At 43.2% G+C, this 134,233-nt stretch overlaps 3 protein-coding genes across 9 annotated transcripts; 2 read left to right on the top strand and 1 right to left on the bottom strand.

Moving 5' to 3' along the window:
- Window positions 1-54,642: 54,642 nt before the first annotated feature.
- LOC128578552 (glycine receptor subunit alpha-4) lies at window positions 54,643-79,901 on the top strand. 2 transcript variants are annotated; one of them, XM_053581232.1, is made up of 9 exons: window positions 54,643-54,713; window positions 58,781-58,911; window positions 59,191-59,258; window positions 59,909-60,132; window positions 60,246-60,328; window positions 61,833-61,973; window positions 65,558-65,772; window positions 71,199-71,348; window positions 78,132-79,901. In XM_053581232.1, exons 1-9 carry the CDS (start codon window positions 54,643-54,645, stop codon window positions 78,420-78,422), a joined length of 1,374 nt encoding a protein of 457 aa, XP_053437207.1. In that variant the 3' UTR covers window positions 78,423-79,901. The 2 variants fall into 2 exon arrangements, with proteins under 2 accessions (XP_053437207.1, XP_053437208.1); XM_053581233.1 differs by lacking the exon at window positions 54,643-54,713 and having other exon boundaries at window positions 58,784-58,911; window positions 78,135-79,901.
- Window positions 71,133-100,028, bottom strand: TMEM31 (transmembrane protein 31). Of its 3 annotated transcripts, XM_053581244.1 has the most exons (5): window positions 99,668-100,028; window positions 97,830-97,893; window positions 95,816-96,106; window positions 72,005-72,129; window positions 71,133-71,264 (listed from the first exon to the last, which is right to left on the bottom strand). In XM_053581244.1, exons 1-5 carry the CDS (start codon window positions 99,782-99,784, stop codon window positions 71,262-71,264), a joined length of 600 nt encoding a protein of 199 aa, XP_053437219.1. In that variant the 5' UTR covers window positions 99,785-100,028; the 3' UTR covers window positions 71,133-71,261. The 3 variants fall into 3 exon arrangements, 2 of the variants coding, with proteins under 2 accessions (XP_053437219.1, XP_053437218.1); XM_053581243.1 differs by lacking the exon at window positions 71,133-71,264 and having other exon boundaries at window positions 71,341-72,129; XR_008377733.1 differs by lacking the exons at window positions 71,133-71,264; window positions 95,816-96,106; window positions 99,668-100,028 and adding an exon at window positions 98,661-98,753 and having other exon boundaries at window positions 71,341-72,129.
- On the top strand, window positions 99,061-118,199 carry MORF4L2 (mortality factor 4 like 2). 4 transcript variants are annotated; one of them, XM_053581236.1, is made up of 4 exons: window positions 99,071-99,191; window positions 101,880-101,969; window positions 113,510-113,611; window positions 116,649-118,199. In XM_053581236.1, the coding sequence occupies exon 4, from the start codon at window positions 116,673-116,675 to the stop codon at window positions 117,537-117,539; it is 867 nt and encodes a 288-aa protein (XP_053437211.1). In that variant the 5' UTR covers window positions 99,071-99,191; window positions 101,880-101,969; window positions 113,510-113,611; window positions 116,649-116,672; the 3' UTR covers window positions 117,540-118,199. The 4 variants fall into 4 exon arrangements, with proteins under 4 accessions (XP_053437213.1, XP_053437211.1, XP_053437210.1 ...); XM_053581235.1 differs by lacking the exon at window positions 99,071-99,191 and adding an exon at window positions 100,268-100,540; XM_053581238.1 differs by lacking the exon at window positions 113,510-113,611 and having other exon boundaries at window positions 99,061-99,191.
- Window positions 118,200-134,233: the final 16,034 nt, after the last annotated feature.

Genomic DNA, 134,233 nt, shown 5'->3' with positions numbered 1-134,233 from the left:
CATAAGAGTTAGTGTGTTAGCTAAATTATAATCTCCAGATTCTCAGCTAACATTAAGACCTTAGACCTAAGTGAATTATAAATAATTTTTGGAGGTTCCATTGAACAGTTCCAAAAAGAGGGGGAAAATGGATACATAAGTTTATACTTAGTTTTTGAAATGGCAATCAACTTTTTCATACAGAAGTACTGAATTATGTTATTCCAAGACTAATAGAGCTTTCAAAAATTCATCAAATTATTCTGTTAATCCTCAGAGTTTTTCAACATATTGTGAAATCATTTTTCAAGAGTTTTTATTTGAAGGCTGGGCACATTGACTCATGCCTGTAATCCTAGCACTCTGGGAGGCCGAGGAGGAAGGATCACTTGAAATCAAGAGTTTGAGACTGGCCTGAGCAAAAGTGAGACCTGGCCTCTGCTAAAAATGAAACAATTATTCAGGCATTGTGATGGGCACCTGTAGTACCAGCTACTTGGGAGGCTGAGGCAAGAGGATCAATTGAGCCAAGGAGTTTGAGGTTGCTGTGAGCTAGGCTGATGCCACGGCACTCTAGCCTAGGTAACAGAGTGACACTCTGTCTAAAAAAAAAAAAAGTCTTTATTTGTAAACAAAAAGCTAGTTTCCTAACAGCTATTGCTTGTTGCTGAGTAATTTTACAGTGTTGACTACAAATATTTCTTGCTTTAGATATTTGTAGCTTAAACTTTATCCCTTCTAACAACTCTTCTTAATTTTGATTTTGTAAATGCAGAATAATAAAACTATTAAGATGTCTTTATGGGCTGGAAGTGGTGGCTCACACCTGTAATTCCATCATTCCAGGAGGCCAAGGCAGGTGGATCACTTGAGCTCAGGAGTTTGAGACCAGCCTGAGCAAGAGTGAGACCCCATCTCTAAAAAAAAAAATAGATTGGAGAGCAAGATGGTGGCTGAGTAACAGCTTCCTTGCATCTGGGCACCATGAGTCTGGGAAGATAAGACTCCAGGCATCTCTGGCTGGTGGGATCTGCCTATAATCATCCCTTTCAGGATACAGGGAGTCAGCGAGAGACTTCTGGACCCCAAGAAGAGGACAAAAACAGTGGAAAACTGGCAAGTAATCGCGTGTGTTCGATGGGTCTAATCCCGCCGACAGCTGTAAGTGCAGTAGCAGGGAGACTGCAAACCGGAAAGGCCTTACCTGTGAACTGTTTTGGTGTTTTTGGACTTGGTACTCAGTTGAACTGCCTTGGGAAGTGCTTGAGCGGGAGTGCGGAGAACTTTTGGCATTGTCTGGGACCCCAGACTGAGCCGCTGAGCCAGACAGATGGAGCAAATAGTGTTTGGCTGTGGGCCGCAGAGAGCCATTGTGAGAGAACTGCCCCAATAAGGTCCGCCCTAGGGGTTGCAGAGCAAGGATCGGGCGGGACCTCGTAACCTAGGACTAAGCAGCCTAAAGGTAGGGTCTGAGCCGCCTTACAGCCCTAACCCTCAGGGGCAGAGTGAGACTGGTTTTGGCACACTGGGTACATGGATAGCCACTTCACCAGTGATTCCAGCGATAAGCACTTTCCTGGGAAAGCTTCTGCTTAGCAAGTTTAGAAGCTTAAAGTGCCTTTTAAGAGGGCTGAAGAGAGACTTAGGGTGTCTACCCTATGGGGTTTGAGAAATCAGCAGAGTCCTCCAGTCGTATCAGCATTGTAATTAACATCTCATACCCCAGAAGACCAACTGTTGCCCAGACAATATTCAACAAGATATATTACTGCTTTGTTTTTGTTTGTTTGTGTTTTATTTTGTTTTGTTTGTTTTTTGATTATTTTGATGCTGTTGATGTTGTTTTGTTTTTTAATTCCAACCTTTTCTGTACAGATTTTTTCTTTTCTTTCTCCAGTTTTCTAGTATAAATACAATTTCCCATTGCTGCCTTCTTCAATAACTAGAACTTCATTTTTGCTAGTGTTTCTACCCCTATTATTCGGTTTTTCACCCAATTTTATCCGAGAAAGTTTTCTGTTTGCTTGTTTTTGTTTGATTCATAGCATTTTTGTCTTTCCTCTCTACTTGGTGGGGGTGGAGTACTGTGTCTGATCAGGTTACCAAAGAGTTGCTGACCTCAAGGGAACCACCCAACCGGGCACCCACAGAGGTTGGGGTTTTTTAAAGTTGTGTCAAAGTACCCTACTGTACACCTATATTGCTCTGTCTCCCTCTTTCTGTGCCTCTCTTCTTTTTGTCAATATTCCTTTTACTCACCCCCTCTCCTTTCTCTATTTTCTTTTCGTTGTTTACTTCTTTCTTTCATCCCTTCTTGCTTTTCACCTTCTAATCCTTCTGGTCCTATACCAAAAGAACTCATCGAAACCTTAGTCCACAGGCACGGGAACTTAAAGAGCAAGAGGAAGTGAAAGGAAATTAGGGCAAGGAAACAGATAAAAGAAATCACTCATGAGGAACATTCAGCAGAAAACTCCAGGCAACATGAAGAACCAGTCCAGAACAACCCCGCCAAGAGACCATGAGGTAGCTACTGCAGAGGATTCTACCAATAAAGAAATATAAGGAATGACAGAAAGGGAATTTAGAATACACATGATGAAAACATGAAGTAAATGATGGAAACAATGAAGGAAACTGCTAATAAAGTGGAAAATAACCAAAAGGAAATCCAAAAACAAAATCAAATAAAAGATGAACGATATGAAGAATATAGAAAGGATATAGCAGAGCTGAAGTAACTGAAGCAATCAATTAGGGAACTTGAAGATGCAATGGAAAGTGTCAGCAACAGGTTAAACCATGCAGAAGAAAGAATTTCAGAGGTAGAAGGCAAAGTTCTTGAGATAACTCAAATAGTAAAAGAGGTAGAAAAGAAGAGAGAGAAAGCAGAACGTTCACTGTCAGAATTATGGGACCTTATGAAGCGTTCCAACATATGGGTTATAGGAATCCCAGAAGGGGAAGAAGAATGCCCCAGAGAATGGAAGCCATACTAGAGAATATTATAAAAGAAAATTTCCCAAATATCACCAAAGATTCTGACACACGGCTTTCAGAGGGATATCGGACCCCAGGTGGCCTCAAATCTAACTGAGCTTCTCCAAGACACATTGTAATGAACCTGTCCAAAATCAAGACAAAAGCAAACGTTCTGCAAGCTGCCAGAAGTAAGCATCAGTTGACCTACAGGGGCAAATCCATCAGAGTGACTGCAGACTTCTCTAATGAAACTTTCCAAGTAAGAAGACAATGGTCATATACCTTTAATCTACATAAACAGAACAATTTCCAGCCCAGAATTTTGTACCCTGATAAGCTAAGCTTTAAAATTGATGGAGAAATCAAATCATTTACAGATATATAAACATAGAGGAAATTCACCACAACACCTTCTTTCCTGAAGACCACCTCTACAGGAAATACTTCAACCTGCTCTACACACTGACCATCACAATGGATCAACAGCAAAGTAAAAACTTAGAAATTAAAGGAAAGAACCTAACCTCCACACTGATGCAAAAGATAAAACTAAGCAATGGACTCTCACAAAATAGGATGAATAGAACACTACCACACTTATCAATTATCTCAATAAATGTTAATGGCTTGAATTCCCCAATGAAAAGACATAGATTGGCTGACTGGATTAAAAAACACAAGCCATCCATTTGCTGTCTGCAAGAAACACACCTGGCTTCAAAAGACAAATTAAAGCTCCGAGTCAAGGGTTGGAAGACAATTTTTCAGGGAAATGGGATTCAGAAGAAAAGAGGAGTTGCAATCTTATTTTCAGATACATGTGGATTTAAAGCAACTAAAGTCAAAAAACACAAAGATGGTCACTTTATATTGGTCAAGGGAAAAATACAACAAGAAGACGTTTCAATTCTAAATATTTATGCACCCAATTTAAATGCTCATAGATTCTTGAAACAGACCTTACTCAGTCTGAGCAATATGATATCTGATAATACCATCATAACAGGAGACTTTAACACTCCTCTTACAGAGCTGGACAGATCCTCTAAACAGAAATTAAACAAAGATATAAGAGATTTAAATGAGATCCTAGAACAACTGTGCTTGATAGACGCATATAGAACACTCCATCCCAAAGATAAATAATATACATTCTTCTCATCACCCCATGGAACATTCTCCAAAATTGATCATATCCTGGGACACAAAACAAATATCAACAGAATCAAAAGAATTGAAATTTTACCTTGTATCTTCTCAGACCATAAGGCAGTAAGTGTGGAAGTCAACTCTAACAAAAATGTTCGACCCCACACAAAGACATGGAAATTAAACAATCTTCTGTTGAATAACAGATGGGTGCAGGAAGAAATAAAACACGAAATTATTAACTTCCTTGAGCATAACAACAATGAAGACACAAGCTACCAAAACCTGTGGGATACTGCAAAAGCAGTTTTGAGAGGAAAATGTATCACTTTAGATGCCTACATTCAAAAAACAGAAAGAGAGTGCATCAACAAACTCACAAGCCATCTTCTGGAGTTGGAAAAAGAAGAACAATCTAAGCCTAACGTCAGTAGAAAAAAAGAAATCTCCAAAATCAAATCAGAGATCAATGAAATTGAAAATAAAAGAAACATTCAGAAAATTAATGAAACAGGGAGTTGCTTTTTGAAAAAATAAATAAAATAGATAAACCACTGGCCAGACTAATAAGAAATAGAAAAGTAAAATCTCTAGTAACCTCAATCAGAAATGATAAAGGGGAAATAACAACCGATCCCACAGAGATACAAGAGATCATCTCTGAATACTACCAGAAACTCTATGCTCAGAAATTTGACAATGTGAAGGAAATGGATCAATATTTGGAATCACACCCTCTCCTTAGACTTACCCAGGAAGAAATAGAGATCCTGAATAGACCAATTTCTAGCACTGAGATCAAAGAAACAATAAAAAATCTTCCAACCAAAAAATGCCCTGGTCCAGATGGCTTCACACCAGAATTCTATCAAACCTTCAAGAAAGAGCTTATTCCTGTACTGCAGAAATTATTCCAAACAATTGAGGAAGAAGGAATCTTCCCCAACACATTCCATGAAGCAAACATCACTCTGATACCAACACCAGGAAAAGACCCAACCAAAAAGGAGAATTTCAGACCAATCTCACTCATGAATATAGATGCAAAAATTCTCAACAAAATCCTATCCAATAGATTACAGCTTATCATCAAAAAAGTCATACATCATGATCAAGTAGGTTTCATTCCAGGGATGCAAGGCTGGTTTAACATACACAAGTCCATAAACATTATCCACCATATTAACAGAGGCAAAAATAAAGATCATATGATCCTCTCAATAGATGCAGAAAAAGCATTTGATAAAATCCAGCATCCTTTTCTAATTAGAACACTGAAGAGTATAGGCATAGGTGGCACATTTCTAAAACTGATTGAAGCTATCTATGACCCACAGTTAATATTTTACTGAATGGAGTAAAATTGAAAACTTTTCCTCCTAAAACTGGAACCAGACAAGGTTGTCCTCTGTCACCTTTACTATTCAACATAGTGCTGGAAGTTCTAGCCAATACAATTAGGCAAGACAAGGAAATAAAGGGAATCCAAATGGGAGCAGAGGAGGTCAAACTCTCCCTCTTTGCTGATGACATGATCTTATACTTAGAGAACCCCAAGGACTCAACCACAAGACTCCTAGAAGTCATCAAAAAATACAGTAATGTTTCAGGATATAAAATCAATGTCCACAAGTCAGTAGCCTTTGTATACGCCAATAACAGTCAAGATGAGAAGCTAATTAAGGACACAACTCCCTTCACCATAGTTTCAAAGAAAATGTAATACCTAGGAATATACCTAACGAAGGAGGTGAAGGACCTCTATAAAGAAAATTATGAAATCCTCAGAAAGAAATAGCAGAGGATTTTAACAAATGGAAGAACACACCATGCTCATGGATGGGCAGAATCAACATTGTTAAAATGTCTATACTTCCCAAAGCAATAACCTATTTAATGCCATTCCTATCAAAACACCAACATCGTACTTTCAAGATTTGGAAAAAATGATTCTGTGTTTTGTATGGAACCAGAAAAAAACCCGTATAGCTAAGGCAGTTCTTAGTAATAGAAATAAAGCTGGGGGTATCAGCATACCAGATTTTAGTCTGTACAACAAAGCCATAGTGGTTAAGACAGCATGGCACTGGCACAAAAATAGAGACATAGACACTTGGAATAGAATAGAAAACCAAGAAATGAAACTAACATCTTACAACCACCTAATCTTTGATAAACCAAACAAGAACATACCTTGGGGGAAAGACTCCATATTCAATAAATGGTGTTGGGAGAACTGGATATCCACAAGCAAAAGACTGAAACTGGACCCACACCTTTCCCCAAAAATTGATTCAAGATGAATAAAGGACTTAAATTTAAGGCATGACACAATAAAAATCCTCAAAGAAGGCATAGGAAAAACACTGGAAGATATTGGCCTGGGGAAAGTCTTCATGAAGAATACTGCCATGGCAATTGCAACAACAACAAAAATAAACAAATGGGACTTCATTAAACTGAAAAGCTTCTGTACAGCTAAGGAGACAATAATCAAAGTAAATAGACTACCTACACAATGGGAAAGGATATTTGCATATTTTGAATCCGACAAAAGCTTGATAACTAGGATCTATAGAGAACTCAAATTAATCCACATGAAAAAAGCCAACAATCCCATACATCAATGGGCAAGAGACATGAATAGAACCTTCTCTAAAAAAGACAGATGAATGGCTAATAAACACATGAAAAAATGTTCATCATCCCTATCTATTAGAGAAATGCAAATCAAAACCACCATGAGATACCATCTAACTGCAGCGAGAATGGCCCACATCAGAAAATCTCAAAACTGCAGATGCTGGCTTGGATGTGGAGAGAAGGGAACACTTTTACACTGCTGGTGGGAATGCAAACTAGTACAGCCTTTCTGGAAGGAAGTATGGAGAAACCTCAAAGCACTCAAGCTAGACCTCCCATTTGATCCTGCAATCCCATTACTGGGCATCTACCCAGAAGGAAAAAAATCCTTCTATCATAAGGACACTCATACTAGATTGTTTATTGCAGCTCAACTTACAATTGCCAAAATGTGGAAAAAGCCTAAATGCCCACCAATCCAGGAACAGTTTAACAAGCTGTGGTATATGTATACCATGAAATACTATTCAGCCATTAAAAAAAATGGAGACTTTACATCCTTCGTATTAACCTGGATGGAAGTGGAAGACATTATTCTTAGTAAAGCATGACAAGAATGAAGAAGCATGAATCCTACGTACTCAATTTTGATAAGAGGACAATTAATGACAATTAAGGTCATGGAGGGGGATGAAAAGCAGAGAGAGGGAAGAAGGGAGAGGGGTGGGGCCTTGGTGTGTGCCACACCTTCTGGGGGCAAGACATGATTGCAAGAAGGACTTTACCTAACAAATGCAATCAGTGTAACCTGGCTTATTGTACCCTCAATGAATCCCCAACAACTAAAAAAAAAAAAAAGTAGCCAGGCATTATGGCAGGTGCCTGTAGTCCTAGCTACTTGGGAGGCCGAGGCAGGTGGATCACCTAAGCCCAGAAGTTTGGTGTTGCTGTGAGCTATGACACCACAGCACTCTACTGGGGGACAAGAAAGTGAGACCTTGGCTCAGCACCCATAGCTCAGTGAGTAGTGCGCCAGCCACATACACCAAACTTGGTGGGTTTGAGCCCAGCCTAGGCCTGCTAAACAACAATGACAACTGCAACCAAAAAAATAGCTGGGCGTTGTGGCTGGTGCCTGTAGTCCCAGCTACTCAGGAGGCTGAAGCAAGAGAATTGCTTAAGCCCAAAAGTTTGAGGTTGCTCTGATGCCACAACACTCTACTGAAGGTGACATAGTCTTAAAAAAAAAGAAAAGAAAAGAAGAAGAAAGTGAGACTCTGACTAAAGGAAAAAAAATGCCTTTTATGCCTAAACTATATTTAGATTTCCTAAAATGACCATTAAGTGATGCAAAGATTTGCTCATTCACCCTATAAAAGAAAGGGCAATTAGAATAATTAGGTTTATCTAAATTTCTCTGACCATTTTTTATCTTACCAGGGAGACACAACCTTGGTATAAAAGGAAGGGGTGTTCCCCTTCAACTTTTTTTTTTCTTTTTTGAGACTTTCTCAAGTTGTCACCCTGGGTAGAATGCTGTAGCGTCATAGACTATAGCAACCTCCAACTCAGGCTCAAGCGATCCTCTTGCCTCAGGTTTTTCTATTTTTAGTAGAGATGGGTTCTCACTTTTGGTCAGGCTGGTCTCGACCTGTCAGGTCAAGCAATCCACCTGCCCCAGCCTCCCAGAGTGCTAGGGTTACAGGCGTGAGCCACCACTCCCCGCCTTTTTTTAACAGAGTTGACTGGGTAGAATGCAGTGGTATCATAGCTCACTGCAACCTCAAACTCCTGAGCTCAAGTGATCCTTCTGCCTTAGCTGCCCAAGTAAGTGGGACCACAGGCACACACCACCATGCCTGGCTAATTTTTTCTATTTTTAGTGGAGGAGAGTGTTTCTCATGTTTTGCTCAGGCTATCCTCAAATTCTGAGCTCAGCTTCAGCCTCCCAGAGTTCTAGGATTAGAGGTGTGAGCCAGCATACCCTGCCTCACTCTCCAACTTTTAGGTGAGTGAAACTATTATGAGAACTTTGTTTACCAAACTTAGTATTAAAAGAACCTGCCAAATTAAAAATATAGTTTTCCTTTCTGAGAGTAAAATATATAAATGTAAATGTATTTTGGTGATTGAATACTTTTCAAGTTAGAAGAAGTATATGCATATTTAAGCACAAAGATAGATAAAATACCTGTCTGCCAAAACATTGTTTGAGGATTTTACAATCACAAACCCATTTTCCTTTTTTTTGTTCAAACGTTTCTGGATAGGTGCTGAGAGTACTAACTTAATTTCACGGGAATGGTCAGAGGTATATTACTTATTTCAGGCTTTCATTACATCCACTGGCTAAGAGCTAGTAATGTTAACAGCAATAACAAAACATGTAAAAACTTCAGTCAGCTTAGTTCTAGATGTCTACTAAAGTTAATGGTTCTCCAGGCTGTACAAACGTGTATTGACAAAAACTGCTCACCACTTTTCAATGAGTTGCCTAACCTAGAAATTATTCTTGCTTTCCTCTTCACAGTTTCTGCAACATTCTAAACAAAGTCATGCTTCTTTGTTGCCTTCAAGAAGGAACAACCTTCTTACTTCTCTTAGGGAATTCTCTGTACCCTGCACAGACCTTCAAAGACACCAGCCCACTTTCCAAGAAATGTTTACTCAAAAAATCTGTTAACATTGAGGAACACAAAATGGGTCATTCCTGTTGTCACAAATGCTACTTTTGCTCCCAATATGATCTGTGTCCTATTAGGGTACTACTTCATATGTGGACCTCATGCATCAACACCACACCCTAACTTGTCCTGTGTGTTTAGGATAATTTTTAGAGACTTTTGGATATTTAAAGCTACCACTTCTCCAGAAGATCATGTTTCTCTAAAAATATTTTTTAAAATTACCCCCAAATTGCCCAATTACCTCCAAAATGAGGCACACACAAGCTACTTTGGAGAGGTAGCTCCCAGATCACCTCTGCATGCATACTCTGAGAACAATTCCCACCCACATTAGAAATAAAGCAACTGGCAAAAATGATTCAAAGCTTGTTTCTGACTCTGGCAAAAGTCCTAAATAACATAACATCTATTCTGAAAGTCCAACAAACTATTTTAAATTCAGTAGCTAGAGTTGTTATGGACAATCACATTTTGATTTCCTCTTTACTAGTCCAGCGGAATTTTATGCCCTAGAAAATACTTCTTGCTGCATCTGTATAGTACAGGATAAATATAACAGCTAAAAAATAAAGGTATTTGTTTACTGAACTAATAATTATTTTGTTTCTGATAACTGTTAGTATTATAGTTCCCTAATGTGTCCTGTCCAGAGTTTCAGATGCTACTACTTCACATCCATTCTTGTATTAGAGGATTCAACAACTCATCCTGCAGCATAATATGCAGAATAGACTAATTATAGCCCTACTACACACTACATTCTCTGAACAACTTTCTAATCAGCAAAATCTTGGCAATGATGAAAATCTAGATGTCATTGGTTAATTTCATGCAGACTGACTTCATATGACCTTGACTATAAGGGAAGCACTAAGAAAGAAATTAGCATCCCCTGACATAAGACCTGGCCTGGTCCTATCAGTTGGGCCTTGCTGTTCTCCTTTTAAACAATTTTACAGATCAACATCAGACAAGGCCATTCCATGACCATGACAGATCTAAACAAAACAAGACCACTGTGTAATCAGATCTGAACACCGACAACCATAGACATGACCAAAATCCATAGACATGACCATAGACGTGACCAAAATCTGAACCATACACATGACAAAAATCCCCCTGTGCTGGCTAATATGAGTGACTGCTGCTTCTTTAGTTAAATCTTTGTCTTTGATCTAATCTTCCTGTTTTATAAATAATTTTATTGAGATACCCAATTATAGAATTGCCCTGCTTCCTGACAGCATTCAAACAAGAATAAAGCCCCACTGCCTTAAGCCTTCTCCCAAATCCTTTGACAAGTCCAAACCTATAATAAGTCATTCCTAATACCTTCTTACTGAGGTGCCCCCGGTTCCCCATGTTGTGTATTCCTTCTTGCTGCAATGAGTAATACATATATTACCTCATTTTATCCCACACTGAAGAAATTATTATCACCCCCATTTTACAGAGAACAAGAGAGGCTCCAAATTTAACTTTCTCATGACTACCCAGCTAATAAGCTGAAAACCCACACAAGAACCAGGACTTGCTCTTTGCAAGTATAACATACTGCCTCTTTAAAGAGTGCTTAAAGGTTCCTGGCAATTCCTCTGAAGAAAACTCTACTTTACAACAGTCAACCTCTCTCTATTAGTTAACATATTGTCATATCATCCTCTCCTTGATTATCCTTGGCCACTTTCTTTTTTTCTTTTTTTTATTATTGTTAAATCATAGCTGTGTACATTAGTGCAATCAAGGGGTAAAATGTGCTGGTTTCATATACAATCTGAAATATTCTCATAAAACTGTTCAACGTGGCCTTCATGGCATTTTCTCAGTTATTGTATGTAGACATTTGTATTCTGCCTTTAGTAAGTTTCACCTATACCCAGTCTAAGATGCACCGTAGGTGTGGCCCGACCCATTACCCTCTCTCCACCCTAACCTCCACCCTCCCTTCCACTTCCTTGGCATTTTCCTCATAGTCTTGTGCTATAGTTGGGTTATAGCCTTCATGTGAAAGCTATAATTTAGCTTCATAGTAAGGCTGAGTACATTGGATACATTTCTTCCATTTCTGAGATACTTTGCTAAGAGGAATATGTTCCAGCTCCATCCATGTAAACATGAAAGAGGTAAAGTCTCCATCTTTCTTTAAGGCTGCATAATATTCCATGGTATACATGTACCACAATTTGCTAGTCCATTCGTGGGTCGATGGACACTTGGGCTTCTTCCATGACTTAACAATTATGAATTGGGCTGCAATAAACATTCTGGTACAGATGACTTCATTATATTGTGACTTTTGCTCTTCTGGGTATAAACCTAGTAAAGGAAGTATAGGATAGAATGGCAGGTCTATTTTTAGGTCTCTAAGTATTCTCCAAACATCCTTCCAGAAGGAACGTATTAGTATGCATTCTCACCAGCAGTGAAGAAGTGTGCCCTTTTCTCCACATCCACGCCAACATCTCTGGTTTTGGGATTTTGTTATGTGGGCTACTCTTACTAGGGTTAGGATATATTTCAAAGTAGTTTTGATTTGCATTTCTCTGATGATTAAGGATGATGCTTTTTTTTTCATGTGTTTGTAGATCATGCGTCTGTCTTCTTTAGAGAAGTTTCTCTTCAAGTCCCTTGCCCACCCTGAGACGGAATCACGTGTTCTTTTCTTGCAAATATGTTTGAGTTCTCTGTAGATTCTGGTTATTAGACATTTATCAGAGGTATAACTTGCAAATATTTTCCCCAATTCTGAGAGCTGTCTGCTTGCTTTATTCAGTATGTTCTTGGCTGTTCAGAAGCTTTTTACTTTGGTTAGGTCCCAGTAGTGTATTTTTGATACTGCTTCAATTGCCTAGGGAGTCCTCCTCATAAAATACTCACCCAGGCCGATTCTTTCAAGAGTTTTCCCTGCACTTTCTTCAAGTATTTTTATAGTTTCATGTCTTAAGTTTAAATCTTCTATCCAATGAGAGTCTATCTTAGTTAGTGGTGAAAGCTGTGGGTCCAGTTTCAATCTTCTACAGGTTGCCAGCCAGTTCACCCAGCAGCATTTGTTAAATAGGAAATCTTTTCCCCACTGAATGTTTTTAATTGGCTTGTCAAAGATCAAATAATGGTAAGTAGCTGGATTCATCTCTTGGTTCTCTAGTCTGTTCCAGATATCTACTTCTCTGTTTTTGTGCCAATACCATGCTGTTTTGATCACTATCGATTTATAGTACAGTCTCAGGTCTGGTAGCGTGATTTGTCCTGCTGCGTTTTTATTGCTGAGTAATGTTTTGACTATTTGAGGTTTATTTCTGATTCTTCGTTAATACTCCGTATAAAACGAAGTATTATTTTTTCAAGATCTTTAAAATATGACAATGGAGCTTTAATACAAATTGCATTAAAATTATATATTGCTGGGTGGCGCCTGTGGCTCAGTGAGTAGGGCGCCGGCCCCATATACCAAGGGTGGCGGGTTCAAACCCAGCCCCGGCTGAACTGCAACCAAAAAATAGGGCGTTGTGGTGGGCGCCTGTAGTCCCAGGTTCTCGGGAGGCTGAGGCAGGAGAATCACTGAAGCCCAAGAGCTAGAGGTTGCTGTGAGTCCTGCGACATCATGGCACTCTACTGAAGGGGGTAAAGTGAGACTCTGTCTCTACAAAAAAAAAAAAAAAAAAGAAATTATATATTGCTTTGGGTAGTATGGACATTTTAACAATGTTGATTCTTCCCAGCCATGAGCATGGTATGTTTTTCCATCTATAAACATCTTTAGCTATTTCTTTTCTTAAAGTTTCATAGTTCTCTTTGTAGAGATCTTTCACGTCCTTTGTTAGGTATACTCCCAAATATTTCATCTTCTTTGGCACTACCATGAAAGGAATAGAGTCCTTGACTGTTTTTTCAGCTTGGTTATTGTTGGTATATATAAAGGCTACAGATTTATGGGTGTTGATTTTGTAGCCTGAGACGCTGCTGTATTACTTGATCACTTCTAAAAGTTTTGTAGTTGAATCCCTAGTGTTTTCCAGATATACGATCATATCACCTGAGAAGAGTGAAAGTTTGATCTCTTCTAACCCTATGTGGATACCCTTGATCTCCTTTTCTTAATTGCAATGGCTAAAACTTCCATTACAATGTTAAAGAGCAATGGAGACAATGGGCAACCTTGCCTGGTTCCTGATCTAAGTGGAAATGATTTCAATTTAACTCTGTTCAATATGATATTGGCTGTGGGTTTGCTGTAGATGGCCTCTATTAGTTTAAGAAATGTCCCTTCAATACCAATTTTCTTACATGTTCTGATTATGAAGGGATGCTGGATATTATCAAAAGCTTTTTCTACATCAAATGAAAGAATCATATGGTCCTTATTTTTTAGTTTATGTGCTGAATTACATGCATAGATTTACATATATTGAACCGGCCTTGAAACCCTTGGATAAATCCCACTTGGTTGTGGTGTATAATTTTTTGATGTGTTGTTGGATTCTGTTTGTTAGGATCTTATTAAGTATTTTAGCATCAATATTCATTAGTGATATTGGTCTATAATTTTCTTTTCTTGTTGGGTCTTTCCCTGGTTTGCAGATCAAGGCAATGTTTGCTTCACAGAATGTGTTGGGTAATGTTCCTTCTTTTTCTATATTTTGGAAGAGGTTTAGTAATGTAGGTACTAGTTTTTCTTTAAAGGTTTGGTAGAATTCTGACATAAAGCCATCTGGTCCTGGGCTTTTCTTTTTAGGGAGATTTTGTATAGTTGATGCTATTTCAGAACTTGATATAGGCCTGTTCAACATTTCCACTTCATTCTGGCTAAGTCTTGGTAGGTGCGTACTTCAAGGTATTGGTTGATTTCTTTCAGATTTTCATATTTCTGAGAGTAGAGTTTCTTGTAGTATTCGTCTAGGATTTTTTGAATTTCTGAGGGGTCTGTTGTTATTTCATCATTACAATTTCTGATTAATGAAATTAGAGATTTTACTCTTTTTTTCCTGGTTAGGTTTGCCAAAGGTTTATCTATTTTATTGATCTTTTCAAAAAAACTAACTTTTGGATTTATTGATGTGTTGTATAATTCCTTTGTTTTAACTTTCATTTAATTCTGCTCTGATTTTGGTTATTTCTTTTCTTCTGCTGGGTTTGGGGTTGGAGTTTTCTTCCTTCTCCAGTTGCTTGAGATGTCCCATTAAGTTATTAACTTCCTCTCTTTCCGTTTTCTTGAGGAAGGCTTGCAATGCTATAAATTTCTTAGGACTGCCTTTGCAGTATCCCAGAGGTTCTGGTAATTTGTGTTTTGATTGTTATTTTGTTCCAAAACTTTGGTGATTTTCTTCTTAATCTCATCTATAACCCATCTATCCTTCAACATAAGGCTGTTTAGCTTCTATGTTTTTGTATGGGTATGCAGGTTCCTGTTGTTATCGAGTTCAACTTTTATTCCATTTGTGGCCTAGGATGTGGTTGATTTTGAAGTATGTTCCATGAGCTGATGAGAAGAATGTGTATTCAGTTTTGTTGGGATGAAATGTTCTGTAGATGTCTGTTAAGTCCAGATGTTGAATGGTTAAGTTTAAATCTAAAATTTCTTTGCTTCACTTCTTTTTGGAGGATCTATCCAGCACTGCTAAAGGGGTGTTAAAATCTCCAACTACTATGGAGCTGAAGGAAATCAAGTTGCTCATGTCAGAGTTTTTCTTATAAATTGAGGTGTGTTCTGGTTGGGTTCATAAATATTAATAATTGAAATCTCATCATATTGAGTATTACCTTTAACAAATCTGAAGTGTCCATCCTTATCTTTCCTTATTTTGGTTGGTTTAAAGCCTATTGCATCTGCGAATAGGATTGCAACACCTGCTTTTTTCTGCTTTCCATTTGCCTGGAGTATAGATGACCATCCCTTCACCTTGAGTCTATATTTGTCTTTTAATTTAAGATGTGATTCTTGTATGCAGCAGATATCTGTCTTGAGTTTTTGTATCCAGTCAGCCCACCTGTGCCTCTTTAGAGGATAATTTAAACCATTAACATTAATTGAGAATATTGATAAGCCTTGTGAGAGTCCGGTGGACATTTTTAATCCTTTTGCGACTGTGGAAGTTGGAATTTGATCAAAATTTTCTGGGTGGGTTTATTTTTGTGGTGGAGGATTACACTGGTCTTTATGGAGGATAGGTCTGAGAATATTCTGGAGAACTGGTTTAGTTATGACAAATTTCTTCAACATGTGAATGTCATTGAAGTATTTAATTTCTCTGTCATAAATGAAACTCAGTTTAGCTGGGTACAGGATCCTGGGTTGAAAGTTATTTTGTTTTAGGAGTTTAAAAGTTGATGACCATCCTCTTCTAGCTTGAAAGGTTTCAGCAGAGATATCTGCAGTTATTCTAATATTCTTGCCCTTGTAGGTGATGGTTTTCTTTCATCTGGCTGCTTTCAGAATTTTCACCTTCATATTAACTTTAGTGAAGTTGACTATGATGTGTCTGTGGGATGTCTTATTTGTGTCAAGTCTTGCTGGAGTTCTGAAACTGTCTGCTATCTGAATTTCAGAATCTGTTGGCATGTCTGGATAGTTCTCCTTCATAATCTCATGGAGAAGAGACTCTGTGCCTTGTGAAGCCACATTGTTGCTTTCTGGGATCCCTATAAGATGAATATTGGTTTTCTTTGAATTATCCCGGAGCTCTCTGAGAGAGTGATCTGTTTTTGCCCTCCATTTCTCTTCCTCTTTGAGAATTTGGGAGCTTTCGAAAGCTTTGTCTTCAATGTCAGAAATCCTTTCTTCTGTTTGCTCCATTCTGTTACCAAGGGATTATACTGTGTTTTTCAGTATCTTTGAGGTTTAGAACTTCTTGTCTCAATGTGTCAAAATCTTTGGTCATTTGGTCTTTTAATTCATTGAATTTTTGAGATATCTTTTGGGTTACTGCTTGGAATTCTAATTTGATCTTATTTGCTATCCAGATTCTGAATTCTATTTCTGACATCTCAGCTATTTGTTTGTGCATGGGATCTTGTGCTGTGTCTGCCCCATTGATCCTTGGGGGAGTTGATCTACTCTGATTATTCATAGTACCAGAGTTTTTCTGTTGATTTTGCCTCATGATTCTTTTTCACCATTGCCTCTGGCCATCCTCAGAGTTAGGGATGTATCTCTCCAAGATTAGACCCCAGCGGGATCACTCTATTGTTGCTGGATCTTTGTAGGGAGTGACCCTGTGTAGTTCCTCTGGGGCTGCCCCAGCCAGGGAGTTCTGGCTGTGGAAGCAACTCCAGAGTGTGACACACCCAGATCCAACAACAGGGCGGGAGGTGGTGCGCACAGTTCTGGGAGTGCCTGGCGCCCAGTGACTTTGGCACAGAGAGCCCAGTGACTTTGGCACAGCAGTCTCTGGCCAGGAGAAGGGCTCTGCGCAGAGGCAGGGAGGGCTCCAGAGGGCACGCGGCTACCAGAGTCCCTGGTCAGATGAGTGGGCCAGTGTGGAGACAGAGAGGGTACAGGAGTGAGGACTCATGGTTGTGTGGCTCCTGCAGTTCCTGGTCAGGGCATGTGGAGGCCCAGCTGGTGTGGGTCCTGGTTCAGGGGTCATGGCACAGCTCTTACGGAGGTCTGGGCGGTGCCAAGCCCAGGAGTTTGAGGTTGATATGAGCTGTGATGCCACGGCACTCTACCCAGGGCAACAGCCTGAGGCTCCAGTGCGCCAAAACCAGTCTCACTCTGCTCCTGAGGGTTAAGGCTATAAGGCAGCTCAGTCCCCGCCTTTAGGCTACTCAGTCACTAGGTTACTAGCTCCCACCTGATCCTTGCTCTGTGACCTTGAGGGCAGAGCTTGCCAGGGCAGTTCTCTCACAATGGCTCCTTGTGGCCCACAGCCGAACACTATTAGCTCCATCCAGCTCAGCAGCTCATTCTGGGGCCCTAGACAATGCCCCTTTGGCCACTTTAAATGCTCTCATTAACCTGGAACACAATAATTGCTCATTAAATGTTGCGTGTGTATGTGTGGTGGTGGGTGTGGGTTGTGATATATCATGATGAGTCTTGTGATTTGTTTTGGGGCTGCACCTGGTTGCTAGAATCACCCCAAGCATATCTATACAGAACAAAACCAAACAACCTCCTTCTTCAAGCCCCTTCCAGTCTGGCCCTAACAGACCTGAGGAGTACAGCAGGGCCTGGTGAGGCTGCTGCTAGCTCAGCATTAGAGTTTCCAGGGAGTGTGAAGGGAGGGGCCTGAGCTGTCACTGCAGAGCTTCAGTGCTGACAGTGGAGCATCAGCCTTCAGTTGCCCAGTAAGGATGAAGTGAATTCTTATTGATGCCAGCCTCCTGCCCACCTTGTGCCATGTACAAAGGGTAGAGGAATGGGATCAGAAGGGGTACAAGACATAGCCTATATTCTGGGAAGCTTACCTTAGCCTCCCCTACTGAGACTGCCTCCTGCCTTCTCTTCTCTCCCTCCCATCTGGGACCAAGTGTTCAGATGGGGAGGGAAACATTCTTGGGGTGGGGGGGATATGCTGGCTGATGTGAGCGTGAAGCACAGCATGAGGGCCCTTAGATGATTTGTTGGCTGAGGCATGTCAGCTCTAGGATAATAACCAGGCAAGAAAGTCTCCAGGGATGGGGAGGAGGGAGAAAGGAAGGGAAGAGAGGAATGAAGTTTCAGCCATTTTTATGCAGATTGGTTAGGGAACATCAATCTGAAATGTTACGTTAGAGGAGCAAAAGAGCTTCCCTGGAGGCTGCAGTCAAGGGGTCTTCATTTGGACTAGGCTTTCATTTGGGGTGCTTTGGTGATCAGGTGGCAGCTTACAGCAGTAACAATAAAGCTGAAGCTGCTCCCAGCCATCCCAGCTTTAGAGTACATTAAAGGGTGCCGGGAGCCAAAACATCTCACAAGAATACCCCTTGCTATCTTGATTTTACAGGCAAACTGTTCTCAGGAATTCAACCGTAAATAGCAACGGTACTTTCCCCTTGCGTATCTCTTCAAAAATGCACCCCCTGCCTTAGGGTCCTTCTCCTAGTAATTTTCCAGAAACTAGCCCCCTCCCCGCCCTGCTAGGAACAGCCCTTAGTTACTTCCTCGTTTGTGTGCTCATAAGCCCAGCTGAAAAATAAACTCTTCGGAGCTTGATCAGACTCTTGACTTGCTCTCATTCTTTCATGTCTCTTGTCCCCTCATTCAACTGACCCCTTTGTTTCCCAGGTCCCCGTTGAATTCCCCGCGGGCCGGGGCAATTGGCGCCCGACGTGGGGCAAGGGTACGGGGGTGTCATCGAACATTGCTGCCAGTAAGGGTACCCTTATCATTGGATTGCCGCAACACCAAGGTTGTGAGTGAAAATCTGCACTGTGATCGCCGCACCACAAGAAAGACGTGAGTGAAGATCCGCACTGAGATCGCCGCAGAACTGCCCACCTGTGAGTCTGATCCGTCAAGGTAAGAAAAAGCAACGAGTTTATGGGACAAACGTTAAGTAAACATAACTTGTTTATTCAGGGACTCAAGGAGTCCGTCAAGACACGAGGAATTCGGGTAAAGAAAAAGGATCTCTATAAATTTTTTGTTTTTATTGGTGATATCTGTCCTTGGTTCCCCCAAGAAGGCACTATTGATGTTCTGAGATGGACTAGAGTCGGTGATTGTCTAAAAGATTATTATAGAACATTCGGCCCCGAAAAAATCCCCGTTCAGGCATTTTCCTACTGGAACTTGATCTATGATATTTTAAAAACTTACAACCAATGGCCTGATGTCCAAGAAGTTGTTAAAGAAGGGGAGAAGGCGCTTAAAGAACACTCCAGACCGCCCTCTGCCTGCCCTTCTGTTTCTGTTCCTATGCCTGAGCCTGAAAAACGGGGGTTCCCTGTCCAGCCCTGAGTGGGAAAATCCTGTATCAATGTTACATCTCATAAATGCCTCTCATTTCTAAAATGAAATAATTTGATTGTTTAAATTGTTGGGGAAACTGAATCTTTGTCTTAGGGTAAGATTCTTACCTTTTAAACCTTCTAGTTATCAGTTAGGCTGAATGAATGGGTGACTTCATAGTAAACTGGGATTCTGTTTTGTGGAAAGTGAGTTTTTAAGAGTAAGAGAAATTAGACAGGAGAATGGCATTGTGTAAAGAAAGAATCTTGTATGATAAATTTTGTCCTGAAACAGAATGGTTATGTAAGAAAGTGAAAGGCAGGGCAAAAGTTAAAGAAAGTTTAGAATGTTTGTAGATGGTCTGTGCAGGTTAAATGAAGTTCATAAAAGAGACTTTGTGAAAGAATTTACATGTGATCCAGTTGACTATGTATTTCCTTTAAAATCTTTTGGCTGGTAATTTTCTTTAAACAAATGTTTTAGGCCTTTGATATTTAACAAACCTTCCAAAATAAAAACTCTAAATCTGGGGCTATCAGGTTTGTCCCCCAAAACCCGCCCCCTCAAGTCCAAGCCTCCTCTCCCTCTCCCGAGCAACTGCTGGCAGCGCAGGACTGGACCTCTGTTCCTCCACCAGCGCAATACTAACATCTGAAATGGGCATCCAAATCCTCCCTACTGGGGTTTATGGCCCCTTGCCCCCCAACACTTTCGGACTTCTTCTTGGCCATGCCAGTACCACCCTGCAAGGCCTCACTATTCCCCCCGCATCATTGATAACGATTACACCGGAGAAATTAAAATACTTGCTTCCGCCTCCCTCGGCCCTATAACCATTCACCCAGGCCAAAGAATAGCTCAGCTCTTCCCCTCCAACCATCCTTATTCTCTAAAAACCCGGGGTACTCATAACCTCGGTTCCTCTGACGCTTATTGGGTCAGACAAATCACACAAGAAAAACCCCTCCTTAAGCTACAATTAAACGGCAAAACTTTTGAAGGATTACTTGACACTGGGGCAGACGCCACAGTAATCGCCAGTAAATACTGGCCCCCTTCCTGGCCCCTCACTACTTCCCTAACCCATCTCCGGGGTATTAGCCAAACCTCCAACCCCCAACAGAGTGCTGAAATCCTCAAATGGACAGACGAGGAAGGCAACACTGGTACTGTCCAACCTTATGTTGTGCCTGGCCTCCCAGTCAATCTCTGGAGCAGAGACATCCTGGCCCAACTAAGACTAATTATGTGCAGTCCAAATATGAAAGAAAATGCAGCCAGATGGCTGCCTGAAAGATTAGTAAAACAAATTGATAACAATTCTAAAATCCAGGGAGAAAAACCTCCCTGAGATTATCTTTCTCCTTTCCCTTCCAGAACCACGGATTTCCATCCATGATGCTGCCTTATCTCCTGATCTTCTGCCTCCCGGCACTGGGCCAACCTGTTCCAGCAGTTACCAAGCCCTTCGCTTGGCACTTTTATTTAACTGAAAACTCGACTGATGAAAACACAGATTGACAAACTTCATAAGCTTAACTTAGATTTACAAAAACAAAAATTTTCTTCTGAGGCAAACGAGTGATGGAAATCCTCCATGTACTCCTTACTCATGCCCCTTGCAGGTCCCCTTATTCTTGCTATTAATAATCACCCTTGGACCCATTATTCTTAACAAAATCATGAATTTTATCAAATCACAGATTGACTCCCTGGCATCAAAACCCATTCAAGTCCATTATCATAGACTCGACCTTGCAGACCGGGGCCTTGCCAACGAAGATATTCCTCCGGGAACCGCGTAAGCACTCAGAGCTATGCACGTTAACTCACCATCATATGTGAGTACAACCTGGGTACCTTTTTACGGGGTGCAATAAAGACACTGCAGAGGGAAAGCATAAACAGCCTCTCTGAGTCCCTTGGAAGCAAACCTGATTTGCATAGAGGTTAGCGTCGTAAAAATTTCTCCTCTCCTCCCCAAAAGACGCTCAAACTTATCATGCGGTCATTATGCCCGCGGGAGGAATCAGGTCAATACTTCCCCCCAAAAGGTTAATGCCCTCTCTTCTACGCCGACAACTGACAGACCCCAACAATTTAAAAAACTAAAAGGGAGGAGATGCCGGGAGCCAAAACATCTCACAAGAATACCCCTTGCTATCTTGATTTTACAGGCAAACTGTTCTCAGGAATTCAACCGTAAATAGCAACGGTACTTTCCCCTTGCGTATCTCTTCAAAAATGCACCCCCTGTCTTAGGGTCCTTCTCCTAGTAATTTTCCAGAAACTAGCCCCCTCCCCGCCCTGCTAGGAACAGCCCTTAGTTACTTCCTCGTTTGTGTGCTTATAAGCCCAGCTGAAAAATAAACTCTTCGGAGCTTGATCAGACTCTTGACTTGCTCTCATTCTTTCGTGTCTCTTGTCCCCTCATTCGACTGACCCCTTTGTTTCCCAGGTCCCCGTTGAATTCCCCGCGGGCCAGGGCAAAGGGCCCCCTTCTCTGGGGCAGGCAGGCCATAGAAGAAGCCAGCAAGATGAGACCAAAGAAGTAGATATAAAGTCTTGAGATGAGCTGACAGGGCCCAAATTATCTCAGGTACAGAGATAATTATCTTTCCTGAAAAATCACCTGGGTCAGTGACAGGTCCTTACTCCAAGGACTCTGTGGTTGGTAGGGGCAGGAGTGTTTGCTAGATAGAGACCACATGCAAGGACTATAAGGACAAAGCATCCTCTCCAAACAGGTCAGCCTAGCACAGTGTGTAAAAAGAAAATCACAGCTTTGGGCACCTGTGAAGAACTGGCCTCACGGATCATTCGTTAAGGAAACGTCTTGCTAACCTCCCATAAGCAAGGACACACAAATTGTACCTATGTCTAGTGTTACCAGACAAAGGGGTCCAGCCATCGGTCACTCTCCAGCCAATACACAGAAACGGGGGATAGGTCCACCAGGCTTTATTATCAGAAGCCCAGCAAAATTCTAGAGAACAGTGAGAGTAGCCTCTCCAAGACTATTCTGCCTTGGTTACAAACACAGCAGTTTTTATAGAAAGTTACCAAAAAAAGGCATCTAGAAAATTACAACTTTTTTTTTTTTCAGAGACAAAGTCTTACTTTGTCACCCTCGGTAAAGTGCTGTCACGTCACAGCTCACAGCAACCTCCAGCTCTTGGGCTTAGGCGATTCTCTTGCCTCAGCCTCCCGAGTAGCTAGGACTATAGGCACCCACCACAATGCCCAGGTTTTTGTTGTTGTTGTTGTTGTTGTTGTTGTTGCAGTTTGGCCAGGCCAGGTTCGAACCCACCACCCTCGGTATATGGGGCCAGTGCCCTACTCACTGAGCCACAGACACTGCCAGAGAATTACAACTTAATCCAAAACTTAATTTGTAGCAACATCAAAGTAATCTTTACTTTAACAATGGAATGCTATCTTTTTCCTCCCAGTGCTGTTACTCCCTAGGATTTTTTGGTCACTTCCTTAAGATATACATATTTATGACCTGGGTCTGTGGGTTGGCAACATCAAGGAAAAAGAATGTTGCTTAAACTACATTATTCTAAACCACTCTTACTTTAGACTAACAGACTCCATTTTCCTATCTCTCTTCACTAACACTAGCACCTAAACCTAAAGCTTATCTAATTCCAGAGAAATTATAAGATAATTATAAGTTTATCTTGCAAGTAACAGAACTGGAGCTAAGAAGAATCAGACATCCTTCAGCCGACCCAGGGACATCTGCATAACTGATGCTTCCTTCACGTCCTTCCTCATTTTATGTAAAATGTAGATTTTTGAGAGTTGCCTCACTAGAATGTAGCCACTACCTCAGCATCCCTCCTCCCCACTCATTTATCCTCCTCCCTGTATGCTTTAAAATGCTGAAGGTTTCAAGCTCCCCTTCGGAAAAAACTGCCACAGCTTGTCTACACTTTGTGTTTTTCCTGGGGGTGTCCTCAAAATCTTGGCTTAATAAAAATCAATTTCTTGAGTTTTTGCCTCAGTCATTTATTTGGTTTGTTGTTGTTATTTTGAGACAGAGTCTCACTTTGTCACCCTCATAGAATGCCATGACATCATAGCTCACAGCAACCTCAAGTTATTGGGCTTAAGTGATTCTCTTGCCTCAGCCTCCCAAGTAGCCGGACTACAGGCAACCGCTACAACACCCAGCTATTTTTAGAGATAAGGTCTTGCTCCGGCTCAGGCTGGTTTTGAACCTGTGAGCTCAGACAATCCACCCGCCTCAGCCTTCCAAGGCTGGGATTACAGGCATGAGCCTCTGAACCCGGCCCTCAGTTATTTATTTTTGTTGACAAGTGCCTTGTTCATGACTGACCTTTCTTCAAATGATCAGAGATTCATCTTCCCACCTCTACACATAGATATAGGAGGAGAGCAGGCAGGATCATTGGTGTTATCGAAATTTGATCCTTTAAGCTTTGCCCTGGAAGGTTACATACAATGCAGGGCTGATTTGGCCCATCTGGACTTCCATCTTCTTGTTTATCCCACAATCACCATAGCCACCAGCTTGGATTCCTTCCTCTGCTTAAAAAGCCCCAACCCCAATAAGAATATAATACTTCTTTCCCTCTCCCCAGTAGCTAAGCTGATACAGACTTGTGAAATAAAGTTAAATCATAAGGCTCCCCTCTAGGGGTTGACTGACTGGACCACCTCTTGGTCAAGGGGAGTCCCTAAAACTGAGTTGCTAGCCAAGAGAAGGATTAGATATTCCTTATCTTGCCCCATCCTTTTCTTACATATTGTACTTGATGACTCATTAACAGGCCTAAGGCTATTGCAAGACCTACCTATAGGTCCTCCACATGCATAACAAACCACTTGACTCTGTGCATAAGTCTGGTACTTTGTCTCTGATTAACAGACCGTTTATCTTAAGCTTGCTTTTTACTGACTCCTGGTCTATTTAGACAAAGCCTAACTTTTTCAGCCAGTTGTTAACTAAAGTATCTTTAAGCCCACCTATAATCTGTGGGCCCCAGCTTTGAGATCTCCCACCTTTTTAGGCCAAACCAGTGTATGCCTTCCACTATTGATTTATGACTTTACCTGTAATTCCTGTCTCCTTGAAATGCATAAAATCAAACTCTAACCCCACAACAGCAAATCCACTTGCTCAAGCCTTCTTGAGTGTGGCTTTCAGTCATGTTCCTCAAACTTGGCTCAGAATAAACCTCATTACATTGTTTTACAGAGTATGGCTTCTTTTTCATTGACAGTCAGCATTTTTAAAAAGAACCTTCCTCCATTTTTCCTCCAAATAAGAGATAATGAATAGGAAAGAAAGTATCAGTTAACATGCAATGTAAACATGTTTTAAAGCACGGAAAAATTTTATCGAAGTCCCTCATTGGAAGAAGAGTGGAGTTTCCTAAAGCATTTTTCAGAGAATTCCAGTTTCATTGAATGCTGAAAAGTATAATGCAAAAGAGTGTTCTGCAGGCTTGGCGCCTATAGCTCAGTGGTTAGGGCACCGGCCACATACACCAGGGCTGGCGGGTTTGAACCCAGCCTGGGCCTGCTAACAAAAACAACAATGACAACTGCAGCAAAAAAATAGCCAGGCATTGTGGCGGGTGCCTATTGTCCCAGCTACATGGGAGGCTGAGGCAAGAGAATCGCTTAAGCCCAAGAGTTTGAGGTTGCTGTGATGCTGCAGCACTCTACTAAGGACAACATAGTGAGACTCTGTCTCAAAAAAAAGGGGGGGGAGTGTTCTGCAGACAAATATGTTTGGGAAAGGCTAGGGTAGACAAAGTTTTGTGGAAAATGTGTCTCTATTTTGAGACTTCTCAGAACCTCTACTATGCTAATGTGCTTTGTGGTCTCTAAAAGATGAAGATGATAGTTTGCAGGTTGATTCAGTTTATCAAGCCCTTACTGTGTGCTGAGCTCTGTCCTAAGTTAGTGCTCACTCATTCCTCCTCACACAGGATAGATACTGCTGTTACCATTATCATTATTCTTTAATTCCTTCCCACCTCCCCATAGCCTAAGCCTAAAGGCTGATCTGGCAGGCTCTTTGTCTGGATTACTACCACCCTGGCTCCCTTCTGGCCAGGTTTTTCTTGGCAGCACCTTACCTTACTATCAGGAAACTGATCCATGCTGTATCTTTATCCTAGCCTAGACAAATGCCAAAGCCCCAAGTGAAGCTACTTTCCTGAGGACTTGTCTCTTCAGAATTCTTTAAGGGTGAGTAATGTCCTGAGTCTAGATTTAAGGCCATAGCTCAACTGCCTCTGGGGTCCTCTGAGCTGACTCCTATGGCTGAGATGGGCCAGAGCTATGTTCTTCCCCCCCACTCCCAGTGACCAACTGAACATTACCTTCAATGCACAGAGACCAAACGCCTATTCTTCAAGTGTCAGCCAATGTGGTGGCACTGAAACTTGAAAAAAACGTATGCTCAGGCCCTAGGAAGACCAGAAGTTGCAACAACTACTGGAAGAGTGGGAGTGGGATGCTCACTGCAAAGAGAATTATGGTGTCAAGGGAATCCTTGATCTGTGGCAATGTGTGACCACTCTGGGCAATGACCCAGAAAATTGAATTCACACACACCCCCACCTCTTCCTGGAGCAGGCAGAACAAATGATTCTTGCATCTTGTCCAGCTACAGCCCTCCTCAATCTCCACCTCCCCACCTCTACCACACCAAAAGAAAATAAGATTAAAAGCTCAGCTATTTTTATTTCTCTGATTCTCGAAAAATTGGCCTGGATCTCACAACTGTTCTTTTTTCTTCCCTCCACACTGGAGTTTTCATGGATTTGAAATGCTTCTATTCCCTTAGGCCTCAGGCTGATGAGCCTTCAGAGGTAATCTCTTTGGCAGGCTGTGTTCGGTGGGGCCTGTGCTTTTGCTGAGGGCATGGAAGGCCATCCCCTAGCACCCACAGGCCACCACAGCTTCTGTTCTTATCTACAGAATTCCTAAAATGCTTAGAATCTCCAAAGTGATGGCTTTTGTATGAGTAATGAGTTGCCCGTTGGCTGGCAGACCCAAGGTAGATTCAGGATGGGGGCTGGTCACCAGGCAGGATTAGAAGGTTAGAACTTTCAGCCCCACTCCCTAACTTCTGGAGAGGGAAAAGTGGCTGAAAACTAAATTGATCATCAATAACCAATGGTTTAATCAATTGTGTCTACACAACGAAGCCTCTATTTTAAAAAGAGAGGATGTTTAGAGAGCTCGGGGGTAGCCAGGCACATGCGGGCTTATACATAAATCCATGTGCCTAGAGGCTGGTGCACCCCAACTGCATGGGAACACCCTTCTATACTCAGCACCCTTCCAGACCTTTCCCCATGCATCAGTTCATCCAGCTGTTTATTTGTATCCTTTAAAATATCCCTTGTAATGAACTGGTAAACTTAAGTGTTTCAAATTCTGTGAGCCACTCAAGGAAATTAATGGAACCTGAGGAAGGTATTGGGGGCATCTCCAATTGGTAGCCGGTCTGTAAGAAGCATATAACCTGGGGCTTGTGATTGGCATTAAAGTGGGAGAGAGCCTTGAGCACCAAGCCCTGTGGGTTGACCTAGAGGACATCCACTGGTGTTCGCAGCAGAATTTAATGCTTGCTTGGTATAGGGTAAAGGTGAGGAATCCTATACACATTTGGTCACAACACAATCATCTTCTGTGTTGATTATTGTGAGAGCAGAGGAAAAACAGTTTGTGTTTTTTGCTACTTAGCCATCTACCCCCACCCCCAATCTAGATCAGTCTGTCCTTTGTGTGGAGAAGACCCCTGGGCCTTAAACCCCCAAAGAATCCCAGCATTGGGGCCAACACAGGTGATACTTTTAGGGGTCTTCAAGACTTCAGGGCTGATCACATTGGTCTGAAGCTGAGCTGGAGATCCATGGAAAGAAACCTTTAGAAGGTTGGACAGCCCCTCATCAAAGCAGACATCTATCTAATAGCAGCCTCTGGCACCTTGGGAAGTGGGAACAAATCCTCCTGAGTCTATCTATCTAGAAAGCAGACTGAAACTAATTATAGCTAATAGTTGTTGAGTGCTTGATATATGTCCAACCCTGTTCTAACCACTTTACAGATAATGATGCATCAAATCTATGATACACCCTTATAAAGAAGATACTACTATTATCCTCATTTTATGGGCAAGGCAACTGAGGCACAGAGAGGTCATATAGCAGGTAGAAAATGGAACAATGAGTGTAGACAATCTCATCAGATCCCAGGCTCTTAACCACAACCTGTACTGCATGTAGATTAGTCCTGTCTCCTGCCCTCCACCCTCTACCCTCCACCTCCAGATTTAGTCTTTCACTCACAGCCTGGTTCCTGTGGCTTAGGAGCTTCATCTACTCCAGAAAATCCGAGGCTTTGCTGTGGTAGGGCCCTGGGATAGTGTGGCCTTAACGGGACAAAGCAGGGGGACCCTCCCAGAAATCTGAGGAGGGCCAGGAAAGGAAATAAGAGAGGGGTAGAGAAGGAAGCAGCTAGTAAGGTGATTAGAAAGAGAGAATCCCCTTCTCTCCCCAGGCAATAAAACTGCTCTGCCTGCCTCCCCCACATGCATAAATATGCACACACTCACATATACATACTTCTGCACTCAATTATTCAGAAGGGAAGCAGAAGGGAAGAGCAGGGCTGCCAGAGAAGAGATTGCTTGTTAGTGAAGGAGCTTGGCAAATATGCCCTCCAGCTCTGCTTTTGAAAGAAGCCAGAGCTTTGGGGGCAGGGTGACCTGCAGATCTCCTGAGGCTTAGAGAGTCTGCAGAGAGGGCAGATGCTAAGAGGCCCCTCTCCTGCTGTGCTGGGCTGGCTCATTCCAGACTCTGTAAGCCAAGCTTTGTGGGCAGCCTCCTGTACTCTTAATCAAGCCCTAAGTCTCCATTCTGGAACACTCCTAAGGCAGGCACGATAGGAATATTCAGAGGAAGCCTCGTTTCATCTCAACTCTGCTTATCCTGCAAACGCCTTCATCTTCTCAGTCAGTGGGCTCTCTTAGAATAGAGTTCAGTCTCTCCATCAGTTCCTTATTCTTTGATCCTCTGTACAGAACTATAGTCCTGCTGATCCCTCAGTTCCCTGAGAACAAGCTGGATAAACATAAAAGCAAAGCCTTCCCATAATTCCCAAAGTCTCAACTGTCCTGAGTAGTGGGAACCTGTCCATCTTACGTCATCAGACATCTGTGCAATTGGTATCTACTCTTGTACTTTTATTTCTCTCTGAATTTTGCAGGCACATGGTCTCACATGTGTGTGTGTGGCTCAGTTCACTCATCTAAAAAATGAAGAGGATGCTGCCCTGCACATGCAGAAGTTTTTAGAATCTGATGAGACAGAGTTCTGAACGCCCTTGTAAGGCACACAAAGTGCTGTATGTGCTAGGCTAGGAGACTAGTGTGTCTCACACTGTGAGCTTCTCATCTACCTGAGTGTTCCCTTCCTGGTGCCAAGCATAGTGCCCAAGAGATCAGTCCTTTGTGCATGCAAAGATAGGACCTAGAGTGTGGCTTGGCGCCTATAGCTCAAGTCGCTAGGGTGCCAGCCACATGCACCAGAGCTGGAGGGTTCAAATCCAGCCCGGGCCCGCCAAACAACAATGACAACTACAACCAAAAAATGGCTGGGTATTGTGGTGGGTGCCTGTAGTCCCAGCTACTCAGGAGGCTGAGACAGGAGAATTGCTTAAGCCCAGGAGTTGGAGGTTGCTGTGAGCTGTGACACCACGGCACTCTACCTAGGGCTATAGCTGAAGGCTCTGTCTCAAAACAAACAACCAAAAAAAAAAAAAGAAAAAGACTGAGAGTATAACTCGTTTTAAGGCCACACACTGTGGCTCACACCTGTAATCCTAGTGAAGGAAAGTACTACCAAATCCAAAAGGGGGGGGGAGGAACCAGCCATGTAACAGCACCTCTCGCCCCCTACCATGAGAATGTGACCTGTAGCAGTACCTCTCACCCCCTACCATGAGAATGTGACCTTTTGTAACTGTTCCAGGAGATAGCCCCGAGCTGAAGCAGATAAAAGGGCTAAGCAAATGTTTAACTGTTAATCTTGTCTTAAGACACTTAAGTAATGAACCAGAGTTCTTCTTATCTAAAAAGCCCCTGCTATGTCTGCTACCCCTCCCTACTTTGTGGTTAAAGCCCCTGCCATGTCTGCTACCCTTCCCTACTTTGTGGTTTTTGCCTTTATAAGCTTGTAAAACCTGCTGTTCGGGGCTTAACTCCTCTGCTCCTGAGAGAATTACGAGCTAAGCCCCAGCATGCTGGAATAAAACCCTCTTGCTGATTGCATCAAGTGCCATCTCTTGTGGTTGATTGGGGTCGTCGTAGTCCAGGACAGAGTGGGGGTCTTGTCCCAAGTCTTTCACTAGCACTCTGGGAGGCCAGAGTGGATAGATTGCCTGAGCTCAGGAGTTCAAGACCAGCCTGAGCCAGAAAGAGACCTCATCTCTAAAAATAGCCAGGCATTGTGGTAGGCACCTGTAGTCCCAGCTACTTGGGAGGCTGAGGCAAGAGGATTGCTTGAGCCCAAGATTTTGAGGTTGCTGTGAGCTGTGATGCATGGCACTCCACCAAGGGTGACAGAGTAAGACTCTGTCTAAAAAAAAAAAAAACAGACCAAGAATGTAATATTTTTTGATGGAAAGTAAATAATAAATAGCAAGCCTCTGTGAGCTTTGACCAGGCCCATCCTGTAGTCCCCAAGAGCAACATCAGGTGACACACCAAGTGAAACCAATGTCACTCTTTTTTCTTTAGAGTGGTTCAATGGGAGTAGATATGTGCTGGGCTATAAGGAGATTCAATAAAGACACAGTTTCTCCCCACTTATTAAAGGTGGGGTGAGCATAGTTCCTGGGACTAACACTGTGAAGGTAGAGGGTGATGGCAGACAGTAGGACATATGGGAATCTTTTGGCCTCTGGGTCCTTATTCACTCCAAACCATTTAGATAGACCCAAGCATAGTGAAGGAAGAAGGTTGAGTGGGATCGTTTCCTTCTAGCAGCAGGTGAATGGCCTAACACTCAGAGGGGAAATGATGACAAACTTGATAAAACTCCAGGGACCTGTTGAGATCACCTCCTCAAATTGACAGTTGAAGCCCAGAAACCGGAATTAATTCATCAAAGGTCATAGAACCAGGGAAGGACACAATCATGACTGGAACCTAGGCAGCCCAACTCATAGACCTGGGTTCATTCTACTCCCCATCCTCCCATGGGGGTGATTCTTTATTGTTTCATATTCCCTCACCAGTTTGATCTTCACAGCAATCTCATGAGTCAAGCAGGTCAAGGAGCATCTATTCTATTTTATACCAGAAGAATCTGGAGTCCAGGTAGATTTTTGCATCAATGACATATATTGATGGCATGGCCAGAAGCATAACGTAGACTTCCTGACAGGGCGACTCTGAGGGTAAGGGCTTAGCTCCAGATTACTTTCCATGAGACCTTGAGGAAGTTACCTATACTCTTTGGGGCTTGGCATTAGTATTCTTAAATATAAACTGGGGCATAACAATAGTGATGCCCACTGGGCTGTTGTGAGCATTAAGCGAAGCAATGTATGTAGAGTTCCTGGCATGGTTAGAGGCACATAGTAATTGTTCTGTAACTCAATGATTCTTTCTTTCTGTCTGTACCCTTCCCAACCTCAGTGCTCCTTTTTTCACAAGGTGTCCAGTGAGAGGAGGGAAAGGGGCAGTTGAAAACAAGCTGAAGAAGTGAACTTTGGAACACATAACCGGCAAGTTATCCCCTGTTATCTGGCCCTATCCCCTGCCTCCCACATTTCCTTCCTCCCTCTTCCTGCCAAGGACATTAGATGAAAGGATATCCCTATCCGGAGTAGACTGGCACACCCCATGCCATTTGTGCTCCTAAGCAGGCAGCCTGCAAAATCATTAGATACAAATTTTAAAAAATAATAAATCAGCAAGTCCCAGTTGCCTGACCTTGGAGGCAAAGGGACAGACAGATAGACAACAGATGTAAAGGAATGAGCCAGGAGCACTGAGGGCCCCACAGCTTGGGGGCAGGGGAGGAGGTGGAGGCAACGATGAAATAAAAACAATGAGATAAGTGTACACAAAGATGAGTGCTCACCACACGGCCAAGTCCTTTTTCCCCCAGCCAAACAGCCAAGCAGCTTTGTGGCCTAGTAGGACCAGAACTCCATCTCTCTCAGTACTCCAAGAACCAAGGTCAATGAATGCCAAAACAAGAATCCTAGCCAGCAGAAGTTTGGCTCAGAAGAAATTAAAAGAAAATAATAAACAATTGCTCTTTCCAGAAATCCTTCCTTTTTAAGCCCACATGTATACTTCTCTGTTCATTTCCCATCTACACCATTTTCCTGGTTTGTAGAAAACTATTCTGGTTCTGTCTTGAGACCACTATAAGGGAATGCTATCTGACAACTCTAAAATAGGTCAGAGCCAGACTGAAGACTTGCATTCCTGTCTGGTTGCCTCCATTGTCGTGACTCAAGTCTCACAGATTGCTCTTCCTTAAACCATGCCCTTGGGAACAAGGCTTTGCCCATTGTTTCTCTTCTCTTTGGCAGCAAGTCCCTGGAGGCTCCTATCTCCAGCACTGGCCCTCTTCAGGCTAAGCCAAACTGATCAGCCTCCAGCAGAAATTAAGGTTGAAGCAGGTGAAAAGCAGGCTTTTTGAGCACTTCCCTGTTAGGCACCCTTCAGCCTAGTATTTGGGCTGTCCTCAACGAAGGAGTAGGCACATATCCATCCCTGCTTTCATGTTTATCCTGGGTCCCTCTACAAAGAGGGCAACTTTGTGAAAACATTTGTCAAGTGTCTTTCTTGGCCCTTGGGTTACTGAGCTATGTTGTTCATTTCTCAGAGTAGCCAGAGGAATCTCTGGGCAAGGGTAGTGTTAGCTTTGCCAGGAGATGAGGTACATCTTTTCCTAAAATTGAGCCAATGAGGAGGATAGTCTCACTTGATCCAAAATTGCCAAGCTAGCAGCCCTACTGATTGGACTCCCTGGGTCAAGTTCACAGCACAAGGAAGGTAAGATTGGGGGGGGGGAAGGAGCAAAGGGTGATACATCCCAGTGAGAGACATTTAGAATGTAGAGGTTCCTTCCTGGTCTCTAACCAGGTGCTTTTATTTCACTTTTGCTGCCCTCCAGCAGGGGCACCTCCTCCAGATAGATCTACTGACATCTAGCAACGGATCCAAATACCCTGGTGGGTATGTTCCCAATGTGTTCCCCAAAATTCAAATGTTGAAATCTTAATCCTCAAAGCAACAGTATTAGGATGTGGGGCCTTCTGGGAAGCTTACCCTCATAAATATATTAATTACACTAAGAAAGGGCTTGTGGGAGTGGGGTGGCTCTCTCTTGCCCTTCCACCATTGGCTATGTGAGGATACAGCACTGAAGATGCAGCAACAAGGTACATAGCATCTTGGAACCAGAGACCAAGCCTAGCAGCACCTTGATCTTGGACTTTCCAGCCTCCAAAAATGTGAGAGAGTTCTTTCTTTATAAATTACTCAGTCTATGGTATTTGGTTATAGCAGCACAAAATAGACTAAGACCCCAGATGTTTGCTTTTAGACTCTTAGTACTCCCTTCCACTGCCACTTCTCCCTCAAGAAAAAGGGTGAAGCAGCACTGTTTTTAATCACCAGAGAAATTCAAATCAAAACCACTCTAAGATATCACCTAACCCCAGCAAGATTAGCCCATATCACAAAGTCCCAAAACAACAGATGCTGGTATGGATGTAGAGAGATGGGAACACTTCTACACTGCTGGTGGGATCGCAAACTAATATAGCCTTTTTGGAAAGAAGTATGGAGAATCCTCAAATATCTAAAAGTAGACATTTCATTTAACCCTGAAATCCCATTAGTAGGTATCTACCCAGAAGAACAAAAATCATTTTACCACAAAGACATTTGCACTAGAATGTTTATCGCAGCTCAATTCATAATTGCCAAGTCATATAAATAACCTAAGTGCCCATCAACCCATGAATGGATCAACAAACTATGGTATATATATGCCATGGAATATCATTCAGCCATAAAAATATGGAGTCTTTACATCTTTTTCATTTACCTGGATGGAGTTGAAATACATTCTTCTTAGTAAAGTATCTCAAGAATGAAAAAATAAATATCCAATGTATTCCATACTAATATGAAATCAACATATAAACAACTACATGCTCAAAAGAACAATAAAACACTAATGTAGTCCAGTTAGGGGGTAGAGGGAAGTGGGAGGGGCAGGGGGAGGACATTTAGCAGAAGGAGGGAGGGCATGAGGCAGTATCTCACCTAATGTGCACATTGAGAGGGTGAATAACATGCCCCCTGGGTGAGGAGCTCTTCTGCAAATGGAACTTTACCCTGGAAGTAAGAACGATGTAACTTAAAAATTGTACACTCATATTAATTTGAAAAAATAAAAACATACTCAAAATTTTAAAAAAGAAAAGAAAAAGGATGAAGCAGGATAAAGGAAATTGAACAAACTTTGGTGGCTGGACAGTGCCTTGAACATTATCCCATCTCATTTTACTCTTTCTATTTTCCGCTTTTTTTTTTTACCCCCAGAGTAGAGTGTGTGCCTCAGATATAAAGAATTACATTGATTAGGAATCATTTGAAGTCACATGATCATCATCAGTTTATGCATGGCCCACTTTGTTTTATTTCTACTTTTATTTATTTTACTTTATTTGTTTCCCTCTTTATCACCCTTTCTCATCCCATCTCCTTTTCTGATGGACACTCACTTCTGTGTTTGATTTACATAAATGGTATTATTCTGCACATCATTTTTTGCTTCTTTGTTTCATGTAATATCATAATTATTGAGAGCTAATTATGTCCATATCTATGGGTCTAATGTATTCATTTTAATTATTTCATAATATTTCATTTTGCATAATTTTGCAAATTATTATTTCCCCTGCTGATGGACATTTTAATTGTGTTTCCAATTTCTATTATATGCAAGCCACTTTGTGTACTCATGGGAGTAGTACTTCAGGGATATATACCCAGAAGTAGAATTGCTCTGTCACAGGTTATATGCAAATTCAAATTCTCCAAATACTTCTAAATTTCTCTCCAAAAAATACCTACATCCATTTCATAAATCCTAGCAGTATGTAAGGATTCCTTTCTCTCTATATCATTAATAACATTTGTTATTAGCTTACTCTTTTAAAATGATTTGCCAGTCTGATGAGTATAAAATAATATCTTTTTGTTTTAATTTGTCTTTTCCCTGATTATAATGAGGTTGAACATTTCTTCAGATAATTAATATCTACTTATTTGGGCTTCCACTTCTTTTAAGTTCCTACTTTTATATATGCTCTTTTCTCTGTCAGGTCTCTTGTCTCTTTTTTCTATATGTTTTGGATTTTCATATATTTTGCCCATATACATCACAAATATTTTCTCTAAATCTATCATTTCTCTTTCAATGTGCCCATTGTGTCCTCTGTAGAAGAGAAACCTTTACTTTCAGGGGATGGTACTTAAATCTATCCACTTTTCTCTTTATGATTTATGCTCTCTATACCTTGTTTAAGAAAACCTTTCCATGCTAATGTTGCAAATATATTCTCCTAAATTTTCTACAATAGTTGTGTAGTTTTCCCTTTCCTGTTTAAAGTATTCAATAGTTCTAGAGTTTATTTTGTATGTGGCATGAGACATTTAATCTTATTTTTCCCCATATCACTGTACTATGCTGATTATATATAGCATATAGATCTTTCACACGGCTCTTGGTTCATGAGCAGTTAGTCAAGATACATTCACCAAGCTTCTATTACGTTTGGAGCCCTGAAGAGGAATTCTAGTGTAGTTTATGTGGCAGAACTTTCCTTCAGGGAACATACCATCTAGCTCGGAAAGTAAAACATCGACAGGAGAAAAGGATTTGAGAGTATACACAAAGCAACACTGAGGTGAGGATAAATAAAGACCTTGGAAGCTGAGAATACAAGTTTGTAGGCCCAGAAAGGGAGAAAGGTACATATTCCTAGTCTGGAGTGGATAAAATGATTGGAACTAAGGGTCCAGGGACAGCATTGGACATCTTCACTCTGAGATGATTAGGCAATCAAGCTCGCTTTATGCAGTTGCCACAGAATGAAATGGGATAAGAGACTGAGACTTCACCATTTGCTGTGATCTGGCCCTGATGGTGTACTCAGGGTTCCCTTCCCATACCCTTCTTCCTTCATACAGCTTCTCAGCCCCAGGGTACTCATTAAGAAGGAAGCAAGGTCAGGCAGCACCTGTGGCTCAAAGGGATAGGGCGCTGGCCCCATATGCCGGAGATGGCGGGTTCAAACACAGCCCTGGCCCAAAAAAAAAAAAAAATGAAGGAAGTAAGGTCATTTCTGACTACAGTCCAGGTACCCAACCTGTGAAATCTTTCTGAATCATCTGTCTCCCTTCTCAGAGCCATGGATTGAATTGAAGGGAACTACTTATAAAATAATAACAACAACAATGATTATTATAACCTCACAGGCTTTCTGGTGCTAACATCTTTTCACGTATGCCTTGGTCACCAATGGGGAGGGCATCAGCTGACTGAGGGAGATTTTGTAGACAAGGTGCCTGGACTCCAGTCAAAAAGGACCACTGGGTGTGGGAGACACGAGACAGGAGTTACAGGACTGAGCTGCCTCCCTTTTTCTAAAGGCCTCACTCAGCCTAAACTCCTGGCTTTTAGTTTGCCTACACCTTTCCTAGTCTGTGGCCAGAAAAGAAAAATTGTGGAGGCTTCAGAGAGCTTCAGCACCTTGCCCTCCTCCAGCAGTTCCCCTCTACCTCAGGATACTGCACCACTGCCACAAAGGTGTAATGTCTCCTGTTCCAAACTTCATTCTCCCAGGAGCCTGCATTGCAAAGCACACACCAATTAACCTCAGCAGGGCAGCCTGTTTTTAGTGTAGCTTGCATGAGGAGCTGATTTTGCTCTTAGTAATCTCCTTCTGCTTTAATGGTTTGAGACCCTGGAAGGGAATGGGGGAAAAGGAGAGTGGGGGAAGAAAAGCAAATAGAACTCATCAAAACCAACAAACAAAAAAAAACTTCAGCTCCCTGCTCCTTAATCCTCTCAGGGCCTCCTCCTCACCATGGCAACCAGTAAGCCTCCAGGCCTCTTCAGTCCTCAATCCAGCTGTTAGTGAAGGAGGCTGGCTGCTTTGCCTGGGCAAATTAAACTGGTCCTTGGGAGCTACGGAAGTTGAAGCGGGGAAGCAGCAGAGAGAGGAAAGAGAACACTGAGGTGAGGGATGGCAGATTTCCATTAGGCAATATATCTCAGGAAATCTCTTGAGAAGGTGGTAAGGGCCTCTAATGCCAGCTTGTATTAACCCTCAACAATCTTGGTGAAGGCCAGTTCTGCCCATTCTCTTTTCCATTACCCTCAGGCAAGACTCCGAAGTCTGAGGGGAGCTTCAAAGTGTGTGGGTACCAGTCAGCAAAAAGTGATTTGCTCCCTTGGCCAAAAGCAAGAAAAGTCAGCAGGGTTCCCATTTTCACTGGTCATTGGTAAGAGTATAACTCTCCAAAGAAACAGGAGGAACTCTCCTCAGGAAAGGTTCCTCCTGACAACGCAGCTTCTCTGACCTCCAACTCTGCCCCACCAACCCTCCCAGAGGCATCCCTGCCACAGCCTTCATTTGGTTGCGTCTGACCATTGCAGAGTGCTGGCCCCCAAGGATGGACAGTAGCAGCCATCTGCCAAGACAGGCAGCCCTCTAAGTCATATCGGAGGCCATATGACTCCCAATTACTACTGCTTCCACAACTATCTTTCCTAAGAAACTGAAGCTGAAGCTGGCATGGGGGGCTGGGGCCAGATTTGCTGACCCACATAATAAGCTGGGCCTTGACTTAGAAATCACACTTTTGGGGCAGCGCCTGTGGCTCAAGGAGTAGGGCGCCGGTCCCATATGCCAGAGGTGGCGGGTTCAAACCTAGCCCCGGCTAAAAACCACAAAAAAAAAAAAAAGAAAAGAAATCACACTTTGGGCTAGAACCCAGGCAGTTCACATTGGTCCTACACCACAGAGATACAGAGGAATTCTTGGATCCTTTCTTAAATCAGAGCTTTGACAAGGAAAGGGGAAGTGTAATTTGAGGAGGAATGGATCAGGAAGCACATGGAGGTTCTGCTCCTGTCTACAGTTAGTGAAGAGTTATTTGTTCATTTTGTTTTCTTAGTGAGTTTGGTTACCTCCATTGCAATGGGGAAATGGACACTCCTTTCTCCTTAAAACACTAACTCCCTTCCTTTGTATGTCTCCCTATGCCTGACGCCATCTGCACATACACTCTTCCCCATTCCCTTAATGGGTAGATGAGTCCCAGAGTCTAAAAAAAGTATCATCTTCCCTTCAGCCTCAGCCCCCAAGACTACATTACTTAAAGATATTAATTTCTAAGCCAGAATATAGTCTTGTTTTCACCCACTCACTCTTCACCATTTACTGAAAGTCAGTAGACTAAACTTCACTAAGGAAAATGACGTTGCTCACCACTAAGTCGCCAGTGCTTCTTGGTACACAGTAGATATTCAGTGCAAATTTCCTTTTTTTTTTTGAGACAGAGTCTCACTTTATCACCCTCGGTAGAGAGCTGTAGTGTCATATTTCACAACAACCTCAAACTCTTGGGCTCAAGCAATTCTCTTGCCTCAGCCTCCCAAGTAATTGGAACTACAGGCACCCACCACAATGCCTGGTTATTTTTTTTAGAGACAAGGTATCACACTGGCTCAGGCTGGTCTCGAACCTGTGAGTTCAGGCAATCCACCTGCCTCAGCCTCCCAGAGTGCTAGGATTACAGGTGTGAGCCACTGTGCCTGACAGTGCAAATTTTCTTGATGAAGCCTACTCTGTTTATAAACTCAGAGTTTGTTGCTAACTTAAAATAGCATCTATAGCTTCCATTTATTGAACAACTACTATGTGCCAGGACTTACATTAAGTACTTAATATCACACTCTAATGTGAAACTTATGATGACCCTTTGAGGGGGGAGAAACTACTATTAATTCTCTTCCATAGATATCAATAATGAGACTCAAGGATGTTTTTTAATTAATTTTCCCAAATTCACATGGTTAATAAATGGCAGAGCTTTGTACCAGGCCCAGATCCCTCAAACTCCAAAGCCTATCTCCCTCTACCTATGGTGAAAGGAAAGTGCCACGGAGACAAATGTCACTATCTGGCTTTCTGACATGCCAATTAGCTTTGCACAGAGACAATTCATGATTTGGCTACATACTTTGTTCCCAACCATAGCAAATCAATTTGTCCAAAGGGGTTGAGGTGAGAGCGTACTGAGTTGAGAGAGGTTGCTAAGTGCATGTTTCTACTTGTAAATATCCCTTTAAACAAATACAAAGTTTTACAGTTTAAAAAACACTTTTTTTTTTTTTTGCAGTTTTTGGCCAGGACCAGGTTTGAACGCACCACCTCTGGTACATGGGGCTGGCGCCCTACTCCTTTGAGCCACAGGCACCACCCTAAAAAACACTTTTTATCTCATTTAGTCTTCACAGCAATCATAAGGAGTTCCGTTATCATTACTTTATAGATGAGGACACTGAGGCTCATGGAGGTTATATAAATTGCCTGAGGTCACACAGCCAAGAAGTAGGAGAGCAAAGGCTAAAATCCACTCTTGTCATTCTAGAACATCACAGCATAAGCTACTGGATCCCCTTAGCACATAAATTGTTGGGAACATTGCTTTGTGTCATATGCCAATGCCATGTCCCAAACGGCCAATTCAGAAGGTTTGCATCCCTCACACTGTGTGAGAATTAGAAACACATAACCTTGCAGGAAAACCTTTTTATGTCTTCTCGAAGGTACTATCTAAGAATAGATTGGCCCCCTATCCCTGTCACAGCCCCCCCAACAGAGCATTGATTTGTGCTCAGATACAGTGCAAGCTGGCAAGTTTCATCTGTGAATTTGTTTGTTTGTTTGTTTTTCCTCCTGGCACTGAATGAGGACTAGGAGTGCATGCCACTCCTTCCATCATCTGTCATCTTTTTCCTAGGAGAACTCTTACTCATTTGGAAAGTCCAGTGAATAAAGAAAGCAGGCCACCATGCCAAAAGTGACAATATCATGGTCAGGCTCAGTGGCTCACGCCTGTAATCCTAGCACTCTGGGAGGCTGAGGCATATGGATTGCTTGAGCTCACAGATTCGAGACTAGCCTAAGCAAAAGTGAGACCCCATCTCTAAAAATAGCCAGGCATTGTGGTGGGTGCCTGTAGTCCCAGCTACTTGGGAGGCTGAGGCAAGAGAATCACTTAAGCCCAAGAGTTTGAGATTGCTGTGAGCTATGACGGCATAGCACTCTACCAAGGGTGACAAACTCAAACTATCTCAAAAAAAAATACAAAAGTGACAATACCTCTTTGAATGTAGGCATTGGTCATAAACAGATCACTGCATCACGGGGCAAAAGCTACCAGATTACTCTGATTTTGGTCAAACCCAGAAGGCCTATTCCCACCATCATTTCCGAGTCTTAGAACTTTCCCAGTGCTGAGTAGTCTCAGAAAGTCCAGTCATGAGGTTGAAGAGACCTGGGCTTTCTGTGTAGGCTGATAAGACTCTGCTTCACTGGGTGGAAGGGGACAAGTTCTCCCTGTTGTACCTACAGGGACTGGGGCTACGTGGGTAGGAGAACCACAGTGAGGGAGAGGAGGCCTCTTTTCCAGTTTTAGCTCTGGCATTCACTGACTGTGTGACACCCCCCCACACACACACACACACACAGGACACTATTTGCCTTCTTGTGTCTTTACTTGTACAAGGGAAGTAGCACACACTGTCCAGAGCATGGGCCCTGGCACTGGGCTGGGGGTTCACATCTCAGCTCTGCCTCTTCCAAGGCATGTGACCTTTAAAAACAGCCTAACAAAATAAATCAGAGACAACAATAACATGTCCCTCAAAAGACTTCAGAAAACACATGTAAAGCAGTCAGCACTTGGCCTTGATAAACACTCAGTAAACGTGGGCTACTGGCCTCTCATCAGAGATCCTCGCTCTCCAGAGCTTGGTCAGATAGCCACAAACTCTCAGGTCTCTTTCCAGAGGGAAAGTAACATTGTGGTGATGTCGTCTCCCAGAAGAGCTGTTTGCAGGCTGCCTGAGCCACCCTTTCAGCACATGTGCAGATCCACAGGCACCACCTGGGATCTCAGCAAAAGCATTTAAGGCCCTCTCATTTTCTCGCCACCCTTGGAAGCACTGCCACTGAGACCAATGCTCCTGAGTTTCAAAGGCTATCTCCCCAGACTCTGCACATAGCAGGTGGGAGGGAAACACTGAGGGGCCACACTCGGGGCTCCAGGAAGGCTGGGAGCCAAGGCTAGGGCAGGAGGGGCCAGAAGAGCCAAGGCTGCCTCCTCCCTGAGCCTGGGATCTAGCCACCCAGCTAGTAATATAGCTCTGCCCCAGCCGCTTGCCCAAGATCTGACCACCCTGGCCTCTCTGTTTGCTGTACATTTAGGAGTGACTTGAGATTCTTCCTTGAGCCTGAAACTCGTGAAGAAAGGGCCCGCACCCTTGCTTTGTCACCTTTCAAGCCCATTAATGGCTGTAATGGAATGAATGTTTATGAAATTCTTGTGTGGAAGCCCTAACCCCCAATATGATTTGGACATAGGACCTTTGGGAGGTAATTAGGTTTAGATGAGGTCATGAAGGTGGAACCACCTGGTTTGGGTTGGTGTCATCATAAAAAGAGCAATAGACCAGAGTGTGGGGTTCTCTCTCTCTCTTTCCCCCTCCCACCAACCCCTCTCTCCTTGTGAAGACTCAGTGACACTGTAGTCATCTGCAAGCTAGAAAGAGAGACCTCACCAGAACCCAACCATGCTGGCACCCTGGTCTTGGATTTCCAGCCTCTTCAATGGTGAGAACTAAATTTCTGTTGTTTTTAACCACTCAGTCTGTGGTGGGTTTTTTTTTTGTTTGTCTGTTTTTGTTTTTGAGACAGTCTGACGCTGTGCCCACATAGAGTGCTATGACATCCTCACTCACAGCAACCTCAAACTCTTGGGCTCAGGCTATCCTCTTGCCTTAGCCTGGGACTACCACCACAACACTCAGCTAGCTTTTTCTATTTTTAGTAGAGATGAGGGTCTCACTTTGAGTTCAGGCTGGTCTAGAACTTCTAAGCTCAAGCAATCCACCCGCCTTGGCCTTCCAGAGTGCTAGGATTACAGGTGTGATCCACCATGCCTGACCTTGTGGTGTTCTTTTATAGAAGACCAAGCTAACTAAGACAATGGTGTCACAAGAAACCTTGCCACCAGAGCAGCTGGGATGGGCCCTGAAGTCTGCCATTAAGCAACATAGCCCAAGAAGGGGCTGCCACCAGTGGCTTCCTATCCATTCTTTAATGTATTCATTCATACAGTCATTCCAAATACTTAGCTGACACTTACCCTGTGCCTGGCCCTGTGCTAGTGCTATGATATACACAGCAATGGACTGTCAGGCCTGGGTCTCCACCTTGTGAGCCTTAGAGTCTAGTAGGGAGAAGCACTTCTGAGGAACCACATGCGTGAATGTGAGATTACAAATTATGATAAACACAATAACATTTTTAAAATCCCAGGATGTTGGGAAGACCTCTAAAATCGATTAGGAGTCCAGGAGATAACTGAGGAGATGATGTTGAATCCTCAACACTGAGAAAGAGAAGGTGCCAGCCAGGGAAAGAGTCTCAGGGAGATTAGTGGAAGTGGAGGGGCAAGGAGTGTCCCTGTCCCTGGGCCAGGGCATTTCCACACCCTTTTGTTTTGGCAGGGTCAGGCTTTCTGGGGTTTGGATGCCTATTGGCTCTCAATTGACCAACAAACTCTTTATTTGCTGCCACCCAGGTTTTTTCAATACTAAGCCCCCAGGAGCATCAGAGTCCCCAGATACAGATGCCTGAGCTGCAGGGCCCGTACAGACTTGGAGTCAGCCAGTCAGGGTAGGGTCTAAGAATTTGCATTTTATCAAGCCTCTCAAATGGTTCCATGTTGCTCAAACTTGGAGACTCCCTTTACATACTTTATATATAGAATGGTGGAAGATGGATTGGTTGCAAAGAACCCAGCTAGCAAATCACTGCCCATATTTAGGAGCCTGTGTTAATAAGTGACTTTCAAAAGTTATATCTGGTTTCTAATGTCAAGCTCTGAGGAGTGTGGGCTCCCTTCAGCTTGGAATTTTAGAGTGAATTTTCTCTTAGAGTGACTGATCATTCTTATTTGCCTGGTAACCTTCCATTTTTAGCACTGACAATTCTGTGTCCCAGGAAACCCCTTAATCCTGAGCAAACCAGGACAACTGGTCATTCTAGTTTCCTAGAGAAGTGCCCACTGGATTTCCCCTGAAATGGGAGGAGTCACTAAAATTCTTCTCAATCTTCCCTTGACCAAGGTACTCCCTACCTGCTAAATTTGCCTTCTTATCCATCTGGCAAGAAGAGCACAGTAGGCTTCTCCTTCCCACTCCCCTGCCCATACTCCCTCTCTCCTTTTTCTTCATGGGTAGGTATGGTATCAAAAAGGAGCCATGACAAGAAGTCAGAAGCCCCACAACATAACCAAAGTGCTGGAGATGAAAACATTAAAGCTCCACCAAGGGCTAAGCCCTGGTCTTAGAAACCAAAGCAGAGGGCGGCGCCTGTGGCTCAGTTGGTAAGGCACCGGCCCCATATACCGAGGGTGGCGGGTTCAAACCCGGCCCCGGCTGAACTGCAACCAAAAAATAGCTGGGCGTTGTGGCAGGCGCCTGTGGTCCCAGCTACTTGGGAGGCTGAAGCAAGAGAATCGCTTAAGCCCAGGAGTTGGAGGTTGCTGTGAGCTGTGTGATGCCATGGCACTCTACCGAGGGCCATAAAGTGAGACTCTGTCTCTGCAAAAGAAGAAAGGAAAAAGAAACCAAAGCAGAAATCAACTATCATTTGACAGATTCACAGGGTAATAGAAAAGAAGACATATAGCATTGCCATAGCAACTAGCCTCCCAAGCCCCCCAGCACCTGCTCCTTTCTACACAAGGTTTCCCCAAACAGAGATATTTCTTACTTCCTTGTTTTTCTTTTCAATAGAGGTGTTATTTTTATTTCCCCTCGTTTGTGCTTAATGTTCCAGTAGCAATTTAGCTTCTCCTGGACTCTCCTAGCCCCTCTCTGTATTTCCCACAGCTTTTTTCCCCTTCTCACCATCCTTCCCTTCCTTTCTATCTCCTCTGTTTTTTCTCTCTGTCACCACAATTTCCTGAGCAATATTCCCCTAAGCAATATTTCTGATCATCTCTCTTCTCCCAGAGCTAAACCTTCTTCCAGGATTTATTTTTTTAAACATAAAAAACATTTATTGTTCTTGTTAATTTTCAACATTACCAATACAAAGGGTGATACGATCGGTAGTTCTCAGAAAACATTTTCAAGCTGATTTTCAGTATTATCAGCAATCACATCTGTTATCCTAGCTTTCAAGTCTTCTAAAGATGGTTTGGTTGAACAAACATTAGCTTTCACATGTCCCCATAAAAAGAAACCCAATGGAGTTAAATCTGGCAAATGTGGAGGCCAGGAAAATGGTCCACCTTTTCCAATCCATCTCTTAGGGAATTTCTCATGTCGAAACTGTCTAACATGAAAAGCAATGCAACAAGAAGTATCATCTTGTTGGAACATTATATTCTCTATCAGTCCAATTCTTCAAGCTAAGGAATAAATAATTTTGCAGCATTTCTAAATAGCTATCACCATTAACACCCCTTCAAAATAGAAGGGCCCTATGATTGATTTTTGCCCAAAGCACACTACACATTTGCAGTTCTAATGGCCTATAAGTGTTGGCCCTTGCTCTGGATGAACTCTCTCTGGTACTTCCCCCAAAAGCCCACATTCTTTGTTCTGATATGCTCCCCACCCCTCTGAGCTAGGGGATGAAATACAGTCAAACCATGTCAGCCCACAGAACAGATAAAGGGAGAGAAGGACTTCAGGGTGAATAATAATTATAGTTATCTTTTATTGAATGCTGACCACATTCCTGACCCTATTGTGGAGCTTTGAGTCTATTAACACATTTAATCTTCATGTCAACCCCGATGACCTAGGTATTATTTATTAAAAGACAGGGAAACACGGCTCAGTGCCTGTAACTCAGTGGCTAGGGTACAGGCCACATACAACAGGGCTGGCGGGTTCGGACCCGGCCCAGGCCTGCCAAACAACAATGACAACAACAACAACAACAAAAATAGCTGGGCATTGTGGTGGGATCCTGTAGTCCCAGCTACTTGGGAGGCTGAGGCAGGAGAATCACTTAAGCCCAAGAGTTGGAGGTTGCTGTGAGTTGTCATGCCACGGCACTTGACTGAGGGTGGCATAATGAGACTCTGTCTCCAAAAAATAGTAAATAAATAAATGACAGGGAAACATGCAGACTGGTTAAGATACTTGCAAAAGATTACAGAACTAGTAAGTGGTAGAGCAAGGTAGTCCAACAGCAAAGCCTGCCCTGTTCACGATCACTTTCAGAACAGGTTTTAGGAGGAAGATCCTGTTCTGACTCACTGAATAACAAAACATTTTTATCAGCATTATTTAGAGGGTGTCTTGTAGAAAAAAAGGTCATGGACCAAAAAAAGATGATGGACATGTCCTTCTGCTTAAGTCCACAGAAGTAGTGGAGTGGAAAGGAGAGTGAGGAAGTTGAGGAATTCTCACTGTCAGCCTCTTGTCCAGATAGTTCACACATTTCCCTCATTCATTCATTCATCCAACACACATTTAGCAAGTAATCCCCATGAGCCAAGCTCTGTTCAGCATATCCATAGGCACCCAGGTACTTGTAGAGAGATTCTTTGGTGTCAGGAGCCCTGTCTTTGAGGCCTGTGTCTTCACTTGTGTCTTTGAACTTGTTTCTGTGGATAATGATGCTTACAAACTCACAAAAATCATGGCTGTGAAAGTACCTTATGTGGTGCCTGACACAGAGGGTCTAACTTCGTTCAGGCATAATCACTTCTATAGAGGAAAGTACCACTGGAAACAAAAGGAGGTGGTGCTAAGTTTTCCCCAAGATGGGATGGGTCTGGGGAGTGCTGTGCTCCTTACCAACTGTCTCAGGATTGGTTCACTCAAAAGAGGGAAACCCAAGACTGCCCACAGCATGTGCCTACTTTCCTCATCAAGCAAGTGACTTCCTCTTTCCATATCATTTACTTCTTGTGGACAAAGAAGAGACCTAGCCCTCTGCAAAGTAAGTGTTTAGTTCCAAAACATATCTTCTGTGCAGAGAAAGTCCTTAGATTAAAAAAGATGCTGCCAAGGCAACATTATTATTATTATTATTATCATCATATTGAGACAATGAATGCCCACAGTTGCAAAGAAGGATGGTACCACAGAATGGAGATTAAAGAAATTATATGGGCTCAGTGCCTGTGGCTCAAGTGGCTAAGGCACCAGCCACATATACCTGAGCTGGTGGGTTTGAATCCAGCCCAGGCCCGCCAAACAACGACAGCTGCAACCAAAAAATAGCCAGGCATTGTGGTGGGCGCCTGTAGTCCCAACTACTTGGGAGATGGAAGCAGGAGAATCGCTTGAACCCAGGAGTTGGAGGTTGCTGTAAGCTGTGATGGCACAGCACTCTACCCAGGATGACAGCTTGAGACTGGGTCTCAAAAAAAAAAAAAAAAGAGAGAGAGAGAGAGATGATATGAGTACAGGAGGAGAATACAAACAATTTTAAGAAAGTCTAGCCATTTCTCTTTCTCTCTCTTACTTTTTCTCTTATCCTCTCAACTTCTCTCTTTAGCTCTGTTTTATGGAGAATGAGTTACTGGAGGAAGAGTGGAAGAAGCAGCTTGTGTGTGCATAATTAGCTGACTAGTGGCTTACTATAAAGGGATTGACTCTCTTGGCCTTTGTACTGAACCTTTACTGTGAGATATCAATTTGGGAAGGCCAGATCACCTGGGCCCATGCTTTGCTAGGAAGAGCTCATCGCTGCAAAGTGAGGCACAGTATTCATCTGTGTACATGCAAGCCTTGTGGAGAGGGGCAAAGGAGAAACATCTCAAGGCAGAGGACCACTTTGAGCTTTTGATAGAAAGCAGCAATATAACAGCAGCTGCCTTGCAAGCCGAAGGTTCTGAGGTCTAATCCAAGTGCTGCACCAAATCCCTGGATCATGTTGAGTGTATTGTTTCATTCTTCAAGTCCCTTTTGTGGCCATCAATAAACAAACAAACAAAAAAAAACCCATGGGGCTTGAATTGGATCTCTAATATCTAGCCATTTATAACACATGATCTTTTGAGAGGTGTGGGGGATTACAGCCCTTCTTCCTTTGCCCCATGCAAGCCTCTCCTCTTGAATTTCAGTCTTGCTCCCCATTCCTCATCAAATTAATATGTTTTAGTTAACAAGTGGAAGCCACAAGGCACATCTAAATCACTTAAGAGGATAGTCAAAGATGATGCCATCTCTTTTCATGGTAGAGCTAGGCCAAGCTAAGAGCAGGGTTGAAGAGGATAGGCAGGAGGCAGTGGAACAAAGAAGAATCAAGCCCTTTAAGACAAAAAATATATATATCTGTTCATTTCATCCATGATTTGTCTGGTGACTAAAAGAATACCCTCACTAGGATGGAGAAAATTTCACCACTAAGTACAGCAAAGTTTGATCTGGAAAGAGGTATTGATCATGACTACCCACTGCCTATTAATATTTTAAGGATCCAGTTTTCTGTCACTTGAGTAGGGTGACCAATTTGGGGATAGGCCTACCTGGTTTGTCTCCTGAATTGATGACCAACTTGTTTGACCTTTGGGGAAAAGGGCTATTCCACAGCCAATCTCAGTGGAATGCAGGCAGAAGAAAGTGCACTTTCTTCCTATAAAAATATCTAGTGTGGCCTTTGATTTTTAAGTACTTGTTTTTTCTTCCCATCTCCACTTACCTCCTGAGACCAGGTACACCTACATGACAGAAAAAGTCCTGTGATGATTCAATCATTCTGCACTTCCTATATTTCCTATTCTTCAGATGAAGAGCCTGACCTTGAACCTCACCAGGTATCAGAAGACTTCAGTTCATCTCTCAACATGACACCCAGAGTGTGCTGGTGACTAGAGGTCTGATTAGATGCAGAAAAGTGGAGAGGTCAGACTGAATATGAAATTGCATGTGAGAGAGACAACTAAATATTTCCTGGTCACTAACTGTAAAAAGAAACCTTCTATTATTTCTGTCCCTGTTTATCTTATTGGTTAGCTTCATTTTCACCAACTGGCAAACATGATATACTTAGGTTTGGGAAATGGAAATGGGTGAGAGTGAAAGCACAAGAAGTGAGGCAGAGAAGACAGAGATGCATAGTTTTGTGAGCCTTCATTTACTCATCTGTAAAATGGATCTAGAAAGGACCAATAATACCAGTTCAAACTAGAAGTTAAAGAGACTAAATGTGTCTAGTAATTTTCATGTATCCCGTCAACTTGGAACAAAGGAACTTCCTTATCTGTAACAATTTGGACACCCTTGAATGTCAGAAACTTCTCTTATAGTAACTAGAATTCCTTTTCAGTCTCCACAGGGACAAGAGAATCTTTTGGGGGTAAAGATATGAGGAAGGCCCTTTAAGGTAATTAGAGTTTATGGTGGGCTCAACTGTACACCGGGATTTAATCAATGCAATTAACTTAAGCTAAGAGTCCCCAGGCCCTGTCCTGATTAACTGCTTCTCCAGGATTTGGACCCTGGTCTGAGACTTATCTCTTTAGTTTAGCTTTCTCTGGGAATCTTCTGACTGCTGCTAGTTGCTACTTGATCTTGAATGGAATCTCATCAAACTTTCTGCCAGAATCTGAGCCATCAAAAAAGAGCCAGTTCAAATTCTTTCCCTGCAGTAGTCCAAGATGAGCCGAGCTCTCCTGCCTTCACTTCCTCCTGGGTACGTTTCTGAAGTGCTAACGTGTTCCTCTTTACTCAGTGGAACTTCTAAATGATCCTCTTTGACTTCCTTCTACCATTTCTTATTCCTAATTCTCTGCATGAAGAACAATTTGATCTCCCAGGTGCTTTTGCTTAAGGTGATGCAACTGAGCAGACTTCTGGCTCTATGCCCCTGCTTGCCTGAAAATGTCAAGTCCTCAGCATCCTATTTGTCTCTCCTGAAACCAGACCATAATTGAGGCTTATTGTACTGGGCTTGCAGTTGTGAAACGGCACCTGCCTTTGACTCAGCAGTGAGCACACTGCTGTGGAAAGTGAGGGGATTATAGAACACGTGGGACTTAATGCATGGTAGAAAGGCAATGTGAAGGTTATAGAAAGAAACTAACAATGGGCAGGAAAGAGAAGTCAGAGTTCTCAAAGCAACACTCCCTCGGTGTCTGACGATGATGTTGCTGACAGCGTAGGAGTGGGTGGCAGCAAAAGCTGATGTATGTAACCTGCTGAGGTTTGGATTTGTCTGTTGTCTGATTAGAATCTGTGGTGACTCTTTAGGAGTGCCTGTCATTGATTAGAATCTGTCGCTTTGGGCCACAGACAGCATTGTTTAGCAAAATGAATCCCCCCACCACCGCTTTGGGCCACAGACAGCATTGTTTAGCAAAATGAATCCCCCCACCACCACTTATACAAAGAGAAGTGACTCAATTGGCACCTTACCTAGAGATTGAATTATTCTGGGTAAGTGACTGTGGCTAGAAGAGCTTCATCAGTACAGTATATGTAGAAACCACAGCCACAAATCAAAGAACAAGATCCACCTGCACTCTTGGATGATAATTTCCAGCAGCAGCAGCAGCATCTTCAGATTATCAAGGGGAGTTTTGTGTGTGTATTTATCTACATGCACACGTGTACTCAGACAGTGAACTACAGCAGTGCAAGGTTAAGCTAATGCATCATATGAATTCTTGAACTTAATTGTTCAAGAATTCATTGTAGAAAATGTGCTAATATACCTCATTGCTGGATAGCACTACAGTCACCTTTAAAGTACTACCCTTGGCCATCTGGTGCCTGTAGTGATATTCAGCAATGAAGTATGCAGCACTTTTTCTATGATGAGTTCACAAACTTAATTTTTAGACTTTGTACATAATGTTAAATTTATAATTGTTGACATATAAAATCTTCTAACTTAACTATATCAATATGATTGGTGTCAGCAATGCAAATTCTGCTTTCTGCACAATTCTATGTAGTCACCAACAAAACTTTTCTTACTTCAGTGTTGTGTCCTATTATAGCAAACATTGGATTTATTTATTGTAAAACAAACAACAAAAAAAAGACAGAATAAAATATAAGAGGACAGACAGAAACAGACTGAAAAAAATGGTAAGAAAGACAGAAGAAAGGCAGAGTGCAGTGGCTCATGCCTGTAATCCCAACACTTGGAAAGCGGAGGCAGCACTTGGGCCCTGGAGCACTGATGGCCCATTTTGTGGGCAAGGAATTACACTAGTGACCCACTGGAATGTAAGCGACATGAGGGCATGGACTTCATCTGCTTTGTTCACTATTATATCTCTAGCACTTAAAATATCTGGCATATGATTGGCATTCAATAAAAATTTATTGAATGCACACATGATGTTGTTGGAAAGTAATCCATTCTACACAAAAAATATTTATTCATTTTTCCAAGCTCTCTTCCTTTTATGTGCTGTAAGGGCTTCATGCATTACATAGCATGGATTATCACAGTCTCCAAATGAGTAAAGTAAGATATTCATGAGCATGGTCACAAGTAAAACCAATTTACCATTGAAGGGAGGCATGACATTGTCCTATCATCCCCAAACAAGAATGCTGCAGAGTTACAAGAGACAAGGAAAGTCAATGCAAACTCTGTGGAAATCTTAATGAAAATCTTCTGCACAGTTAGTGAATGCTGTCAGGTGGTTAATGGGATGAGTGAATATTCTGAGGGTCCCGCAGGGGAGAAATGATGTATGTGTGTTAGTCACTATACCTTTCCTGGCTGGAGTTTCACCACTGAACACTGAATGAAACCCAGCAACAGAGGCAGGACCATTATTAACTGGTGCTGTCCTGGTGTTGATACCTACTTTTCTTTTGGGAGCAGGAGCTCAGTTCACTTCTCCATGGGCCTCCCTTAAGTTCAGATGCCCCACGTTTTGTCTGCAAAATCCATACTTGAAATATTCCTTAAAAAGAAGAAAGCCAAATCTTTGAAGCATCAGAGTTGAACCAGTCAATCTCCAATAGTCAGGAACATGTCTAACACAGCTTCCATTTTGTGTACTCCATCTGAGTTTAGTACTGTGAAAATCCCACCACCACTCCTGCCACATACCCTCTGTACTATCTCCTTAAGTCTGGAGGGCAAAAGGGCTTCCTGTCTCTGCTGCCAGTTCTCTAAGCACCAGAAGTTCAGATCCTGCTTTCAAGTAAACTGTCACATCCTTGGAAGTTGAAAATAACCCTGAGAAGAAAAATTCATATGCAGCAAAAAGATGCAGCCTTGCTCCTTAGAGATCCAACTGAAATGCCCTGGTCACAGTCAGCAGATTTTTAAAAAGGTATCTGTCTTTTATTTTAACGCCTCCTCCAACTTCTTACCCCAATGCTTCTGAAAAGTAGCTTAAGCTCTGAGAGTTTCCTCCAACAGGGGAACATAGCCTGACTTTCAACATACCCCTCGGCCCATTTCCTACTTCAATAGGTGGGTCCATATCATCTGGGTAATTGAAGTTGGGTCCAGGAAAGTATACCGAATCATTCTCCAACTTTAACCCCCAAAATGCAGCCCCAGAAGTCACTGAATCTACCAACACATACATGCTGCTCCTCAGACTCAGGTTTTGGGAAGCCTCCTTGTCAGGAGGGCCCAGTTGCAATTTTCCCTGCATAGGACTGAAATATGACAGACTCTTTCCTGGAATGAAACATTTATGAAAATGTGCTTAATCCATTTTTAGTAGCTTGGTAGCTTCTTCATGACAAAATAATATCTTTCATCCTGGGAAATGTTTTGCCTATTATAGTTTCTGTACAACCTTAGCACTGCAATAAAGACAGTTCTCTGATGAATAAGGCAGCCAATTGCATCATAGGGAAAAGATGCAATCAATTTTGGAACATGGACATTTATATACAACAGAATTTGGTAATGACAAGAGAAAAAGGTTATGGGGCAAAATGGGGCATAACTTTGTGCCCTTCCCCACACATGAAGAAGCTGAGGTCATCTTCAGAGAGTGGCTTCCTGTTGGTACAGGGAACTCTCCCAAGGGGTGTGTCTCCTGATGCTTCTCCACTCCTAGCAGCAACTTACCTAGTTCCTTGCCTTCTTTCCTCCCTTCTTTACCCCCAAAATCTATTTCAAATACTCTAGGAAAGCTGTATCTCTTTGCCGTGTCAGCCTGACATTTGGTCATTGCTACCACTCCTTAGAAGAGGGGATCTTTCCTCCCAGGAAGCTGGCCCTGCTTCCTGATCTCAGCACCCAGGGACACCATGGGGTGCACAGGAGGTGAGACCCAAGACAATAGCCCAGTACCCAGGGGCCTATCTCATCCATTAGCTAAAAATTCCAATTCCAGACAATAGAGCTGAGACCACAGGCATAAGGGGCAAGGGAATAAAACTGCTTTCTCATTTCTCCTTATTACCAGTACCTCCTACTGGCTTCTTTCTGTGTGTCAAAGTTATCACTTTTATTTGACAGAGAAAGAAGCAGAGGCTCTGAGCTTGAGGACGTGTCCCTGGGTGCCCAAGATGTATCTTTTAACAAATGTTTTCACTAATTGCCTCTGATATGCTGGGGATTGGTGGATGATGTGTCTCTGCTTTAGGAGAGCTCATGATATAGTGAAGGTTCTGCGGGAACACAGACCTGAGGGGGTTGGGGGCAGTTGCATAAGTCTCTCTTGACAGAGTGACAGCAAAACTCAGTCCAGAAGGATAAGAATGGAGGGAAGAGTACATTAAATAAAGGGAAGCTGGAGACACAGAACAGGCAATCCTACCAATGAGCACAGACCACATCATGCAGGGCCTCAAACTGCATGCAGCCTTTTCAATGGGAAGCTGTTGAACTTTTGAGGTGGGGGAAGTGACATGATCAGGTTTTCCAGAGGGAATGTGTTACACACAGGACAGAAGGATCTCCCTCCCACCTTCTTGCCCGCTCCCCAGCCCTGAGCTTAGCCCTGAGAGGAGTGGGGATTGTGACATTTAAGGGAAATGAGGGAGTGTGAGCAGGTGAGAGGGTGGCTGAAGATGTTCTAGGATAATTGGTATTCTGAATTTACTTACTATATAGGAATTATCTGAGGCTTGTAATGTTCTCAATCCCAACTCCAAAAGCCCAGCTCTCCCATCAATATTTTAGTAGTGTGTACTCTTTAAAATTCTCTTTTTTCCCTTTCATTCATGGTTTGAAAATTCCTCTTCCTTAAATCCCTCAACCGAAAGGGAGCTACAGCAAAGGTTCCATCCATGTTGCCTTCTAGCCCCTCTCTGGCAGGGTTGGGAAGGGATTGACCCATGGAAGGTGGCACAAACCCCTCTCCCCAGCACACACACAATCAGAACTCAGCCGAGCAGGTGGGAGAGTTATCTCTGAAGGAAAAAGGAAAATCCTTGGCTTTTCACTGCTGTCATTTTGGAAGAGACAGTGATAGAGAAGATAAAGGGGGAGGGAGAGAGAAAATGGAGGTGGAGAGAAAGTAAGGGAGAAACAAGAAAAGAGACAGACACAGCAGGTGAGACAGAGAAGAAATGGGAAACAGGAGATTAGAGACTGAGGTGGAGAGAGGATAGATCAAGGCAAACTTCAGGGACAGAGGGAAGAAGAGAGAAGGAGATCTCAGAGAAAAGGAGAGCGACCAGGGGAGGCACTGGGGGTGGGAGGAAGTCCCAGAGCTGTTTAGGTGACACATGGGAACATTTCAGGAAGGGTCAGGGAGGAGAAAATGGAAGTGCTGAAGGGCAGCGCCTGTGGTTCAAAGGAGTAGAGCGCCAGCCTCATATACCGGAGGTGGAGGTGGTGGGTTCAAACCCAGCCAGGCCAAAAAAAATTAAATAAAATGAAGAAAGAAAATGGAAGTGCTGAAGTACCTGGATATGGTAAGCGAAAGTGCAGAGGGCAAGGGAGCAGGGCAACCAACCCCTCTGCCTCTCTCCATCCTGGGTTTGAGGGCTGCTAGGTCACTGCTCTCTTGCCCATGCTAATGATTCCTCTGAAGTCTGCAAAACCTGCTGTGCCCAAACCAGCTCTGCTATCCCTCCGCAGAACCAGGCTGGGGAAGGGGTGTCAGGAAGGAAGGATTCTGAGAGCTACAGAGGGCCCAAAGCTCATCCAAGACAACCTGAGGGAGAGAAACAGGCAGGGGAAAGGATGCACAACTACCAGGAAGGACAGACTGTCAGGCAGGCAGACTACAAGAGAGTAGGGCTCCGAAGTTCCTTTATGTTTTCCATCCTCTACACCTCTATTCAGAGTTGGAGAAAAGCTGCCCCAGCCCTCAGCCTCCTCCTTCCTCTGGGACCTGAAGCTGTCAACTTGAGAATACCAGTAGCTCCCTGCCTAAACCTTCTCAGGTCTTTTCCCCTTATAAAAATCATTGACACTTTACCACTGGGCCCCCAGATTGGCTCCAAGCTAAAAGGAAAGCCTTCCTCTAGCTGGAGAGTTAGAGGCTGGACAGAACACCTTTGGTTCTCCGGAAACAGCAGCAGCAGCCCAAGTCCCTCCCTCGCGTGCGCGTGCTCGTGTGTGTATACACACACACACACACACACACACACACATGCAAATGCTCTGAATCCCCTCCAGCTGCTACAGACTGTGCCTTTAAATTGCTGCTTTAGGAGGGTGCATCTAGGGGGAGGTAGGAGGGAGGGAAATATCTTTCTACTGGTCTCCCTCCTCCCCCCGCCTCCAAGACTCTCCAGGGTTTGAAGAGTGATTGCTGCCCAAAGAGAATCTTTTCTAGCTTCCAGCTGGCAGGCTGAAGCCCTGCGGAGGCCAAGGCGATCCCAGGCAGGATCCAGTAGGGTTATCTGTGTCAGGATCTTTTCCAAGGGAATAGTTCTGGCCCCTGACTGGTAAAGACAGGGCAGAGAAGAGGCAGAAGAGGAGAGAGCACACAACTCCTAGCCTGGCTACTCCGGCTCACTGTGAGCAGCCCAAGTTGCAGACAGGCTCTGTACTTGTAGTGTTTCTGCAGGGATATCCCCTCTAACATTGGCAGCTCCAAGAGCTGCCACTGAGAAAGGGCTCCAAGATCCCTGCGGAATGACAACTCTTGTTCCTGCAACTCTCTCCTTCCTTTACCTCTGGACCCTGACAGGGCAGGTCCTCCTCAGGTGAGCTGAGTGTGGGGGTGAGAAGGAGGTGCATGCAAACACCAGCTGGGGGGAAGCTGGGGTGTGTGGCACAGTTTACTCTAAGTTTGCACAAAGGCCCCCTCTGGAGGGCTCCAGGGTAGGACACACCCTCCCTGGTCAAGACCAGTGAGCTTTTCATTAAAGATGTCAAGTCAGGGCGGGGGTGTGGGGGGGTGCCTATGGCTCAAGGAGTAGGGCGCCAGCCCTATATACCGTAGGTGGCGGGTTCAAACCCGGCCCTGGCCAAAAACTGCAAAAAAAAAAAAAAAAAAAAGTCAAGTCCCCAGTGCCCGTGGAAAGGCTTATGCATGGCTAGGAGTTTCCTGAGCTTGGGTAGGGGCCAGATAGCTGAACCCCAGAATGGCACTGTCTGTCCTGTCACCCAGCCTGTCTCCCTACTAGTAGGGCCACACACTGTCATGATCCCTAAAAATAACAGCACTATCTGTCAGCTGCCTACCTAAGAGGCTTCAGGTAGCAGGGGTTTGCCCCAATACCGCATCAGAATAGAGCTGGGATGACCCAACCTTGGCTCTCTACTGTCACCCTGCTATGTGCACATGGCTGCTCACTATCCCTTGAGGGGGTATCAAGTAACAATTATTTCCTGGGCTTGTAGACAAGACATGATTTGAGCTTTCTGTACCTGGCACCACACCAAGTACCTGGATACGGTAAGGTACTTGCCCCTTACTCATTAGACCAGGCTTCAGTCTATGTTGTCAGGGTGATCTGAGCAGGAAAGATGGCTGTGGCTTGGACTGACCTGGTCATAAGAGTGCCTCATGGCTGGACGCAGAGGCTCACGCCTGTAATCCTAGCACTCTGGGAAGCCAAGGCAGGTGGATTGCTTGAGCTCAGGAGTTTGAGACCAGCCTGAGCAAGAGCAAGATCCAATCTCTACTAAAAATAGGAAAAAGAGCTGAGCGTTGTGGCAGGCACCTGTAGTCCCAAGCTACTCAGGAGGCTGAGGCAGGAGGATTGCTTGAGCTCAAGAGTTTGAGGTTGCTGTAAACTATGATGGCACAGCACTCAACCCAAGGTGACATAGGGAGACTCTTTCTCAAAAAATAAGAGGAGTGCCTCCCAAGGAGGAGGGAGTGAGTGCTACCACAGCATTCTCTTCCTCTACCTCTTAATCTAAGGAGCACCCAGGGCTGCTTGCCCACTGCTTGCAGACACATTGGCAGGCAGGCCGGCAGAGTAAAGCAGGAAACTTCTGAAGGGTGAAATTCAGCTCAAAGTGGAATGGCAGCTCAGCTTGGGTTGACAGGAGGATTGAGGCAGCAGGGGACACTCAGCTGGACTTTGCTGGCTCTCATGGAGGATGGGCTGCCTCAAGGCCTGAGCTACAGTAGCAACATTCCTATTAGAGCTTAAAGAGTGGAGGAAGCAAGAGAAAGATGGGTCCTTAGAGAGTCTGGAGTTCAAGTCTTTCATTGAATATATGGAAACTGAGGCCTAGCGAGGGGGAATGACCAGTCTGAGGTCACTCAAGTACCTAGCAGCAGAAGAATTCCCTCCCCACCCTACCCCAGAGCTTTTCATGAAAAGACTCTCAACTCTGGAGCCTCCTAGGTCCTGCCAGTGTGGGGGACTTTCTGGGACTGAAAGACAGGAAGGAGTGGCTGCACACAATGACTATTATCTTAGGTGTTCAGACAAAGTAGCCCCAGAAGAGGTGGCTGCAACAGGGATTGGAGTCCAAGACAGCTGAGCCCACAGCCTGTGCCAGGGTGCAAGGGCTGGGACTAACAAAAGAGGTGACCTGAGAGTGAGGCTGAAGATGGTAGGAAGGGTCCAATTGCTCCATGTGCAGGACCATGTGGCCTCCCAGCAGCCAGGTGGCAGGTGGCTAGCAGCAGCAGCAGCACCTGGCTAGCGTGGACATTCTGTGTTAAAGTCACAGACTTTTGCTTGCTCCAGCACCACCACCAGCCTCCTCGGATTTTCAGATCTACTTAGGCCACCTGCTGTGGAAGCCTCTGCTAGGGGTCAGGGAGACCTCTATCCTCTCTCTTGCTAGGGTGATTCAAGGATACAGGACTCTAGGAGGTCAGGTTGGGGCTGTCACTGAACTCTAGGAGGTCAGGTTGGGGCTGTCACTGACTTCCACTCTGGCTCCTGGCCACCTACCCGGGGCTGTCTGCATCATAGTATTGTGATATATAGAGCTATTTTTTTTTTTTTGAGACAGAGTCTCACTCTGTCACCCTGGGCAGAGTGCTGTGGCACCAGCCTAGCTCTGAGCAACCTCAAACTCCTAGATTCAAGTGATCCTCCTGCCTCAGCCTCCCATGTAGCTGGGATGACAGGCACCTGCCACTATACCTGGCTATTTTTTTTCTATTTTTAGTACAGACAAGGTTTTGCACTTGCTTAGTCTGATCTTCAACTCCTGAGCTCAAGCAATCCACCCACCTCATCCTCCCAGAGTGGTAGGATTACAGGTGTGAGCCACCACAGAAGTCAATAGCTCAGAGTTCAAATCTTGACTTTACCACTCACTAGCTATATGGGCATGAAGAAGTCACTTCACCTCATTAATCCTTAGTCTCATTTATATAATAGGGATAATCATAACACTTATCTGAGAGGGCTCTGTGAGAACTAAACTAGATGAGATGTGCAAAGCATTTATTATGATGCCTTAATCCTTTTTTTTTTTTTTTTTTGAGACACAGTGTCACACTATGTGGCCCTCAGTAGAGTGCCATGGTGTCACAGCTCACAGCAACTTCAAACTCTTGGGCTTAAACGATTCTCTTCCCTCAGCCTCCCAAGTAGCTAGGACTATAGGCACCTGCCACAATGCCCAGATATTTTTTTGGTGCAGTTGTCATTGTTGATTTTAGCTGGCCCAGGCTGGATTTGAACCTGCCAACCTTGGTATATGTGGCCGGTGCCCTACCCACTGCTCTACAGGCACCACTCACCTTAACCCTTTTTATTATTCTATTGCTCAATGGCTTGTGCATGAGTTTACTGGGAAAGAGGGGCCTTCTGGCTCAAAGGATACTAGGACCTAGGAGGACATGGTCATCCTGCTGCCCAGCCCCACAGTACAGTAGCAGCAGTACTACTATCTGGTTCAGCAATAATGGCAGGATGGGGCAGGAGGTACCTAGCCTAGCCTGGAGTCCACCCTGAACTCTACCCCTGCCCCCAAGGCTTTGCTGAACCCTTGGTCCCTTGTCTATTAGCTGGTAATCAGGCATGTGGAAGGGGCTTTGTTGCTCTTGGCAACTCGTCAGAAGAGAAGGGGGCTGGCTTCTAAGCCACACCAAAGCACACTGGATCCTTCCTCAAAATCAAACTGTTAAGGAGGAAAAGATAGGAAGTTGACCTCAGCACATCCACCCTACTGGGGAGCTTTCCCATGCTCCCAGTGTCTCGCTTTTCCACCATATTTGTCGAAACTAGCTCACCTGCCTACAACAGCCATAGCCCTGAACTAAAATGCAGCTCAAAACAGAACTTCCTGCTAGAGCATGCACCAGAAACCAAGACTCCTTCAGAAGCTGGGTTATAGATCCTGAGCAGCCCAGAATTAAGACCAAGCAACTGAAACTTTAGGCCAGGTGGGCAAAATATTGCAGCAGCCACATCATTTTCCAGTGAGCTATCACTCTTCCTCAGGTGCTCTCAAAGAGAACACTAGACAAGGCTTCAGCTCAAAGTTTGGTTCCTAACCCTGTCACTCCCTAGCTCTGTGACTTTGGACAAGTCACGTCTCCTTCTGAAGCCTCAGTTTTCTCATCTACAAAGTGGAAATAACAGTTCTTGCCCCCATCTCACTGAGAATTGTAAGAGTACAAAGGTTTAATCTATGTGAAAGCACTTTTGTAGTACTGACTCATGAGCTGCCATGTTGATTTATGGCTGTTTTTGTTCTTTTCATTTTGCAAATGGCACCCAGAAACCCATCCTCTCCTATCCTGCCTCATGGGGAAATCAGCCAGAGGTGGGTAGGGATTGGGAGTGAGAGAGTCTGTGAGAAATGCAGAATACAACTGGTCTCAGATTTCTTTACTTCTCCTGTGCAGGGGAGCCTTAGCAAAAGAAGAAATCAAATCTGGGGCCAAGGGGTCCCAGCCCATGTCCCCCTCTGATTTCCTAGACAAGCTTATGGGGCGAACATCTGGATATGATGCCAGGATTCGGCCCAATTTTAAAGGTAAGAAACCTTCATCCTACAAAAGTCCCTCCTCCCTAGCACTTCAGTAGCACACTTACCCAGCCAGACCCTATCAACCTGCTCCAAGTAAAGAAGGCTGGAGGTCCAGGGTTCTTACAGCTCAGATGGAGCCTCCTCTCCCTTTTGCTCATGGGCCTGTGTAGCTGGCACTGCCTTCTCCCAGGAGTACCCTGGCCTGAAGCTAAGGGAGGAAGTTCTGGAACCTGCTCCCAGTCTCCTGGAATGCTCTGCCAATGGGCTGTGCTTTGCTACCCTCAGGCCCACCTGTGAATGTGACCTGCAACATCTTCATCAACAGTTTTGGCTCCGTCACCGAAACCACCATGGTAAGGGGTCTCCCTGTTCCTCCATTCCACTCTAGGGTGAATGAGAGAAGCCCACCTGATAGTAAGCACTTCCTCCCTCATCCATGCTCTCCTTGTTCATGGTCATGGCTAACACCGTGGAATGTCTAAATTTGGTCACTGGGAGGACATTTTTCCCTAGCCCTGGAATTCCATTGCTAAAGACACACTGGCCTAAACAGCAAATAGTCAAACATGTGAACCAGCTTGGTGCAGAACGCAGGCTTTGGAGTCAGACAAATCTGGGTGTTCAAACCCTGACTCTGCCATCCCATAGCTGTGTTACCTTAGACAAATTGCTTAAATCTTTATCTCAGTTTCTTCATCTGTAAAATGGAGATCATGATAACACTCTCCTCACAAGGTTGGTGTGAGGTTTAAATGAGAAGATGTATATAAAGAAACCACTTAACAGAGAGTCTGACACATAGTAGGTACTTAAATGAATGGCCTTTCTCTACCCATATTTGCCATATCAGCCCAAGATAGGCTCCTTCTCCAGTGGAAAATGCATACTGCCCCTGGAAAAGCACTCCTAGCATTTCTTCCTCTTGGCTCTCCTGCCCATGCAGGCTAGGTTGGGCCCTGGGAATAGCACTGACTCTGATGGGCCCATCTCTGCACCTTCCCAGGATTACCGGGTGAATGTCTTCTTGCGGCAGCAGTGGAATGACCCACGCCTGGCATACCGAGAATATCCTGATGACTCTCTGGACCTCGATCCCTCCATGCTGGACTCCATCTGGAAACCAGACCTGTTCTTTGCCAATGAGAAAGGGGCCAACTTCCATGAAGTGACCACAGACAACAAGTTACTGCGCATCTTCAAGAATGGGAATGTGCTCTACAGCATCAGGTGCACCTGGTGAATGGCCAGGAGATGGAGGCTGAGGGATGGGAGGAGGGTTCCTCTGTGCTGTGATGGGCTCCAGCAAAAATGATATCCCTTCTATCTTACTATCCTCACAGGTTGACCCTCATTTTGTCCTGCCCAATGGATCTCAAAAACTTCCCCATGGACATTCAGACCTGCACAATGCAGTTGGAGAGCTGTAAGTGTCTCTAGGGAGTCACAGAGCAAGGCCTGGAATGAAAGCAAGTTAACCCAGCCCATGGTACTCACAAGGCAGAAGGACCATCCAGAGCAGGAAGGGACCCAAGAACACTCAGTCAATTCTTGGCCCAACTGAAACTAGGAGTCAGGCCTCTCCATCTGCATACTATTTGCTGGTCCAGCTGTTCCACAGGGCCAGGGAATAGAGAGATGCCAGCCTTACACACATGTGTTTGTGCTTATTGTGGGGGGCTATTTGAGGGGCACCTTCTCTGCCCAAAGATATATTCCATCTCATAGTGCCTAAAGTCATTCTACCTTTACTCCCCTGGGTTAAGACTTTAAAGGTGCCTATAAAAATTCCAGTGTGGGCAAGATGGGTGAACTCTTTGAATCCTGATTCCCCATGAACACAGATAAGCTATGTAGAGAAATAGGAGATGACAGTACTAGGCTGAGGACAGTGCTTAGAGCAGAGAAATCAGCCAATGGCTCCTCTATAGCAGGAGTGCCAGCCATTAGGGGCTGCCCAAAGTGCAAAGGAGCTGAAGGATGACAGGGATGGACCATTACCTATTTCTACCCTGTCTCCATCTCCTGGGTGAGGGAAGTCTGTGAGATCAAGATCCATCCACTTGGTGTTTAGAGCAGAAGGCTTGTAAGGCTGTTTCCAGCATATAATAACTGTGAAGAATAGAATATGTCCTATGTGGTCAGCTTTTTAGAGTTCACAAACCACTTTCATATCAACCCTCTCATTATCCCTTCACAACAACTCTAAAACCATTTTATAGAAGGTGAAGTGACTTACCCAAAGTCACACAGATACTCTGTGTCAAAACCCTACACTGGATGTCTGTGAGCCTTGGTGTTTCTGTTCCATCCCTACATGACATGTGTGAATATAGTCATATATGTGGCATGAGCCTTCAGGAACTGGTAGCTATCTGTGAACAACTTGGCATGTTCAGATACTGGCTCTCAATCTGTCCTAATTCAAAGCCCTGGCTAGGAGTCTGTTGTATGCACATTGTCCCATGCATGACTGGAAGGATATAAATAGCTCTCTCCTCCCTGAGGTGAGGTTACAGAAGCCCTAATGTGAATCTGAGGCTGGCTCAGATCAAGACATGTGGTTGGAACACATGCTTACGCCCCTGGGCTTGAGATATGGCAGGAGGCTCCCAGCTGGGTTCCTTGACATCTTTCCAACCTTCTTGACCTGCTTTCTAGGTCTGCCGGAATAATGTCTGTTTGAGCCTTCCTTGAGCTTGAGAACTAGGTAGGAGTCTTGAATCTTTCTGATTTACCAACTTAGGATGGGCCCATGAGATAATGATCAAATGCCCTCTTCAAAAAAGCTTTCCTTTCTAAGATGAGCATGAAGCTTCTAAACCCCAGGCCTAAATCCTCACCTGTTCTCTCCCACCAGTTCTAACCCTTTCTCTATCCCCACCCAACACCCACACTCTGCAGCCCTCTGCCATCTCTGTCACTTTCAGTTGGCTACACCATGAATGACCTCGTGTTTGAGTGGCTGGAAGATGCTCCTGCTGTCCAAGTGGCTGAGGGGCTGACTCTGCCCCAGTTTATCCTGCGGGATGAGAAGGATCTAGGCTATTGTACCAAGCACTACAACACAGGTAAAAACCAGGATCTTTACTGGCTGTGAGCCACGGGACAACCTTCAGATGCAAGGCAAGGGGACAAGGCAGTAGTCTCTATTGAAGGCCCAATCTATGCCACATGTGGTGCCAGGTGCTTCACATATCATATCTCAACGTGGTAGCAATTATTATCACCTTTTTTTTTTTTAGAAAAGAAAACCAAGGTTATAAGAGGTCAAATTAATTGTCCAAGGGACATAGTTAGTAACTGGAAAAATTGGAATTCAAATTCAGATCTGTGTAACTCCACAGTTCCTGTTCCTGTCCCTGTCACATGCTGCAGAGCAAATGGGCCTGTTACAGTGGATGGCAGGAGTTTCCCTCTTTTCCTAGGGCCAACTTAATGTGGAATCTAGGGCATTCCCACCTGAGAGTAGTCAGTGGCTATGCTGAACCAGGACGGAACAGACCTGAGGGCAATGACCAGCTTACCCACTGCTACCACACTGCCCAGCCCTCATGAGCTGGCTTATTTTCCTAGATGTGAAACTGAGCTGAAAAGTGAAGAAGGGCTGCTTTTCCAGCTTGAGCATTTGCTTCCTGCAGATTCTTTAAGACCGTCTGCACTCTTGCAACTCCTCATTTCCCCTGGCAATTAAGCTGCCAGGAGCCCTGACCCTGGGATAGAGGCAATAGGCTGAAGAGGCAAGATCCTGGGACCGACTTGTGGTGCACTGATATGCTTTGGGTGCTGCCCCATGAATATGTATGTGCATATATGTGGGGGTGTGGGAATGAGGAGAGAAAAAGGCCACTGAATTTAGAAAATGCAAGTGGGAGTCAAAATTGGTATAACCTTTTTGGGGAAAAAATTGGCATTGTGTACATAGGTCAGTGTTTTTCAAACTTTGGTGTGCATTATATTCCTCAAGGGAGACTGTTAAAATGTTGATTTCTGGTTTCTATCTCTCAGAGATTCTGATTAAATATGCTTAGATTAATGCCCAGAAATATGCATTTTAACAGGAATCCTGAGGATTCTGATGTAAGTAGTCCAGGAAAGATACTACGAGAAACTTTAGAAACTAATTTTTTCTTCCTACGTAATTATCCAGGAATCCTACTCCTTGGAATGTATTACAAGGAAATATTCCAGAATATCACATTGACTTTAAACCACAAGAGGGCTTCTGAGTCAATGTTTATATTACCAAAAACTTTAAACTGTTCTAAATATCCACCAATAGGGCAGAGGATAAGTAAATTACATAGTGCATCTGCTTGGTGGAATAGTATGCAGACCTTAAAAAGGAGTCTACAAGGTGCTTAAATCAACGTGGGAAAGTACAAGTGTAAAAAGGTAAGATTTGGGGTTATTTTCACCAAATGATTATATTATAGTACTAAAAATACAAACCAAAAACTTGCATTTAAAAATCCTGGAAGGAGGGCGGCGCCTGTGGCTCAAAGGGGTATGGCGCCAGCCCCATATGCTGGAGGTGGTGGGTTTAAACCCAACTCCTACCAAAACAGCAAAAAAAAAAAAATCCTGGAAGGAAATAGAATTAAATGTTTCTAAAGATAAGTGGATACAGTGGATAAGAGCAAGAACTTTGGAAGCAGATAGAGCTGAATTTGGATTCCAATATTTACTATAATAGTTGAGTGTCCTTGAGAAACATAACTTTTTTTTTTCAGAGACAGTCTCTCTTTGATGCCCTTGGTAGAGTGCTATAGCGTCATAGCTCACAGCAACCTCAAACTCTTGGGCTTAAGTGATCCTCTTGCCTCAGCTCCTCAAGTAGCTGGAACTACAGGCACCCGCCACCATGCCTAGTTACATTTGCTATTTTTAGCAGAGACAGGGTCTCACTCTTGCTCAGGTTGGTCTTGAACTCCTGAGCTCAAGCAATTCACCTGCCTCAGCCACCCAGAGTGCTAGGATTATAGGCGTGAGCCACTGTGCCCAGAGAGAAACATCTTAATAGCTTCATGTCTCAGTATCCCTATCAGTGATATGAGAGATAATTTTACTTACCCCAAAGAGTTGCTATAGGACTAAATGAGATAAAGTACATAAGGTCAAGTTGCTTAGTAGGAGGTTGATGAATATAATCTTATGAATATTATTACTCCTTCTCTACTTCTCAATTTTTCTATATTAAACAAGTGTTAATTTTGTAATAAAAACAAAACTGTTGGCCGGGCATGGTGGCTCATGTCTATAATACTAGCACAGACATGAGAGGCCAAGGTGGGAGAATCACTTGAGGCCAGGAGTTTGAGACCAGTCTGATCAAGAGTAAAACCCCTATCTCTACAAAAAATAGAAAAATTAACTTAGTGTGGTTGGTGCACCTGTAATGCTGGCCAGTTGGGAGGCTGAGACAGGAGGATAACTCAAGTCCAAGTATTTGAGGTTATAGTGAGCTGTCATGATACAGTTCTGCACTTCAGCCTGGGAACAGAGCAAGACTCTGTTTCAAAACAACGAACCACAATTACAAAAAGAAAAGAAGGGAAGGCAGGAAGGGAAAGAAAATATAGGTACTTAGTAAAGGCATGTTGCTGGGAGAAGCCTGGGTGGGGTAAGGTAAGGTAGGTGGTCTCAGCATCATGTCAAAGCCTTAATCAGTCATTGGTGAAATCACTGACCTTGAGGAGTCAAGTAGGCCTGATAAGACTAAGCATGGGTCAAAAATAAATAAATATCCCCTCCTTTTTGCTTGAGTTGTCCTGAACCTCTGCTTATGAGAAGCTCCAACCTAGTGTTTTCTTAGCCCTGGGGTCATGGGAAGTAGGATAAAGTGAAGAAGGCTAGCAGGGGAGGCAAAGCATGGATCTATGTGCTTGGGGCTAATGCACTTTTTGTTGGTAGAATAGAATACTGCTACCTAACGCTCTGTGGGGCCTCACTGCTTGCTGTTCAGAGCTGGTCTCTGTTGGGAATTGTTTCCAGATGTTTGCTATGTGGCTGTCATCACTTGCTTAAAACACAGGCAGTGTTTATCCCAGGGAATTGCTGCTGCTAGAGAGAGTCAGGGGTACTAGCAGGTGCAGGCAGGGATGCTGAGAGCTGAGTGGAGCTCAGTTAATTGCTTTGTTAATAGTGATAACAATAATAACAGATACCTGTGAGCCCAGCACCTCAAATACATATCTCATTTAATTTTTCCAAAAGCCCAGTGATGGAGCTGGTATTGTGATTACTGTTTTATAGGCCAGGAAACCAAACACCCCAAGGAAAAACTTGGGTGTTTTGCCAAAAGTCACACAGCTAATAAATGGAAGGTTCAGGATTCAAACCTAAGCATTATGACTGACTCTGGAGACTTCCTATTCTTTATCCATTGCTATGCTGCCATGTGAAAGGCCATCTGCTCGAAACAAAAGTGCTAGGAGCAAGAGGCCAGGTCTTTGATGGCCACTAGCTCTAGGAGTTTCCATAGTACATACATCTGACACTACTTGGGGTCATTTTGAAAGGCTTGTTTATTGGCCCAACTGAGGTACTCAGAGGTTGGCCAGCAGAGATCAGGTGCCTTAGTCTTACCCTAGTTTCCCTGGCTCAGCCACAGGCTGGGGATCTGAAGCCTGATACCTTACCTCTTTCCTTACAGGGAAATTCACCTGCATCGAGGTAAAGTTTCACCTCGAACGGCAGATGGGCTACTATTTGATTCAGATGTACATTCCCAGCCTACTCATTGTCATCCTGTCCTGGGTCTCCTTCTGGATCAACATGGATGCTGCTCCTGCCCGTGTGGGCCTGGGCATCACCACTGTGCTTACCATGACCACCCAGAGCTCTGGCTCCCGGGCCTCTTTGCCTAAGGTGAGGAAACATGCAAGGGAACTTGTTTGCTATAAGGCTCTCCATTTCCCATTCATTCTGTGTGCCCTCCTGCTCACAATTTACCTTGGATTTAAGGTTGATAAAAGCCACCAAGCAAAAGCTTATGTACTGCATTCTCCTTCCCTGGTAAAAGCTTTTATTAAGCCCATCCATTCTTGTCTGAGCCACCTGCAGTTATTAACATACTGCTAATAATATTGCCAACAATGTGGAGGCTGGAGTTAATGCTATGTGGCTTGGGAATGAGTGGAAACAGTGCCTTACCTACTTTGACTCTCGTCAGGCAACATTAGCATGTCCAAGATCAAAAGACCCTTAGCATGTAGAAAGTACTATTCCCAGTGGTACAGATAAGGAGAATAAAGAAATCTCAGAAGGGTAAAATGACCTTCTTAAGGTCATCCCCTACAAGAAATAACGAAAGAAGTGTCAGGATTTTGAGCCAATTTCTGTCCTCTTACTATTTCAGAAATCAGATACAATTGTAAAGAGCTCTAGAGACACTGCCCATTCTTTCAGGATAAGAACATTTTGAGGTAGAAAATAGCAATTAGAGTTAGTGGACTTTGGTCATCTGGGGCCTGGTGATGTTTTGATTATGCAGAGATATTTGTGCTGATGAGACTGAGCAAAGGTTTTCCCTGCCTCAGGTCATCAGGGAATTTAGAGGTCACTGCAACATCCTTGTAGTCAATAAGGCTCTGAGTAAATTGAGAAGGCTATTTATTCATTCAATAAATATTTATTGAACATGTACTATGTGCCTGGCACTGTACCGTGTCATGAAGAAATAATGGGCAATGAAAGAAACACAATTTCTTGTGGATCTTACAGTGAACATATTCCCTCTTGCTCTGATTTGTCGGGAACCAGACTCTGTGATCTCCCATCTCTTAGTGCTTGCTTCTCATAAGATGTTTTACTAAGGACTTAAACAGGGGGTAATCTGGGACATCCTGGTAAACGTGTAAATGTACTATATGGACTAGTAGTTGACATTAGGAGATTACAGTCAGGCAGATTTGGGTTTGAGTCCCCAGTTCATCACTTAACTAATAGCACGAACTTCAGTAAATTTTTTAAACTATCAATCTCATTAGTAACATGGGAATAAGAATATTACCTCTTCTAGAGGGTTATTATGAAATATCAATAATGTATCAACACACAGAACAGTGTCTGGCACATAGTAACTGCTCAATGGATGTTAACAATTATTATTAGGTGTCATGGTTGAAAAAATTTGAGTGATGGATCTGGAATGAAAGCAGCTGGTGTTGTCCCCAATTATTTTTGAGTTGCCAGGAAACCTTTGAGGCAGTCCAAAGCCCAGTAGTGATAAACAGTGCTAAAGCTCGGATCAGGATCAAGTATCCCAGGAAAAGTTACCGGGGATCATTTTCTGGTAAATGTATTTCCACGATGGACAGGAACATTGACAAGGCTCTAAGAGGCAAGCTGGACTTAGGCAAGGGCAACAGGGCCAGACTGGGCTGTGACAGCTGTGTTTTACTAGAGGCCTTATATGAAGACCAGAGGCAGAAAAGTAGTTCAGACCTAAGAACCCTGCCCTACTTTATTGCCTCTGCCACACAAGGAGATTTTTCTCTAATGCAAGGATGTACTACAATTTATACCTTATTCTTGCCAAGAGAATTTCCTTTTCTGGTCCCCTCCTGTGAGTGAACAGCATCCATCTGCTCCCAGGAATAACTTACTTTCCTCATTTGGAAAAAAATGGAGCTTGTTAGAGGGTTGTTTGTTTACAGCATTTGGCACCTTCTTGTCAGATTTTAATAACTTTTTATTGGCCTCATTGGCCAGTAAGAAAAATATCCAGGCATGTACCCCAAACCAAATACCCTCATTAGCTAGCCTCACAGAGCAAGAGACTCAGTAAGCCAGGTAGTGTCTACTCACTCTTGAGTTTGCATAACATTTAGTTTGGTCGGAGCCCCAAAGAAAGAGATGAGGCCAGGCCAGGGGCTTTTGAAAGCCACATCAATCCCCGTAACCCCAAATAAAACTTTAGTGTTCAGGATGAGAGTGGCAGAATCTTACTTTGTAAGAAAACTCAGCTAGGGTGGCCATTCCCCATGTTCCCAGAAAACCGCTCCTACTTTGTCCTTATGGGGCCACCCAAAGGCAATGATTACCATCATTTTGCCAGGCCTCTGATTGCCTCAATTGCAGGTGGCTCAGACAAGAATGGATTGGCTTAATGAAAGCTTTTACCAAAGACTAGCAGATTAGACCTAAAGTTGCAGCAAGGAGGAAAGATCAAATTTTCTCTAGATCCTGTAATCTAAACGGGCTACATCTCTTGGGGCAGGTAGGTAGTAGCTCTTGTTGAGTATGGCAAAGAGAGTAAGCAGAAGTCAGCAGAGACAAACACATTGCAAAATCATCCATCCATCCATTCATTAAAAAACTATTATGTAGAAGGCACTCAGCCATTGGAGATAAAACAGTGAACAAAAAAACAGTTCCTGCCTGCTAACAAAGAGCTCATAGTCTAGTGGAAGGAATGGCTAGGTGTGTGGCTCACACCTGTAATCCTAGCACTCTAGGATGCCAAGATAGGTGGATAGCTTGAGCTCAGAAGTTCAAGACCAGCCTGAGCAAGAGTGAGACCCTGTCTCTACTAAAAATAGAAAAACTAGGGCGGCGCCTGTAGCTCAAGGAGTAGGGTGCCGGTCCCATATGCCGGAGGTGGCGGGTTCAAACCCAGCCCCGGCCAAAAACCACAAAAAAAAAAAAAAAAAAAGAAAGAAAGAAAAACCAGCCAGGTGTTGTGGTGGGTGCCTGTAGTCCCAGTCCCAGCTGCTTGGGAGGCTGAGGCAGGAGGATTACTTGAGCACCAGAGACTGAGGTTTCTGTGAGCTATGATGACACCATGCCACTCTACCCAGGGTGACATGGTGAGACTGTCTCAAAACATAAAAAAAAATAAACGAAGGTGTAGATAACCTGGGCACATATAGCAGGACAACTGATATAGACTCATGACAGGGAAGGCTTCCCAGGGGATGTGGTATCTAAAGTGAAAGCTGAAGGATAAGTAAAAGTTATCCAGGTAAAATAAAGGGGAAGAGAGATTGGCTCCTTGGGAAACAACTGAAATAGTTCACCATGGCAGTATCATAGATTCAAAGAGGTATGGTAAGACTGAAGAGGTAGGCAGAAGCCAGATGTCATAGTATGGAGAACAACATAGACTGTAGCATAAGGGTAATGGAGAACCACTAAAGTGTTGTGATCAGGAGGTTGATATGATCAGATTTACATTCTGAAAACAAAACTGCTTTTGGAGAACAAGAGTAGATGCAGGGAGACCATTTAAGAAGCCTGCAGTGTACAGATTCCTGAGATTTTTAAAGATGTATTATTGACATGCTCGTCATTAACAAGACTTCTTCCTTGTGCTTAGGGTGTACTTTCATTTGATGGTCCAAAGCCCTGATGGCCCTCCCTTGTCATTAACTAGTTATTGGTCTTCAGAGGAGGTATTTGACATCCCTGAGGTACAGTAGGACAAAGGGATGGTGAATGAAATGGGATGATTTTTTACTAAGTAGCAAAGTGGTGGAGACACCAAAAGATGTTTAATCAGGGTGGCCTAGTAACCCACAGTCACCATCTCAATGACATTGCCCTAAAAGAGGTAAAGCAGGTTTTCTCATCCTTAGCCCTATTGCCATTTGTGGCCATTTAATTGTTTTTTGTTTTTTGAAGACAGAGTCTCACTATGTCACCCTGGGTAGAGTGCCATGGCATCACAGCTCACAGCAACCTCAAACTCTTGGGCTTAAATGATTCTCTTGCCTCAGCCCCCCAAGTAGCTGGGACTGCAAGTGCCCACTACAATGCCCAGCTATTTTTTTGTTGTAGTTGTCATTGTTGTTTTTAGCAGGCCCGGGAAGGCTTCGAACCTGCCAGTCCCGATATACGTGGCTGGTGCCCTAACCACTGGGCTACAGGCACCAAGCCTAATTCTTTGTTTTTTTTGTGTGTGTGTACATTGAGGGTCAGGCAGGAGGTTGTGTACTGTGGGATGTTTGGCAGCAACCCTGGCCTCTACCCATTAGATGCCAGTAGCCACCACTAGCCCAAAAGTCTACCACCAAAAATGTCTCCAAACATTGCCAAATGCCTTTGTGGTAGGCAAAATTGTCTCTAGTTAAGAAGCACTGAGGTTGAAGGTTTAACCAGTGAAACCTACTCCTTATCTGAAGTCTGCAGCACCCTCTCTGTCCAACATAGCAGAGGATGATGAAAGAAGTGGCCTGTCTTGAGTGCTCCTCCTGCTGGGAGCACTATGGGCTCAGTGGCTCAAAAGTATGCAGAGAGGCAATCTGGGTGAAGAGGTGAAAGGATCTTTTAAAGTGAAGCTCGGTCCCCCTTCCTGGCCCCTCCCAGCTGCAACACTGTTCCAGGAGAGACCAGTGTTCAACCTTCACAAGGGAAATGAGAGATAAAAGTACTTAGAGCAATGATTCTCAACCTGTGGGTTGTAACCCACAGGAACTGTATTAAAGGGTCACGGCATTAGGAAGGTTGAGAACCACTGACTTAGTGGCTGCCAAGGCAGGTAGTGAGAGGAGAGCAATAGGAACGAGATAGGTGGGAGCCTATCTTGCATTGTTGCAAAGCAATGCTTTGCAATTAGCAAAGCATCCTTACAAGGGATAAGTGTGACCCTGAGATTCCTGCCCTGTTCTCCTCTCCAGAGTGAGAGATGAGGCCACAGTTCATACTAAGCTCAATTCCTCAGCTGGGCATCTCACAAAGAGCACAGGAAAAAACACAGTGTCAAGGGAAGAACAGCAATAGAAGAGGGAAAGAAAGGAGCTCCTAGTTAGTCAGACTATAGGCTAGGTAAATGAAAGCCCAGAACTCTCAAATCCTACTGCTATCTTCTCACTGGGTAATCTTAGGCCTTAAGCATCTTCACGTGTCCACCTTGGACTCCTAAACCCTTCCCAATTAGCACTGTGGTTGTGAGGATAAGAGGGGATAACAGAGGGCAAACAAACACAGTGTTGATGTTCTTTGCTGTTTATTAAAAGAAAAGAATCAGAAGAAGACAAGAATGAAAAGAATAATCAGAAGCAGAAGCAGAAGTACAAAAAGAGTAAAGAAAGAAAGGAAAAGAAGTATGGGAAGGACAGGTAGATGGAAATAGAGGGTGGAGAGTGCAGAGAGGTGGATGATGATGGATAGCCCGATCTCTTCAACATGGGCTTTCAGACAATGGGACATATCGTGGAAAGCTTCTTTAAATACCAGAAGACATTCGGGATAAAACTGGAGAACAGGAGGCAATTGATATGGGCTGGAAACCCACTCGATAGGCCATGGAAGGACTCCAAGAAGGTTGACTGTGCTGCTGGCGGATGTTGTAGGTGTCCTACGTGAAGGCAATCGACATCTGGATGGCGGTGTGCCTGCTGTTTGTGTTCGCTGCCCTACTGGAGTATGCTGCTGTCAATTTTGTCTCCCGTCAGCATCAAGAATTCATACGACTTCGAAGAAGGCAGAGGCGCCAACACATGGTGAGTACTAGGGAGGGGCCCACTTCCTTTCTCCTTTGGACTCCTTCCCCCCTACTAACTCCCATAAACCAAGACCCAACCTTGCATCTAAGGGTGCAAGGACTAGACAGGCAGTCAGGAGACCCAGATTCTAGTCTCAAGCTAGTAACAGTTAAGCTAAGACTTGAAACTCTTTAATTCCGTTTCCTTATCTGTCCAATGGGACATCAGTCCATGTGAAACAGTACAGAAGTGATTAAGTGCATAGCTCAGTGTGTTGCACAGAGTAAGCACTGAATGGTATGTTAGCTAGCATTAAAACCTTATCAAAAAAACTGCAAAAAAAAAAAAGTGTGTTGATCTTATGGGCGGTGCCTGTGGCTCAAAGGGGTAGGGTGCTGACCCCATATGCTGGAGGTGGCGGGTTGAAACCCAGCCCTGGCCAAAAACTGCAAAAACAACAACAACAAAAAAACCCTTACCAAGTTAGCCAATATGAGATTGCTCTGAGAAGTAGTAATGGTTACTCCTGGATCTTACCCAACCCCAGAGGAAGGTACCCCAGTTTATCAAACGCAAATTGGTAGTTAAGAATTTAAGAGTCAGGCATTGGTGCCTTTCTAGAAAAGCATTATAAGAGGTCCCCATAACTAAGTTGGAAATGAAACACAACTTGCCTCTTCTTGCTGTTGGACTTCTTCTCCTTGATCTTCATTGGGTGCATCAGAGTTGTTGGGCTTGAGCTGTTGTTCTCCCTCACTCTTGTTTGTTAATCCCATTTCTTCTACAGTAGAGTGATCACCTGAGGAAACATAAGAGGAATCTTGTCGTCATGACAACAGAGGCAGTTTATCCCCCCAACTGCCCAGACGATAGGTGCTAGGTAAGTTGTCATGACAACCGAGGTGCCTGGGCCACTCTCACAGAAGCAGGTGTCCAATTATGAGCCAAGCTGAAAGCTTTTGCTAAGCTACATACTGGTTGCTTAATCACCAGAGATACAGAGTTCTGGTTTATCTGACTCCATGTTTTCTGCCTAATCCCGAGACTTTAAAACCAAAGGGACAAAATGCATAATGACCTCTGGGTGCATAGGAGACAATGATCTGAACCCACTGTTAAAATCCTGGCTCTAGGCTGTATAGGTCACACCAGCATAAGGACTCTTTCTAACACTTCATCTCCCACATCAGCTGCTCCAGGGCACCCCTATCATATATCTACACTAAAAATATCTCACAAACCAAGTCCGTAGTTTCATGTCACTTGCTAAGATCCCTTTCTGCTGAGAGCAGGGCTACTGTCTCATCTAATGATTTGTCTAAGTTTATCAATTCTTGCCTTGCTTTAGTCCTTTCCTTTGGCCCTGGGCGGTATGCCCTCTAGTGGATTGATCCACAACTGCATCCCCTTGAGTAGGATTTTACCAGACCAGAACTGGCCAAAGGGCAAGAAAAGAGGATGCTCCCTCTCATAAGCTAACTATCCCCACCCACTCTTTAGCTGTGTCAGACATGCCACAGGTACCAAACTCTTATCCTTAAGAGTTATATCTCTTAAAGAGTTTCTAGGGGGTTCTGTCTTGATGCCTTCTGAATCCCTACCTTGGAAAAGAAAAGCAGGCTGCCAACCAATCCAGAGTCCTTTTACCAGCTAAATTGCTTATGTGGATGTCCCAGCAACAAAAAGCTGCCACAGTTACTGTAGAGCTACTCCAGGTTGACACTAGTCCCACCTCCTTCCCTGCATCCCTCCAACTCCCAACTGCCCACAGCCTGTCCTCTCCTGCTCATACAGATTGCTCCTGAGCTCATAATGCAGCCTGTCATAACCAGTGCTAATTATTACAAAGTTAACAACAGCAGCCTTGGCCCTCCCTGCTTAGGACCCTGGAGCCTGCATGAAAGTGGGCTGCCAGCTTATTATTAATGTGATTAAAACCATAAAACCAAACCTGTGCTATTAGTCATATTCCTTTTTTCATATCTTCTAATGACATTGCCATCCCATTGCCTGTAGCAGGAATCCTTGAGGTACTGAGCAGGTTGAAAAAGTTGATGGAGAGTTAATCCTTTTCTAGAACCTCTCTCTGGGCCTTACTGTTTCAGGTAGAGAAGCATAAGTCCTCTGTCTGAGACAAGCCCTGTTGGAGGAGGGAGAGAAATCCATAATATTTTAGGGGAACCCTTACCCAAGAGCAAATTGGGAGTATTCTAGGAGCCAGCCAACTGTTCACCCAACTCCAGATATAATCCTTTTCTTCTCTAATCCCTCCTTAACCACCCATTCCCATGGTGGTCTCCTTCTATATCACTGTCTAAAGTGGTTTACTTGTTTCACTGTACTCATACTTTGTCTTCCCAGGTAGTCTATGAGCTTCCTGGAGAAGGGAGAAGCTCTCTTTTTCATCACCTCAGCAGGCTTTAGCACCAGGCTTTGCCCACAGCAGCCACATAACCCAGCCTACAAATTTTTACAGGTCTCTCAAACTGGACAAACCAAAAGCCTTGCCATGATTAGTAGAATAACTTGAGAACTGGAAGAAATTTCAGAATACTACCCAGTCCTCTCAGAGGCTTGGTCCCAGAACTCTGGTCACATCTCTGCATACTCTAGCACCCTTTTCCATTCCCAAATCTCCAATCTTTTTTCTTACTTTTCCCATCTCCACACCTTACCTCCTATACTGTGCATTCCCTTCCCAGCTTAGTTTTGGAATATCTTTCCCCTCTAGCTTCTCAGCCCTCTTCCCCTGTAGATTAACAGCCATGGAAGCCACAAAGTGGCATTTAAATCTCCATTATCCATTCCCAGCACAAACACATAGATGCCCTCAGAATTTGGCCTAAATAAATAATATTTAAGCGCAGGACCCCTTGCCCTTGGATTTCAGGCCATCCATCTTTACTTCCTCAACTACAAGAGTTACAATGTTAAAATCAAAAAAAGTCTAAAGAAGGTTACTCTACATAGGTCATATTTTCTCTCCCATGTGAAATGGCTTTTTCCAGCCTGAAAACTATTTCCAAATAATTCCCTTTAGACTTACTGTGATTGGAGAAAAGGGAAAAATAATTGGATTTATAGAAGCAGAAATAGCAGTTGGATCCAACTTTCTCCTTTAGAGCTTTTTGGCAAACATTCTATGATTATATCCTCTAGCTGGGACACTAAGGAGAAAGGGGTGAGCAGTGGGGAGCAGGGTAGCCTGAGGGACCCTTAACTGGACAGAAAGAGAGAAAATCATTTACTTACCCCCCCACCCCCATTTTTCAATTCTTTGTGAGATATTTTGTCTCTGGTTTTTCATCTCTGAAATGGGTCTGGTATGACCTCTCTTGTCAGAATAGTGTGAAAATGGAATAGAAAATACATGTGAGGTGAGCAAAGGCCTCTGATGAATGAGGCTATAGAAATCACTTTGAGCAGAGGCCTGAGGCTGCGCCACCTCTGTAAGTCAGAGTCAAAGTATAACTGCAATAGTGAGTTGTTTTAGGCCCACACATGTACATTCTCCACAAAGACTAACAAAATCAAGGACTGGGCAGCAAAGTTCTCTGGTGGGCAGATTTAGATTATTTCATATACTAAAAGTACCACTCCCTTTCTAGAGACCAAAGGGCATCAGGCCACTGTGCAGGATGGGGCAAGGAGTAATTGATTTTCCTCCCAAGCACTTTGTAACAGTAAGATTCTCTTCTTAGTTGGAGCTTCAGTTTGAGACCCTGAGAGGAGAGGATACTGGCTTCAGCAGAACAAAAAGCCATTCTTTTTTCTATATTCTGAAGCACATGATGGCTCATCATTCCATTCATTCATTCAGCAGATATCTACCAAGTGCCTATTAGGTTCCAGGCACAGTGCTAGGCACTGGGGATACAGCAGTTAACAAGCATGATGCCATTTCCTGAGTTTGTACTATGAGCCCACTGGCAGTAGAGCAAAAAGATGGGATCTGATGGTGAATCTTTGGACTGAGCATGCCTGCCTATGTAATGACAGGCCAGTTTCTGGTGATGTTATAATCAAGGGTTACTGGGAACCATCACACCAATATCTCATCTATAAAGCCATTTTTCAATGTGTTACAATGACAAAGGTCCCCCTAAGTGTACAGAGTGTTTAAACCTACTTTTTCAGCCAGGCTCAGTGGCTCACATCTTTAATCCTAATACTCTGGGAGGCCAAGGTGGGTAGACTCCCCAAGCTCAGGAGTTCAAGACCAGCTTGAACAAAGCGAGATCCTGTCTCTACAAATAGAAAAACGAGCCAGGTGTTATGAAAGGAGCCTGGAGTCCCAGCTACTTGGGAGGCTGAGGCAGGAGGATTGCTTAAGTCCAAGTGATTGAGGTTGCTGTGAGCTATGACACCACAGTACTCCACTCCAGGGAAACAGGGTGAGACTCTTTTTCAAACAAAAATAAAAACAAAACTACTTTCTCCATATTTTTTTTAAGACAGTCTCACTTTGTCACCTTCAGTAGAGTGCTGTCGTATCATGATTCACAGCAACCTGAAACTCTTGGGCTTAAGCTATTCTCTTGCCTCAGCCTCCTGAGAAGCTGGGATTTCAGGCGCCCGCCACAATGCCCAGCTATTTTTCAGAGACAGGGTCTTCCTCTGGCTCAGGCTGGTCTTGAACCTGTTAGCTCAAGCAATCCACCCGCCTTGGCCTCCCAGAGTCCTAGGATTATAGGCGTGAGCCACCACACCTGACCTCTCCACATTTTATATACAAGGTATCCCAAAAGTCTCCTCAAAAGTTGCCATACAGTATGGTGCCCCATGATCACATTAATGTACACAGCTATGATTTAATAAAAAAAAAAGTTGCCATACATAAAGAAATGGGAAATTGTAGCTAAATGTACTACCTTTATTTACAAAATATTCATTACAAAATTTTACAAAATATTTACAAAATATTCTCTACATGTTGGCCACTTCTTTGTAAAAATTCGTAATGAATATTTTGTAAATAAATGTACATTTAGCTGCAATTTTCCTTTATGTATAGTGATTTTCGGGGTAACTATAGGGACACTCTGTCTATATCTATGTTATACCCATGCGATATACATGTATCACATTCTTACAGTTTATGGTAAATACCTGAGGTAGCTTGTAGGGTGACCAGTTTTTCCTCATTTTCCTTAGATTTTCTCAGTTTTAGCACTGAGAGTCTCAGGAACCTCCTCAGTCCTGGGCAAGCTGAGATAGTAGCTGGCATCATTCTACAAGGGGCCACTATACTTCAGGTGATTTCTTAGCTGAAGCTCTTACTCCAAAACTATCAATACTTTTAAAAATAATAACCATCTTTGAAGAAACTATTTCTCAACTCTGTTCTTTAGAAGTAAAATAAGATTAGGCTTCTTTGGGTTTTATATAAAATAAGAGTAAGTAGGGTATGAGTGGGGGCCTGAGGGCCTCATGTAAGTAAAGCTCTCACTGTTGATCACTTATGGGCTTTGGTGTGCACATGTGGTATGTGTTTTCTCTTTCTCTCTCTCACCCCCCATCCCCCCAAAACACACACACACAAACACACACACACACACACACCCCATCTCTATCTTGATCTCTGTCTCCATCTCTTATTATTTCTTTCTCTTTCTGTCCTTAATTCCTGGCTTCCAGCTGTGTTACAGCTACTTAAGGTTGTCAGCTGACTATTACATAAATGGCCTTTCTGCCGTCTGCCACATTACTTAGTGCTTATATGAAGTTTACCTCTTCTGTGTTAATGTGTTTATCATAGTGCATGTATTGTCTATGAATGGAATATGCATGGGGTAATAAATGTTACCCTGGATTCCTGACCCTATTTCAGATCTGCTGATTTACAGAGAAGCACACATAGCTGCAATGGAGTGATCAGCTTTACCCTAATTTAGATAACCCATTAGGTTATTTTTAAGTTTTGGAAGTTTCAGCTTTAAATCAGAATAATTTTTTTTCAGTTTTTGGCCAGGGCCAGGTTTGAACCCACCACCTCTGGTATATGGGGCTGGTGGCCTACTCCTTGAGTCACAGGGGCTGCCCTAAATCAGCATAATTTTTAAAAGCTATGATAGGCTTGGCGCCCATAGCACAGTGGTTGCAGCACTGGCCACATACAGCGAGGGTGGCAGGTTCAAAGCTGGCCCTGGCCAGCTAAACAATGGTAACAACTGCAACAAGAAGTGGCCAGGCGTTGTGGCGGGTGCCTGTAGTCTCAGCCACTTGGGAGGCTGGAGCAAGAGAATCGCTTGAGCCCAGGAGTTTGAGGTTGCTGTGAGCTGTGGCGTCACGGCACTCTACCGAGGGCAACACAGTGAGACTCTGTCTCAAAAAAAAAAAAAAAAGATATGATGTACAAGCAGAACTAATTCTGAGGCTTTTAAAAGTCATTAAAGTTGAATGTAGTAAGTTTAAATATCTCAGCTTCTCTGTCTAATGATTTTGTATTTCTGTTTATTACCAGTCAGAAATAACTTGACATTAAGCTATCCCTCTCACAGCAGCTGGTACTTCCTTGGGTTTTAGATGGCTCTAAATGATGTTATGCATTTTTCAAAGGCAATTCAAGGCCTATCTGCAAATGCAATCATAACATATACCATACATACCACATACTACAGACAGCTGCTTAGCATAAATCTATCTTATGAGTAGTTTTGTAGCAGTAAAAAGGATGTAATGCACCTGTATGCCCAGCCACCTTGTCTACATAGCGTCACCTACAAGATACTAATGTGTGGCTTGGTCTCGATCCCTCTGCCTTAGAGCTTTGACCTCAAATTCTGCCTTTTCTTCCTTCAGGAGGAAGATATCATCCGAGAAAGTCGCTTCTATTTTCGGGGCTATGGCTTGGGCCACTGCCTGCAGGCAAGAGATGGGGCTCCAATGGAAGGTTCTGGCATGTATAGCTCCCAACCTCCAGCTCCTCTTCTAAGGGAAGGAGAAACCATGAGGAAACTCTATGTGGACCGAGCCAAGAGAATTGACACCATCTCCCGGGCCGTCTTCCCTTTTACTTTCCTCATCTTCAATATCTTTTACTGGGTTGTTTATAAAGTGCTGCAGTCAGAAGATATCCACCAGGCATTGTGAATAGGGTAGAGGTGATAGAGCAGTGGTTCTCAACCTTCCTAATGCTGCGGCCCTTTAATACAGTTCCTGTGGGTCACAACCCACAGGTTGAGAACCGCTGTGATAGTCTGGCTGCTGGCTTTTTGCTTCCTCCTGGGTGGCTTTTCCCCTCCATTAGACTCCATTAGGGGCTTGGAAAGTTTCTTCCTGATCTCGTAACTCAGAACTTCAACTACCAGTCCCAAAGCTATGTGGGCCTATACTGCATGGTGCTAGTGGTTGCTGTATTTACAAAGATGGCTTATCTACCCTAGTCTAGATTTTCTCCATACATTCCCATTTCTCACGAGACTAAGGTTTGGCTAAGTTTCTGAGGCTGGGATGACTTTCTGCCCTCTCTGTTTTCCAATACTCCAGCAGGGATTATTCAGACCACTGCTATTAGATTCTGGCATTTGTCATTTTAATCTGTACCACTCCTCGCCCTGCCCTCTCCCACCCAGAACCTGGCCATTACTCTGCCCTCTGTCCCTCCTACTGCAGGCTCCAAGATGGAGTCTTTTCTATCCACAAGTGCTGCCCTATGTGACTCAGGTAGGTTTCCTTGCAATAAGAAGGCAAAGTCAAAAGGTTGGAGCAATCATGGGATACACTGGGCTAGGGCATTACTTATGACCCCACAGAGATGTGTTCAAGTCTCCTGGGAAGCCCCAAACTGCCAGAATTGGGGTAGAAACCTTGGACTCGCAGGAAGATCACCCTTCCAGATCCACCTGAACTTCCTGGTCTCAGAAATATGTGTTCTATTCCTACCTAACTAGCATGGTGACATGGTCTGTTTGACTGCTAAGGAATATAAAAAGAGAGAAAAGGTTATTCTTTGAGAAACTTATTTGATAATGCCAGAAACTTTCAAGAAAAGTGAGATTCAAGGTAGTAGGACCCAGGAGGAGTAGAATAAAGAAATTATCCTCAGAGTCTTCAGTTGGTTAGACTTTCATTTGTTTCCTTTTTTGCCAAAGTTGCTTTATTTTTCAGGATCCCTCCTTTCCAATTTGCTCCTTCACCTCCCTTTCACGAGCAAATAGTGGTGCCATGCAACCTTGTTCAGGATAGAGCAGGCTTCAAGATTCCTGGTGAGGAAGTAGGCATCCTGAACAAACAATGACTTGACCAATCTCAGGGTAGCAGACGTAGAAGGTAGAGAGCCAGGAGTCAGAGTCATTCCTTCACCCTTGTCTCGCTTTCCTTCTCCTTTCACAGTGAGGTGTAGCTGTCAGTCGAAGCTACCAGAAATGTCAGAATAGAGAGGGTCGATGTGGAAAGAGCCCATTTCAGGCCTGACATACCACTAGGACATAAAGATGCATGTGTCTGGCACACTGAGTTAAAGTTACCTAACTGTGAGTAATTGAAACAGTAGAGATTAAAATGTGGGGCTAACAGCTAGAAGAAAGAGGTGATCAAATAATCCCTTAGATACTTTTCCTTTTCACTGGAGCTAGAATAATTAACCACATAAATCCAATCTTCCCCCCCCTTTGTCTCTTCTTCCCTCCCTTCCCCCTCCCTCTCTCTATGTGGTGTTTCAAATTGAAAGTCAATAAATCCAATGGTCAAAGGCAATCTTATAATCAAACCAAGAACTTGGTTTTCCCTCTCTTTCCTATTGAGCTTGTTTGCTCTTGCCTCTCCACTGAAACACTGCTCTTATCTGTCTTTTGGCTTTGAGGAGAGTTTTCTTGGATGACCAGGGTAGCCAGTCTAGACATGATTTTTATTTACATTATCACCCTGGCGCTAAGGAGATTTAAAACTAAAGAACAGGCTTAAGGAAGGAGATTGAACTGAGAAGGGCAGAGAGCCCCCGTTTTCCCATTTCTGCCCAGGTAGTGCCAATCAATGAGAGACCATAAGCAATACCCTTTTGAAAGGAGCAGAGAGTATCTCTTTGATACTCTCCATAGCGGGGCTGGGGTGTCAGGCTGTTGCAGCCCGAAGGCGGGGGTAGTGGGGGTGGACTATGGAGATGAGCTTATTACACAGAGCTCTACTTGTTATAGATCTTGTCCAGATGGGCCAACTGCACAAATCTGCCCTGTTGGAAGTCTCAAGAACAATGCCCTGGAGACAGCTACAGCACTGAGCAATAGAGCCTGCCCAACTGGGATTCAGATCAGGGCATCAGCTGGTGTTGGGAACCAAAGAAGCCAAAGTACCAAGCAACATAATAGCCCAAAGGAGCTCACAAAGCTACTCAGAGGCAATGCCAGGTGGAAGGTACTATCCCTCCCCATAGGAGCCCCAAAGGAGAGAAGGGAAATGCACCGGTGTCAGAATCAGGCACAAATAGCTTTCATTTTTCTCACCCTTCCCACTTATGTATAAGGGATGGAGGGAAGCTGGGTCTTGCTGGGAGCATCTGACACCTAGAAATCCATTCAATTATGAAATGCTTGAACTTGGACCCTTCTTGCCACAGTAAATTGGCAGGAGGTGATATAAGAGGCTTATTCGGAGGTCACTTCCATTTATCATCATTCTCGTAGTACCCTCCAGAGACCACACTACTTTCTGCTTAGATCACATATGAAGTGATTTTGAAATTTAAAACAGATTTTTTTTAAAGGGGAAAAATCTTCCTACATAAATAAAGAGTTGTGGGTGTTTTCATTAATTCATTATTAATATTTAATGCCAGCTAAATATTTTATACACATATTTTTCCAGAGAAAGGGCTTTATTTATTCAGTTGTTTTTAAGGCTATCTGTGCCTCTATCTTCCCTTCAGTATGCCCTGCTCTCTGGAAAACCAGTGGTCTGCCTTCCTCTTTTCCTCAATCTATTAGCAGGGCCTCTTGCTCTCCCAGAATTCATGGGCAAAGCAAAAAGAGCCTTCTGTGTGGAACAAAGATAGTGAATAAAATTTATTCCTTTACCTTTTCCCATAAGTATTTTTCCCCACCTATCAACAAAGAACAGGGGCGGCGCCTGTGGCTCAAGGAGTAGGGCGCCGGTCCCATATGCCAGAGGTGGCGGGTTCAAACCCAGCCCTGGCCAAAAACCACAAAAAAAAACAGGCAATTTTCCAGCTGAAATGTTGACTCTTGAAGTTATTTTCTCTTTCAACTGAGCCACACAAACTTTATCCAGAACATACACCTCCTGAGAATCTATGTGTCCCCTCTTGTCTCTCTCCACTCTTTTACTATTTACTCTCCAATATTTGCTATTATCAATGCTGTGGTTACATCTCGTCATTTCTGGCTATCAAAGTCTTAAATTTGATTTCACTATGTTAGGGTTAAATATCTTCCTAGGTTGCTCTATTGATGACAGACAAATCTAACCAAGCATGGAAACAACCAAGGGATTCGGAAGCCAGGTAGTAGTACTTTCATTTGTTCAACAGAAGAAATATAGAGCAAGCTCTTTGAGGGCAAGGACTGCATCTTCTTAGCCCACACAATTCCTGGTACCTAGAAACACTCAGAATGTGCATGCAGAATGATAGCATGACTTGCCACATGGCTTCTTGTATACCACATTTCTATTTATCCTCTGTTAACTCAGTGATCACAGAAAAATAGACCTGCAAGAAATCTTATAAAATCAGACAGAGTTCACACACACACACACACACACACAGTGTGTGGCTTTGGTACCACACACACAGCCAGTCTTTAGATATGATGTAACAGAAACAAAGTTAAGAATAGCTCAGTGGGTAGGGCACCAGTCACATACACCAAGGCTGGCGGGTTCAAACCTGGCACAGGTCTGATAAAACAACAATGACAACTGCAACAACAACAACAAATAATAGCCGGGCATTGTGGCAGGCGCCTGTAGTCCCAGCTACTTGGGAGGCTGAAACAAGAGAATCACGTAAGCCCAAGAGTTTGAAGTTGCTGTGAGCTGTGATGCCACAGCACTCTAGCCAGGGTGAGAGCTTGAGACTGTCTAAAAAAAAAAAAAAGACAGTAAAACCTTGTAAATTATATCATTAAATTGAGAATGATAATGTTCTGATTAAATATTAGTAATACTCCAAATATGAAGACTAGTATCAAGCTATATTTCTTTTCTTTCTTTTTGTTTTTTTTTTTGAGACAGAGTTGCACTTTGTCACCCTGAGTAGAGTGCTGTGATATCACAGCTCACAGCAACCTCAAACTCTTGGGCTTAAGCGATTCTCTTGTTTCAGCCTCCCAAGTAGCTGGGACTCCATGCGCCTGCCACAGTGCCCAGCTATTATTTGTTGTTGTTGTTGTTGTTGCAGTTGTCATTGTTGTTTTATCAGGCCTGTGCCAGGTTTGAACCCACCAGCCTTGGTGCATGTGGCCGGCACCCTACCCACTGAGCACAGGTGCCTCCCATAGTATCAAGCTATATTTCAAAAACCAATCACCAGATAAAAACCCTGGCAGTGACAAGTGAGTACAGTAGTGGGGATTTTAGCAGTACAACTATCTGCCTCTGCCTGTTTCACACATTGTTTCCATAGGAAGGCCAGTTATCTCTGAAGGGGTAGCAATTAAGCTGCTCTTCCCAGCCTCACTCTCTTTGCTACATCACACTCCACAACTAGGACATTTACAGTCTACAAACGGGTGGTGACATCAAAACAGCTTGTTAGCAAATCTTAGACTGGGAGGAAGAAGGGCATCTGAGCCAGGGCTTTCTCCCTCGCAATGTATTCTTTTCATGAAAAGATAATAAACTAAGTCTGATGTCATGGACCCACCTGAAGAAGTCACAAGGAAACTCGGCTATTGTCAGCCAGCCTGAGTAGCTGTTTTTCTCAGTCTCTGCTTTCACTATGAGGCTTTCTATAAGTACTCTGGTCATATTATACTGTGTGTGCATTACCAAGGAAGGGCATGATCTCATGCTATCACTATAAATTCCATGGAATAAGGACAAATTCTTACCATCATCTAAATTTAGGGAATATTTTTGCCTTACAGAGCTGGATCTAGAAAGACATAGACACATTCTCTGTTTTAATAGCTTCCATTCATGACAGAGTAGTGATTAAAACTGTGGTGGCTTTGGTACCAGATAGAGCCTGGATTTGAATTACAATTCCAGCACTTACTAGATATGTATTTTTGAAAAAATGACTTCATTTCTTTCAGCGTCAGTTTTCTCCTCTAAAGAGACATGGAAGGCTCTGCAAGATCCAGCACACAGTAACTATGTGGCCTTGAGTAAATTACAGAACCTCTCTGTACTTCAGTTTTCACTCTGTTAAATGAAGACAATAACAGTACCTAATTCACAGAGTTGTTGTGGGAATTAAATGAGATAGTGCAGGCACAGTGCTTAACTCAGTACTTGGCACATAGTAAGTGTTCAATAAAATTAGCTATTATATGACCAGACTACAACAATATAGTCTCTCTTCTACACCCATCCAATTTCTAACACATGGGTCTGTTTGGAACTTGAATTTCCATCTTGTTTCATCTTGCTGAGCCCACACTCACAAAAAAGACCAAGCTAAAATCACCTCTTTTGATTGCTTAAGCCCAAGAGTTTGAGGTTGCTGTGAGCTGTGATGCCATAGCACTCTACCAAAGGCGACATAGTGGGACTCTGTCTCAAAAAAATAAATAAAAACAAAGCATGAATCCTATGTACTCAATCTTGATATGAGGACAATTAATGACAATTAAGGTTATGGGGGGGAAGCAGAAAGAGGGATGGAGGGAGAGGGGTGGGGCCTTAATGTGTGTCACACTTTATGGGGGCAAGACATGATTGCAAGAGGGACTTTACCTAACAACTGCAATCAGTGTAACTGGCTTATTGTACCCTCAATGAATCCCCAACAATAAAAAAAAAAAAAAAATTGCAAAAAAAAAAAAAATAATAAAATAAAATAAAATCACCTCTCTTATATTTTCAGTTTCTCAACTGGCACTGGGTTCATCCCACTGGCATAAAACATGCTTACAAACTACGTAAACATGAAATGTCCTTATTAGCTCTTTTCACACAGTCACCTCTACTGTTGACATCTTAATACACCGTAATCTATCTTCTCTTTTCTCCCTACCCACTCCTCACTGTGCTTTTGCCATGCTCCTCACACCACCTTCTTTTTTTTTTTTTTTTTTGTAGAGACAGAGTCTCACTTTATGGCCCTTGGTAGAGTGCCGTGGCGTCACACAGCTCACAGCAACCTCCAACTCCTGGGCTTAAGCGATTCTCTTGCCTCAGCCTCCCAAGTAGCTGGGACTACAGGCGCCTGCCACAACACTCGGCTATTTTTTGGCTGCAGTTCGGCCAGGGCCGGGTTTGAACCCGCCACCCTCAGTATGTGGGGCCGGGGCCCTACCGACTGAGCCACAGGCGCTGCCCCTCACACCACCTTCTTAATTGCTATATCAAGTCAACACTTTTTCTGTCCCAATCTTTTACAACCTCTTCGTACATTTGTCAGAGATGTCACGCCTTCTTTGAAATTCTCTTCTCCTGTGACTGTCATTCACTTTATTTTTTCTCTTGCCCCTCTGAACACTGCCTCTTGGTGTTCTTATTTGCCAGGATTTCATGTCTGGCTTCTTCCTCTCCTCACTGCATACCTACTGCTTGGCTGTTCTCAACTATCTTCATGGCTGTGATAACCTGTATGCTAATGATTTTCATGTTTCCACCACCATCCCTCAAGTACCTGAAGAGCCAAACAACTCACAACCTTCTTTTAACTTTCTCTGCCACCCCATCCTCCCATCTTTCTAATCTTGATGAGTCACCTAAGCCAGAAACCTGGGAGTCGTCCTTGACAATTCCTTCCACAGCCCTCAAATAAAATCAATCACCAAGTCCTGTTGAGTCCACCTTTCAAATATTTCTGAAATCACTCCTTCCTTCTCTATTCCCTCTAACCTCATCTTGGTTTAGTCTTTGAATTCAGCATGGTTATCTTCCACACTATTGCCAATTTCTGTAACAGTCTATTTATGACACTTCCTTGCTTTGACTCCTTCAATAGTTCCCTCTTGCCTCAGGAAAAAGCCCATGCCAGTGCCCTAGACTCTTCTCTTATCACTCCCCTCACTCCGCTAAATGTACCCTGCATTTGGCCATGATGATTCACCCTACATATTCCTGAACCTAACAACTCTTCCTGTCTAATGGTCTGTGCCTTTGCACATGCTGTTTCCTAGCCTTTACATACCTTCCCTTGACCACCTGAGGGACTTCTACTCATCTGTCAAAACTCTAGCCATACATCACATTCTCTGTAAAACATTCTCAAACCTGTGTGACCCCAACATCCAGACAGATTTTGGTTCTTTGATAATGCCCTGTACATAGCTCTAAATTTATACCTGTAAGATTATATAATGTTCTTTTGTCTATTTCCTTCACATATAAATATGAGTTTGAAGTCAAGGATTATAATGTATTTATCTTTCCATTCCCCATGCCAAGCTCACAGGATGACATGACAAAATGTTAGATAATGTTTATGAAGTAATGAGCACTGTACTGCAAAAAAATATTTTAACCATCCAATCACAGTGCTAGTTTTCACCAACTATACTTTGAAAGGGTTGTATCTCACAAGAAGGATTCTACCTAACAAAATCAAATATTTTGATCTGGTTGTTTGTACCCTCATATTAACCTGAAATAAATTTACTTTTCAATTAAAAAAAAAAAGAAAGGGTTGTGTCTTTCATAGTATGTGAAAGACCATACTATCAAGGTAATTAGCATCCTTGTATTTTTTCTCCCTTTTCAAAGTACTTAAGTGGCATGTCATCCTCAAAATGAACCTTTGAGGTAAAATAACCAGGTATCCATATAAGCAGTGAATAAGAGGTGAGGAAATGAGGTTCAGAGAGATTAAGTCTCATAACAAAACCCAAACCTAGGTTTCCTATTTCTCAGTACAGTACAATGCCTTATCTATTGGGCAAGGGACAGCCACACACACCCTCCACCCCACACATAATCAAACATAGTAACTCCATTTTCAGATTACATATTTGCTTCGCCATATTTGTTTGTAATTTTTTTGAGACAGAGTCTCACTATGTTGCCCTTGGTAAAGTGCCATGACATCACAGCTTACAGCAACCTCAAAGTCTTTAGGCGATTTTCTTGCCTAAGCCTCCCAAGTAGCTGGGACTACAAGAGCCGGCCACAATACCCAGCTATTTTTTGTTGCAGTTATTGTTGTTTACCTGGCCCAGGTGGTAGAGACATGTTCTCACTATGTTGCACAGACTAGTCTTGAGCTCTTGGCCTGAAGCAAACATTCTGCTTTAGCCTCCTAGAATGCTGGGATTACAAGTGTGTGCCACTACATCTGGCCCACCATATTTTATTTGGGGTGAGGAGGGAGGACAAGAAAAGAGTTTATTGCTGCTTTAAAAATGTGAAAAGCATGGGAGCTGGAGAGCAGTCTGAGCAAAAGTGAGACCCTATCTCTACAAAAACTAGAAAATTTAGCTGGGCATAGTGGAAGGTGCCTGTAGTCCCAGCTACTTAGGAGGCTGAGGATCACCTGAGCCCACAAGTTTGAGGTTGCTGTGAGCTATGATGATGCCACTGAACTCTAGCCCAGGCAACAGAAAAAGATTGTCTGAAAAAATTTTGAAAAACAGCAAAACTGTGTCATATCCCCATAATATTCCTAAATACATATATAATAAACACATGACAGAATGGATTAAACAAAACTGCATTATCTACAACTAGTAATGTTAGGCATTTTACAAGTCAAGGGGTGTTACATTTGTGTTACTTGGCTAATGACCTTGTTTTTTGAGAATAGGCTGAAGTGAAGAGCAGGCATGACAAAGAAAATCTTATAATTGCATATCTTTCTGATTCCAAGCCCTTCTTCAAGTTATCAATCTATAGAAGTCTGAACAGCTGGCTTGGTGCCCATAGCTCAGTGGTTAGTGTCCCGGCCACATACATTGGGAATGGTGGGTCCGAACCCGCTCCAGGCCTGCTAAACAACAATGACAACTACAACAAAAAAATAGCCAGGCGTTGTGGAGGGAGCCTGTAGTCCCAGCTACTTGGGAGGCTGAGGCAAGAGAATTGCTTAAGCCCAAGAGTTCGAGGTTGCTGTGAGTTGTGATGCCACAGGACTCTACCAGGGACAACACAGTGATATTCTGTCTCAAAAAAAAAAAAAAAAGAAGACTGAACAGCTGTCACCCTACCTCCCCTTACACTTACTAACAGTGTTTGGCTGATGACCTCAGTCTTACAGTTCTCAGTTAGTCTAACTTAAGGTTAGTCCCTAACTACTTCAGACAATGAGAATCACTGTTGTAAAGACAGCCCTGACCAGCAGAAGGGCAAGAATGTTTGAGAATATTGGTCAAGCAACACATTTGCTATCTTGACTGTATTTAACTCTCACCACTTTTCCTATACAGGGAAACACACAGTTGGCCCTTTTAGAACACTAATGCCTCATGGGATTTCCCATAAGACAACAGGGTCCATAGGTCACAATGTCTTAGAATTCTAGAACAGAGCTGAAAGGGCCATCCCAGATCATTTAGTCTGGTCTCCCTATCAGACAACATGGGGATACTGAGGGCTTCACAAGGCAAAGCCAGGCCCTAGGTGTAAGCCTCCTTTTTGTTCTCAACTTAGTTAAAGTTGTGAAAGAAAAAAATAGAATATAAAGTGAATGCCTACAGAGTATCATCATTTATTCACTTCAGAGGCTCACTTCTGGAACTGCTCTGACTTGTAGACTGCAACAAATTCACAGCCAAAGGTAATCTACATCAGAGGAAATTGTTCCTGTGATGACCATTCAGTCCTAACCTCTGCATTATTCATCTGTTGAAGGATATCCATGTTAGATTTTCATAGTCCCCATAGAAAGATAGCACAAATCTTGGCAACAGTTACGATAATGTTTGAGGTGTAAAACGGTTAAACCAAGATCCAAATTCTGGAAATTCAGAATTTCCTTTCCCGGGGTTTCTTTGTGAAATTGTGAATCCCTTAGACTTCTTTTTGCCTTTTCCTAGTAGAAACAAAACCTTTTATCATCGTTTGGCCTAAGCTTTGGGTTGGTCTTTAATGGAAGGAGACAATGTGGCTTCTTGTTAATATATCATTATTCTTCTATGAAATGTGCTTCATAGATTTTGGAGTTAACCCTTCTTGTCTCATCTCATTTGGATTTCAAATTCCCAGTTTATGAACCCTCTTCACCCAAGACCATCTAACAGACAAGAGCAACAAATCGTGGAAATTTATCTCATCTATCTGCTACTTAAGTAGTCTCCCTCCCTAATATTCTGGTAGTAGATTCATGTTCAAGGTAAAGGATTCAAGGGAGGGAGTGTCAAAACTAATGAACAGATCTATAAAGTGTTAATGATTCCATGTGATTCCATGTCTAATGTTATTCTTTAGCCAAGAGTTATCCAATAAGGACTACAGCTATAAAATAATATCCATTTCTTCCCTTTACCCTTCCTTGGGGCAAAAGTGGGGGTATTAAAGGGTTGAGTATGTATTGCCTTTCTAACATCTTCATTTGCTATCCTCCCAAGTACCTGGGAAACAAATCTAAGATGAAAAAAAACTATCCCCTGCTATTAATGGTAGGGGTTTTTTGATTGTCTTTGGAAAGTTTTTTTTTTTTTTTTTTTGCAGTTTTTGGCTGGGGCCATGTTTGAACCCACCACCTCTGGCATATGGGGCCAGTGACCTACTCGTTGAGCCACAAGCACCGCCCTTTGAAAAGTTTCTTGAAGCTACATAATTATTTCATGTGTCCTCAAGATGCAGGACAGATCCTCTATTTTTACTGAAAAATCCCATTCCTTTTCCTGTCATTCCTTGAGTTCCTCCACCCTGCTTCACTCAAGATACTCAAGAGGTGAACCTTAGTGCCCTACTTGCCATAGTAAGCCCAGCCTAATAAGGTTAAAGAATGGCTACTGCCTGAATACCCTTCCAGATCTACCCTGCCATTTAGTCTCCTCTAGAGTAAGGGTAAAAGTCTAGGTATCCGTTTTCTGAGTCCCCAGTATTACAGAAAATATCACTGAGACTGAGGTCCTTTCAGGGCTCCAGTACCTTGAAAAGTCTCCTCCATTGATCCCAGGTAAGACAAAGCCCTACATCAGAAATTTGAAGCTACCAAGTGAATGATCAGTGTAAAGGGACTCAATCAATTGTGAACTCCATTAGCTATGAAGAAAGTCTACTTCATCTATAACTATGAACACAATGCTTACTTAGAACAATGGAGGTGGGCAATAAATGCCAACATAATGAACTGTGGAACGTGTGGAAGTAAGTACATTTGGCCACACTGCCAAATCCCTCTGTTTAAAAGGATCAATGAGTAAGTTTTCTTGTGTTTTTGGAGGAGGTGGTAGGGGGTAAATAGAGAGGGAGAGAACATTTCCCTTTGTACATAGATGTAAAACCAATCTTTCAGGCTGGCTTTCACTACCAATATTATCTCATTTCCCTTGGATTCATTCACAGATTTTCATGAAATACCTACCATACTATGCCAGACACTGTGCCAAATAGAGAATAAATGATGAAGAAACAGAGGTCCTGCCCTTAGAGGGAGACAAACTTAGAGACATTTAAGATGTGACCAGAAGGAAAAGTGAGAGGGAAATAAGCAGGAAGGACCAGGGAGGCAAAGGAGAAGGAAAGTGTTAGGGGTAGGAGTTTTAAAGAGGGAAGTGATGTAACATTTGCGTTTCACAAAAAAATTCTTACTAGGCGGCACCTGTGGCTCAAAAGGGTAGGGCGCCGGCCCCATATGCTAGAGATGGCGGGTTCAAACCCAGCCCCGCCCCCCCCAAAAAAAATTCTTACTGCAGTGTGTAGAACAAATTGTAGAGAGACAAGAGTAGGTCATTAGGTGAAAATGATGGTGTCTCAGAAAGGTGGAAGCAATGTGTGCTATGGGAACATAAAGCAAGAGTACTTAACCTGGTCCTGGAGACTAGGAAAGGCCTCCCTGAGGAAGTGTCATTTAAAGGGGCCTCAAAGGCTGGGTTATCCACGGAGGTGCATGAGGGAATGAGGATTTTTCATACTTTGCCAAATCATGTCTATCTTTTTACAGCCTTCTCAAATACTACCTTCTCTGATGACAGCCTGATATGACTACTCTTGCTTCTAAACTCCTAGTCCGTTTGTACTTAGCATATAAAGATGTACTGTTTAGTATTGTTACTTAATTTTACATATATCCCTTGTAATTCATGTAAGCTTCTTAACTTTACAAGATGTCTTCTATTACTTTGACATCACCCAGATGGAGTACCTAGTCCAGTGATGGGCCCATGAGGTACTCACTGAAAAAATGAATGGATGAATGAATGAAGCACTAGAATCCCTGCAGGCCTCCTTTAGTAAATCACTATTATGTGTGAATCTGACAAAAAAAAAAAAATGTCTGCTTTCCCTGTAAGATTTCTACTAAGTGCTTGTATCCAAAGGCCAAATATCTGAAATTGCCAGCTCCTTCCCACTGGTCATTGCTTCTCACTCCTTTGCAATCCTGCCCCCACAACCACCTTCTATTGTTTCTTCTGTCTTCTGGTTGTCAGCCAGGATGAGAAAATGGTCTAGCTGTCCTCAGAGACTTACGCCAGCCTGGACTGCTCTGCAGTACCATGAAGGGCCAGGACTTTTGTTCACAGCTGGGAGTATGGTGAGGCAGTAAGCACAGCTGACACCCCTACTCTGGAGCAAACATCAATCTTCCTCTGTCCTCTCAGCCAAGTTTCAGAAACCAGCTCTATTGAAAGCTGGCTGTACCCGCCTTGGTCTCACTGACATCCCATCCACAACCTTGCCCTGGGAGCAACTGAGTGAATCTCAGCTTTGTACCTTTTTAGGAACTGTCCTTGCTCCTTTCTCTGTCCCTAGTTTCAAATTATTTTATCCCAACCTTAGGATCTTGAGAGAACATGTCCTCTGAGGTTCCCCACACCCTAAACATTGCTCCACCTCTCCAACCATATCTGCTCACTCCCAGCAATGCACAGATGCTTTCATTTTTTTTAGTCAAACAGTAAAAACACAAAAACAAAACCCCACAACTAATGGGTTTTCAACGTGTAACTCGTGGGACCTGCCTTTGCAAGCTGAGAAGTCAAGTTCCAAGTCCTTAAAAGTGTATACATATGTGTGTGTGTGTGTCTGTGCATGTGTGATCTTTGCCTTCAGAGGGCTTCTCTCTGCTGTTTTAGAAACTGATTATCAGATGGGCTCAGAAGCCTTCCAAGAATACCCTTAAGAGGTCCTGTGTGAAGGCCTATGCCACATATTCTGCTCCCTGGTATCCTCCTTCCTTAGCAACTTTGTCTTCTCCAGTACCCACCTAAGGTGACAATGAAACCCCATTACACTCCTAGTTCTCTCTCTCTCCCAGCCCCCTAGATTCCTTTTGCCTGTTTTTCTCTGCTGGCTACCTAAAAGATTTCACCAATTAGCTGAGGCCTGTTTAGGTGACTTTCAAGTTCCCCCAACTCCCAAATACCCAAAAGATATGATACACTTCTTTCACAACAGTGGCTCATTACAGCAAGATTTTTTGTGGTGTTTGGTGGAAAGCGACTGCAGGCAGAATGGAGATTCTCATTCCAGGAGACTTTGTCAGAATTTCTGGCAAAGAGGCTTTTCCAATCTAAAACAAGCCCCACCCTCAATATTTACAAGGTATATTCCTACTAAAGGGTGTGCCCACACAATCCCTTAGGTAATAAGTACCCATCTAATGAGAAATCCGTATGTGTTCTCTTCTCTAGGACTGATGCAGCACTTTAAAACATTTTTTTTTTTTTATCTTTTAAAAAGTGTTTTATTAGGCTGGGTGCAGTGGCTCACACCTGTAATCCTAGCACTCTGGAAGGCCAAGGCAGGTGGATTGCTTGAGCTCCAGGAGTTCAAGACCAGCCTGAGCAAGAGTGAGAACTCCATCTCTAAAAAAAGCAGCTGAGTGTTGTGGCGGGTGCCTGTAGCCCCAGCTACTAGGGAAGCGGAGGCAAGAGAATTGCGTGAGCACAAGAGTTTGAGGTTGCTGTGAACTATGATACCACAGCACTCTACCCAGGGTGACAAAGTGATTCTTTCTCAAAAAAAATAATTAATTAATTAAAAATGTTTTATTATGAGGTGGCGCCTGTGGCTCAAAGGGGTAGGTTGCGGGCCCCATATGCCGGAGGTGGCAGTTCAAACCCACCCCGGCCGGAAACTGCAAAAAAAAAAAAAATGTTTTATTATGGAAACCTTCAAAGATGCAAAAAATTAGGAAAGATAGTATAACGAACTTCCATGTACCTAGCATTAAGCTTCAATAATTTATATGTAGCACTTTAAGTATTACCGGTTTGTCCTCTTTTAATAATATTGACAGTTGCTTTTTTTTTATTGTTGGGGATTCATTGAGGGTACAGAGAACCAGGTTACACTGATTACATTTGTTAGGTAAAGACCCTCTTACAATTGTGTCCCACCTCCAAGAGGTGCATCACAGCTGGTATTTTTTAAAAGCATAATTTTTATCATTTCCAGTGAAATAGAGACTTTAGGTAGAGGTTATAAGCATAAGCAAACTTATGCTTATAAGAATGACTCAAGGTAGCAAAAGCCTGGATTACAGAAATCAGTCCTCACCTCTGTTGGTTGACGTGTCACACCAATGACTTTACATGATTATTCCAAGTCAAGTCTCTGTCTGACAAAACCTCAAATTTTGGTAAACTGCATACTAAGCTATTAATTTAAGAAGGGAAAAACAATAAATTAATGTGCAAGTCTAGCAACCCAAGGTCACCAAAGATGTCACTGATCAGGTTCACATTCTCAAGTGTTTTCACTCATTTAAAGTAACCCCTTTCTGTCAAACGGATAGAGGTCAGTGTGGATAGGTCAATGCAGGTGAGGAGATGATCATAGGAGAGAGGAACTAGGAAAGAACAGATATTCTTAAAAGGATATAACTTTTTCATGACTATTTCCATCTTTTGCCCTGTCTATTGTGGGCTAAGAAACCAGATTGATCCAGACTAATTTACCGGACTGGTTTTATGAAATTCAATAAAATGAGGCAGGTATAGACACCTGTAGTACAGCGGTTATGGCGTCGGCCACAAACACCGAGGCTGGCGGGTTCAAACCCAGCCCGGGCCAGCTAAACAACAATGACAACTGCAACAAAAAAATAGCCAGGCACTGTGGTGGGTGCCTGTAGTCTCAGCTACTTGGGAGGCTAAGGCAAGAGAATCGCTTAAACCCAAGAGTTTGAGGGTGCTGTGAGCTGTGACACTACGGCACTCTACCGAGAGCGGCATAGTGAGACTCTGTCTCAAAAAAAAAAAAAGGAATGAGGCAGGTATAAATAGAAAAACATCTTCATTAAAGAAATACTATTTTGCTTAATCTTGAAATATTAGTTTTCATTTTTGACTTTTACATTAATCAAACATTCTTCTAAAAACAAATCCAGGTTGGGCGGCGCCTGTGGCTCAGCGGGTAGGGTGCCAGTCCCATATGCCGGAGGAGGTGGGTTCAAACCCAGCCCCGGCCAAAAAAAAAAAAAAAAAAAAAAATCCAGGCTCGGCGCCTGTAGCACAGTGGTTATAGCGCCAGCCACCTACACCAAGGCTAGCGGGTTTGAACCTGGCCCAAGCCAGCTAAACAATGACAACTGCAACAAAAAAATAGCGGGGCGTTGTGGTAGGCGCCTGTAGTCCCAGCTACTTGGGAGGCTGAGGCAAGACAATCACTTAAACCCAAGAGTTTAAGGTTGCTGTGAGCTGTGACGCCACAGCACTCTACCAAGGGCAATATAGTGAGACTCTATCTCAAAAACAAAACAAAAAAAAAATCCAATAAGGTAGTCAGAGCTAAATCTTTAAAATATCAAATTAACCTCAGAATAGACAAATTTCATCTACTACCCAGAAGCCATCAGAGGACACTGGAGATTCTCTCCACCTTCCATAACAGACTGCTACCTTCCAGACGTAGGAAGATAGGAAGACTATCTCATAGGGTAAGACAAGTAAGGCAGAAGATAACACTGAGCAGGAAGCACCCTGCACAAAGGTGCCCAACTAAGAGGGCATAAGTCTGGACTGAAATTCATTCTTCAGCTGCCCTGGTGAGGTTGCAACAGCCCAGGAAAGAAAAGCATTTTTCTCATTGTTCCACTGGAGTGGATACTTCTGCGCAATTTGTCTGCCCCCAGGTGGTACATGTTTCTATTTAGCACAAAAGCATTGTACATGCTATGGTGGCCTTGAAAATCAACACTGGGTTCTTGGAGGCACTAGGTGTCCTGTGAAGGCTGGGACCACAAATACTCTTTGTCTGGCCTTGAGCCTTGAAGCCAAACCAACATTGACCTAAACTGTCTTTCCTTTGAGTTGAAACAAGATTGTGAAGACAGTGGTTTAGCTATAAATTCAAAAGAAGAATAAACTGCATTTTCTGAGGACCCACTATTAGCCAGCAATCTGCTGAAATCTTATCTCACAAGTCAAAAGCGTGAATTCTTACTTTGCCATTTACTTGATGAGTAACTTGAGGTGAGTGTTTAACTTCTCTGGGCTTCAGTGAAGAGTCACTAAGATGAATAAATAAAAAGAACTGGGCACAGGGATGCCTGGCACATAGGTGGCATTTAGTTTCTAAGCCTTTTTTCTGCTACTGCCCTGACTCCAAAGTTAATTCTCACTATTCAGACCCTTGGCCTTGAAACTTCACTCAGTAGGGTCTACTAGACAGAATGCTAGATGTGGGTCAGATGTGGATCCCAGTACTAGACATTTCCCTTGTTATAGTAGCTTGGATAAGTTACTCTCCTCTCTTGAGCGTGTCAATAAAACAGAACACCCCTACCTCTGATGCTGAAAGGGAAGAGAAGAGAAAATCACTTTTTTGTTTTTTGAGACAGAGTCTCAAACTGTCACCCTGGGTAGAGTGCTGTGGTGTCACAGCTTACAGCAACTTCAAACTCTTGGGCTTAAGCAATTCTCTTGCCTCAGCCTCCCAAATAGCTGGGACTACAGGCACCCGCCACAACGCCCAAGTAAGAAAATCACTTTTGGGTGGTGCCTGTGGCTCAGTGAGTAGGGCGCCGGCCAGCCCCATATACCAAAGGTGACGGGTTCAAACCTGGCCCTGGCCAAACTGCAACAAAAAAATAGCTGGGTGTTGTGGCAGGCGCCTGTAGTCCCAGCTACTCGGGATGCTGAGGTAAGAGAATCGCCTAAGCCCAGGAGTTGGAGGTTGCTGTGAGCTGTGTGACGCCACAGCACTCTACCAAGGGCGATTAAATGAGACTCTGTTTCTATAAAAAAAAAAAAAAAAGAAAAGAAAGAAAGAAACAAGAAAAGAAAGAAAAGAAAATCACTTTTCTTGGGTACCTGCTGTGAGACATGTTCTGTCCAATAGAAATTTCTCAGATGGCTCGGCGCCTATGGCTAAAGCGGCTAAGGCGCCAGCCACATATACCTGACCTGGCGGATTTGAATCCAGCCCAGGCCCACCAAACAACAATGACAGCTGCAACCAAAAAACAGCCAGGCGTTGTGGAGGGCGCCTGTAGTCCCAGCTTCTTGGGAGGCGGAGGCAGGAGACTCGCTTGAGCCCAGGAGTTGGAGGTTGCTGTGAGCTTTGATGCCATGGCACTCTACCCAGGGTAACAGCTTGAGGCTCTGTCTCAAAAAAAAAAAGAAAGAAATTTCTCAGATGACAGAACTGTTCTGTACCTGTGCTAATATGATAGCCACTAATCATAAGTAGCTATTTAGCCCTTGAAATGGGCTAGTACAATGGAGGAACTGAATTTTCAATTTTATTTAATTTGAATTTAAATAGTCACATGCTATTAGTGGCTACCATACTGGACAGTGGCACTCTAAGATCATGAAGCAGAAATGTTTGTGCACTTAATATATGGTGGCACTGAGGCTTAGAAAAATTAAAGAACTTGTTAAAAGTCACTTAATGAGACAGTACCTAAACCAGATTCAAAGCTGAGGAGAGAAAGCTTAGTAGGATAATAGAATCAGATATACCAAAAATTACCCAGGCTCCAATACTTAAAACTTATATGAAAAATAATTACAGGGCGGCGCCTGTGGCTCAGTGAGTAGGGCGCCGGCCCCATATGTCGAGGGTGGCGGGTTCAAACCCAGCCCCGGCTGAACTGCAACCAAAAAAAAAAAAAAAACTAGCCGGGCGTTGTGGCAGGCGCCTGTAGTCCCAGCTGCTCCGGAGGCTGAGGCATGAGAATCGCGTAAGCCCAAACAAAAAAAAAAAAGAAAAATAATTACATACACTAAACTCACTTTAATCATGTACAAAATGATAATCATCACCTAATTTCAACATATAACTTATAAGTAGTGAAGCTTGGATAATTCCTGGTATATATCTGACCCTATTATCTTCAGCTTTCTCTCCTTGGCTTTGAATCTGGTTTAGTTACTGACTCATTAAATGACTTTTAAAAAGTTTTATGTTGTGGCTCAGTGCCCGTAGCTCAGTGAGTAGGGTACCAACCACATACACGGAGGCTGGCAGGTTAGAGCCCAGCCCAGGCCCCCTAAACAACAATGACAACTGCAACCAAAAAACAGCCAGGTATTGTGATGGGTGCCTGTAGTCCCAGCTATTCAGAAGGCTGAGGCAAGAGAAAAGCTTAAGCCCAAGAGTTTGAGGTTGCTATGAGCTGTGACGCTACAGCTCACTACCGAGGGCAGCATAGTAAGACTCTGTCTCAAAAAAAAGAAAAAAAGTTATATGTTGAGATTAATGGGTATAGTATGTGGCCCATAATAGGTTTTCAACAACTTTGTTTCCTCACCATCCTGATTCCTCCATCAGACATAAACTAAAAAAAAAAAAAAAAAAAAAAAGATAACTGCAGAGTAGAGAGAATATTTGGGAAATAATATCCTATTACAGAATAGAGATGATAAAGGATATGAATATCAAAATATTTCCATCTCCTTGGTTTGCTTTCCTTTCCTCTTTTTTTTTTTTTTGTACTTTTTTGGAGACAAGAGTCTCACTTTATTGCCCATTGTAGAGTGCTGTGGCATCACAGCTCACAGTAACCTCAAACTCTTGGGCTCAAGCAATTCTCTTGCCTCAGCCTCCCAAGTAGCTGAGACTATAGGCACCCAACACAATACCCAGCTATTTTTAGAGATGAGGTCTTCCTCTGGCTCTGGCTGGTTTCAAACCTGTGAGCTCAGGCAATCCACCCGCCTCAGCCTCCCAAAGTGCTAGGATTACAGGCTTAGCCAAAGCCCCCGCCCTTCCTGTCCTCTTGACATTTCAGTCAACATTCAACAAAGCAGGGAACAAGATATCTGTAATGTATTTTGAGGTCCAGAATGATATGCTAATATGGTGGAACAGAGTACTTACTGTTACAGACTTGGGCTGAAGGCTGGTAATATTCAAATTCTGGTTCCCATATTCGTTGTGTGCACTGGAAAAATAATTTGACACCTTTATACATCAGTTTTTAATCTGTAAAACTGGATTAATAATATTCAGGGTGTCTGAAAACAGACAGCATTAGTAATTATGTTGCTTTACATTCTGTAGCACCCTCTAGTGGTGTGTACAAAAATAAGCATTGAATTTCTGCTCTCCAAAGCAGTGTTTCTCAAACTTGGGTGTGCACTGAGATCAACTGAACAGTTTGTAATAGCACAGATTGCCAAACTCCACCAAAAGAATTTCCGATTCAAAAGATCTGGGGTGAGACCTGAGACTATCTGAGACTATGAATTTTTGACAACTTTTCAGGTGATGCTGATGCTTCTGGTCTGCCCAGGAAACACTTTGAGAAGCACTGCTCTAAAAATCCCTGCAGTTTGTGTGTGTGTGTGTGTGTGTGTATGTGTGTGTGTACACAAGTACACATGATTGATAATAAGGTATGATTTTTGTCATTTGATTTTGATTTGGTAGTGTCCATCTAATAAAGATTTCGCGAAGAATAAAAGAGTATCTATGTGAAGGATATAACACAGCATCTAAAATATAGAAAATACATAAAATATCGAGGATCACAGAACATAAATTGTTTGCCCAGGATCACAGGGATAGGAAGTGGTGAAATAAGGTTTACAATTAGGTCTCTGACACCAAAGATACAATGAAGTTTAGCAGTACTACAGAAAATAGGGTGCAAACACACGTACTGATAAAAACTTCAAGAGTAAAGGAAGGTCAGTTTCCAAGTTTTACCTGTGAGTTCCGACCAATCTTTACTGATTGGGAAAACAGCTATCTGTATTTTCCATTTGGGGGAGTGGTGAGCATTTGAAAAGAAGGTAAGCAAAAAGGGTTAGCATCTCTATCAGCATCAGTACCTGAGATCATTCATTAACTCTTTAGCTAAAAAAAGGCAAAGACAAAGAAGAAAAGGATGGAGAAAGGAAATTTTTTTCAGTAAGAAAAGAAGAAAGGAGCAAAAATATATTGGGTCGCAGTTCCCTGTCTAATACGTCTCTTTACAGAAGTTGATTGTACTTTTCCCTAGGAGCGAAACATATACATGACCTCTATAGCTTGGAACGTTCCGCAAATCAGAATGGGGGGAAGGGGAACAAAAATCTCATGATCCTAGGGACCATCAGCCAATCCTTTGCCGGGATTTGGCGGCATCTGGTGGCCGACTCCAGAGGTATAAACCTCACCCAGAGAACTTTCTGGAAAGCTAACCGAGTGCGTATCTGCCTGCAGAAGGGCACTGTGTGTGGAGATTGGGACAAAAAGGTAAGAGAGCCTCAGCCTCCACAGAAATTGGGTGTCCCTAGCAGAGAGTAAGCCTGTCATATGTAGATATACTCACCAGAAAATATATTTGTGCCAGGAAAATTCTACGCAACTGGGGAAGGGGGAGAGGGAGAGGGAGGATACTAAGGAAGTTGAAAGAAGCCGCCCCTTGGAGCTGCTAATGTGAGAATGGGAGGGTTTGGCTCTTAACCACTGGAGGGGCTGGGAATTAGAACAGATTAGGGCACAGAGCAAAACATAGGAAGAAAGTGTATTTTTAGGGCCTAAAATCGGGTAAGACCAACGTATTTTTAATAGTGCCCCTTTATTTGTATTAATGGTCGCCTTAATTATTTTCCTGCACATTAGAACGGACGGTTTTAAACATAATACAGAAGTAGAAAACCTGTATAGAGCAAGCCACCCCACCCAACCCCGCCCCCCACCATCGCGTGCGCGCGCGGCATGTCTCTCACCACTCTCAACGCCAGGGGCGCACGCCTGCGCACACCCACCACTTCAGGCGCCACGTGGGCTGGTGCGCGATCACGCCCAAACTTCGAGACCCCACGAGCTAGTTCGCGCACTTGCATCCGGGTCTTAATGCCTTGAGCCCGTGAAATTCACTACCCCTACTCGCACACGCCCATCAAAATTCCCACTGCGCCTTTTTTTCCTCCCGCTCCAAGAATTGCGCAACAGGCCCGGGGGCGTGGTCCTAACTTTGACCTCGCGCTTCCCCACTCGCTGGAACCTGAGCTCATTTCCGCCTATCCTATTTCCGCAGGCCACGTAGACACTTCCTTTCCCAGTGGAGGCTGGGGGGGGGCGGTGAAGGGGGAGACGCAAACCCATAATCCCTCCCTGTGCGGGGGTGGGTAGACAGAGAAAAAAAAAAAAAAACTCTGGTCAGGGGAACTCTGGGTCGTGAAAATAGGCCACGTGAATATTCTGCCCTATAGACTTATGACCCAACCGATGTCGCGCTTTTGGAGGGCGGGCTAAGGACCTAAGAGGGCAAACGTCATTGGCTGAAATCCTCAGTAGAGGCGAAAGATGATTGGTTTGTTTTAGGCCTTAACGGTGAAGACACCGGTTGCTAGCACCCGCCTTTACTGCGGCGAAGTGTCATTGCTGACGTGAGGGCGGTCGTCCAATCATTTTGGTATGGAACATTCTAAAACTTAGACAAGACGATTGTGATTGGTTGAAGGGCATACACCCGCCTCCAGGGTGACGTGTCTGCCTATGGATATCAGTTGCCAGAGAAACCTGGCTTTACTATGGCGGTTGGAGGAACGGCAGTGATCACACGTCGTCTGCTGGGAAGAACTGGATTCTCGTTTCAGGTTTCGGGGTGGGGGTGGGGAGAAAGGGTCTATGATTTCCTCTTTTCGTCGTGTATAGATAGATTAGCTAGTGACTTCACAATCAGGCAGAGCTGGATTCAAATTCTTGCTCGCCAACGCCCTGCTTGGGCAAGGCTCCTGTTCTTTCTGTGTCTCGGTTTCCATGTTTGTAAAATGGTGATAATAATAGTATCTGCCTCAGAGACGTGTACTGTATAATAGTGCGGATAAGGCACGTAATAGGAAGCCTGGCTTCTGAAGATATTAGCTATTGTTATGGAAATAACTATTCGCATAACAGAATAAGAAAAATTAAAAATTGTGTGAATTTGCTCATTATAGTGCCTTTTCTGTCCATTAACATCTTCCTTAGGGGGAAAAAAAGGAATATAAAAGCGATATATTAATCTTTACTGATGAAACAATTTGCTGTTTGGGAATTGCCTAAAAATAGCAGAGATTGGAATTTTCCCATATTGAAAAGTTAAAATGGGGGTGGGGGGGCTAGAGATGGAGAAGGAGAACGAGCTATAGATAAACCTCATGCGTTAAGAAGGCCTTGTTTGGATCCTGAATCGAACACCCAACTGTAAAAATCTGATAAAGATGCATCGGGAAAATTTGAAAACGGATCCGATATTTCGTGCTTTTTTAGGGAATTGATACTAATTTTTTAGGCATTATAGTGGTATCGTGGTTTTGTTTTTCAATTGTCATTTTTTATAGAGACATACGAAAATACTTACGGATTAAATAATATGTCTGGGCTTGGCTTCAAAATACGTTGATGACTAGGATTTGCTTCAAAATCTCAGCGGTAGGGGGAAATAGGGAGGGGTATAGATGAAACAAAATTGACCTAAGTTAATAATCATTAAAGCTAAATGACAGGTTTTGGGTTCTTTATATTAATTTGTTTTTCTTGGTATATTTTTGAAATTTTCTGTAATAAAATACACAAGTCAGCTATTCCATGAGCTGAAAAGGGGGGAGCAGTGGGTGGGGTTATAGATGAAACAAGATGGCCTTCAGTTGGTAATTGTTGAAGCTGCATGATGGATTCCTGTTGGTTTGTAATACTATTTCGTTCATGTTTTTATCCATTTGAAATTTTTCTCAATAAAAATGGATCTCACAGATCCATTCGTCAGAAATTATATGAATATTCAATAAATTTGAAAATAGATCAACAAGAAAGGAAAAAGAAGCACATATATATTATTTATCATCTTTAGGTCCTTTATGTATGATAAGATTGTGCTGGCTGATGGAGAAGAAAATCATCATCTCATATCTTTTTATTTTATATCTTTTCCTGTCCTTTTGTATGACCTTCTAGGTCACCGTCAGAAAAGCTAAGTTTGCTCTACAGTAGGGATCAGGAGATCTGATCCTGATTGCAGAACCGTCCCTGATTACAGAATCTTGGGTAAGTTCTTCCCTTCTGGCCTCAGTTCTCAAACAAGATAACACCACATAACCTTCCTAACTACCCAGGGATATTTTGAAGATTAATAAGTGCTGTAATTCTGAGAAGGGAAGGTTAGAGCTAAATTCATTGGTGTTTTCAATATAGAAAGTGCATTAGCAGCAGAAGGCTGTATGATCTTACATCCCTTGAAAAATGAAACTGCAATTGATATCCTGTGGGAGAGCCACAGATCCATATATTATATTGTTTTGTTTGGAGCATCCCATGTGCTGCATAGTTTAGTGATTTAGAGCAAATACTGGCTTCTTAAATTTAAGTCCTGGCTATGCCACTTAACTGTGTGATCATAGGCAAGATCATTACTTCATTTTATTTCTAATTTTCCTCATAAATAAAAGCTAAGATAAAAATAGTTCCTGCTTCATAGGATTGTTGAGGGCATTATACATAAAGTACCAGGACGGTGCCTAACACATACAAGTGCTTGCTTTAATAATAATTATGGCTCTTAATCCCAATACATCCACACATATTTACACATGCTTTCAAAAGCAACAGACAATCCCTTTTTGGAATTGTAAAAAAAAAAAAAAAAATTTAATACTGTTGGTTTCTCATTTTCCAGCAGCAGCACTTATCACTAGAACTGAATTTTTTAATTATGACTTCTGGCTTGTCCTAACAATCTAAAAGGTTTTAAGTATATTCATCCTGTTTATTAATGAGGAAATTTCCAAGAACTATAATTTTAGCTAATAGATCAAACTATATTCAGTCTGTTAACACTTGTATTATATTCGTTCCTCCTTTGTCTCAGACTTTTTTTAAAAAACCTGTATATAAAAGAAACATTTCAAGATCCAAAAGAGAAAATTTATATTGATGTAACTTAACATGGTATATGTGCATTTAAAGGTTTATTCCAGCAAACTGTAGTAGATGTTATTCACACTTATTTGTGACAGACACATACACAAAAGGTGGTAGCATTTGGATTCCCAAATGGCCCACTTGCTTGCATGCGGAGATAAATGAAGGTATTTCAGTCTTTTTGACAGCTATATTTTCGTCATTATAATTTTCTTCCGTCTGAAAGCTAGGTTCCAGAGGAGGGCACTGCCCTAGTGGAAGAGATGCATTAGATGGGTAGATACACAATCCCTTTGCATGAGGCCATTTAGAGAATGATTACCAGCTAAAGGTAGGGAGGTAGGCTGTTGGACCAATAGGAGCTCAGAGAAAGAAAGGGCCAGTATGGCCTGAAACAGAAAGCTTCGAGAAGGAAAAGGACCTTGACCTGGGTCTCTGAGGATGGGCAGAATTAGAGGGAGGGAGGGAGGGAGCCCAGTCTGAATAGTATGCCTACAGAGTGTACAATGTACAGTGATGATTAATTGAAAATTCAAGCTGTATGTGGGATCCATGAATAAGAATAGATCAGAAAGTCAGCATGAATTTTAAATATACATATTTTATTATAAATTTTAATCACATAATTGGTATGTGACTACAACCTCCTTATAAAAAGTGTAAGAGAAAGCTCAGTTTCCTTTCCTTACCATCTCCAATTCTTTCACTCTCTAACTTAGAGTTAACCACTCTTACCAGATTGCTCTATTTCCTTCTAAATCACTAGATTGATGTACCTGTCTAAAAAATGTATATGGATATATATATAAAGTATTGTTTTGTGTTTTTCTTTATGCAAATACAGTGTTCCACTATAGGAATTGTTTTGCAACTGGCTTATTTTTATTCAAGAAATGATTTTAGATTTTTTTTTTTCTTTTGTGGAGACAGAGTCTCACTTTTTTGCCCTCGGTAGAGTGCCGTGGCGTCACGTAGCTCACAACAACCTCCAACTCCTGGGCTTAGGTGATTCTCTTGCCTCAGCCTCCCCAGTAGCTGGGATTACAGGCGCCTTCCACAACACCCAGCTATTTTTTTGTTGTTGTTGCAGTTTGGCCGGGGCTGGGTTTGAACCCGCCAATCTCAGTATATGGGGCCGGCACCCACCCACTGGGCCACAGGTGCCGCCCGATTTTAGCTGTTTTTTGTGTCCCTTCATAGAATTCTAATTCCTTACTCAGTGGCTTCCTTTAACTAGCATAATAGTCCACATTATGAAAATACCACATTTTATTTTGTCAGATCACTACTAAGGCCTTTTGGTTGACAGCTGCAACCAAAAAATACTCCATCAGGCAGTATTGGTGGCCATTTACAAAGGTTATTCTGGGGCATTGTTTTTTCAACCTTATGTTATCTCACAGTTCACTTGCACTTGTAGTTAAATTTGCATATCATACTTAAATTATGTTTTTATTTTCATCTTTTTTTTTTTTTTTTTTTTTGCATTTTTTTGGCCTGGGCTGGGTTTGAACCTATCACCTCTGGCATATGGGGCCGGCGCCCTACTCCTTTGAGCCACAGGCGCTGCCCAAATTATGTTGATCAAAAAAGAATATACAGGGCAGTGCCTGTGGCTCAAGGAGTAGGGTGCCGGTCCCATATGCCGGAGGTGGTGGGTTCAAACCCAGCCCTGGCCAAAAACCACAGGAAAAAAAAAAAAAAGAATATACAAATATATTTACTATTCTTTGTTCTTTCAAAAACAATATAATGATCTCCAAACATTTTGGTGGGATACCAGTTGAAAATAATTTTTCTAGGGCAACATGTATTTATTTCAAGTGTGATGATTAAGTCAATGTGATGCTGGTGAGAACAGTCAGACATGACTTGTGACACTGTAACAGATGGCCTACAGACAGTGATACCTTTAAAAATTACCTAATAAAAGACCCATATACTTCTTGGAATTTGTAAGGATATAAAACAGCATTTCAAATCAGTGGCGAAAGGATGGACTCTTCAATAATGAATATTAGGAAAAGGGTTAGTGTATATTTTGGGAAAACTGTAAAGATACCAAGAAATAATATAGAAAGGCAATTTTTATATTATTGGTTTGGGAGCATTTTCCCTAAGTATGACATAAAGGGGGAAATTGACAGATCCGTCTGTGATACTGGAATATATAGAAACACACTTAAATGGGAAAAAAAGATTTCCAACCTGGAAAAAACTAATAATTAATAGAAAACAGTAAGAAGCCTTGAACAACCTAATGGAAGAGGGAACAAATATTCATATAAGGAGTGGCGCCTGTGGCTGAAAGGAGTAGGGTGCCGGCCTCATATACCAGAGGTGGTGGGTTCAAACCCAGCCCTGGTCAAAAACTTCATATAAGAAAAGATATATGACCAATGAAATTATGAAAAATGCTCAGTATCACAAATTCAAATGAAAATATCATTACATGTTATATTGGGCCTCTAAGAAACTTTTTCCAAAAAAAAAAAAGTTTACCCAGTGTTTTTGAAGGTGTAGAAGAATGAACTTTCACTTTTTTGAGGGGAGTACAAGTTAAAATAGGTATTTCTGAGGTGGATTTGGCTCTATCTCTTCAAAGTTGTAATAAGAAACTCCTTTCACTGAATAGTTCCTTTTGGAATTTATCCTTCAGAGATACTTAACCTAATGGTCTAGTCTAATATATCTATACAGTGATGTGTATTACAGCATTTTTGTAATAATGAAATGTTAGAAACAACTTCATTAACATGAGAAAGGTTAAATTATGGTATTTAACAGATTATCGAATGGTATAGATATTTAAAAAGAAGTGAGTACATACTGACATTAAAAGATGTGCTTGGCTCAGTGCCTGTGGCTCAAGCGGCTAAGGCACCAGCCACATACACCTGAGCCTGCGGGTTCAAATCCAACCTGGGGCTGCCAAACAACAATGACTGCTGCAACCAAAAAATAGCTGGGCATTGTGGCAGGCGCCTGTAGTCCCACCCCACCCTCTGCCTTGGGAGGCAGAGGCAGGGGAATCACTTGAGCCCAGGAGTTAGAGGTTGCTGTGAGCTGTGATGCCAGGGCAACAGCTTGAGGCTCTGTCTCAAAAAAGAAAAAAAGGGCGGCACCTGTGGCTCAGTGAGTAGGGCGCCGGCCCCATATGCCGAGGGTGGCGGGTTCAAACCCAGCCCCGGCCAAACTGCAACAAAAAATAGCCGGGCGTTATGGCGGGCGCCTGTAGTCCCAGCTGCTTGGGAGGCTGAGGCAAGAGAATCGCGGAAGCCCAAGAGTTAGAGGTTGCTGTGAGCCGTGTGACGCCACGGCACTCTACCGAGGGCGGTACAGTGAGACTCTGTCTCTACAAAAAAGAAATAAAATAAAAACAAAGATTTCCAGGGGTCCTCAAATAAAAAAAAAAAAAATGTGCTCATTATAAGTAAGGATAGCAAGGTGCAGAGCAATTTGTCTCACTGTTGTCAAATTAAGTAAAGGCATGTTATATACATATATACATAACATGCTGAGTTTTAAAGTGTTTGTATGAATATGTACTGCAAAAGATTTGAATGCATACACACTCCTTCAGAAGATACTCCTGGCATGGGAGGGTGGTAAGGGAACAACGCCCGCATCTTTATTTAGATTGGTTTTTATAGGCATACAAAGGAAATGATACCACAAAATTTAATTACTTGGGAAAGAATATAGATTGTCAGTACATAACATAGCAAATTCTAGATGGATTAAGGAATTAAAATATGAAATTCATAAAATGTCTTAAGTTTTAAGCATAAAATGGAAGGAAAAGCTATGCAACTAATCATATAAAATGTTTAAAATCTTAACACTGAAATAACACCCTATGGGAAATATTTGGCAAAAAAATGAAATCATTAAGAACCAACTATAAATAAATGGCAAAGGAAAGAGCTGAGGGCGGCGCCTGTGGCTCAGTCGGTAAGGCGCCGGCCCCATATACCGAGGGTGGCGGGTTCAAACCCAGCCCCGGCCAAACTGCACCCAAAAAATAGCCGGGCGTTGTGGCGGGCGCCTGTAGTCCCAGCTACTCGGGAGGCTGAGGCAAGAGAATCGCTTAAGCCCAGGAGTTGGAGGTTGCTGTGAGCTGTGTGAGGCCATGGCACTCTACCGAGGGCCATAAAGTGAGACTCTCTCTACAAAAAAAAAAAAGGAAAGAAGGGCAGCGCCTGTGGCTCAAGGAGTAGGGCGCCGGTCCCATATGCCGGAGGTGGCGGGTTCAAACCCAGCCCTGGCCAAAAAAAACCACAAAAAAAAAAAAAAAAAGGAAAGAGCTGAAATATAAATGGCAAGTTAACACGTTTTTGAAAAAAAAATTTTGAGACAGTCCTGAACTGTTGCCCAGTCTACAGTGCCATGGTGTCAGCCTAGCTTATAGCAACTTCAAACTCCTGGGTTGAAGTGATCCTCCTGCCTCATCCTCCCTAGTAGCTGGAATTACAGCCACCATCTATAACACCTGGCTATTTTTTTTTTTTATTTTATAGGAGAGGAGGTTTCTACTCTTGTTCAGGCTGGTCTTGAACTCAAGGAATCCTCCTGCCTCAGCCTCCCAGAATGCTACAGTTAACAGTCATTAGCCACAGTGCCCAACCCCATTTTTGAAATGTTAAAAACATTTCTAGTAAAGAAATACAAACCACACCTAAAATATGTCTTTCTTACCAAATTTACAAATAAAATGTATCCCAGTGCTGACCAGAGCATGCGGCATGATAAACATTTTTACCTGCTGCCTATGAGATTAGAAATAATTGATATAACGTGTGGGGGCTAATTTGACATGTTAAGAACCTTAAAAGTGGACTACTTGACCCATTAAATCTGCTTCTGAGAGTCTTAACATTAATAGGAAATGAGAGCCAAAAATGTCTTAATTGGTTATTAAAGAATAAATGGGAGAGGGCGGCGCCTGTGGCTCAAGGAGTAGGGTGCCGGTCCCATATGCCGGAGGTGGCGAGTTCAAACCCAGCCCTGGCCAAAAAACCAAAAAAAAAAAAAAAAAAAAAGAATAAATGGGAGGAACATGCCAGATATTTCTAGAGTAGTTAAGTAAGCTAAGGTATGCCCATTTGAAGTACTATCATTTAACTCAAAATGGCTGCATAATACAGCCTTAGCATGGGAAAATGGTTCTAATAATTTTAGTTTTTTATTTTTTGTCTTTTTTCTTTTTTTTTTTAGACAGTCTAACTTTGTCACCCCCGCCCTTTAGAGTGCCGTGGCCATGGCACCAGAGCTCACAGCAAACTCCCTGCTGTTTTTAGAGGTGGGGAGTCTGCCTGTAGCTCATGCTGGTCTTGAACTCAGTGAGCTCAGGTGATCCTCCCAGAGTGCTAGGACTACAGGCATGAGTGAGTCACTGTACCTATAATAGTAACTTTTTTGTTGTTGTTGCAGTTTGGCCAGGTCCCCATCTTTTTTTTTTTTTTTTTTTGAGACAGTCTCACTTTGTCACCCTCGGTAGAGTGCTGTGATATCCTAGCTAACAGCAACCTCAAACTCTTGGGCTCAAGTGATTCTCTTCCCTCACCCTCCCTAATAGCTGGGACTAACAGGCGCCCACCACAACAAGCCCAGCTATTTTTTGTTTTGTTTTGTTTTAGCAGGCCCAGGCTGGGTTCAAACCCACCAGCCCTAGTGCATGTGACCAGCTCCCTAACCACTTGGCTACAGGCACCCAGCCCTTTTTTTTTTTTTTTTTTTTTTGAGATGGAGTCTCACTCTTGTTCAGGCTGATCTGGACCTCGTGAGCTCAGGCAGTCCACCTGCCTCGGCTTCCCAGAGAGCTAGAATTACAGGTGTGCACCTGGCAATAGGGACCTAAGTACTGCTGTGAAAGATGAAAACTGAAATGAATTATGCAATTCCAATGCATGAAACATTTAAATAACTAAATCTTACTTTAAAGAGTACTAATGTCAGTTTCATACGGTATTAGAGATGGGAGAGACACTGCTAGGTAGTTGAACTTTTTTTTTTTTTTTTTTGAGACAGTTTCACTTTGTCACACTCAGTAGAGTGCTTTGACATCATAGCTCACAGCAACCTCAAGCTCTTGGGCTCAAGTGACTGTTTTGCCTCAGCCTCCCAACTAGCTGGGACTATAGGCGCCCGCTACAACACCCAGCTATTTTTAGAGGTGGGGTCTCACTCAGGCTCAGGCTGGTCTCGAACTCATGAGCTCAAGCAATCCACCTGCCTCGGGCTCCCAGAGTGCTAGGATTACAGGCATGAACCACGGCACCTGGCCTGAGAACATTTTTTAAAGAAGTGATGGGACTTGACTTTCCTGGTATGTGGATGGGGGACGGAAAGAAAATTTAAGAGCAAGAGTAGGTAGATAGTAAGTAAACATTTCTGTTTTGTAACTTAGAAGGTTTAAACAGCTCAAAAATTATATGTGATGCCACCTTGTTAAATGAATGCACAGCATGTGTGTCACGGGTCCATGGACCAAGGTTATTGTTGGGGGGAGAGGCTGGAGATCAGAAACACGGTGACAATAATAAAGCTATCCATGAACTTGTAAGTAGGAGGCAGATGTCAGAAGAAAGGTGTATTCCTTTTCTTTTAATGTCTGGCTTCCCTGGACTCCGGGTAGTAGTGATTACTTGCTTGATGTGTATGATACCCAAGTGAAAATAAAAGTTGCTGAGGCAGTTTATTTTTTTTAAAGACAGTCTCTGTTGCCCTTGGCAGAGTGCTGTGGTGTCATAGCTCACGGCAACCTCAAATTCTTGGGCTGAAGCAATCCTCTTGCCTCAGTTTTTCATTTTTAATAGAGATGGGGTCTCGCTCATGTTGGTCTCAAAGTCCTGAGCTCAAGAAATCCACCAGCCTCAGCCTCCTAGGGTGCTAGGATTAAAGGTGTGAGCCACCGCACCCTCTGTTGCTGAAGTAATTTAGTCTACTTCACAGGCCTTAACTAATGGTGCGGGTATTTTTCTGTTGTAATAAACAGTTCTTTAGAATAAATGTTTCACTCATCTTTGGACTTCGTGTGAATGATAAAAAAAATCTAGAGCATGATTAAACACCCACTGTAATGAGGACCGGATAGATTTTTTTTTTTTTTTTTTTTTTGAGACAGTTTCACTCTGTTGCCCTGGGTAGAGTGCCATGGTGTCACAGCTCACAGCCACCTCAAATTCTTCGGCTCAAATAATCCTCTTACTTCAGCCTCCTGAGTAGTGGGGACTACAGTTGCTCACCACCACACCTGGCTAGTTTTTCTATTTTTAGTAAAGACAGGGTCTCATTGAGGCTAGTCTGGAAGTGCAGAGCTCAAGGGATCCACCTGCCTCCATCTCTCAAAGTGGTAGGATTATAGGCATAAGCCTCCGTGCCCAGCCCAGATAGAATTCTTTTTTGTAGTTTTTTAAAGTATGAATATGTGCAGTCAATGCTAAGGATACATAGTATGTTCAGCTATCATTCTCAAATTTATCCTCACTAAGGGAATTGTCTATGACCAGTGTGGCTTCCAAAATAGTATTTATCCATCCTAGCTCTACTTTTGTGTTTTGCACAGTCTGGCTCTGAGCCATCTTTTGTTTAGTTGATGTTTTAACTAATAACCCTTTGCTTTGTGTAACTTCTGCAATCTATGAACCCTAAGATGCAGTTTCTGGATGTTAGTAGTGCACGTTGAGCATTGCCCATCTAAAATGCACCAAAATCCAAAACTTTTTGAGTGTGCCTAACATGATGTCAGATGTGGAAAATTCCCCATCTGACCTCATGTGATGGGTACATAAAAATTATGAATAAGGGCAGTGCCCATTGCTCAGTGGGTAGGGCACCGGCCACGTACACCGAGGCTGGTGGGTTCGAACCTGGCTGGACCTGGTCAGCTAAAGCAACAATGACAGCTACAACAACAACAAAAAAAAAGAGCCGGGTGTTGTGGTGGGTTCCTGTAGTCCCAGCTACTTAGGAGGCTGAGGCAAGAGAATTGCTTAAGCCCAAGAGTTTGAGGTTGCTGCAAGCTGTGATGCTACGGCACTCTACCTAGGGTGACATGGTGAGATTCTGTCTCGAAAAAAAAAATTATGAATAAGGTATATGGGAAACATGAATTTCATGTTTAGATTCGGTTTGCACCACCAGATACCTCATTATGTATGTGCAAATATTCTGAAATCCGTAACCGTTCTGGTCTCAGGCATTTCAGATGAGGGATACTCAGCCTGTATTAACTAAATTCCATAATATCCCCAGGTATTGTATCCACTTCTGTCCTGGTCGCAACAAATTCCTTTTTCTTTGAAGAAACTTTTTTTTTTTTTTTTTTTGAAACAGTCTCACTTAGTTGCCTTCATTAGAGTGCTGTGGCATCATAGTTCATAGCAACCTCAAACTCTTGGGCTCAAGCGATCCTCTTGCCTCAGCTTCCTGAGTAGCTGGAACTTCAGGCACCCAGCTATTTTTTTTTTTCCTCACTCTTGCTCGGGCTGGGGGTTGGTCTCGAACCCTGATCTCAGGCAATCTACCCACCTCTGCTTCTCAGACTGCTAGGATTACAGGTGTGAGCTACTACGCCCATCCTAGCTTTTTATTCTCTTCGGACCTCTCCAACTGATTGGATGAGGCCTGCCCACATGGGGGAGGCAATCTGCTTTACTTAGTTGGCTTTTTCTTTTCTTTTTTTTTTTTTTTTTTTTTTTTTGAGACAGAGTCTCATTATGTTATCCTCGGTAGAGTGCTATGGTGTGACAGCTCACAGCAACCTCAAACTCTTGGGCTTAAGTGATTCTCTTGCCTCAGCCTCCCAAGTTGCTGGGACTACAAGGACCACCACACAGATTTTGATGCTCTTTGAAGACTGATTTTGTCCTTTATTTTCTGCTCCAAGCTTTGAACCCTTTCAGGATGTTCTTTGCTTAGTGAAAGTACTAGACTTCCCACTCAGGCTTTCCTGATTCAGGTCTCTAATTTTTAAACATTTCTTAGCTCTGGGACAGGTGCAGTGGCTAATGCCTGTAATCTCTACACTCAGGGAGGCTGAGGTGGGTGGATCCCTGAGCTCAGGAGTTCCAGACCAGCCTGAGCCAGATCGAGACCCCCATCTCTAAAAATAGCCAGGCATTGTGGCAGGCACCTGTAGTCGCAGCTACTTGGGAGGCTGAGGCAAGAGAATCACTTGAGTCCATGAGTTTGAGGTTGCTGTAAGCTATGATGCCACGGCACTCTATGACAAAGTGACACTGTCTCAAAAGAAAATAGCCTGGCGTTGTTGTTGGGTACCTGTAGTCCCAGCTATCTGGGAGGCTGAGGCAAGAGGATTGCTTGAGGCACTCTACCGAGGGTGACAAAATGCAACTCTGTCTCAAAAAGTTTTTTTCTTTTCTCTGATTTCTCCCTCAGGGCTTTTCTGACACCTGCCTACCTAGTCTTAAGAGCTAGGGGAGTGGCCGTTGGGCCTTTTATGTGGGTGAAAGTTGTAGTTACTAGAGAAACCTGGATAAGACTGGTCTACCATCATCTCATTCTCAGAGGTTACCCTGATTTTAACAGACCATAATTTGTCTAGATATTTCCCTACCCATTTATACACACCTATTTATAAGACACATAGATGAGATCACACTTCTTAAGAATTGTCTGAAACTGATGCTTATTTCTCTACCTATGCCACCTATCCCTTTGGGATCTTGTAGTATTATGCCACCTGCCTATTTACCTAACAATATACATAAAACATCTTGCCATGTCAGTACATACCCTGTTTCCCCGAAAATAAGACAGTGTCTTATATTAAGGTGTATTCCCAAAGATGCGCTAGGTCTTATTTTCGGGGAAACAGGGTAGATCTCTGTTTAATTTGAATATTCATCTACAGTGTATATTATGTAATGTATTATTTCCCTATTGAGGAATATGTAGGTGTTTCCAGTTTTTCAACATTACAAATACCCTACAATGAACATTTTTATATCAGTGTTCATATGTGCAGATATTCCTGCAAGGTGCTCTGCTAGCAGATACCTTACATCAATGTATGAAATTCTTTTTTTTTTTTTTGTAGAGACAGAGTCTCACTGTACCGCCCTTGGTAGAGTGCCGTGGCGTCACCCGGCTCACAGCAACCTCTAACTCCTGGGCTTACGCGATTCTCTTGCCTCAGCCTCCCGAGTAGCTGGGACTACAGGCGCCTGCCACAACGCCCGGCTATTTTTTTGTTGCAGTTTGGCCGGGGCTGGGCTTGAACCCGCCACCCTCGGCATATGGGGCCGGCGCCCTACCCGCTGAGCCACAGGTGCCGCCCTCAATGTATGAAATTCTTAAAAGAACAAGTGGGGACTGTGGTTAAATTTGCCATAATCCAGATAAGAAAAAGAAGCTAAAAAATAGCTTATATGTCTTTCTCAGGGTCTCACAACTTCTAAGTGGTGGAGACTTATTGAAATAGAGACCTAACAACAGAACTGATGTATTTTCTCTGATAGCATTACTACATATTTTTTTTTTATGAATATGAGAGTATATACGATGAGGTTATATTGTTTGCATTTGTGAATTCCAAGTTGTGGTTGCGATCTTCACCCAGGAAGGATGCCATTTGTTTGTATTTTCTTAGATGATTTCACAAAAGTTCATCTTCATTGCAGATACTTGGCTTTTCTTTCTAGGTTGTGTTTCCTACTTCATCCTTCCAGACCATCCCAGAAGACCTGTAAGATTCCATCTGGGAAATCACTAGCAGTTCTTAGAAGGGAAAGAAGGAGGATTGTGTAAGTCAAAGGAATTGTTTCATCTGTCACAACATAATAATAATAGAAGGATATATGCATTCTTAGAGCCCTCCCTGCTACATTTTACATTGTAGATTGTCCCTTACTCTTCTCTCAACTACATTGGCTTCCAAAGTAGCGTTCTCCTAATTCTCCTTAACATTTTTGTTTCATTTGTGCACTTTTTCTTTGCTCACCCCCTAAATATCTTTCTTCTTAGGTTTTCCAGAAATCCATACTTGAAACTCTTCCTCTATTCTCCCCAAGTGATTGTGTTAGGGAACTTCCACTGCCAGCTATATGATGGTTACTCTCAGATCTCCATTTCTGACTCTGTCCTCTCACCTGAGCTTTTAGGTCCTATATTTAACTGGCCACTTCTCATGCAATGGGTTCAGTACCAAACTTCTCTGCCTGCTAATCCATTTCCTCCTTCTGTACATGTAGTCTAAATTGATGATAAAGCTAATAACCTAAAATTACCCATCCTCAAAACCTGGGAGTCATTACTAACTTCTCCCTCACTAGTTTTTTACCTCCCCCAACAAACCATCACCAAAGGTGGTATTATAAAGGCTGGATGCAGTGGCTCACACCTGTAATCCTAGCACTCTGGGAGGCCCAGGCAGGTGAATTGCCTGAACTCCCGTGTTAGAGGCCAGCCTGAGCAAGAGCAAGACCCCATCTCTAAAACTAGCTGAGCTTGTGGCAGGCCCCTATAGTGCCAATCTACTCAGGAGGCTGAGGCAAGAGAATCACTGGAGCCCAAGAGTTTGAGGTTGCTGTGAGCTGTGACATCATGACACTACCAAGAGCAACAGAGTGAGACTGTCTCAAAAAAAAAAAAAAAAAGGCAGAAGGCAGTGTTATGTACCATTTCTTGTCTGTTCTCAAAATATTCCTTGTCTATAAATGCCATATTAACATTGTTATTTTCTAACTGTCACTTCAGATACTTGAATCCCTAGGACCTACCATATTATCTGTCCCAATGCAGATATGCAATAATGTATAATGACTAACTAGATTAATAGATAGATGAATTAGCTATGTTCTATCATTTTATTGCAAATTCCAAACTAACCCTTAAAAATCAGTGCTTTTATTCGTTAATTACCTGGGCATGAAATTGCAGAGCCCACTTTAACTCCTTGGTCTCCTTCATTTACTGTGTTCTTCAAAAGTTCTGTAAGGCTGGGTGAGGTGGCTTACGCCTGTAATCCTAGCACTCTGGGAGGCTGAGGCGAGTGGATTGCCTGAACTCACAGGTTTGAGACCAGCCTGAGCCAGAGTGAGACCTTGGCTCTAAAAATAGCCGGACATTGGGCGGCGCCTGTGGCTCAGTCGGTAAGGCTCTGGCCCCATATACCGAGGGTGGCGGGTTCAAACCTGGCCCGGGCTGAACTGCAACCGAAAAATAGCTGGGCGTTGTGGCGGGCGCCTGTAGTCCCAGCTACTCGGGAGGCTGAGGCAAGAGGGAGGCTGAGGCAAGAGAATCGCTTAAGCCCAGGAGTTGGAGGTTGCTGTGAGCTGTGTGATGCCATGGCACTCTACCAAGGGCCATAAAGTGAGACTCTGTCTCTACAAAAAAAAAAAAAAATAGCTGGACATTGTGGTGGGAGCCTGTAGTTCTAGCTATTCAGGAGGCTGAGGCAAGAGAATCACTTGAGCCCAAGATGGGGGTTGCTATGAGCTACGATGCCGCAGCACTCTACCAAGGACGACAAAGTGAAACTCTGTCTCAATTAAAAAGAAAACAATACAAGTTCTGTATTCTTCAGTTTCTCTTATCACCCTAGTTCAGGCCTATCTAGACTTACACAAGCCTGTGGCTCAGTGAGTAGGGCGCTGGCCCCATATGCCGAGGGTGGTGGGTTCAAACCCAGCCCCGGCCAAACTGCAACAGAAAAATAGCCGGGCGTTGTGGCGGGCGCCTGTAGTCCCAGCTGCTCGGGAGGCTGAGGCAAGAGAATCGCGTAAGCCCAAGAGTTAGAGGTTGCTGTGAGCCGTGTGATGCCACGGCACTCTACCCGAGGGCAGTACAGTGAGACTCTGTCTCTACAAAAAAAAAATAAAAAAAAAAAAAAAAAAAAGAATCTTTACTGTTACTCATTGTGCCCCCAGTTAACTAAATTAATCTTCCCTGTTTCATTTTGTCTTTTCTCCTATTCATAAGTCTTGAATTTCAACTCTGCTACCTTTTATGGTTTCTTTCCCGTTTAATTCCTCCTTTCTCTGAAATTACATTCCTATCTTTTGAGGCACATCAAAAAGCTAATTTATGGGGTTCAGAGCCCATAGCACAGTGGTTACGGTGCCAGCCACATGCACCAAGGCTGGCGGCTTTGAATCCGGCCTGGGCCAGCAAAACAACAATGACAACTACAACAAAAAAATAGCTGAGCTTTGCGGTGGGCACCTGTAGTCCCAACTACTTGGGAGGCTGAGGCAAGAGAATCGCTTAAGCCCAAGAGTTAGAGGTTGCTGTGAAATGTGACGCCATGGCACTCTACCAAGGGTGACATAATGAAACTCTGTCTCAAAAAAAAATCTGTGGACAGTCCTGTTAAGTGGTTGGGTGGGATAAGAGTCCTGAGTAGTAGTGAGGATCAGAGAGGGGAAGGAGACAAAAGAAAATCACTTATAAAGGCCCCTGAAATAGCCAGGGGTGGTGGCTCACACCTGTAATCTTAGCACTCTGGGAGGCCCAGGCGGGTGGATAGCTTGAGCTCACAGGTTTGAGAGCAGCCTGAGCAAAAAGCAAGACCCCATCTCTACTAAAAATAGGAAAACTGAGGCAAGAAGATCACTTGAGCCCATAAGTTGAAGGTTGCTGTGAGCTATGATGCCACAATACTCTACCCAGGATGACAGCTTGAGACTGTCTCAACAAAAAAGAAAAAAAAGGCCCCTAAAGTAAGATTTGAAATACAGATTCCAAGAGATTTAGAGTGTATTCTGTTTTAATGTACCTTTATGAAGCATAGTTTAAGATCACTGTAGAAAACAACCAAGTAAAATACTTTATATATTACAGTGGTTGGAATAAAAACAGGGTTGAATGAGTTCCAGAAAGCAGGGTTCTCAAACTCGTGGACAACAATCTGCAGAAGAAGACAACTTCAAAAAGCCAACTAGAAGCAACATGCAGAGAAGTAAGATGAGAGGGGCTTCCTCTGGAAAGAAGACAGCTGCTCCGCAGCAGAAAAATCTTGAGCCAGCTCTCCCAGGAAGATGGGGAGGTCGCTCTGCAGAGACCCCCCCTTCAGGATCTGCTAGGAAGACAAGAAAGAACAAACAGAAGACTCCTGGAAATGGAGATGGTGGCAGTACCAGCGAAGCACCTCAGCCTCCACGGAAGAAAAGGGCCCGGGCGGATCCAACTGTTGAAAGTGAAGAAGCATTTAAGAATAGAATGGAAGTTAAAGTGAAGATTCCTGAAGAATTAAAACCATGGCTTGTCGAGGACTGGGACTTGGTTACCAGGCAGAAGCAACTTTTCCAACTTCCTGCAAAGAAGAACGTGGATGCAGTTCTTGAAGAGTATGCTAATTGTAAGCGGTCGCAGGGCAATGTTGATAATAAGGAATATGCAGTTAATGAAGTCGTGGGAGGAATAAAAGAATATTTCAATGTGATGTTGGGCACTCAGCTGCTCTACAAGTTTGAGAGGCCCCAGTATGCTGAAATTCTCTTGGCTCACCCTGATGCACCAATGTCCCAGGTTTATGGAGCGCCTCACCTACTGAGATTATTTGTAAGAATTGGAGCAATGTTGGCCTATACACCTCTTGATGAGAAAAGCCTTGCATTGTTGTTGGGCTATTTGCATGATTTCCTAAAATATCTGGCAAAGAATTCTGCATCTCTGTTTACTGCCAGTGATTACAAAGTGGCTTCTGCTGAGTACCACCGCAAAGCCCTGTGAGGGTCTACTGACCACTCACTGTTTTGAGTCTGGTATCTGTAAACACTTTTTGTTCTTAGTCCTTTTCTTGTATAATTGATGTTCTTTAAAGTTGTTAATGTATAACAGGGCTTCTGTTTTGGTTTGTTTCCTGTTCTGTTTTAAACAGAAAATAAAAGGAGTGAAGCTCCTTTTCTTGTTTCAAAGTTGCTACCAGTGTATGCAGTAATTAGACAAAGATGAAACATTCAGTAGAACATTTTATTGCCTAGTTGACAACATTGCTTGAATGCTGGTGGTTCTATCCCTTTGACACTACACAGTTTTCTAATATGTGTTAATGCTACGTGAAAAAACGCCCTGATTCCTAGTGCCAAAGGTTCGACTTGATGTATATACCCGAAAACCCATGCATTTGTGCTCTTTTTTTTTTTATGGTGCTTGAAGTAAAACAGCCCATCCTCTGCAAGTCCATCTATGTTGTTCCTTAGGCATTCTATCTTTGCTCAAAATGTTGAAGGATGGTGATTTGTTTCATGGTTTTTGTATTTGAGTCTATTGCACGTTCTAACATGATAGAGGCAATGCATTATTGTGTAGCCACGGTTTTCTGGAGAAGTTGATATTTTAGGAATTGTATTTCAGATCTTAAATAAAATTTGTTTCTAAATTTCAAAGCAAGTCATTTGCAGTGTGCCTTTTATATTTTGAGGCTGACAAACTCAGCAGGCTCAGGAAAGATCAAGGTGGTATAGAAGAGAACAGTTCTGACTCCCAAGTGAAAGAATTCTTTTTTCTATTGTGTGTGGCAGCCAGAAGTATGCCCTGCCAGGCCAGTACTCCACGGGTTCCCTCTCAGTGCAGCTTGTCAGGGTGGATTGCTTTCTAGCACACTTGGAAGAGCCAGTTTTGGTCCTGATGCTCCATGCCCCTGTGTATTTGGCAGGTATAGTCTGGCCTTTAGTGAGTACTATAACAGTCATGTAGCTTTTCTTTCCCACCAGACAAAGCATGGAAGCATGACCTTAGATATTACATCTATCAGAAATACTTGTAGATTTTGGCCAAAGATGGAAGACATTCCTAGTTCCAGCAGATGTCACATTCTGTTTCTTTGTTTTTTTTTTTTTTTTTTTTTTTTTTACATTATGTTTTTATAATCCCTTAGATGTAACACTGGGAATCTTGGAGTAAGGAGTGCCTGGAGGAGAGGTATGATGTTGAATGCCAATGCTTACAACCCCATCTTACTTGGAAATTTCCCTATTAAATCAAGTTTGTTTGTTTGTTTTTTCCATGATAGCATTTACTGTGTCTTTAGCCAAAATATACATATATATGTAGATGTATATTCTATGGTTATTTTAGAAATTTTGGAAAATACAGTAAGGACAAATATGGAAATAAGAATTCCTAGCATCTGTCAGACTTCCAGCAAGAAATAAATGTAACTCAAACTGGATGATTTCAGGAGTTTAAAGAATGTTTTCCAGGTTCTCAGCAGAGGGATAGTGTCATGGTGTGTATTGTTACCTCTGGCTACCATAACAAAGTACCACACATTGGGTGGCTTAAACAACAGAAATTTATTTTCTCACAGTTCTGGAGGCTTAGAAGTGAGATCAAGGTGTTGGCAGAGCTGGTTTCTTGAAGGCCTTTCTCTGGGTTGTACATGGCCGTCTCCTCCCCTTGGGTCTTCACATGGTCTTTTCCTCTGTACCTGTCTGTGCCTTGATCTCTCGTAAGGACACCATAAGGACACCAGTCATTGGATTAGGACCCACAGCAATTAACATTTTGGCTTTAAGACCCTATTTCCAAGTACAGTCACATTCTGAGGCACTGAGAGTTAGGAATTCAGCATATGAATGGGGAGGGGTCAGTTCAGGACTTAACACGGTATTACTACCCCTAGGGGTGGGAAATGGGGGAGCGGGGTATTACTGGAGTTGGTATATAGCTGTGTGGAAAGAGCCACCTCATAGCAGCTGTGATCTTCAGGATGCAGTCAACTCACCGCAACTCTGAAGAAAGAAAATTGAATGAGGGGGAATGAATACCTGACCTTCCTCTTTTCCCTTCTGTTCGCTAGAAGGTGGGTATTTCCCTTTGGCCAAACTGGAAGCCAGAGGGCAAAAAAGACCTTTGATGTAGTCTATATCATTAAGCCTGGGGGATACAAAACAGAGAGGAAAGACCATGGGGGATAGCTAGCGCACACACAAATCCTGAAATAACCATAGTAAATTCTTTGCCATAAATTTTTGCAATTACACATATGCATATATATTTGTAATAAAGATCCCACAACTTTTTTTTTTTTTTTTTTTTTTTTTTTTTTACAAAATGGGATCCGATTATATGTATGGTTCTCTAGGTATATTTATTCCCAAACTGATAAAGGAAGTTCAAGGCTGGGTTCAGTGGCTCACGCCTATAATCCCAGGACTTGGGAGGCCAAGGCAGGTGGATTGCCTGAGCTCACAAGTTCAAGACCAACATGAAGCAGAGTGAGACCTCATTTCTAAAAATAGCTTGGCATTGTGGCAAGCCCCTGTAGTCCCAACTACTTGGGAGGCTAAGGCAAGAGAATGGCTTAAGCCCAGGAGTTTGAGGTTGCTGTGACCTGTGACGCCACAGCACTCTACTAAGAGTGACAAGGTGAGACTGTTTCAAAAGGAAGTTCAAGCCTAATAAAACCACTTTCTTTTCAAATGACTTAAAATGTGAAAATAGGAAAATTCTGAAAAAGAAAATAGAGGAGTTGCCACATAGTAAAATTCATTTTTAAATGGTACTCTAAAATTGAAGTTTACTTGGGACAACAGAATAGATGAGAGGAACAGGATGGAAATACTTGCAGGTGTGTATTTAATTTATTACATATGTTAGGAGAAACATTTGAATAAATAGTAAAAGAGTGGGATAGTCAAAATATTTGGGGGGAATGTTAGATTTTTTTGTATTATGCTTTATTCCAAAGTACATTCCAAATGGATTGAAGATTTACATTTGATAAATGAAACCATAGATTATTTACTTAAAATGGAGATTTTATGATCTTGGCTCAGAGAAGACCTTTCTAAATATTAGATTATTGGCAGAATGCCTATAGGAAAAGCTGCATAGATTTGAATATTTAATATTTAAAATAAAAATAAAATATTTAAAAACTTTATAACAGGCTTGGTGCCTATAGCTCAATCAGCTAGGGCGTCAGCCACATACGCTTGAGGTGGCAGGTTCGAGCCCAGCCCAGGTCTGCCAAACAGCAATGACAATTACAGCCAAAAAAATAGCCAGGCATTGTGGCGGGTGCCTGTAGTCCCAGCTGCTTGGGAGGCTGAGGCAGGAGAATCGCTTAAGCCCAAAAGAGTAAGAGGTTGCTGTGAGCTGTGACGCCACAGCACTCTATGGAGGGCGACATAGTGAGACTGTCTCAAAAAAAAACAACTTTATAACAAAACATGAAGTCATTAGGCATGCAACAGTGAAAGATAGGATAATCATAACAAATATATAATATGTAAAAAACAAATAGTTAATGTCCTTAAAATGTTAAGTATTTTTACAAGTTATAAGAGACTAGGGAAATGAGCCATAAGGTACAAATAACTTAAAAGAATTGCAAATTGCAAGTAAATATAAAATAGGGTCATTTACCCTAAGCATAAATGCTCAATGAAATATTTCCTAACACTATTGTCATCTCCCTCTTGGAATGGGTGCTAGTAACATATTTATCTGAACATGCCCTTTAGGTGTCTAGTCAGTATATTATTAGAGTAGTAGAAATCAGTCTAGGTTGTAGGCTGGCTGCTTTGTGACTGTCACACCCTAGTGTGATGACTAGACATTATGTGTCAATTATTCTTCCTTAAATTCAGGTCTGTTCTGGTTAAGGAGTAGACAGGGACCAGTGTAAAGAAGGAAGGGTTTTTTCATGCCTGTAATTCCAGCCCTCTGGGAGGCTGAGGCAAGTGGATTGCCTGAGCTCAGAAGTTCAAGACCAGCCTGAGCTGGGCAGTGCCTGTGGCTCAGTGGATAGCGTGCCAGCCCCATATACTGAGAGTGGTGGGTTTGAGCCCGTCCCTGGCCAAACTGCAACAACAACAACAAAAAAGGCCAGCCTGAGCAAGAGCAAGACCCTGTCTCTAAAAATAGCCGGGTGCCTGGGAGGCTGAGGCAAAAGGATCACTTGAGCCCAAGAGTTTGAGGTTGCTGTGAGCTATGACATTACAGCACTATCGAGGGCAACAAAAACTCTGTCACACACAAAAAAGAATCAAAGAGCTCTCTTTTTCTCTTCTGGTCTCTTCCTTTTTTCCTTAATTCATTATTGAGGTAATACTTATATCCTGGAATCAAATGAGTTAATATATTTAGAAGCACATCATTAAGGCTAGCGCCCGTCGCACAGTGGTTACAGCGCCAGCCACATACACTGAGGCTGGTGGGTTCAAACCCAGCCTGGGCCAGCTAAACAACAATGACAACTGCAACAAAAAAATAGCTGGGCGTTATGGCTGCTGCCTGTAGTACCAGCTACTTGGCAGGCTGAGGCAAGAGAATCGCTTGAGCCCAAGATTTTGAGGTTGCTGTGAACTGTGACGCCACAGCACTCTACAAAGGGCAGCAAAGTGAGACTGTCTCAAACAAAAAAAAGTACATCATTAACTATGAACTATTTTTTTTTTTTTTGGCCGGGGCTGGGTTTGAACCCGCCACCTCCAGCATATGGGACCGGCGCCCTACTCCTTGAGCCACAGGCACCGCCCAACTATGAACTATTTTTATTTATTTATTTTTATATATATATATATATATATATTTTTTTTTTTTTTTTTTTTTTTTTGTAGAGACAGAGTCTCATTGTACCGCCCTCGGGTAGAGTGCCGTGGCATCACATGGCTCACAGCAACCTCTACTCTTGGGCTTACACGATTCTCTTGCCTCAGCCTCCCCAGCAGCTGGGACTACAGGCGCCCGCCACAATGCCCGGCTATTTTTTTTTTTATTGCAGTTTGGCTGGGGCTGGGTTTGAACCCGCCACCCTCGGCATATGGGGCTGGCGCCCTACTCACTGAGCCACAGGCGCCGCCCCAACTATGAAGTATTAATAGTAATAATGTTTAATAGTTTGCTTGCTTATAGACTTGCCAATCAGAAATTATATTAATACATATATATTTCTCCAAAATGTAAAAATCATATAAGGAAGAGCATAAAAGTTGGAGCTATTATAAATTTTGGTTTAAAAATATAAATTTAGGTAGGCTCAGCACCTGTAGCTCAAGCGGCTAAGGCACCAGCCACATACCCCAGAGCTGGTGGGTTCAAATCCAGCCCAGGCCCACCAAACAACAATGACAACTACAACCAAAAACTAACCAGGCATTGTGGTGGGTGCCTGTAGTCCCAGCTACTTGGGAGGCTAAGACAGGAGAATTGCTTAAGCCCAGGAGTTGGAGGTTGCTGTGAGCTGTGATGCCACAGCACTCTACCCAGGGCAACAGCTTGAGGCTCTGTCTCCAAAAAAATATATATACATATATATATATATAAATTTAGATAAACAACTTAGAAAAATTGGGCAGCACTTGTGGCTCAAGGAGTAGGGTGCTGGCCCCATATACCAGAGGTGGTGGGTTCAAACTCGGCCCCCGCCAAAAACTGCAAAAAAAAAAGAAAGAAAGAAAAAGCTTAGGATAAGCACTAAAGATTAAAAATGGAACACTTGTCTCAGTCCATTTTGTGCTGCTGTATAACAGAATACCACAGACTGGGTAATTTATAAGCAATAAAGATTTATTTCTCTTGGCTATGGAGGGTGGGATGTTGAGTATCAAGGTGCCAGCTTCTGGTGAAGGTCTTCTTGCTGCCCTATCCCATGACAGAAGGCAGAAGAGCAAAGGGCGTTTGGGGTGGCAGGGGTGGGAGTGGTGGGAGCAGCCAAACTCATCCTTTTGCCAGGAATCTACTGAGATAATATACTCCCACAACAAATGGCATTCATTTGTTGATAAGGGCAGAGTTCTCATGACCTAATCGCCTCTTAAACATCCCACCTCAACACTATTGCATTGGATATTTAGTTTCCAACACATAAACTTTGTGGGACACATTCAAACCATGGCAATGTGTAAATTCCATAATTCCACAGAAAACTCCATTGGTCCAACAGAAGGTAGGAAAGGAGGAGAGGGGAAGATGCAAAAAAGTACATGGAGCCTTGGCACCCATAGCCCAGTGTGTAGGGTGCCGGCCACATAACACTGAGGCAGGCGGGTTCAAACCAGGCCCCAGCCTGGTAAACAACAAGGACAACTGCAACTAAAAAATAGCCAGGCATTATGGCAGGCACCTGTAGTCCCAGCTACTTGGGAGACTGAGGCAACAGAATCCCTTGAGCTCAAGAGTTTGAGGTTGCTATGAGCTATGATGCTATGGCACTCTACTGAGGGTGACATAGTAAGACTCTGTCTCAAAAAACAAAAAAGTACATGGTAAATAAAAAAATCCAAAGTAAGAAGGTAGAAATACATATACAATATATTGGGCAGCGCCTGTGGCTCAAAGGAGTAGGGAACCAGCCCCATATACCAGAGGTAGTGGGTTCAAATCAGGCCCCAGCCAAAAAAAAAAAAAAACTATAAAAATAAATAAATACACATGGATTAAACTCACATATTAAAATAAAACCTCAGATTGGATATTTTATAAGGCACAGAATTCAGTTTCATGTTTTTTCTCAGATGCACTGAAAAGTATCCTAAAAAATTCAAAATTAAAGGAATATATCTACCAGGGAAATACTAAGAAAAAAAAGCTAGTGTAGAAAAATCAATGCAAAAGCAGTAATAATATTCAACTATAAGAGCATAACATCACAAGCACCATCCAACCAAATTTAGTCAATATATTGAATAGGACCTATTAGTGAGATACAGTCAAAATGAAACCTTACTTTTGTCTAATACTGTACCTTTAAGTGTTTTTTGTGTTTTTTTTTTTTTTTTTTTAGAAACAGAGTCTGGCTTAGCCGGGCGGGCGTTGTGGTGGGCACCTGTAGTCCCAGCTACTCGGGTGGCTGAGGCAAGAGAATCGCTTAAGCCCAGGGGTTGGAGGTTGCTGTGAGCTGTGTGAGGCCACGACACTCTACCCTCTACCCGAGGGCGGTACAGTGAGACTCTGTCTCTACAAAAAAAAAAGAAACAGAGTCTCACTTTGTCACCCTTGGTAGAGTGTAGTAGCATCACAGCTCACAGCACCCTCCAGCTCTTGGGTTTAGGTGATTCTCTTGCTTCAGCCTCCCCAGTAGCTGGGACCACAGGTGCCCACAACACTCGGCTGTTTTTGTTGTTGTTGTTGCAGTTTGGCAGAGGCTGGGTTTGAACCCGCCACCCTTCTTATACGGGGCTGGCGCCCTACTCACTGAGGCACAGGTGCCACCCTGTACCTTTAAGTTTTTCCCATGTTCTATGGCTTTGCTGTTTAAATCAAATTGAGCCTCAATTCAGTAATTAGAACAACCAGTCCCCCCAGCTGCTCGGGAGGCTGAGGCAAGAGAATCGCGTAAGCCCAAAAAAGCTGGAGGTTGCTGTGAGCCATGTGACGTCATGGCACTCTACGGGCGGCAAAGTGAGACTCTGTCTCTACAAAAAAAAAAAAAAGAACCACCAGTCCCAAATAAGGAAGGGCCCCTGAATTCAACCTGTGGCTCAGTCGGTAAGGCGCCGGCCCCATATACCGAGGGTGGCGGGTTCAAACCCGGCCCCTGCTGAACTGCAACCAAAAAATAGCTGGGCGTTGTGGCGGGAGCCTGTAGTCCCAGCTACTCGGGAGGCTGAGGCAGGAGAATAGCCTAAGCCCAGGAGTTGGAGGTTGCTGTGAACTGTGTGATGCCATGGCACTCTACCGAGGGCCATAAAGTGAGACTCTGTCTCTACAAAAAAAAAAAAAAAAAAAGAGTTAAACCACCTCTGGTGGTGGTTTAACTTCACGTCACCTCCTACCTTTGAGGGAAGGAATGTGCTTTCTTTTCTTTACCCATCCTCCTTCCCCAGCTTGATAATTTTGACATCAGGCCTGTCTGGAATTGAAGTAAAGGGAGGTAGTAAGGGGAAAAGAAGCAGAAAATTCTTGACTGGTTGCATAGTAAGCTGGCGTCACTCTTTAGAAGTAGCTGTCGAAAACTCATTCTTTCAGGGAGGGACCTGTGGTTCAAAGGAGTAGGGCGTCAGCCCCATATACTGGAGGTGGAGGGTTCAAACCCAGCCCTGGCCAAAAGCTGTAAAAAAAACCCTCATTCTTGGGCGGCGCCTGTGGCTCAGTGAGTAAGGCACCGGCCCCATATGCCGCGAGGGTGGCGGGTTCAAACCCAGCCCCGGCCAAACTGCAACAAAAAAATAACCGGACGTTGTGGCCGGCGCCTGTAGTCCCAGCTGCTCGGGAGGCTGAGGCAAGAGAATCGCGTAAGCCCAAGAGTTAGAGGTTGCTGTGAGCCGTGTGACGCCATGGCATTCTACCCGAGGGCAGTACAGTGAGACTCTGTCTCTACAAAAAAAAAAAAAAAAAAAAACTCATTGTTTCAGCCAGGCCTGGTGGCTCACACCTGTAATCCTAGCACTCTGGGAGGCTAAGGTGGGTGGGTGAACTCCTTGAGCTCAGGAATTCAAGACCAGCCTGAGCAAGATGGAGACCTCATTTCTTAAAAAAAATAGCCAGTACAGGCAGCGCTTGTGGCTCAAAGGAGTAGAGCCCTGGCCCCATATGCTGGAGGTGGTGGGTTCAAACCCAGCTCCGGCCAGAAACTGCAAAAAAAAGAAAAAATAGCCAAACCTATAGTCCCAGCTACTTGGAGGCTGTGGCAAGAGGATTGTTTGTGCCCAAGAATTTGAGGTTGCTGTGAGCTATGATGGAGTTTGAGGTTGCTGTGAGCTATGATGCCATGATACCATGGCACTATACCAAGGGCAACAGACTGAGACTCTGTCTCAAAAAATAAAACTTACTCTTTGTCATAAGAGGCTCCCCTATTGCAATTCCCATATAAAAAAGCAAATATATCAGGCAGAACCGCCATAGTTGACCACCTCCTTCCTTAAATTGTCCTAATTTTCATATCATAGGCCTAGTTTCTTATATTGTCCACTTCCATATGTTGACCAGTTTGTTACAGTACCTTGGGTGGTCAATTTACAGAGGTTCTGCTGTCTTCTATCGCGAATTCCCCTTCTGCTCTGGGTTTTCCAGCTGTCTATTCCAGTTTCTCTGCTGGAATCTATAGCATCCCCAAACAGTTCTCTTTGGCAGGCCTCCATGTCAAGCAGTTCATGCTCCTTCACCACAGCCACATTCTTTAGCCAATGAGATTTCCCATGCTGAAGGCAAATCACATTCCTCTGTACTTCCAAACTCCAGGAGATGCATAGATATCAAGTTTCAAGGGGTCCAGTTGAACCCATGTAGTGAAAGGAGAAGCAACCCAACTCTTCCAACTAGGAAGCCCACTCCATAGAAATCCTCACAAAAATTTCCTCTCCCTAGTTCCTCTCCTGACCCTTTGAATCCTCCTTGTGGGTTTTAGAGTTGCTTTGGTTATTTCTTTTGAAACCCTGGCTTTAGGGCGGCGCCTATGGCTCAAGGAGTAGGGCGCCGGTCCCATATGCCAGAGGTGGCAGGTTCAAACCCAGCCCTGGCCAAAAACCACAAAAGAAAAAAATAAAATAATAAATTAATTAATTAAAAAAAAAAAGAAACCCTGGCTTTAGTTTCATGTCCATTATATCTTGACAAATAAGAGGAAACTTCCAATTGAACATCTCATCATGTAAATTTAAACCAACTGGTCCCTCAGTTGAAAATTGGGCATGGTGGCTCACACTTGTAATCCTAACACCCTGGGGCCGGGCAAGGAAGCTCACTTCTGTAATCCTAGCACTCTGGGAGGCCAAGGCAGGTGGATTGCCTGAGCCCACAGGTTTGAGACCAGCCTGAGCCAGAGCGAGACCCCATCTCTAAAAATAGCTGGATATTGTGGCAGGTGCCTGTAGTCCCAGCTACTTGGAAGGCTGAGGCAAGACAATTGCTTAAGCCCAGGAGTTTAAGGTTGCTGTGACTGTGAGCTATGACGCCACAACACTCTACCAAAGGTGACAAAGTGAGACTCTGTCTCAAAAAATAATAATAATAATCCTGGCTCAGCACCCATAGCTCAGTGAGTAGGGCCCCGGCCACATAAACTGAGCTGGCTGGTTCGAGCCAGGCCTGGGCCTGCTAAACAACATGACAACTGCAAAAAAAAAAAATAGCCGGGCATTGTGGCAGGCTTCTGTAGTCCCAGCTACTTGGGAGGCTGAGGCAAGAGAATCGCTTAAGCCCAAGAGTTTGAGTTTCCTATAAGCTGTAACGCTATAGCACTCTACTGAGGGCGACATAATAAGACTGTCTCAAAAAAAACAAAAATTCTAACACTCTGAGAGGCCAAGGCAGGTAGATTGCTTGAGCTCAGGAGTTCAAGACCAGCCCGAGCAAAAGCAAGAGCAAGAACCTGTCTCTAAAAATAGCCTGGCATTGTGGCAGGTGCCTGTAGTTCCAGTTACTGGAAAGGCTCAGGCAAGAGAATCACTTGAGCCCAAGAGTTTGAGGTTTCGGTGAGCTATGATGCCACAGCACTCTCCCAAGGGCATCAAAGTGAGGCTCTGTCTCAAAAAAGAAATTTAAAAGGAGAGAACATGGGCTTTAGAGTGTGATAAACCTGGGTTAGAATCCAAGCTTTGCAACTTCCTAGATTTAGGGTCTTGAAACATATACTTGTCCTCTGAGTTCTATTTTTTGTTTAAGGGAAACACTGCTACTTACCTCACAGGATGGTATGGGAACTAAAGAGAGCATCAACCTAAAACACCAAATCCTGCATCTGGCCCTTAGTAGACACTCAAACAAATGTTTGAGTTTCCAGCTCGGTGCCTGTGGCTCAAGTGGCTAAGGCACCAGCCACACACACCTGAGCTGGAGGGTTCGAATCCAGCCTGGCCCGCCAAACAACAATGACGGCTGCAACCAAAAAAATAGCTGGGTGTTGTGGCGGGCACCTGTGGTCCCAGCTACTTGGGAGGCTGAGGCAAGAGAATCGCTTAAGCCCAGGACTTGGAGGTTGCTGTGAGCTGTGATGCTACAGCACTCTACCCAGGGGGACAGCTTGAGGCTCTGTCTCAAAAAAAAAAAAAAACAACAACAAAAAAAATGTTTGAGTTTCTATTTGTTTCTTCCCTTCCCTTCATTGAAAGTTATGCCTTTGACATACTCTCCCATAAAGAACCTCTGCAAATGTAATAACAAGGAGAACACACAGACATGATTTTTTTTTTGAAACAGAGTCTCACTTTGTCGCCCTTGGTAGAGTTCTATGGCGTCATAGCTCACTGCAACCTCAAACTCTTGGGCTCAAGAGATCCTCTTGCCTCAGTCTCCCAAGTAGCTGGGATTACAGGTGCCAGCCACAACACCCAGCTATCTTTTAGAGATGGGGGGGGCTCACTCTTGCTCAGGCTGGTCTCAAACTCCTGGGATCAAGCAACCCACCCACCTAGGCCTCCCAGGGTGCTAGCATTACAGGCATGAGCCACCGCACCCGGCCTACACACAGGCATGATCTTCAGTGCCATTTCAGCATTCCAGAATGAGTAGTCTGATGGATACATATAGGAAAAGGAACACTATTATCATACCATTTTCATGTGGGGAGTTACCCAATGGAGTTGAAAGTAGGAGACAACAATCAGGGTGGTGCCTGTGCTTCAGTGAGTAGGGCATCAGCCCCATATACTGAGGGTGCGGGTTCAAACCCAGCCCTGGCCAAACTGCAACAAAAAATAGCTGGGCGCTGTGGTGGGCACCTGTAGTCCCAGCTACTTGGGAGGCTGAGGCAAGAGAATCACCTGAGCCCAAGAGCTGGAGGTTTCTGTGAGCTGTGTGATGCCACGGCACTCTACCAAGGGCAGCAAAGTGAAACTGTCTCTAAAAAAAAAAAAAAAAAGGAGACAACAATCATCAAGCTAGTTAACTGTTTCTATGTGTTTTCCTGAACCTTAATTTAGCTTCTAGATTAAAAATCTATAAAAACATATGTACCTAGAGCTCCAGAACTTTAGAATGAGAGTCCCAGCACCAAAATCATCAATACCTACTGAACCTGATAAGATTGTTTCTCCTTCTCTGACTTTATCTATCAAAGGTAGTAAAAAAAAAAAAGCTGATATTTATTATTTGCCATGTGTTCACACTACGTGGTCTATATAATAATTTATGTAAATCTCACAACAACCCTAAGAGGAAATAATGTTATTATCTCCATTTTTAAAAAAGGGCAAAAAGGCTAAGTACATACATAGCTAAGAGTGACAGACTTTGAGTAGATATTAATTGGGCTCACATAGTCATGCTATTGAGAAATGTGAAACTTGAGATCTCATCTGTGAAAGCACCCTGACCCTACATCAATTTAGTCCCTACTAGAAGCTGGTACAAAGACAAGATTAGAAGTAAAGAGATTTTGGGCAGTGCCTGTGGCTCAGCGGGTAGGGCGCCGGTCCCATATGCCGGAGGTGGCGGGTTCAAACCCAGCCCCGGCCAAATTAAAAAAAAAAAAAAAAAAAAAGAAGTAAAGAGATTTTTACTGGGGAAACACCTATTATTAGATAAAGGAGGAAAGAGCAAAGTAGATGGGGACAGACTTCAGACAGTGATGCAAATCTTGCATAAGTGAAAGGAGAGGAAGGAAAGAAGGATTAAGCAGGAAGAGCCTCAGACTTCCATGCATTAATGAAAAAGTCTGGACCAGGCCAGTAAGGAGTACAAACAAAGATTAAAGGAATCTTCCATCAAGCAAAAATGGCCTGGCTCATAAGTATTATTTATCAACCACATAAGCCAAGTACTGTGCCAGTTGCTTTACATGATAATAACAATAGCTAACATTTTTGATCATTTAGTATGCTACACATTTGCTAAATTTTTTAATTGCATCATTTAATTCTTTCAAAAACCCCCTGCAGTTAATCTTGCTATTATGTTTATTTTACAGATGACAGAACTAAGACTCAGAAAACTTACATGACTCTTAGTAAGAGTTTTAAAAGTAAATTTAACTGGAGGAAAGCTATTTTGAGATTTTATTAAAATGTTATTATTTTTATAAATTTGCTTAGAATTCAGAAGGTCTTCAGAGTTACAATGGCATTTAATTCATAAATCAAACAAATCACATGCTGATTTGCTGATGACTGGCCATGGCTTTGCTCTCCTTGGTACCAGAAGAGTGTTCATCTGTAGTGAGTTGCTCAAGTAACTGAGCTTGCTTGAGGCACCCCAACTTAAAAAGAAACCAAGACCCTAAGACAGAACCTGGGGCCATAACAGAAATCAATATTAGAAAAGTAGACATTTAAAACAATGAATTTTCATTGATCAAACAATAATAGCCAACTTAAAATGTTATTTAAAAATTGAGACTGTAGGGCGGCGCCTGTGGCTCAAGGAGTAGGGCGCAGGTCCCATATGCTGGAGGTGGCGGGTTCAAACCCAGCCCCGGCCAAAACCAAAAAAAAAAAAAAAAAAAAAAAAAAATTGAGACTGTAGGGCGGCGCCCGTGGCTCAGTCGGTAAGGCGCCGGCCCCATATACCGAGGGTGGCGGGTTCAAACCCGGCCCCGGCCAAACTGCAACCAAAAAATAGCCGGGCGTTGTGGCGGGTGCCTGTAGTCCCAGCTACTCGGGAGGCTGAGGCAAGAGAATCGCTTAAGCCCAGGAGTTGGAGGTTGCTGTGAGCTGTGTGAGGCCACGGCACTCTACCGAGGGCCATAAAGTGAGACTCTGTCTCTACAAAAAAAAAAAAAAAAAAAAAAATTGAGACTGTAATCCTCATGGGCTACATCTAGTCTGGCTTCTAGCTCTCTTGATTTCAAATGCTTAAAATTTGATCTGAAAACATCTGTGCTAAAAAGGCTTCAACATGAATGAAATTTGAGATTTTGTGTTGAATTAATGTCTATGTGTACATGTTTCTGTTATGATAGCAATGCAAAAGTGTGTTTTCAGGAACGTTTAAAAACAGAGCATTTTAAATATTGGCTTCCATAACCTAAATGTAATATTTTAATAATTTTCATCACAGGGCAGCGCCTGTGGCTCAAGGAGTAGGGTGCCAGTCCCATATGCCAGAGGTGGTGGGTTCAAACCTAGCCCCGGCCAAAAAAAAAAAAACAAATAATAATTTTCTTTTTTTTTTGTAGAGACAGAGTCTCACTTTATGGCCCTCAGTAGAGTGCCGTGGCCTCACACAACTCACAGCAACCTTCAACTCCTGGGCTTAAGCGATTCTCTTGCCTCAGCCTCCTGAGCAGCTGGGACTACAGGCGCCCGCCACAACGCCCGGCTATTTTTTGGTTGTAGTTTGGCCGGGGCTGGGTTTGAACCCGCCACCCTTGGCATATGGGGCCGGCGCCTTACCGACTGAGCCACAGGCGCCGCCCACAAATAATAATTTTCATCACAAATAAATATAGTGATTGTGAAAATGTGCAAAAAAAATAGAATACAAAAAAAATGGCCTGGCTCTTGTGGCCTAGCTGTGCTGAGTCAAGGGTAAGGGAGTAGTCTGGGAAAAGTGTGGTGATAGCATGAATCATGAATGTGAGGGTACATTCAGTAACTGTTTCCTTGAGGTCATCCACACACTTTCTGCTAACTGGGGCCTGAACATTTTACAAGGACCCTGAGCCTGTCACCTTCTACAATGAATCACCAGAGGGGCTCCCAATCTAACACACTGTCTCCTAAGAGTAGAAGGATCCTGGTTAGCAGAGAGCTGTCTTCGGTGTCCTGGACCTGCAATGCTTTCTGCTCTGGAGTTGGCCAGCCAAGTCTAACTCTCAATGTGACTGAGATACCAGCCTTCTGTATGGACCGGGAGGTGGTGAGGGGCCTAAAGAACTGGGCTCTGAATGCTACAGACACGTTACCATCAGTGCCTTAAAAAAACACCTTTACGGCTCGGTGCCTGTGGCTCAAGCCGCTAAGGCACCAGCCACATACACCTGAGCTGGCGGGTTCAAATCCAGCCCAGGCCCGCCAAACAACAATGATGGCTGCAACCAAAAAATAGTCGGGTGTTGTGGCAGGCGCCTGTAATCCCAGCTACTTGGGAGGCAGAGGCAGGAGAATCACTTGAGCCCAGGAGTTGGAGGTTGCTGTAAGTTGTGATTCCACAGCACTCTACCCAGGGTGACAGCTTGAGGCTCTATCTCAAAAAAAAAAAAAAACCACCTTTACAACAGCTTGAATATCCTGGCTTTCAAGGTGTGAGCTGGGTCTGCAGTGCATGGAGGTGTTCACATAGAAGGTGACACCCCTTTTCTCCTGAGCTGTAGGACCATATGTCTTTGCAAGCTCCCTTTACCTAAGGGTCTCTTGTGTTTTGGGCCTGAGATAACTCAGACATCAGATGAACAGCACAAGGCAGAGAACTGAAGTCATCACAGAGCCATCAAAACAGGCCAGGGCACATACAAGGGCCCTTCTGGGAGTCTGACCAAGGTGAGTGGAAGAGGGGGTTGGTGAGGTTTCGTGTGCTAACCCCATTTTTGCCCCCCTTGGGTTTTTTTTTTTTTTTTTCTTTGCAGTTTTTAGCCAGGGCTGGGTTTGAACCCACCACCTCTGGCATATGGGGCCAGCTCCCTACTCCGTTAAGCCACAGGCACCATCCTGCCCCAGTTGTTTTAGGGGTTACTTCATGGGACTCTGAGAGAAGGGTCAGCCCCTTCTGCCTGAACCCCAAGTTACCTGGTCACACTTGTTCAGACATCTGCTTGCTCAAAGACTATCCCAACCAATGTTTCCAGTTTGGAAGCTTTGGAGCTGTATCTCCTCCCCTACAAAATGTTCCCCAAAGTAGAAAGAGAAAAGGAGGGAAAAGCAAAGTGCTCTAACCTGAAATGGGACAATGGTCCTCCTCCAAGTGTATCTGCCCAGAACAGCATGGCCATTAGCCTAGAAGGGCCTGGTACCTGATGTAGGCTAGAGCAGAGAACTAGTCAGACTCACCCTAGAGAGGAGTGCAGTTTGGTTGAGCCCTTTCAAATCCTGCCCGAGTGTCACCCCTCTGAGAGCCAGGGGGATAAATTTATCCTTTTCTTTTTTTTTTGTAGAGACAGGGTCTCACTGTACGGCCCTCGGGTAGAGTGCCGTGGCATCACACGGCTCACAGCAACCTCCAACTCCTGGGCTTACGCGACTCTCTTGTCTCAGCCTCTTTTTTTTTTTTTTTTTTCAGTTTTTGGCCGGGGCTGGGTTTCAACCAGCCACCTCGAGCATATGGGGCCAGCGCTCTATTCCTTTGAGCCACAGGCGCCGCCCTATCCCATCTTACAAAACTGGTGCATTGAGCCTGGAACCTTATCTCACTCCAGTTGGAACTACAGTCTATCCAGCATCCATCAGGCTGCCATAACCTTGAAGAATGGTATTGAAACATGAAGAGCTCCCAAAATGGCATCAAAGAGAGACAATAAGAAGCAAAGGGCACATTCGTTCTTGCTTTGCTTCATAGATTAATTTTCTTCTATTACATTTTAGGACTTTTGTTTTGTTTTAGTGTTTTAAAGGCATTCTCTCCTTGAATTTTTTTTTTTGTAGAGACAGAGTCTCACTTTATGG

The sequence above is a fragment of the Nycticebus coucang genome, chromosome X, assembly GCF_027406575.1.
Source record: "Nycticebus coucang isolate mNycCou1 chromosome X, mNycCou1.pri, whole genome shotgun sequence".
In the NCBI taxonomy this organism is placed as follows: Eukaryota; Metazoa; Chordata; class Mammalia; order Primates; family Lorisidae; genus Nycticebus; species Nycticebus coucang.
The sequence above is the reverse complement of the archived record's forward strand: the minus strand, read 5'-3'. Positions and strand labels throughout refer to the sequence as shown.

What these genes read in the sequence shown, in the direction of transcription:
- LOC128578552 (XM_053581232.1), top strand. Translation starts at nt 54,643, where the DNA reads ATGACAACTCTTGTTCCTGCAACTCTCTCCTTCCTTTACCTCTGGACC. An exon ending in AATGTGCTCTACAGCATCAG is followed by an intron (nt 60,133 to 60,245) that starts GTGCACCTGGTG and finishes CTATCCTCACAG; the next exon opens with GTTGACCCTCATTTTGTCCT. An exon ending in CACAATGCAGTTGGAGAGCT is followed by an intron (nt 60,329 to 61,832) that starts GTAAGTGTCTCT and finishes TGTCACTTTCAG; the next exon opens with TTGGCTACACCATGAATGAC.
- TMEM31 (XM_053581243.1), bottom strand. Translation starts at nt 99,784, where the DNA reads ATGCAAGTGCGCGAACTAGCTCGTGGGGTCTCGAAGTTTGGGCGTGAT. An exon ending in CGCCCCTGGCGTTGAGAGTG is followed by an intron (nt 97,894 to 99,667) that starts GTGAGAGACATG and finishes TTATTTTTCCAG; the next exon opens with TGCACACAACGAATATGGGA. An exon ending in TTCAGCCCAAGTCTGTAACA is followed by an intron (nt 96,107 to 97,829) that starts GTAAGTACTCTG and finishes TTTTTGAGACAG; the next exon opens with AGCCTCAAGCTGTTACCCTG.
- MORF4L2 (XM_053581238.1), top strand. Translation starts at nt 116,673, where the DNA reads ATGAGTTCCAGAAAGCAGGGTTCTCAAACTCGTGGACAACAATCTGCA.